A 144,179-nucleotide genomic window follows, 5' to 3' on the forward strand; every position below is an offset into this window, starting at 1 on the left:
GATTCCACAGTTGTATATCCAGAGTTGTCTCTTATAAAAGATGATATTTCTTGGTATCCTTGGTAATGGCAATGTTTTTTCTATATCATAAGTGAATGTTTCAATCTGATCTTCCTCCTGAGCTCTAATCATATCTTCTTTCAGGAATTTTTTGAGCTTGTCCTACTCTATATATGTGTTTGTCATGCTGGTCTTTGAGCATTGCCTTATTCACCGCAGCATCCGATGATGTAACTTGTATCTTATATCTGTTGCAAACATTAGGCTATATATGTCTTTTTGAACTGTCTTCCTTCTTAACTTAAACTCTTTCAGAAATGCTTCCTTATACTTGGAAAATGAAACAGTATCACTATGGTCCTCCTTACATAATTCGAATGTTTTGTTAATCGTTTAATCAGGTGCAATGTATTCTGTATCTGACTTGTTTCTACTGTAGAGACTTACACATTTCGGGAACTTACTAATATGGTGCATAGTATCCCGTTTTTGCTGATCTCTAACCTTATTATGAACTCCACTACATCCCCTTTTATCTAATAATGCATTGTTATCTTTGTATTCGCTCTTCTTCATCGCTGTATTCACCTTCTTAGCTGAAATACGCAATGCCTGACTGAAGAAATCTCTGGAAACTGTATAATTAATTGTGTAAGTCCTACTGTAAGTACGTTTATTATTGTCTCTATTTCCTCTGTCACAGCAGACTTCAAGTTGCTTAATCATTCCACCTACCACTGCAGTTCGTATTTTTTCAAACTTTTCCAAAAATTATGAAAGCACAGTTTCCTCTCCTGTATACTTATGAGGGCTATCCACAAAGTACATTACGTTTTGGAATTAAAAATAAATAAAGTATTGGAAATTTTTTTATTATATACAGATGAAAGCAACACTTAAATACTACTTTTCTACATAGTTGCCATTTAAATTAAGGCACTTATCGTAGTGATGGACATCCTTGGAAATTCCTTCGTCGTAAAATTCGGCCGCCTGCGCGTTCAACCACGTGGTTACCTCTTCTTGAAGCTGTGCGTCGTCATCAAAATGCTGCACAGCCAACCACTTCTTCAGTCCTGGGAATAAGTGAAAGTCGCTCGTTGCCAGGTCGGGACTGTACGGCGGATGAGGAAACAACTCCTACTTAAAAGATTCGAGAACTTCACAAGTGGCATTTGCCGTGTGGGCCCGGGCGTTGTCGTGAATCAGCAAGATCTTTGAGCCCAACTTTCCCCTGCGCTTGTTTTGTATTGCTGTTCTGAGGTTGTGCAGAGTTTGGCAATACCTTTGAGAGTTTATTGTAGTGCCTCTTTCCAGGAAATTCACTAAAATCACACCTTTTCTGTCCCAAAAGACAGTCGCCATCACCTTCCTTGCCGACATTGTCTGAATGCATTTCTTATGTTTTTGGGGGGAATTTGTGTGCCCCCACTGCATTGACTGCAATTTTGTCTCGCAGTTCACATGCTTAACCCATGTTTCGTCACCAGTAACGATGCGATCGAGTAATGAGTCGCCATCTTTCTCGTAAGCGTCCAAAAACGTTACCGCTGCAGCCATTCGCTGATTTTTGTGAATCTCTGTCAACTTTATTGGTATCCATCTTACACAAAACTTGTGGTAACCAAGCTTTTCGGTAATGATTTCGTGTAACAAACTTCGTGAAATTTCTGGAAAACTCATAGAGAGTTCCATTATTGTGAAATTACAGTTTTCACAGACCGCAGCATCGACTTTTTCGACAAGTTCGGCAGTCACTATGCTGGGTCTTCCACTTTGCTCTTCGTCGTAAACGTTAGTTCGACCATTTTTGAATTTTATGACCCATTGACACACTCCACCTTCAGTGATTATGTTGTCCCCATACACTTCACAAAGCTGTCGATAGATTTCTATCGGTGTACAGTTTTTTACATTCAGAAACCTTATTACAGCACGCACTTCACACTTAGCAGCATTTTCAATTAACGCTGACATTTCAAACTGTCAGTAACTCAACGGAGTACAGCACGAACCTCTCACTAGCACGTCAGGATGCCGACTGAGTGGCGGAATGCCATGACACCAAGATGGCCGCGCTAGCCCCGCCCCTAACGGACACAAACGAAAACGTAATGTACTTTGTGGATAGCCCTCGTATTTTGTCGCTACATTTTCTTGAATAGTTACAGATGTAATTTCTAAACAGTTTTGGCTCCACTGATTTATCTGCAGTGTTAACATATATTTTTTTACTATTTCTTCGGATCTTCCGCTGCTCTCTTGATAAACCTCCAGATTTTCTCTTCCTTTCTTTTGCGGGCCTCCCTTTGTGTTTACATGCAACACTGCTACTGTAGTCACCATTATAGTTGTCTTCTGCGTCACGTTCCGTCACTGAAATTTCTATATCAATAGATCCATTAAAAACCATGACAGCTTGTCTTAACCCAAATATGGTATTTCCATATTCTTACTGCAATACACAAAAAATAGGCCCTTATTAGTATGCAGTACCATGAATATATCCCTCAGTTCAATATCAATGACAGTCATACAAAATAAGTAAGTTAAAACGTCATACTAACCTCACTTTCTCTTGATTCATTTTGGGCCTGTGGAAATTCTTCTGTAACATTCCGTTCTTGCAACAATAACAAGCAAGGCCTTGTAGGTAATAACACCTACAAAACATTGTTTCAGATGTGCTCAATGTATTAAAAATATTATTTATTCCACTAACCTGCAAACATCGTCATGTGAACACAAAGAGACCGGGTATTTTCCTCTAGATAACTTGTTCATTCCTATTGGTTTCTCTTAAGGAAGTGTTTTAATATTATATATATGAATAACATAAACCAAAAACACAATATTTCGTTCACTTCAGTCAAAACAAAAACACTCACACACAGACAGCTCATGAAGACATTACTTGGTACCGTATTGAAAATCACTGCACCTTTGATTTAGTGCTGGCATTTGGTTCTGCACTCTCTAGATGGTAGCACATTACAGAAATGAGTTGGTTCTATTTTGCAATATAAATCCAAAAATACAGAAAATAGTGGTTGGATCCTTATTGCATGAGTAGGCTCAATTATTTACCGTTAATGTTACTAACAAATACGAGGGGGTACCCAAAACTACGGAATAATTATTTTGAAAGCTGTATATTTTCAAAATACTCTCCATTACAACTAATAAATTTGTACCACCGGTGTTTCCACTGTTAGAAAAATTTTTTGTAGTCATCTTTAGATATGGCTGACAGCTTCTCCCTAGTTTTTCTCGAAACATTTTTGTAGTCATCTTTAGAACTGGCTGACAGCTCCTGCCTCGTTTTTTGTTAACTTCATCAAAGCTGTCAAATCAGTGTCCTTTCATGCCCCTTTTTAAACATGGAAATAAGAAAAAGTCGCACAGAGCCAGGTCAGGCGAGTTAGGCGCGTGGGGCAGAAAAGCCACGCCATTTTTAGCCCTAAGCTGTCCAACAGAGCTGCCTAGGTGTGTAGGTGCGTTGATGTGGTGGAATAACCAGCCTCCTGTCTGTCACAAATCGGGTCTTTTTTGATGCACATTGTTGCGGAATCTTCTCAAATTTTTTTCAATATTTTTCTCGATTTGGGCAGTTGATGGTGGTCTAGAATGAGATTTGTAATCAATCGACATGTTGACATTTTTAATTCGAGCAAACCATACGTAAACTCGAGTTTTTCCCATAGTGTCGTCTTGGTAAACTGTTTTTAACAATAAGTTTCAGCAGCATTTTTACCGAGTAGAAAACAAAATTTCACAGTTGCACGTTGTTCACTTGAACTTACTATTACACCAAGTTAAAAAAGAGAGAGAGTTAAAGAGAGAGATTTGATACATACGTGTGTATGACCAACCACTTCCCTCAAAAATATTTCTCTTCTTTATACCTCCTCTGTGTTACCACAGATGACGTGTCACTGATCTCATTTGTACTACGATTGCAGTACACGCGAGGTGCCTATTTGCTTCCACCACCGTGAGTGGAATGCATAAGTTCTAAGAAATGTTCACCAAACCCCAGTCTTCTATAATTGACCCCTATACAGAAAACGACATGTAGGTTGTGAATCCGTAATCTTGAGGCTGTAACTCTTAGCGAGGAACTGTTATTTTAGTAATGATTAAATTTCTAGTCAGTTTGTTTTTACGAGATGCCACTCGCTTTTTATTAGCAGAACACCAGAAACAGCACAGTTGCATTCCCTTTTAGAGTCACAAATGCTTTCTATTCTTCAACCAATTCGTGAACTGCGTATTTCCGTAATTACAGATTTTACATTTACAAGTTAGACATTGCAAGCTAAGTCTTAACTGATACAGCGGCAGACAATATGACCGTCCTCCGAGACTACCGATCCAGCTCTGATTTACACACTAGACATCGCTAACGAAGTCTTGAGTCTTGACTTATACTGCGGTGGACAAGTCCGTCCTCCGAGAATGGCGAACGAGCTCTGATCTTACAGCCGAACCACTTCGCCCGCCATCCAAGTTGGGCGCGATCCAAAGATCACCGAAGTGCTTGGTCTGCCTTCTCGTTTTGCAGTTGTTTATTATTCTGCTGTTTATTAATAACCTGTAAAACAATGGAATGATAGTACGCTATTGAGAGATGCTTTATTTGGAAATTCAAGTAAATATGCAGTTTAGTTTAACAAACATTAATGACAGAAGATTGTCATTTTGTCGTGCAACATCCGAATGTAGCAGCCAATCGAGGGCGGTCTTTATCACGATAGCCGTACAGAACAAACATCGTCATCGGTACCTCACACCACATTACGTCATCTAGCCACAGCTGCCACCTCAACTGTTCTAAGAAGAACATTCTTGTACCTGAATATGATGGCTGCAAATCCAGAAATATTACACATCCCCCTCCTTCTGAGATTTCCAAAAATTGAGATGTTCTCACAGACAAAAATCAATTTTGGAAATAAGCAATTTTTTACTCAAATGTTTACAGATTTTTCAGTTATCGTCTCTCAAAAGCCATACCATTCCACTAAACTTGTAATTTCTGATCGTTTTTCAAAAGTTGAATCTACATAATATTTTTTCATTCTCAGTTTATTAATCAACTTATACAATAATGAACTCAATTTTTTTCGATTAGAAAAACTGATTGTTGGCCTCAGTCAATTCTATATGACCTTATATCCGAAAAGTCATTAATCTTGTGCTAATTACATAATTCTTTAAATAGTAAAGATTTTCTAAGTAGTATTGTTCTACACCTCTTTGTTGATGGTAGTGTTTTGTTGACTTACAATCCATCATTTCTGCTGAATACTCTATAGCAGACCGCTATCCAATTTCAGTCACGAATTTTTATACTGCTGTTAAGCTACTATCGGCGCACTGCCGTCCATTAAACAGTCCAACTGCTATACCACTACCATTGGCGCATTGCCGTCCATTAAATTCAACAAAATATTTTTTACACTTTACACTTCTTCAATATTATGTCGCCACTATGCCGTTCTGCACTAATTTATACGAATGCATCATAAAGATGTCCGGGTGGCTGAGCGGTTCTAGGCGCTACAGTCTGCAACCGCGCGACCGCTATGGTCACAGGTTCGAATCCTGCCTCAGGCATGGATGTGTGTGATGTAGTTAGGTTTAAGTAGTTCTAAGTTCTAGGGCACTGATGACCTCATAAGTTAAGTCCCATAGTGCTCAGAACCATTAAGATGTCCATTTCAATGGTTGCACAGGAAATAAACACAACACCTACACATTTCACAAATACATGTAGGTGGAAGAACATCACACTCACATTTTTTACCTGAACATACGCAAGCAGCCCACAACAACAAGACATATTAATGATTCTTTTGTCCATGATGTGGTCTTGCGTTGAAAAACTCCAGACATTCCAAAATAGTGTTGAGTTCAACAACTGTCAGTCCATTCTCAGCATACAGCTCCAGTACAATTCCATCAAACAATACAAAATGCCTTAAATTAGATTCCTGATAATTTTAAACAAATTTAAAAAAAATGGTTCAAATGGCTCTGAGCACTAAGGGACTTAACATCTATGGTCATCAGTTCCCTAGAACTTAGAACTACTTAAACCTAACTAACCTAAGGACAGCACACAACACCCAGCCATCACGAGGCAGAGAAAATCCCTGACCCCGCCGGGAATCGAACCCGGGAACCCGGGCGTGGGAAGCGAGAGCGCTACCGCACGACCACGAGATGCGGGCTACACAAATTTTAAATAAACATGTTTCCATATACTATTACGGTATGAATACATAATATATATATAATCCTTTGTTTTGACTTCCAGTGTTTATAAACAGTACTACGAGAGAAGTTCATCAGTGTTATTGTTTTGGTCACAGCTGTAGCTCCATTAAGCTAGATCATCGCCCTTCGCATTCTCGAAGAGCTCTGTGCTTGCTCGCACCATCTGTTGCCACCGACCAAGTTTCCTAATGAGTTACGCCGCTGGCCGGCGACACCTTCAATGGTCTTTAAATCTTTCCTACAGAGGCTCACAATCGTGATTCACCGATACACTGAAAGAACATTTTAGACTCTTGCTTCATTCATAATGCACAAACCTTCATTTACCAAATTGTTGCTTCATTCCATAGTGTGAGGCATTATTCCTTCTACATTTGTGTGTAATTGTTGCTACAAAAAGTACTAGTGGAACGCTATTCATGTAATGACACGCCGACCGAAGTGGCCGAGCGATTCTAGGCGCTACAGTCTGGAACGGCGCGACCGCTACGGTCGCAGGTTCGAATCCTGCCTCGGGCATGGATGTGTGTGATGTCCATAGGTTAGTTAGGTTTAAGTAGTTCTAAGTTCTAGGGGACTGATGACCACAGCAGTTAAGTCCCATAGTGCTCAGAGCCATTTTTTTGTAATGACAGTGTATTTTCTACTGACTTGCATATAAGAATACTGTGTGACTCTGTAAGATGTAGGGCCTAATTATTCTTAGCTAGACATTTATTCTACCTTTATTTCATGGCTAAAACCAGTGTGTGTTTGGCTCTCTGCCCTTCATCTTACATGGCCTTCTATTTAATCTTTGTTTACTACGTTTATGTCTTTTATGAGATTTCAACGTCAAATTTTGTTTTTGTTTAAATGTGTGACTTCCTAAGGGGCCAAACTGCTGAGGTCATCGGTCCCTATCCATGTCAGTGTTGAGTCTTATGTCGACAATATGCCTACTCCCTTGTACTTGATAAAATTGCTGGCGGAAACCACGTCGCCTTATGTCTTTCCTCCCTCACTCTTCATAAATGATTGGCCGATTTTCTTGTCGCCTAATAACCATACTTCTCCTTTCTCTCTCTATGTACATAATTGCGCAACTCTTCTGTCACCAAAACTGCAATCCTCTACTTACCTCTTTTCTATCATCATAAATAATTGGACGACTTTTCTGTCACCTAATAAACATATGTCTCCATTTACTATAAACTTCTTTGGCAGGACTATACCTAGCCTATCAGTGCATCATTGAAGCGGAAACCACTTGGCCATTTCAATTTACACTAAAGAGTAAAGATACGTCTATTTTGACACAACATGTACATCATTTCAAGACAGCATTTATTAATTCCATTATTATTGCCTTCAGAGGTGCTTTCCATTGTAAATTGTCATATACACTTATCTGATTTAGCGTCATCGTCTTCTTCTGCAGCCTTGACCTTATTTTTATTCGTTATTTCATCTGTGTTACACGCAATAGCCTCGTCTTGCTTCCTTATTCTTAAATGATTCTCAGACGTAAATGCTTGCTTATCGTTATTGTAAATATTTAAAAATTGTTCCACAACAGACTTTATAATACGTTTTTTGCTAGGTGCATTAATATGGCACTGGTGTCTTGTTGTAACTATATACTGCGTTCTCTTGTTGGTACATCTGTAGTCGTATGTGTCCTATATTGTGGCCTGTCCACATACAGTAATATCACTAATTGAGTCCGCCTTGATGCAAAACACCGTGTTATTTGTTTATTTCTTTATCATCCCAAACTTATCTCACTAGTGGTAAGATAGATACTGCGTATAGGAATATTAAAGAGTCCTTTGGAGAAAAGAGAACGACTTGTATGAATATCAAGAGCTCAGATGGAAACCCAGTTCTAAGCAAAGAAGGGAAAGCAGAAAGGTGGAAAGAGTATATAGAGGTTCTATACAAGGGCGAGACACTTGAGGACAATATTATGGAAATGGAAGAGGATGTAGATGAAGATGAAATGGGAGATACGATACTGCGTGAAGAGTTTGATAGAGCACTGAAAGACCTGAGTCGAAACAAGGCCCCCGGAGTAGACAACATTCCATTAGAACTACTGACAGCCTTTGGAGAGCCAGTCCTGACAAAACTCTACCATCTGGTGAGCAAGATGTATGAGACAGGCGAAATACCCTCAGACTTCAAGAAGAATATAATAATTCCAATCCCAAAGAAAGCAGGTGTTGACAGATGTGAAAATTACCGAACTATCAGTTTAATAAGTCACAGCTGCAAAATACTAACGCGAATTCTTTACAGACGAATGGAAAAACTGATAGAACCCGACCTCGGGGAAGATCAGTTTGGATTCCGTAGAAATGTTGGAACACGTGAGGCAGAACTGAGCCTACGACTTATCTTAGAAAATAGATTAAGGAAAGGCAAACCTACGTTTCTAGCATTTGTAGACTTAGAGAAAGCTTTTGACAATGTTGACTGGAATACTCTCTTCCAAATTCTAAAGGTGGCAGGGGTAAAATACAGGGAGCGAAAGGCTATTTACTATTTGTACAGAAAGCAGATGGCAGTTATAAGAGTCGAGGGACATGAAAGGGAAGCAGTGGTTGGGAAGAGAGTGAGACAGGTTTGTAGCCTATCCCCGATGTTATTCAATCTGTATATTGAGCAAGCAATAAAGGAAGCAAAAGAAAAGTATGGAGTAGGAATTAAAATCCATGGAGAAGAAATAAAAACTTTGAGGTTCGCCGATGACATTGTAATTCTGTCAGAGACAGCAAAGGACTTGGAGGAACAGTTGAACGGAATGGACAGTGTCTTGAAAGGAGGGTATAAGATGAACATCAACAAAAGCAAAACTAGGATAATGGAATGTAGTCAAATTATGTCGGGTGATACTGAGGGAATTAGATTAGGAAATGAGACACTTAAAGTAGTAAAGGAGTTTTGCTATTTGGGGAGCAAAATAACTGATGATGGTCGAAGTAGAGAGGATATAAAATGTAGACTGGCAATGGCAAGGAAAGCGTTTCTGAAGAAGAAAAATTTGTTAACAGCGAGTGTAGATTTAAATGTCAGGAAGTCGTTTCTGAAAGTATTTGTATGGAGTGTAGCCATGTATGGAAGTGAAACGTGGACGATAAATAGTTTGGACAGGAAGAGAATAGAAGCTTTCGAAATGTGGTACTACAGAAGAATGCTGAAGATGGGTAGATCACATAACTAATGAGGAGGTATTGAATAGAATTAGGGAGAAGAGGAGCTTGTGGCACAACTTGACTAGAAGAAGGGATCGGTTGGTAGGACATGTTCTGAGACATCGAGGGATCACCAATTTAGTATTGAAGGGCAGCGTGGAGGGTAAAAATCGTAGAGGGAGACCAAGATATGAATACACTAAGCAGATTCAGAAGGATGTAGGCTGCAGTAGGTACTGGGAGATGAAGAAGCTTGCACAGGATAGAGTAGCACGGAGAGCTGCATCAAACCAGTCTCAGGACTGAAGACCACAACAACAAACAACATCCCAAACTAGTTTCGGTGACAAATATCATCATCATCAGTGGGGTTTTTAAATCTAATACATGTACAAAATGGTATGGTTGTACAAACACAGTAAAACATTATTACATTTTCACAAATCGTCTTTTGAAATATAGTTTTATATTGATACTTTCATACTACCTTATTTATGGTATGCTACAGCTTGTTTTAAGCTATTATTGGCGCTATTTGTGACATATTTTCTGTCCTCTTTTTTTCTGTTGCCGTCTTTTTACTTAGCGAACATCACGTCATCTGAAACCACGTGAGCGGCTGTTCGTAAACAAATACTCTAAGATGAACTTCGTATGTCAGCAGTATATACTTGGGGTTGTGGTAGTGTTGTGGAAACCAGTTATTTTGGTGTGTATTTAGCTGTTGCTTAGCTATTAGTGTACTCACGTTCGTTGAATGGTGTGTGGCTGCTTTTTACACAGAAAAACAAAACTTTTGCTCTTTGTTTCTGATCCAGAACATACGTCATCTTGCTGTTCGCGTGTGTCGCGAGAGGCGTATCGCAAGTGGTGAGAAAGGCTATGAAAAACGGGAGCGCGAATTACGACGACTTCTGTTCATTATTTATGTCTCTGTGTGTGATGGGGAAGTGGTTCTTTTGCGTGTGTGTGCTTTCTGTTCTGTGTACTTGGTCAGTTCTCTCAGAGCGGCAAAGAGTGTGTTGTTGCAGAGTGTTGTGTTTTCGTTTATTACATTCTTCCCTTCGACTATAGCCTTTTGTATGTGGTAATTTTCTTCTATCATTAGTTGTCGGTATAGACTGTTGCTGATTCTCAGAATGCGTAGATCGTATTCGATATTAGTGGGGTTATGGTTCTGCAAAAGTTGAATGTGTGCTGTCACTTCTTAGAGCTCTCATGTGCTCTGTGTACCTCGTTCGGAAATTTCTGCTTGTTTGTCCTATGTAGTGGGCCTGACAAGAGTTGCAAGTGAGTTGATATATTTCAGCGTTGCTGAATTTGTCTGAGGTTTTTCTGACTGATCTTAGTCTTTTCTGAACTGTATTGTTTGTTCTGAATGTTACTGGGATCCCTTGCTTCTTTAAGATGTTTCCTATTCTATGTGATATTTTGTTATTGTATGTTAGTGTATACCATTTCTCTCCTTTTTCTGAAGTGGTGTGGTCTGCTGTGTTGTCTGTGTGTGCTGCCTGTTTCTGTTTTTACCTTGTTGTTGAGTTTGTTTATGATGTCTATTTTGTAGTCGTTTTCACCAGCAATTTGTTTGATTATGTTTAGTTCCTGGGGGTAGTTTCCTGGTTTAAGAGGTGTTCTGTTTATCCTGAGGAGCATGTGTGTGAAACTGGCATATTTATGCTCTGTTGGGTGGTTGGATGAGCTGTGGATAACAGTGCTTGTGGATGTGGGTTTTCTGTAGGTGGAGAATTCATGTTGGTGGTTGTTTCTTGTGATTGTAAGATCCAATAAATTAAGTTTTTTGTTGTTTTCCATTTCCATTGTGAAGTGGATTTGTGGGTGTACTGTGTTGATGTTACTGTGGAGCTCTTCTATCCTGCTATGTGTTTCATCTACAAGACAGATTATGTCATCCACATATTGGTACCAGTAGATTATTTTGTACGCTCCTTGTTTTACAATGTTATTGAATATTGTGTTCTCTATATGGTACAAGAAAATGTTGGCTGAGATTCCACTGATGGGAGACCCCATGGGAAGGCCCGCTTGTTCCAAGTAGAAGTTGTTGTTGAAAGTGAAGTAGTTTTGTTCTGTGATTAGCCTAAGGATGGATGAGATTTCATTTATATGTGCATCTGGGAATTTTTGCATTTTAGCTGTTGTTCTATAATGTTTATAGTTTCTTCTGTGGTTATGTTTGTGTACACGGATGATATGTCAAAAGATACCAGTTTTGCTGTTGGGGGGATGTTGACATTCCTAATTTTCTCTATCATGTCTCCTGTGTTTTTGATGCTTCTTTTGTTTGTGTATGTGTATGTCTTCTGTAGGAATATGTGCATGTGTCTCCCTAGTAAGGCGGACTCAGTTTGTGATATTACTGTTTTTCTATGCAAACATGGATCAAATGGAAGAGTTCCAAGATAATATTATTGTTTCTAGGTCATGCCAGGCATTTCCAGCAGCTGAGAAAACACATGACGTCATCTGGGGGGGGGGGATGGGCAGGGGCGGGGTGGGTGTAGGCGTGGGCGAGGGTAGGCGGGGGCAGGGGTGATTAATTGATCATGTTAATTAATTTCCATATCAATTTGTTATCAAAAGTGGAGTGACACCGCCGCTATACTACTTGTCATGAGCACTAGTTCAATAGAGGAGATGCGTTTCATAGTAGCGACCATTAACGGATGCACGCATCTCCTCAGGAATGTATTTTAGAATCAGTGTTTACTGGACATTCTTTCCTTGTTTTGGGTCACACTACTCTGAAAGTTCCCTACCTACAGTCTTAGTAACAACACTACCAGTAAATGTATTCCACCGTGAGAAATATCAGAACGGTTTTCTCTTATAACTTGTCGACTCGTTCGTTTATGGTAAGGGAGCCCTAACCTCAAACTGATACATTTGTCCTTCTCCATCGTCCTTTAATGTTTGTAACATCATCACGAGATCATCCTTATATATATATATATATTCATTTTCATGCGCCGGCATCTATATCTCTGACGCCCTGTAGCGTAGTTGGATGAAGTTCCTATCTAAAACTTGATATGCAAAGTCTAGAAGTGTGACATGAATTGTGAAAACACTGTATATTACCATAGGTATACACAACCTTTCCTCGTGAATCAGTCTATTTATGTGTGAAAACCTTACAGTAGTTCTTGAGTTGAGACGAATATACAGGCAGAAATCACGGCAGTGGACTTTAATTTACAATATATTCAGTGATGAATACTGAAAACTTTATAACGGGCATGTGTCTCGACCATACCGAACACTAAAGTATAAAATCGGTTGCCAGATGGGTTCTTTCTGATTGCCATTCACGTAATTCATGCACCGTGGCCTCCATTGTTTACTTGCTAGCAGCTAACTGTGTCATTCACTGTCTATATACTGAAATGAAAGCTGCGCAAAAGTAGATACTAGCGTTGTAAAAAGAGTTGTAGCAAAGGACGTGTAATATTGATACCTAAATTCTGTGCACAGTATCTGCGATATATTATGATTAAAATATAAGATTGACGCCGCGCGGGATTAGCCGAGCGGTCTCAGGCGCTGCAGTCATGGACTGTGCGGCTGGTCCCGGCGGAGGTTCGAGTCCTCCCTCGGGCATGGGTGTGTGTATTTGTCCTTAGGATAATTTAGGTTAAGTAGTGTGTAAGCTTCGGGACTGATGACCTTAGCAGTTAAGTCCCGTAAGATTTCACACACGTTTGAACATAAGATTGACAATGCTATTTGAGGCGTAATTGCCAAGTTTTAACTGTCACCTCAAAAACAATAAAGCTACATAATTGACGTTTTGTTTGTTTGCAGGCTCATGTCTGCATTACTGGAACACATCGAAACCCAAACCACAAAGTAGTGCAGCACGCCGCTAGAGATGCCGAAACAAAGTTTTTTCTGCATTTGATGGAGAACAACGTTGTAAAAATTCGTGAAGAGTAGGTGGAAGTGTATAATCACAGCGCACCATCGTATGTCACAGTGGTCAGATGGCGCAGACATTTCTAATGTGGTGAAGTAAGAGTAAATGACAAAGGGGCTGAACACCTCTCTATGAAGAAACCATGGTGTTCGACGATCGCCATGTCGAGGACATCGTGGAAAACGTGAAAAACCGTCATGGATCAGTTTTCAGCACCCTGCACGACGTTTTGAACACGACTAAGCTCGCCCCACGCTGGGTTCCACGACTGCTTACACCCATACAAAAGCTGGCCGAACGGGAGCAACAGCGCAAATGGCAAATGTAGAGGCTGTTTCAAGCCAACCCTGGGGACTTATTTAGCCGACTGCTGACCGACGACGAGTGCTGGGTGTCTGCTACAACCCTGAGAAGAAGGAGCAAAGCGAGCAGTGGAAACATATGGATTTATCATCACCGAAAAGGGTGACGACCCAGCCATCATCAAGCAAGGTTATACTTAGGGTTTTTGGGGCTGCCATGATGTAGTGGTAATAGATTCTGCACGTTAAAATGGTTCAAATAGCACTAAGCACTATGGGACTTAACATTTGAGGTCATCAGTCCCCTAGACTTAGAACTACTTAAACCTAACTAACCTAAGGACATCACACACATCCATGCCCGAGGCAGGATTCGAACCTGCGGCCGTAGCAGCAGCGCGGTTCCGGACTGAAGCGCCTAGAACCACTCGGCCACAGCGGCCGGCATTCTGTTCGTAAAGGGAAAACTGGCACGGGAGCATAGTATTGATATCTCCTGCCAAAATTATGGGAGGCGGTCAAGGTGTGTCTTGGGAAGCTTTCCAAAGGGTGTTTATGCTCAGCGTCAACAGCTGTAGTGGGTCACTGCGGTTTCTGGGCGGCCTAAATATCGGGCGACGCATCAGTTTCGCTGATGTCAGCACTTTTCCGCCTAGAAAACGCAGTGATACGTGCTCACACCAATAAAAGTGATGCGCCGCCCGATGGTTAGTCTGGCCAGAAACCGCAGTGACCTGCTTATGCATCCTGCACAGACACAGTCACACACGCTCCTTTTTTCTGTTAGCAAATTTCGCAACCCTTCCCCCCCTCCACCCAATTCCACTCCTGCAATTCTCCTGACATGGCCTCTCCTCGAAAGAAGAAACTATCGCGTTGTTGCCATTTCCAGAAAGACGACGAGGTAATTTTCGAGCGGAATGTTCCATAAAGAGCCACAAATCAGACTTGTAAAATCAGTGTCTCTGGCAAGTCACCTATCATTCGGAAAAACGTGTCGTACTGAAGAGCGAATCTGCAGAAAAGCACTAACACCAATTTTCATAATTTCATCTTGATTTTTTCGAGATGATAGTTAAAAATTTATGGCTATCCCTGTGAGCCATTCGCACGAAAAACTGCATATCTTACTACGAGAGTATTTGAATGATCCCCTGCTCGAGGTCCGAAAGATGAACTTCGGTAACACGAATACGAATGAACAAAATATCGTTATAATAGGACCAATAGAGCCTATTGCTATATTTGAAACTTAATAAAATTATTTTACGCACTTCGACTGAAATAACTGGGAAGGTGAAACTTCTTTATTTTATTCTGAAACTGCTGAATGATTACTCAATGTTCTTAAGCTGCTGAGTGAAACTGAACGTACTGTCACTTTGCTTGGCTTTATCTTTACAACACTGACCTACAGAATTTGCCGTGACAAACAGAACTCAAACTTTTGCTATTCATTAATTACTCACAATATTCAAGGATAACGCGATCAGACTGCTTTAAAATTAACTCAGAAGAATGGTCCTGAATTAGACGAAATCCTAAAAATAACCTATACATTTCATAAGTTGAAACATCCCCTTAGAAAAATTAAGAATGACAGTGCTGGTAAACCTCTTACGTTATTTGATTTTCAAACAGCTGAGCAAAACTAAACGTACTCAGACATTTCTCTCTTTACTTATTCTGATCATCAATAAACTGACACACAATATTTTTATCGCAACGCAATCTGACTTTCAATAATCCATACAAAAGAATGGCCCTGACTAACAATAACCTATACCTTTCATGAATCCCTTACCTCACAAAAATCTTCGTTACTCGATTTCATGACATCCAGTCTTACAAATTTCCTTTTTCTGACGGACACACGTCCAGATCCTCCGCTCTCAAAATTCTGCCATCTCTCTCCCAACATCCACCACTGCTAGCGGCTCACCTCCAACTGCGCAACGCTATGCGCTGTTCACATCCAACTACCCAACAATACAATAGCGAATATTCCAACAATGCCAACCAGCCACAGATTGCACACAGCACAGTCAGTGATTTTCATACAGAGCGCTACGTGATTTTACCAACATAAAAACCTAAACAGCCTACTTACAAAGTCACTTACCTCACAAAAATCTTCATTAACCCAACTAAAGCAATGCCTCGAGCACCAATACTGCCATCGAAATAAAAGATTCTAACTAGTGAAGGCTCTAACTACTGATAGGCATGTGGTTAGCAAAGGAAAGATTTTGTTTCAGAGCAAACAATGTAATTACCTTAAGACTGTGACAACCAGTTCAAAAATTATATAATCATCAGTAATAGATCTCAATGACGGATATACATTCAGACCGTCCACTTGCACTAATACTGCAAACCTCCCACACTGATTATTATTAACCTACATCACTGCTGACTACTCACGCTCGACTTCCATCACTGCTGGCGATTCACCTCCAGTTGCTAGTGCGACCAGCCACAGAGTCTCTTACAGAGTGCACACGGCGCTGTCAGAGTTATTAATACAGAGCGCTACATAGTGCTGCCAACATACAAACACAAAAACAACCAACCTACACATTTCCCTCATCTTAAAATAATCACGCTACCTGAACAATAAAATTCTGCTACTGACCTGATAGTGCTGCATAATTATTCAAAGGCCAGGTGTGCCATTTCAATGAAGTGGTCAAAGCGAAGTGGAACAGAACAATACACGCATCGACTGAAGCTACTTCTTCACATTCATCATCACTTTTGCATTCGAGCAGTCCAATATCAAACTCCACACTATTTAAATTTGCAAACGATGATAGCGGTATGTCGACGTCACAACCTCTCTTTTGCCAAACACATCGTAACATAGCCTCGCATTTCGGCGCAAAAAGTTAATTGTATATTGTTCTGTTCCATTCTGATTTCATCACTTTGTTGAAATCAGATACGTGCACTTTGAGGACTGAATAGCTGTCCAATAGTATCAGATTAGCAGAAAAATAATTGTTTTTCAGACAGCGTAAATATTTTAAGCAGAGGGAAATGTAGCGATATGGTACAACATTGAAGTATCTTTACCTACATGATTACATTGTAATTCACAATGACGTGCTTGACAGAGGGTTCATCGAACCAGCTTCAAGCTTTTTCTCTACATCCCACTCTCGACGGAAAAACGAGCACTTACTTCACTATGATAATAATTTCTCCACATGTAGGTGAGCGCAACAAAATATTTTCACCCCAGTTCGAGTATGATGTTCGTCGTACTCTCTCCCCTATTTCGAGGTAACTCAAAACGAGCTGCCTTTCTTTGAACTTTTTCAATGTCCTCCGTCAGTCCCATCTGATGCGGATCCCTCACTGCACAGCAATACTCCAGAAGAAGGCAATCAAACGTGGTGTAAGCAGTCTCTTTAGTAGACCTGTTGAACTTTCTACGCATCCTACCAATAAATCGCAGTCCTTGGTTTGCTTTCTCACAACATTATCTATGTGATCATTCCTATTTATTTATTCGAAATTGTATTCCCTAAGTGTTTAGTTGAGTTAACATCCTTTAGATTTGTGTGATTTATCAATTAACCGAAATTTAGCGGGTTACTTTTAGTACTCATGTGGATGATTTCACGCTTTTCATTATTTACAGTAGATTCAGATACTACTTTTTGACCTATACAGATATCTTATCTACAATTGTTTTTGATCACTTCATGATTTTGCAAGACGATAAATGACGCATCATCTGCAAATAATCAAGAGGGCTGCTTAGATAATTCCTTATATAGTTTATGTAGATAAGGAACAGCAGAGTATCTAAAACACTTCCTTGGGGAACGCCAGAATATTACCTCTCTTTCACTCAGTTACTACGAACTATGACCTTTCTGAGACGAAATGACGAATCCAGTCGCAGAACTAAGACGATATTCCATAAGCACGCAATTTGATTATAAGCCGCTTGTGAGGCAGTGTCAAAAGTCTACTGGGAATCCAAAAATATGGAATCAATTTCACATCCCCTATCGACAGCACTCATTACGTCGCGAGAATGTAGAGCTAGTTGTGTTTAACAAGAACGATGTTTCCTGAATCCGTGTTGTCTATTTGTCAATAACTCGTTTTCTCGAGGTAATTCATAATATACGTACACAGTATCTCTTCCAAAATCCTACTGCAAATCGACGTTAGCGATAAGAGTCTGTAATTCAGCAGATTACTTCCATTTTCTTTCTTGGCTATTGGTGTGGCTTGAGCAGCTTTCCATGCTTTAGGTATGGATCTTTCGACGAGCGAGCGGTTGTGTATGATTACTTAAGTATCGAACTATTGTATCAGCATGTTGTGAAAGGAACCTGATTGGTATACAGCCTGGACCGGAGGCTTTGCCTTTATTAAGTGATTTAAGCTGTGAGAATATCTACTTCTGAGTTACTCATGTTGGCAGTTTCTAATTCTGGAATATTTACTTCGGCTTCTTTAGTGAAGGAATCTCGAAAAAATGTGTACGTTTGCTCCTATTATACCGGTAGCATGGGATTGTGGGCCCACCGCTCCCACAAACCCATACTGTTCTATGCAGACACAGGGCCAAAACAAGAAAAAAAGAGTTCATATGACAATGATACGAGGGGCATTTGAAAAGTCCGTGCAAAAACAAAAACTACTTACGTGTTTGGGGTAAATCTTTTTTATTTTTTGACACAGTCTCCTTTTAGACTTATACACTTCGTCCAACGCTGTTCCAATTTGTTGATCCCTTCCGAATAATAGGAATTGTCCAAGTCTGCAAAATAGCTAGTAGTTGCTGCAATCACCTCCTCATTTGAGTTAAATCTTTGTTCCACCAGTCATTTCTTCAAATTGGAGAACAAGTGGTAACCCGATGGAGCCAAGTCTGGAGAATAGGGGGGATGTGAACCGAGTTGGAATCCTGTTTCCATTAATTTTTGCGACCACAACTGCTGAGGTGTGTGCTGGTGCATTGTCGTGATGGGAAAGGACTTTCTTGCAGTTAAATCGCCGTCGTTTTTCTTGCAGCTAGGTTTTCAAACTGTCCAATAATGATGAATAATATGCACCTGTAATAGTTTTACCCTTTTCCAGATAGTCGATGAGGATACCTCTTGCAAATCCCAAAAAACAGTCGTCACAACCTTTTGGGCATGGCCTTCGGTGCAGATTCTATCTTGGTAACCCATTGTTTAGGTTGTTATTTGGTGTCAGGACTATAGTAATCTATCCATGTTTCATCCACAGTGACGAAATGACGCTTAAAGTCCTGCGGATTCTTCCTGAACAGCTGCAAACCATCCTCGCAATACTTCACACAATTCCGTTTTTGGTCAAGTGTGAGCAATCACGGAACCCATTTTGCCGATAGCTTTCTCATGTCCAAATGTTTATGCAAAATATTATGTACCCATTCATTCGAGATGCCCACAGCACTAGCAATCTCACGCACCTTAACTCTTCTGTCATCCATCACCATGTCATCAATGATTTCTGGAGTCGTAACCTCCACAGGGCGTCCAGAACGTTCAGCATCACTTGTGCCCATATGGACACTCCGAAAATTTTGAAACCACTTATAAACTTTTCTAATCGAAGGTGCAGAGTCACTGTAATGTTTATCACGCTTCTCTTTAGTCTCCTGAGGCGTTTTGCCTTTCATAAAGTAATGATTAATCACCACGCGAAATTCTTTTTCGTCCATTTTTTGACAATCACTCGACTTCCTTGATTGGCACGAATACCAAACACAAAGAAATAGACCAATATGGCTGAAACTTAGTGTGCGTTCTTTCCAAAGATGCTACTAACTAAAAATGACCTCGTTACGCGCCGGTGGTGCCATCTCTCGGACTTTGCATGGACTTTTCAAACGCCCCTCGTAGTATCGATTTTGTTTCTTCGCATTACCGAAGTTCCTCTCTTAGACCTTGTTGGACAGATAATCATTCAAATGTTTCTCGCGGTAACACGTGCAGTTTTGCATCCGAATCGCTCATTCCACTGTTTTTCATATGAGCGTTTGGTATTAAAAGCGTACGTAAGCAGATTTTCGTGAGGTTCTGTGCTTTCGAGGTCATCCACTTCTGCTGTGAGCACTTCAGACATCTTTCACCACTTCACGTTGTCGAGCGCTTCTTCTAGGTAGCCCCATCTCAAGTATGCGTAGAAATTTGAATAACAAGCCCATTTCACAGGCAGGCTTTGGCGAATTTTGCCTCACGTTTATTTGGTCTGGTAAGCTACGCGCTGGTCTCCCGCCGTTCGTGAAAGGCTTCCGCGTAGTATGGAATCCGACACGGGACCTTGCTCCCGATAGCGAGCCGGCGTCCGCCTTCAGCAGACTTCCGGACTGTGCCTGTCCGGAGCGAGTGTTCTCGCATACAGTTACCGGCGTCAGCTGGCGCCTGTCAAGGAATTAGCGCTCTTCGCGGTAGGGCTCGCTAACGGGCGCGGAAACGGCAGCCTCTTCCTTCGTGTCATTTACGACACTTGCCCGAACAGAAGAAAGTGCGCTGCGAAGTAGGTGGTAGTCCAGAAACATCCTACTGCATCAACAAATCATAGCTGCTACGTACTAAACGATTGTCCACTTCTTATAATACGTTTCAGAAAGGCATTTCTTCGTCTTCAGATGCAGTTTTTCGTTTTCCTAAGTAGTATACAGGGCGTTTGCATAAAAGTTGCTAAATCTCGTTCACGTTTAGCCAGTAATACCGTGTGGCTATAATTGAACTTTCCCTATTTAACAAGATATATCACGGAAATTAATTACCATATGAGTACCAGACTTGGTAGCGTTAATGTCAAGGACATAGAAAAGAGAAATAATGCAGAATCAGTTGAATTCCAACACTTTTGCCCGCCGTTGTGGCCGAGCAGTTCTAGGCGCTTCAGTCTGGAACCGCGCGACCGCTACAGTCGCAGTTTCGAATCCTGCCTGGGGCATGGATGTGTGTCATGTCCTGAGGTTAGTTAGGTTTACGTAGTTCTAAGTTCTAGGGGACTGATGACCTCACATGTTAAGCTCCATAGTGCTCAGAGTCATTTGAACAATTTAAAACACTTTTAATGTGCTGCTACGGTACATCATACCATTACACACCGGTACCATTACTGCTACAAAAGGGGCTCAATATAGCGCCAATCGGTATCCCGAAGAGTCTGAAAGCGCAGGATTGCATTCTGCATAGCAGAACGAAGCATGTCCATAGGTACATATGCTGGCTACCTCTCTTGATATGCTGCGCTTCATATCCGGTCACGTGTGAATGTTCCCCTGGTAAACCCTGTCCTTCAGCTAGCCCCGCAACCATAAATAATGAGCGAGATCAGGTGACATTGCTGGCCAAGTATTGGGAAACGATCCTCTGATAATTCGATCGTTTCCAAATGTTTTTTGGAGAATCAGGTGAACTTCACGAGCGATGTGGGGTGGGGCGCCATCTTGCATGAAAACTGTTCAACTGTTCAAGACGTCTCCCTCCTGTAGGGTGAGTATGACATGCTGGCGAAGAAAAGCGCAGTAGCACTGGCCAGTCTCAAAAAGGAACGGGCCAATCATGAACGTAGCCGTGAATCCACACGGTACGGTGACACGTTCACCATCCAGAGGAACTTCGTGCACAGTGATTGGAGGTGAAGATCACCACACTCGGCAATTCTGTGTGTTCACCTCACCTGTCAGAAAGAAATGAGCTTCGTCTGTCCATAGGATGGCTCAGGGCCAGCCCTTGTCAACTTCAATCCTTGCGAGGAAGTGGAGAGCGAAGTCAACACGTCTCTGTGCGTTCTGTGGTGCAAGCTGCTGTACGATATAGATCTTGCACGGATACGATATGAGAATGATTCGAAGTACCTTCCACACAATGGACCACGGGATATTTAACTATCGTGACACAGCACGCGCACTGCCTGACGATCAGTAATTTTGCGCAGCTTGTCTGCCATAGTAACGGCGATTTCATCAACCACATGTGGTGCCACCGGTTCTCGGCCTCTTCCTGGAGCGACCCCCAGATCTCCAATTGATTCGAACTTCTTCGTCATGCTCCACACAGCAAGTGTAGAAAGAGAACCCTTCCATAATTTTTTCAACTGGCGATATTCATGAAGTGCAGCTGCAGCAGTACTGTTGTTTTGATAATAAAGCTTCACAAATAATGCCCTGCTAGCCCGCCCGGCTAGCCGCGCGGTCTAACGCGCTCTTTCCCGAACGGGAAGGCATGCCAGTCCCCTGCACGAATTCGGCCGGTGGATTAGTGTCGAGGTCCGGCGTGCCGGCCAGCCTGTGGATGGTTTTTAAGTCGGTTTTCCAACTGCCTCGGCAAATGCGGGCTCGTTCCCCTTATTCCGCTTCAGTTACACTATGTCGGCGATTGCCGCACAAACACTGTCTTCACGTACGCCTGCACCGTAATTACTCTACCAGGCAAACATTTGGGGTTACACTCGTCTGGTATGAGACGTTGAGACGTTCCCAGGGTCAATGGGGGTGGGGGTTGACGTCCACTACCGTCATCGTCAAACTATCTGTACCATCTCCCAGTGCTGTACCGAACCTCAGCACCATAGAAAGCACAGAAATCAAGAAAAATCTGTCTTTTGGAAAACAGCCGAATGAATAAGTACAGAATCTACTTTCAACAGACATTTCAGACTACTGAGACAGCCGGCCGTGGTGGCCGAGCGGTTCTAAGCCCTTCAGTCTGGAACCACCCGACCGCTACGGCTGCAGGTTCGAATCCTGCCTCGGGCATGGATATGTGTGGTGTCCTTAGGTTAGTTAGGTTTAACTAGTTCTAAGTTCTAGGGGACTGATGACCTCAGATATTAAGTCCCATAGTGCTCAGAGCCATTTGAACCATTTGAACTACTGAGACTCATAATCAAAGAGGCTGTGAAAATTAGAACATGTGTGAACAACTGTGTGAAACAGGCACTTGATGCCGCTTTCTTTATTATTGATCTTTCATGGAGACACTTGATCTTCTGCGTCTCACATTACTTTATTTTTATTCTATTTTGAAGTTTTTCAAGGGCAGGAAGATATAGCTCGTACATGACGTTAGGGTGGATGGGGGATAGGGGCTGGAAGTCTCTGCATTTACCTTACCGTCGGGGGACTGAGAGACGGCATAGCAGTATGTCCAGTATTATGCATCGCGATGGAAACAAAGGCGCTAAAATAAGGTATAATAAGGGAGATGGCGCAACAGACTTACACTGTATTTTAATTCGGAGCCGTCGCCGCCATGCTGGATGCTATAAGACATTAGGAAGCTACTGTGTACGATTGTTTCATTTTCTTAATTTCGGTCGCGCGCACACATCAATTGTTTTAAATAGGAAATGCTACAGCGCTTCGTGTATCACACAGCTCCAGGAAGGCATTTTCAGACTTTTTCTGGCCTTAGATGCGTATCTGATACAGTAATACAACACTCTTCACCTCATGAATGTAAGATTCTTTTTTTTTTTTACGTGTTTCGAGTAACCAAGAAGATAAGTATGTGATATGGAAAGGCTGCTTTCGTAATCCAGAACTTTCCTTACACCAACTAACTAAATGTGTTCAGTCTATGTCCTCTTCCCGAAAATGCCGAGAACGTATTTTGTTATGTCTGTTCGGTTTCCGATCTTGTCATAGCGTTCACCCATAGGACTTTTCGAGTTGGAGTGACAGGAAATCTAAAGACAAATGACAGAAATAAAATCACTACAGTAAAAGTAAACAGCAGAGCCAAAATTCATGTATATAAAAGAGATTTATCAATTTATCATCAAACTGCTACTTAAAAAAGAGGCTGAACTCAGGCTGAATTTAAACATTCATTTACCTACACAGAGGTTTTCATTATTTGTCAGTTAATATAAGTTGGTTGGTTGGTTGATTCGGGACAGGAGACCGAACAGCGAGGTCATCGGTCCCATCGGATTACTTAACAAAAATGTGAGGTGATATACAGTCCCAGATCTACGATAACACGGAGCTGGGGCAAAAAAATTGACAGTACCCCTCCCCCCTCACCCTCGATCGTTTGAGATAGGAAGTCAAAAATTAAAAAACAATATTTTCCCAAAATATGTTCATTTTGTAGAGCACATCTTTCTGAAGAGTTTGATATATAAACATATATGTTCGAGGAAACGTAAGACTTGTTAGTTGATCACAGATGTGACAAAGTGCAGGACACATCTCTTCACACAGCATTCTTCTATCCCACGTCACAGTATTTCACTCTGTATAATTCAAAGGTGTATATTCTGTAATGGAAGCCATCAAACCTATATTCAGGACAGTCGAAATTAAAATGTGCTGTAGTGCCTCTCCTGTTCCCAGTCGGCCGGTCTGACATTCCTCCTCCCCTTAAAAAACTCTCAATTAATACTGTAATACTGGGTGGGATTATTTGTGACCGGGAGACTAAGAACTCCTCAGAAAATTTGCATTTTTTTATCTATCAACTACGAACTTTCTATTTTGTGTGACATAAAATGAAATATAGCATATACAAAAGCAGTAAAGCTAAGATACAAGCAAGACAGTACACATTTCTTCAACCCTTGGTTCCCAGCATTTTTTCTTCTCTCTAATCTTGCTACAGCCTCACACGGCGTGCTTTTCTTTCTGCGAAGGAATCTACAACCTCATCAAAGTTTGTCGAACGTTTTGCTACATGAAATATCAAAATCTCGTTGTCTGATACTAAAAAATCTGTTAATACGAATAGTTCCGAAGACTGGTGTGGTTTCTCGACTTGATTCCGTCTATTTTGTGACTGTCTGCTAGATAAAACGAAACAGGCCTTTCTAATATTGCAGCAGTTGTAATACAGCGAGGCTGTTTTGGCATACATGGTATTTTTATGTATCTCATATACATAAATAACATGGCAGAATGCAATCCACAAAGCACCAATATCAAATGCCTTTTAGGCCTACTATAATCAGATTGTTTTATGTTCGGAAATAATTTCACATTTCATTCATACGCTCCAGTTTCTCATGCATGAGATCGAAAAGTAGCAGCACGAAATTTTTATATACATTTGGAATCATCACGTTCTTCCACATACACTACTGGCCATTAAAATTGCTACACCACGATGATGACGTACTACAGACGAGAAATTTAACCGACAGGAAGAAGATGTTGTGATATGCAAATGATTTGCTTTTCAGGGCATTCACACAAGGTTGGCGCCGGTGGCGACACCTACAATGTGCTGACATGAGGAAAGTTTTCAACCGATTTCTTATACACAAACAGCAGTTGACCCGCGTTGCCTGGTGAAACGTTGTTGTGATGCCTCGTGTAAGGAGGAGAAATGCGTACCATCACGTTTCCGACATTGATAAAGGTCGGATTGTAGCCTATCGCGATTGCGGTTTATCGTATCGCGACATTGCTGCTGGCGTGTGTCGAGATCCAATGACTGTTAGCAGAATATGGAATCGTTGGGTTCAGGAGGGTAATACGGAACGCCGTGCTGGATCCCAGCGGCCTCGTATCACTAGCAGTCGAGATGACAGGCATCTTATCCGCATGGCTGTAACGGATCGTGCAGCCACGTCTCGATCCCTGAGTCAACAGATGGGGACGTTTGCAAGACAACAACCATCTGCGCGAACAGTTCGACGACGTTTGCAGCAGCATGGACTATCAGCTCGGAAACCATGGCTGCGGTTACCCTTGACACTGCATGACAGACAGGAGCGCCTGCGATGTTGTACTCAGCGAAGAACCTGGGTGCACGAATGGGAAAACGTCATTTTTTCGGATGAATCCAGGTTCTGCTTACAGCATCATGATGGTCACATCCGTGTTTGGTGACATCGCGGTGAACGCACATTGGAAGCGTGTATTCGTCATCACCATACTGGCGTATCGCCCGGCGTGATGGTATGGTGTGCCACTGGTTACACGTCTCGGTCACCTCTTGTTCGCATTGACGGCACTTTGAACAGTGGACGTTACATTTCAGATGTGTTACGACCCGTAACTCTACCCTTCATTCGATCCCTGCGAAACCCTACATTTCAGCAGGATAATGCACGACCGCATGTTGCAAGTCCTGTACGGGCCTTTCTGGATACAGTAAATGTTCGACTGCTGCCCTGGCCAGCAAATTCTCCAGATCTCTCACCAATTGAAAACGTCTGGTCAATGGTGGCCGACCAACTGGCTCGTCACAATACGCCAGTCACTACTCTTGATGAACTGTGGTATCGTGTTGAAGCTGCATGGGCAGCTGTACCTGTACACGCCATCCAAGCTCTGTTTGAGTCAATGCCCAGGCGTATTAAGGCCGTTATTACGGCCCGAGGTGGTTGTTCTGGGTACTGATTTCTCAGGATCTATACACCCAAATTGCGTGAAAATGTAATCACATGTCGGTTCTAGTGTAATATATTTGTCCAATGAATACCCGTTTATCATCTGCATTTCTTCTCGGTGTAGCAATTTTAGTGGCCAGTAGTGTAATTTGTGTGATGATTCCGTTTCTTCTCCTTCCTCGTTCTAAAAAACAATCTTGTCATTATTAATTCTGTAACTATTCCTGCCATTATCAAAGCTTATTCTCTGGTTAATTTCACTAATCCTTCCTGATCACGTGTTCACTTGTCCCGCGATTATTCTCCGGTTAGGTGTTATTACGTTTTCATACAACGCTTTTGCCGCGCTATTCCGTGTGTAGAACTTAAGCTGATGCTAACTGGTGACTGTAGAATTGGCCCGTAGTATTTTAACGATCTGGAAAAAATTTCCTGCGAAAATTTCATTTTCTTGGATACAACGTGAAGGTAATACGTAATCTTTCTTACCTGTTATTCCTGTTAGTCGTTTATCTCTACTCTGGTAGTCTGAACCTACGGATTTCACTAATAATTGTAACAACGCTTATCATCTGCACACCCAATCAACCACATAAACAAACAGCGACTGGCATTCACCCGTTCGGGTTTATTCGGCTCAGCTCATATACCCCGTCCCATTTTGTCTGCGGGAAAGTTTTTTATTTCCAGATGCGACGGGCATTCCCCTGGCAGAGACATCGCGTACACTATGCACGCATTCAAGAATCAACTTACGACTCGTTCAGAAATAAATGTATAATGTTTTCAAAAATGTTCGAAACAGGGATACGTTTCAAAGTCATATGAACAATCGATAGAACAACGTGCGCTGGATGCTAGGCACTTTGTGAAACAAGCTTTTTTCTCTTCAAAATTATGAATTTGGCGCCCCTGAAGTTGCCACCCAGAGCGTATACTCCGGTTTGCCGCCCCCCCCCCCCCCTCCCCTATAGATTAGGACCTGGTGATATCGAAATATGATGCAGCCTACGTCTTCAATTATTTTGTGGATGTATTTCAGTCTCTGTTTACCTTCTACAGCTCTCTATAGTACTATGGAAGTGATTCTCTGACGTCTTAAAAGATATCCTGTCATCCTGTCTCTTCTTCTTCTCAATGTTTTCCACACACTACTTTCTTCGCCTATTCTGTGAAGAGCCTCCTCATTCCTTACCTTATCAATCCACCTTATTTTCAACATTCTTCTGTGGCAGGCATCCCATATGCTTCGTTTCTTTTCTGATCCGATTTTCCCGCAGACCATATTTCAGTACCATATAATACTGTGCTCCAAACGTACATTCTCATAAATTTCTTCCTCAAATTAATGACTATGTTTGATACTAGTAGACGTCTCTTGGCCAGGAATGCCCTCTTTGCCAAGGCTAGTCTGCTGCTCCAGCTGTCGCGACTACGGCAATCCTTGAACCTCTCGCATCAGACTGTACGTCCACCTCAGGACTCAGATATGGCTGCAAGACGATCATATTCGGCTACGAGTGTTTGCTATGGCTTTCACAGTGAGTACTACTTCATCCACGGGCCTAACACTTATTTGAACAGTCAGAATAGTCACATCTGAAGCTATGAGAACCGCTGCTGATATCTGTTTGACATCAGTGAGAAAGATTTTCTGTTAAAATTTTCGTGGAATAGGGCCTGTAGTTCTACCAGCACGTTTAATTTGTATTGATGTTCAATAAACACATTTTAGGGAGAGAAAAAAATTGGAGCATAAGTTCCTGCATAGCACACTTACAGAACTGATGGACACAGCTACCTAGGGTATCAGCATACTCGATATCTGGCACATCTCAGGTAAGTGCGAGTATAAGCAGCCGTCAACGTAGGTGAAAAAATGAATATGTACAGGAAGACAGGTTCGACATCGCACTATTTTTTGTTTAGGGGTATGTGTAGTGTGTGGTGTTCATTACTACCACAGTGTTTCCTTCTTTCGAAAATGACATATTCCATAACGTTCGAGATGAGAACACGGAACCACAACTGCAGTGAGTTGGTAGATTATTACACTTTCAGAGTCTGCTACATTCCCTGTAGATGCACAGGATATTATGGTTGCATTACGTGTGGTACCGCTCTCATAACTACCTCACTGAGAGTTCGGACGTGAAATCGCAAAAAAAAAGACGATAAGGATGATTGCCTTATCGGGCCTCAAGGTCAATCTTGAAGCAAGGACTCCTTGAAATGGAGGCATTTCACTGTCGACCTCTTACACAACAGCGGTATGTCTGAGGGGAGCACTATCAGCTACGTGCCACGAGGGCTTTGGCTCTATCAGCAGAGCAATGATAATGTGTGCCACTTAACAAGTGCCTGCCTAACAAGAGATGACTCACTCAGATGATATGATGATATGACTGATATCTGCAGAGATTCCTAAAACCTGGTTCATACTTCGTACTAATCACTTAAAGTGTACCGCTATACTAACGAAGCTGGTGGAAGAATATGCTCAGCCTTACTCTGTATGACATATATGAAGAAATATATATGATATTTGAGGAGGATAAGTAAATACTGCAGTAGATAGTTTTAAAGAGCTCCTCGTCCAGACCATGAAGGCCAAAGGATGTCTACGGCCGCAATGTCACCCTCTGCCTTGAGGCGGCATCGGATGCGGGGATGGCGGGGTGCAAGTGGTCAGCACACCGCCCTCCCGACCGTTCTGCAGACTTTCCAGACCTTGGAGCCGCTACTATTCTGTCAAGCAGTTCCTCAGTTGGGTTCAAGAGTCTTAGTGCACCCCGTACCATTCCTTCCACCAAGGAAAAACCCTTGGCAATCCCGCGAATCGAACCCAGGTCCTCCGCATAGCAGCCATCTACGCTGACAACACTGCACTGCACAGACAACAGAAAAAGCTGTGACCACTCAAGTTGACTCGAGGCTGCAACCTCTCTGTTCCGTGCCGTACTCTGAATTTCACCTTTTCATACTTCATTTTACTGACGTAATAATCATTATGGTACAAATACACTGTGAAACGTAGTTCTCAGCAACTGCATTACTGTGTACGACAAATGAAGTTAGCGGGACATACGTCATGAAAGGACTGCGAAATCATATACTTTGTAGTTGTAAAATTGTAAGAGGAAACAGGAGCGGGTTGCCGGAAACAACAGCTAATTTGTCTGCTTTCTCCTTTCAACAGGTCAAAAGACGTTATTTTCAGCAGAAGAAACATCAAATACGGCTTTAACGTAACTATATGCTGCCTCGAAGTAGTATGCCATTACAATGGCACAATGGGTGCAATTGAACAGTTTAGATTATTCACAAGGAAGCTTTATGATCGGCAGAACTGTAAAATGGTGGCATGGTGTATTTTATTTATTTATTTTTATTTAATCTTTTTGTTGCTTTCGTTGTTATCAACTTATACGTATTGTATCAGACAGAACGGCAAAAGGTACATCAGTTGTGCTTTCGTCTCAGATGGAGAAGAAATAAAAACTTTGAGGTTCGTCGATGACATTGTAATTCTTTCAGAGACAGCAAAGGGCCCGGAAGAGCAGATGAACGGAATGGACAGTGTCTTGAAAGGAAGGTATAAGATAAACATCAACAAAAGCAAAACGAGGATAACGGACTGTAGTCGAATTAAATCAGGTGATGCTGAGGGAATTAGGTTAGGAAATGAGACAAAGTAGTAAATGAGTTTTGCTATGTGTGGAACAAAATAACTGATGACGGTCGAAGTAGAGAGGATATAAAATGTAGACTGGCAATGTCAAGGAAAGCATTTCTGAAGAAGAGAAATTTGTTAACATCGAGTATAGATTTAAACGACAGGAAGTCGTTTCTGAAGGTATTTGTGTGGGGTGTAGCCGTGTATGGAAGTGAAACATGGACGATAAATAGTTTAGACAAGAAGAGAATAGAAGCTTTCGAAATGTTGTGCTACAGAAGAATGCTGAAGATTACATGGGTAGACGACATATCTAATGAGGAGGTATTGAATAGAATTGGGGAGAAGAGAAAGTAGTGGCACAACTTGACTAGAAGAAGGGATCGGTTGGTAGGACATATTCTGAGGCATCAAGGGATCAGCAGTTTAGTATTGTAGTGCAGCGTGGAGGGTAAAAATCGTAGAGGGAGACCAAGAGGTGAATACACTAAGCAGATTCAGAAGGATGTAGGTTGCAGTACGTACTGGGAGATGAAGTAGTTTGCACAGGATAGAGTAGCATGGAGAGGTGCATCAAACCAGTCTCTGGACTGAAGATCAGAACAACAACAGCAACATCATTGGATGTGACAAGTGCCGTACTGACTATACACCAGTTCTCCGACCCGCATCCATTTCTTTCAGTCAAGTACACTGTTTCCCCATTTGGTGTTGACGTTCATGCCAGCTGTGTCTCCGAGATGATATCTTGCCTCCTAATTCTGCGTCTTCCTCTTCTTCTCGTTCCAGCTATTGTCCTGGAGCAAAAAAATGGTTCAAATGGCTCTGAGCACTATGGGACTTAACATCTATGGTCATCAGTCCCCTAGAACTTAGAACTACTTAAACCTAACTAACCTAAGGACATCACACAACACCCAGCCATCACGACGCAGAGAAAATCCCTGACCCCGCCGGGAATCGAACCCGGGAACCCGGGCGTGGGAAGCGAGAACGCTACCGCACGACCACGAGATGCGGGCTGTCCTGGAGCGTAATACTTTAGTTAGCCTATTCTTCGACATTCTTACGACACTATCTGATCAAAAGTATTCGAACACCTACTAGTGGACATTAATAAGGGTTGTGTCCAACATTCGCCTTTATGATGGCTTGAACTCTACTGGGGAAACTTTCAATGAGACGTATGAAGGTCTGTGGTGGAATGGAGTGACTGCCCAATCTTCCTCAAGAGACGAAACCAGAAACAGTAGAGACGTTGGACGCGAAGTCCACGTTCTAACTCATCCCAGAGGTGTTCTAGTTGGTACTGGTCGGGGCTTTGGGCAAGCTAGTTCATTTCAGGATCATCATTGTCCACAAACCATTGCCTCGCAGATGATGCTTTATGAATTGTCACGCTCATACAAACTATCACCTTCTACAGACTGTTCGTCTACTGTACCATTACATCACCTCCCCTGTACTTCACTGTTAGCACGTTGGTAGGTAATGTTCACAAGGCATTCGCCAAATCCAAACCTTTCCATCGGATTCCCCATGTTATAGCGGTTGCCATCAGTCCAAATCACTCGTCTCCAGTCATCGGCTGTCCAGTGACGTCGCGTTGTTCACCACCTCGAGTGGCGTGTAGTATTGACTACAGAAATATGTGGCTTCTGATGAGCTGTTCGACCATTGTTTTTAACTCCACAAACAGAATCATTGAGCAAGTTGGACTGCTGGTGGCACTTCGGAACTCATGAGTGATTCTCTTCGCTGATTCCTTGCGATTTTTTGAAACCACCCTCTGCATTGCTCGTCGATCCCTGTCCGTCACTCCATGAGTTCTGCCTGGTTGTTTGGTTATTCCTTCGTCTTTCCATTCCACAATCATATCAGCAACAATCCACTTGCACAGCATTAGAAGGGTTGAACTGACCCTGTTGTATTTGTTATTCAGGTGACATCCAATGAGTATTCGCTGAGCTCTCTCGATAGAATCCATTCTGCTGTCACTGATTCTCTACTGATAGCGCAATACTCCCCTCCTCTTTTTATTCTGGCGGATCCGTCTCTCGTGACACCTACTGGTCAATCCCGCATTACACAGGGGTGTTCAGCTACTTTTGATCCGACAGTACATCCGACCAGCCCAGCCTTCCCTTCCTTAGCACTTCCACTATGTTACGGTGCTTGTACAGCTCTTGTAGTTTATTTTTTCTTATCCTCCACTCCCTATTATTTTCGTTAGTTACAGACCCAAAAATTTTCCTTGATGTTTTCCTTTTCAATGTGTAAATTTTATACTTTCAATGTTGTGAAGTGAAACTAGAGTATAGTGGACTGCTTATTCTTTATCACTCCTGTGTCTATGTTGTAATCCTGAGCAACGCATGTGGTGTAGTTACGGAAACGCAATCTGATTAATGAGTCGCGAAAATTGAAATTGTATAACTACACGGGGTATATCAAAAAGAACTATCCGATTTTTTTAAAAAAAATCATAACTATTGTTATTTGAGATATGTCCGTGAACAACGTACTGTTGTAAAGAGCAAACTCTTTAGTTTTACATGGTTCCCGCTAGGCAGCAGCGCCCGCTTCAGTTCTAGCAAAAATGGTGTCGGGACAACAGAGAGCGTTTTGTGTACTACGTGTTGCGCTGCGTGGGTGAGTAAGAACTGTTCAGCGTGACTTTCGTACTAGGTATGGGGTGGATCCTCCTACAGCACAGAGCATTAGACTATGGCATGAACAGTTCCGAGAAACAGTTGTTTGCGTAAAGGCAAATCGCCGGGCCGTCCTCGAGTGTCTGACAGACGTCGAACGCATCTGCCATAGTTTCACACGGGGTCCGCAGAAATCCGTCCGCCGTGCAGCTCGACAGATCACCATGCCCCCGATAGCCGTCTGGCGTGTGTTGCGTCGACGTTTACTCATGAAACCATACAAAATTCAGCTACTGCAGGCTCTCCGTGAAGGTGGCAAACAACAGCGTGTGGTTTTTTGTAATTTACGTTCTTTGCAAGATGGACGACGACAGCTTTCTTCCACGCTTAGTGTTTAGTGACGAGGCAACATTCCATTTAAATGGAAAGTGAACCGTCATACTGTGAGATTATGGGGTACGGAACAACCACATGAAGCTGTACCGCACGAGAGAGACTCTCCAAAATTTAATGTGTATTGTGCAGTTTCACAGGATAAGGTGCATGGTCCATTTTTCTTTGCAAAGAACACAGAAACAGGAAACACATATTCGATAAGCTTGAGAACTTCCTTTCCCACACTTGGAGACTGATTGGAACGATTTCATATACCAATAGGATGGGGCACCGCCGCACTGGCATCTGGAAGTGCAGGAATTTTTAAATCAAAGGGTTACGGAACGATGGATCGGTCGCATTGGACGAAGTGATTCAGTCTTACATTACTGGCCTCCAAGGTCACCAGACCTGGCCACATTTGATTATTTTTTGTGGGAATTTATAAAAAAAACTCAGTTTATGTGCCTCCGTTACCAACAGCAGTGAATGAACTGAGACATCGCGTAACAGCAGCTGTGGAAGCTGTAACTCAAGACATGCTCGCTGCAGTGTGGGAACAATTTGAATACCATATTGACATAAGCCGTGCATCTCAAGGGGGCATTTGTGAAAAGGCATGTAAAAACAAAAAACTTTCCGAGTTCCGACCATCAAAAACCAAAATTCATTGTATATGATTATTAGTTTCAGAAATATAGACGTGCCAAATCAGATGATTCTTTTTGAAACACGCAGATTATTAGTTAACTTTAGCAACGTGATTATAAAACGTAAGTGTACATCAAATAAGCTGTTCTTCAAAGTTCTGTTGTTCAGTACAGTGACGTGCCACAACGCGTGACTTCTCAGTACGCGACCTCAATTGCAGCACACAAAGTTAACAGAGTGAAAATGCCACATAAAATTATTAATTGAATTTAAAATTAATAACTGAATTTTGAAAGAATGTTTCTACAGAGATCTGCGAAATTACGTACGCTGTCTAACTAAGCAAAGTTCCAAAACACCAAACGATACACACACACACACACTCAAATGTAACACAGCACTGTGAGAATAAGACTGTCTGTGTATGAAATTAAATCTGAAATGATCTTTAGCTAAGCTGTATCCGACAATATTGAAAAGTAACATGTAACTATGGCTGATTTCACTGTGTCCTAACTGTATTACAACTGGCCTTAACTTTTTTTTTTCGGCTTATCTCTGGCGACGGAAACTTGGTCCTGCTGTAAGTGATGAAAATAAAAATAAGCAGCGTAGCACCAAGCAAACTAAATAGGAAAGTAAACGTTGCGCAGCTGCAGTGAAAGGATGTGCAGCTTTCCTACAGAGATCACGTCTCAGTTTTAGCCACTGTGTTCTGCAGAGTGCATTGGGCGACACGCATATTCGAGAAATACGAAATTATTTCGTGACAAGGTCGTGGTGGAATTTGAATTTGCTAAACGATTAAAGGAAAACTGATATATCAAAAGTGTATTGCAAAAACTGGAACTCAATGTCTGGCTATTACAACCATCATTACAAAATATTTATATTTTATTACAAACTTTACCCTACCAAGTAATTATTTTCTGAAAAAGTGAAGGAGTGAAAAAATCTGTAACCTCTGAGTGCAAGCCATGTGAATATCAAATTGAAATTATTCCCGTCTGAACAATGAAAACAACTAACCCAAACCAATAAAGAAAAAAATTCCACTAAAACGTCCCGTTTGTCAAACTCATAACAATTACGCGCAACCAAGGAATGCAGTAACACTTTATCTTTAAAAAAAATCTTCACTTGTCCGAATAGTCCTTGCAAAATCATATTACACTATTCATCTTCCTCTTTAATTTTCTCTGTGTGCTCTGCAAGCTATTTCAAGACCCGACTCTCCCACTAACTTAACTCAGAATGCTTAAGATGCCATTTTTGTGTTCAACTTTGCGCACGCGCGTAAATTCCAACAGTGCAACTATTACACACACGCATTTGTACAAGCGTAATTTCCTGGAAATGGGGGTCCTGCGCAAAGCTCATTGCTACCCTCTTTCGGTGGGGATCTTTGCGGTTAATTGGCAGACAAGAGGTAGCTGAGGCCCATGTGTGTTTGACTATGTAATGTGTTGACGTTATGTTGTGAAGCGAATTGTGCCCAATAATGTCTGTTGACTCCAAAGGAAGCACGCTTAAGTTTATAGATGATTACAGACGATTAAGAAAGTCATATGTAGTGCCCCTTCTGAAGATTATGTGAATAAAAATTCGAGGTCTGTTGCGGAGGAGAGGAGGTGGAGATCAGCGCTTAATGTCCCGTCGACAATGAGGTCCTACAGTCATGGACTGTGCTGCTGGTCCCGGCGGAGGTTCGAGATTCGGGCATGGGTGTGTGTGTGTTTGTCCTTAGGATAATTTAGGTTAAGTAGTGTGTAAGCTTAGGGACTGATGACCTTAGCAGTTAAGTCCCATAAGATTTCACACACATTTGAACATTTGAACAACGAGGTCATTGGAGACGGAGCACAAGCTCGGATTAGGGCAGTGTGGGGAAGGAAAGCGGCCGTGCCCTTCGGGTGGAATCCTCCCGGTATTTGCCTTACGGGATTTAGAGAAATCCCGGAAAACCTAAATCAGGGTGAGCGGACGCGGGTTTGAACCGCCGTCCTCCCGAATGCGAATCAAGTGCGCTAAGCACTGCGCTGCCCCGCTCAGTCGAGATACAGGGAATAGGCAAAATAATGTAAACACCTGTACTTACTTGGGAACAGTCTTTAAGAAGCGGTTGGACCCCATTTGCCCATAATACAGCTGCGATTCTTCTTGTAATACTGGCATATAATGATTGCATAGTCTCCAGTGGAATGTTATGCCACTCTTCAGTCAGAACCTCATCCAACTCCTGTAGTGACGAGAGAGGCGGAAATCTGCTCCAGAGTCTGCGTTCCAATACTGCCTACGAAGTTTCGATAACGTTCAAGTTCGGGGACTGTGGTGGCCAGAGAAGACGCTGCCGTTCAGTTGTGCGCTCCTAATGTCGCGATTGTACTGTCCTGGATGTGTGAATGGGTGTATTATCGTCCTGAAATATGGCATCATTGTTGGGGAGAGGCATTTGAATCGTGAGGTGCACCTGATCACCTAAAGTGTTCAAGATTTTAAACATGGCTGCAGCAGCAACTGTTAAAATTCTTCACAATAAAGGATGACAGCCAGAAACATAGGCGAAGCAACGATGTTAAACTGTTCGCTATGATCTTGTGCCCATTACACATGTCGTATAAATGGAGATGATGTTTTAAATTACTGACGACGCCTTTGGCATAATTATTTTATTATTCTCCATGGCATGATGTAATTTTAGAAGTTTTACTTCTGATGAAGGTATGTTTATATGTACCGAAACCGTGGTCAAGAATTTTAATAAAAAAATTCTATCCTGCAACTGTTTCTGGCTGTCATCCTTTATTGTAAAGTGTTCACATAATCGTTGGCTGTAACACGGCCTTTGATGGGACAGAATACTTTCATAAGGCTACCCTCACCATCACACATCCAACTCCATACTTAACGGCTGGGATCAAGCAATCAGGATTGTAGGCTTCGTCTGGCGTTCTCCAGACGTAAACGCGGCCCAGTGGAAATAACGAAAACGTTGACTCGTCGGACCATATGATGCGTTTCCATTGATCAGCCGGCCAGGATTTATGCTCCTGACACCATGTTTTAGGCTTTGTTGCGTTTGTTGTCGTCATTAACGGTTTTGTTACAGCAGCTCGTCCATGAATATTCGCTTTATGGCTTACTCAGCTGACACCGTCGATACATTATTTCGTGACAAAGTGGTGGTGGAATTTGAACTTGCTCAAACGATTAAAGGAAAACTGACATTTAAAAGCGTGTATTTCAAAAACTGGAACTCATTGTCTGACTATTACAATCATCATTACAAAAAAATTATCTTTTATTAGAAATTTAACCCTATCAGGTAATTAATTTCTGAAAAAGTGAAGGAGTGGAAAAATCTGTAACCTCTGAGTGCTAGCCATGTGAATAGAAAATTTAAATTATCCTCGTCCGAACAGCAAAGGCAACTAACCCAAACTAATAAAGAAAAAAATTCCTCTAAAACCTTCCGTTTGTGAAACTCATAGCAATTACGCGCAAGCAAGGAATGCAGTAACATTTTATCTTAAAGATGGCTATTGAGCTCTGCAGTAACTTTAGCCACCATAGTTTCGTGTTGTTTTGACACAATTCGTGTTAACGTACGACGATCTCTGTCATTTAGTTTTGATTAGCGCCCACAATTACGTTTACACGATGATGTCTTTCTATGTTTCGTGTAGGCCGTCATGACTGTTGAAACAGTTGCTCTTGAAACATTCAATAAGTTGGCTGTCTTGGTTAGTGATGCTCCAGCTAATCGAGCCCCCACAAACTGCCCTCTTTGGAACTCTGTTAGGACTTTCACTGCACGTCGACCTCGGCGTCTGAATACAAATACAAAGTGTGCGCTAATCATACACAACCTACACTGATGCCTAGTCCGTACTGGACACGCACGGTCCAGCGCGACTTGTGTCTTTCCTGCCTTGTTGAAAGGAAACACAACTGCCCCATTACTACCACTGTTCACATTATTTTGTCTATCCCCTGTATGTTGCCCTGAGCGTCAAGTATTCTATAAAGGGCCTCCGATCCTATTTTCGTAAAGCATAGGATACAGTAAGTTTAGAAGCAAAAAAAATGAAAAGAATAAGCCAAAAATTCATGAACTGTGTAGGCCTTTATGAAAACTGTGGACAAATATTCATGTTATAGCGATTTAAAAGCACAACAACGGGGGGTCGGACATTTCAAAAGAAGAGGTGATATGGTACGTTTAGCTACTCAGCAAACTCCTCCAAACTGAAATGAAGTACACTGATGATGCAAAAAATACAAAATTGAAAAATACAACTTCCGATCTAGTTGATTCTGACGTCTAAGAAATTCCCTAATTTCTCGAGTGCGAGGGTGTTAAACTACCTATCATCTTTCATGGTTAAAGTTGTGTAAACAAATAAAATACAAACGACGCATTGAAACTTAATTTCCCTTCACAAACGACTAAGAACCGCCATTCAGTATATATCAGTTTCAGGGAGAATCACTGAAAAGTTTTGTTTTGAAATGAGGATTAAATAGTTCAAACTGGTATATAAGTCGCCATTTACTAGCTTACGAAATTTTATTGCCAGCCTTACCGCTGCAGGTTACCAAGCAGAAAATATAAATCTCGCTGTGACCTTTGAAATTTGCGGACAAAACGTTCTCATCACTTCTTATTTCTCATGCCACTGTTATTTAGATACTTTTTTATCTACAGTCGCTTTCGTGTTTTGTTTTGCTGACGACTTTTCATCACAATAAACGTTTGACAGAAGCTCCCACGCAAAGAAGGGAATTCTCAGCAATCTGCTTGCACAATGAGGCGACGTGTGGACGCGAGAACGCCAATGCGTACGTGCGTTCTTTCCAGAAATTTTTTGTGCATGCCCTTTTATTCCTGTGCGTTTGCGATCGTGTATGACGAAAGAGGCATCGTGTGCACATACCTTTACTGCAAGGACACTACTACTGACAGCCAAAGATCGCAGTGCTTGTACTCACAACCTTTGTGACGTAACATATCGACTGTTGAAAACTACTGTTTGAAAAATGTTTATCATACAAACATGAAATATGACACATCCAATAGAAATACAAAGTACACATAACTTTTCTTGAATAAAAAAAACTAGAAACCTTACAAATGTTAATAACTTTTATTCATCTTTCTTTCTAAATGTTAGTGCTTCGTTACAGTAGCTGATTGATACAGGCGATTTTTTACGTCTAAACTAGAACACTTCTAAATATCTCAGCCGGCCGTTGTGGCCGAGCGGTTCTAGGCGCTTCAGTCCGGAACCGCGCGACCGCTACGGTCGCAGGTTCTAATCCTGCCTCGGGTATGGACGTGTGTGATGTCCTTAGGTTAGTTAGGTTTAAGTAGTTCTAAGTCTAGGGGACTGATGACCTGAGACGTTAAATCCCACAGTGCTCAAAGCCATTTGAACCATAATGTCTCAGTTCAAAAATGGTTCAAATGGCTCTGAGCACTATGGGACTCAACTGCTGTGGTTATCAGTCCCCTAGAACTTAGAACTACTTAAACCTAACTAACCTAAGGACATCACACACATCCATGCCCGAGGCAGGATTCGAACCTGCGACCGTAGCAGTCCCACGGTTCCGGACTGCGCGCCTAGAACCGCGAGACCACCGCGGCCGGCCATAATGTCTCAGTCAGCAGATAATGGTAGCCTGCATTAGTTCGTGGAACGTATGTGTCCCGCTTCCTATTGTGGAAAATGTGAAGAATTTAAAGAAATATATTTTGGTAGTGAAAGTCTAATAATATTGTTGAGCGGTTCTTGGCGCGTCAGTCTGGAACCGCGCGACCGCTACGGTCGCAGGTTCGAATCCTGCCTAGGACATGGATGTGTGTGATGTCTTTAGGTTAGTTAGGTTTAAGTAGTTCTAAGTTCTAGGGGACTGATGACCTCAGATGTTAAGTCCCACAGTGCTCAGAGCTATTTGAACCATTTTTGAATATTGTTGAAGGTCGTCTTAACATTTCAAAAGTCTGTACAAGTTCAGTTTAACGATAAAAGTGTTCCGAATCCTTACAAATGGAAACCATCAAAAGTTAAACTGTAGCACTTTCGATGGCATTTAAAGTCTCGCGGGTGTACAGGTAGCGTGCGAGCTGGCAGCGGGTGCGTGTCGGCGGAATATTCATAGCGCGGTCGCTTCCTCTGCGTCTGCTCGCACATACACACACACACACACACACACACACACACACACACAAACCGACACGCAACCGCAGCTGTCGCTCGTTGCACTCGCCATGGACAGCACACGTGTCTGGTACTGCTATCCACTGCGTCACAACGCGAGGGCCGTTGTTAGCATCTACAGATAAGGTGACCATACTTCTGGGAGTAGAAGCTGATACCAATTTTATAACTGCTCACTGCTCAGTAAATGTTATATCTAAATTATTAAAACTTTAAACGAAATGAATAATAGGCATGAAACCATATAACGCACATAATCTAAAAAATAAGCACATTCATTGTTGCTGTATAATTAAAGTACACTTTATTCTTAAAAGACAGTAACAGGACACACTTGCTTAGCTAACTACACACAGCTTTTAACACTCAGTTGTTCATGCCCTCATGCTCCTGTGATAAATGAATCTCATTCAGCTGATGTTTGCATCCCTTTAAGCTTCAGATACCATAAAATTCGGAACTATATTGTAGATTAACTTTCAGCATCAGTATTATTTTCAAAGTCTCTTCTTTCTTTTGAATTTCTCAGATCTTCACATCTTATTCGTCAAAGAAAAGACTCGCCGTAATGCTGCATTTGTACGGGAAAGACATAACACAAATTCCACAGTTTTAGAAATGTTCCCGGAAGATACATGTTTGTATATAAAGTACTAGAATATTTGTGCGCAACCATTATCGTGACAGTCCTTTCTATGCTCATATTTCACTCTTTGCCTAGGTGTTACAAACTACTGCATATTATGACATTCTTGACACGAGTTATTATTATCAATTTTGTGGTTTTAAAATTAAATAATTTTGATTTAATAAAAAACAGTTATTTCACATTTTTATGACACTGGATTATGAATTCGTTCCTTATCTCTCCTGAAGTTGCGAATGAAAATGCAGTGCTGTTGGGGCCATTGTGGAGTTGGTTCCAGTCTAAATTAACTGAATAAACAACGTAGTAGCTATGCTATGCGTGCTGTAATACTCACGCCAACGAAATACACATGAAGGCCTTAAGCTAAGCAAATGCCAATTTCAGCGCAAGTATTCCCGAAGACTTCGAACTTGAAAGCATCTGCAAGTAGGCCGTGTAAGCACATTTAATACGCCGCGACATGGTATGTTAGATTAGCGCTACGATATTGAAATAAACTATAGATATTTTTACAATGACAGAAGTACAAAAAGTTATATATATTCAAACCTCATATGACCGACAATCTGATTTGATTTCTAAAAAGTGGAACATTTAGATGTCTTTAGAAGTACCGGCAGTATCCGTTGGGGACAAGGCGATGGGACTCCCAAAATCGGGACAGTCCTGGCCAAATCGAGACGTTTGAACACTTTACCACAGATCCCTAGGTTGAACCTCTGATATGGGGATATCTTGTCATACCTAACAAGCAAATTTGAGAGCAATTTCCGAACTTAAAGCCTATAACGCAGCGTTTAAAGTTGTATTTAACTGTATAACAGCTTACTGTACAATTATTGGTATATTAACTTGACTAGGTTACAGAAATGAAATGCATTATTTGTGGCTCTTTTGCTTTCCAACTCCTTTCTTTTATGTCGATTAATTTGTATCGACCACTGTTAATAGATTACACAGAAAAATGTAAAACAGGTCTTAATACTATTAAATTATTATTATTCACCAGCAATGCCAGCTACAGCCGCCACAGTAGTTCTACTTATCGCGCTACAATAACCGCTACATACATCATAATATTGTAATAAGGATGTTTAAAAATAACTGTAGTTCTTTGCAGTTGATAGTAGTATGCCTATTCGGATCTTGAAACATTCTTTTTGCAAAAATATTTCGTATTTTAGGTTAGTGCACCTCAATCGGTAAAAAAGGAATTCTTATAAGGTTACTGTTGTCCGACTGTTTATGACCCTTTTCTTCAGGGACAGTTAGAGATATCAAGTTGAAATTTATATTACGGTATATGATCCCTTGGCGGTCAAAACCTTTAAGCTTCCAAGTCAATGCAATCAAAAGATACAGACATTTGTGTCATACATTGATATTCGCAAACTCACTCATCAAAACCTATAGATGAACTAACTGTATACATAATGAAGTCTGTGCGGACCCTCAGACAGCGAGTTCCACTTTTTTTTTTAAACGTATTTGTTTATTTGACTTTTATGTTTCCCGCTGAGGCTGCATGGTTGTCTCACGACGTTGCTATGATGTCACGTGACACTGAGCTATGTGAGTACCTGTATATTTTGATCAACTGACCCCAAAAATATAAAAAAATTAATTTTAAAATTTTTCACAAAATTAACATTTAGTAGTTGTAGTAGTAGTAGCAGTAGTAGCTTTAATCATCCATAGATCTCTTTTTACAAGGATATGGAACATGTAAACGTATTTACAAGTTTAGACCAATTTATAAAATAAGCCAATTCGTATACACATACATTTACAGGCTTCTAGTTAGAGACAATCATTAGATTTACTCCAGGTATACAATAACTTTTTTACAAATAAAGTATTAAATAATGCAATGCCACACTGTTCACTCATATCTCACTATCAGTCACTGCACACACTATAAACACAATATTTCATAACACTTCACTCACTACACACACACACACACACACACACACTGATGATCTCTGGGTCACTTTCTGTACCACAACTTCCCATTTGCTATCCTGAAAAACTGAGTCAGCATCCCTCTATAATGAGTGAGATGTTGAGCTCAGAAAGAGGAAGAGGTGTTAGTATTGTGCAATGCATAGCTTGGGGGCAAGTTGTCCTAGAAAAGGAAAAAAGAAGGAAAAAACATAGTGCAAAGGTGTTATGTGAAATGTTGGATGTTTTCTTCTTCTTCTTCTTCTTCTTCTTCTTCTTCTTCTGCTTTTACGGCCTCATTGGACCACTTCAGTCAATCATTTCTGGCCCTCTTCTTTGGTATTTTCCCCTTCCGAGTGGCCCAGTATCTCTTCATTCGTTCCGATGCTTTTCGTCGTTCCTTATCTGTAAATACCCTTTTCATTGTATGTCGTTTGTCAATTTTTGGTTTAAATCTTATTTCTGTGTCCCTCAACTTCTTTAAATTTGGCGTTTTGTTCTGCAAATCATCCAGAGTTATTTCCAGTTCTTCCATATCCTCTCTTATTTCCTTAAGCCATCCTCCTTGTTGTTTCAAATTCCAGAGTTTCTCAATAATTTTCCTTGATAATCTGGTTTCTGGTGTCCTCAGAATGTGACCACAAAAAGAGATCCTTTTCTTTCGTATAGTATCAGTGATGGGCTCCAGTTCTCTGTATACCACTTCATTTGGAACTATCCGCCATTGCCCAGCTTTTTGATATTTCTTATTTATGCATGTTCTAGCAATTCTTCTCTCTACTTTTAAAATTTTGTAATTTCTGTTTTTCTGGGTGACTTTAAAAAGAGTTTCACTTCCGTATGTAACCTCTGGTTGAACCACCGTCTTGTAATGTTTTAATTTTGTTTTAATTGATAGACATTTTTTATTGTACGTAGACCATGTTAGTTTTTGAGCTTTTATCATTTTATTAGTTCTTGCTCGCCATGCAGGTTTCTCGTCCAATTTATGTGTTATAATTTCACCCAGGTATTTAAATTGTTTCACTATTTTAATTTCCCTATTGTTCACTGTGATGTGATCTATTACAAGTGGATGTTTTATAATCATTATTATTATTTATTTATGTAACTATTTTTACCAAACCCCTCATCTGTTTTATCTAAGTAATACATCAATGTATAAAATGTATTGCATTTGTTGTTGTTGTAGTCTTCAGTCCTGAGACTGGTTTGATGCAGCTCTCCATGCTACTCTATCCTGTGCAAGGTTCTTCATCTCCCAGTACCTACTGCAACCTACATCCTTCTGAATCTGCTTAGTGTATTGATCTCTTGGTCTCCCTCTACGATTTTTACCCTCCACGCTGCCCTCCAATGCTAAATTTGTGATCCCTTGATGCCTCAAAACATGTCCTACCAACCGATCCCTTCTTCTAGTCAAGTTGTGCCACAAACTTCTCTTCTCCCCAATCCTATTCAATACCTCCTCATTAGTTACGTGATCTACCCACCTTATCTTCAGCATTCTTCTGTAGCACCACATTTCGAAAGCTTCTATTCTCTTCTTGTCCAAACTGTATCGCATAACAGGTACTTTTTAGCTGTCTTTTTAAATAAGTGTATTTTTGCAATTTCATTTATCTCTTTTGGTAATTTATTGTACAGTTTTATTCCTTGGGAGAGAATGCTGTTTTGAGATTTATGTTTATTTTTTCTTGGCAAATGTATGTTCAGTCTAGTTCTTGTTCCATGGTCATGGACAGAACTATTTGTGCAGTAATTACCAATGTTATTTTTGATGTGTACAACTGACTGGTAAATGTATTTACACGGAGCAGTTAAAATCCCCAGTGCTTACAATGAGCTCGACTGCCATTTTTGTTTATGATTCTTATGGCTCTTTTCTGGAGTTTGAAAATTGTGTTCATATTTCATGCATTTGTTCCCCAAAAATGAATGCCATAACTAAGAACTGAATGTACATATGAATAGTATGTAACTCAAACACACTGTATGTTAAATACTGATGATAGGATTTTAAGGTCATAACATGCTGATGACATTTTGTTTGCAAGTACCTTTGTGTATTCACGCCACTTTAACTGAGAATCAATATTCATTCCTTGAAATTTTGCATTTGTTGTACAGTCTATAGAGGCGCCATCTACATTTAATTTAACATTGTAATTTTCCCACTTCAAACTTAAATTCATGCCATTAGTTTTCTTTATGTTCAGCGTCACTTTATTGCTTAGTGACAAATCAAAACTTCCTTGAGACCTTCATTTGCTTTCTCTACAAGGAGTTCTCTTGTTTTCTCAGTTACTATAATGATGCTGTCACCAACGAAGAGAATTTTTTCACCATGAGTAACACTACTGGGAAAGTCATTTATATGTATCAGGATATAATATTGGTCCTAATATGCTGCCTTGACGAACCCCTATATTAATGTATTTTGTTGTTGTTGTGGTCTTCAGTCCTAAGACTGGTTTGATGCAGCTTTCCAAGCTACTCTATCCTGTGCAAACTACTTCATCTCCCAGTACGTACTGCAGCCTACATCCTTCTGAACCTGCTTAGTGTATTCATCTCTTGGTCTCCCTCTACGATTTTTACCCCCCACGCTGCCCTCCAATACTAAATTGGTGATCCCTTGCTGCCTCAGAACATGTCCTACCAACTGATCCCTTCTTCTAGTTAAGTTGTGCCACAAACTCCTCTTCTCCCCAGTTCTATTCAATACCTCCTCATTAGTTATGTGATCTACCCATCTAATCTTCAGCATTCTTCTGTAGCACCACATTTCAAAAGCTTCTATTCTCTTCTTGTCCAAACTATTTATCGTCCATGTTTCACTTCCATACATGGCTACACTCCATACAAATACTTTCAGAAACGACTTCCTGACGCTTAAATCTATACTCGACGTTAACAAATTCCTCTTCTTCAGAAACGATTTCCTTGCCATTGCCAGTCTACACTTTATATCCTCTCTACTTCGACCATCATCAGTTATTTTGCTTCCCAAATAGCAAAACTCATTTACTACTTTAAGTGTCTCATTTTCTGATCTAATTCCCTCAGCATCACCTGATTTAATTTGACTAGATTCCATTATCCTTGTTTTGCTTTTTTTGACGTTCATCTTATATCCTCCTTTCAAGACACTGTCCATTCTTTTCAACTGCTCTTCCAGGTCCTTTGCTGTCTCTGACAGAATTGCAATGTCTTCGGCGAACCTCAAAGTTTTTATTTCTTCTCCATGGACCTACTCCGAATTTTTCTTTTGTTTCCTTTACTGCTTGCTCAATATACAGATTGAATAACATCGGGGAGAGACTACACCCCCGTCTCACTCCCTTCCCAACCACTGCTTCCCTTTCATGTGCCTCGGCTCTTATAACTGCAATCTGGCTTCTGTACAAATTGTAAATAGCCTTTCGCTCCCTGTATTTTACCCCTGCCACCTTCAGAATTTGAAAGAGAGTATTCCAGTCAACATTGTCAAAAGCTTTCTCTAAGTCTACAAATGCTAGAAACGTAGATTTGCATTTTCTTAATCTAGCTTCTAAGATAAGTCGTAGGGTCTGTATTGCCTCACGTGTTCCAACATTTCTACGGAATCCAAACTGATCTTCCCCGAGGTCGACCGAGCGAGGTGGCGCAGTGGTTAGACACTGGACTCGTATTCGGGAGCACGACGGTTCAATCCCGCGTCCGGCCATCCTGATTTAGGTTTTCCGTTATTTCCCTAAATCGCTTCAGGCAAATGCCGGGATGGTTCCTTTGGAAGGGCACGGCCGACTTCCTTCCCCATCCTTCCCTAATCCGATGAGACCGATGACCTCGTTGTCTGGTCTCCTTCCCCAAAACAACCCCAACCCCTTCCTCGAGGTCGGCTTCTACCAGTTTTTCCATTCGTCTGTAAAGTATTCGCGTTAGTATTTTGCAGCCGTGACTTATTAAACTGATAGTTCGGTATTTTTCACATCTGTCAACACCTGCTTTCTTTGGGATTGGAATTATTATATTCTTCTTGAAGTATTTCGCCTATCTCATACATTTTGCTCACCAGTATTTTGTATAGATCTTAAATTAAATTTTCCCTGAGACAAAAATGGTTCAAATGGCTCTGAGCACTATGGGACTTAACATCTGTGGTCATCAGTCCCCTAGAACTTAGAACTACTTAAACCTAACTAACCTAAGGACATCACACACATCCATGCCCGAGGCAGGATTCGAACCTGCGACCGTAGTAGTCGCGCGGTTTCGGACTGGGCGCCTAGATCTGAGACATTTCAGTCTTTAATTTATCTACGATAACATTGTAAGCTGAAGAAGTGAATTAAAATTTGTGTTGCAGTCAGGGCTCGAACCCAGGTCTTCTTGTTTACTTGGCAGATATGCAGACCATTACACCATCGCAGCATTATGGTGAATGTAGCTGCACGAGTTACCCAAGTCCAGTACCCTCCTCAACAGAATCTCGAATTCACATCTCCCCTTATATTGTCACTATTACCAGGGTTATCCAACATTGGAATAGCACCCTAGAACTGGACGTAATGAGGAAGTGCTGTAGTACATGTGATCGTATAGATCTTAAATAAAATTTTCCCTGAGATATTTAAGTCTCTAATTTATCTACAGTAACTTAAATGTCTCAGGGAAAATTTAATTTAAGATCTATTATCACATGTAGTACAGGACTTCCCCATTACATCCAATGCTGGGGCGCTATTCCAATGTCCGGGAGCCCTGGTAATAGTGACAATATAAGGGGAGATGTGAATTGGAGTTTGTGTTGGGGAGGGTATTGGACTTGGGTAATTCGTGCAGCTATATTCACCATAATGTTGCAATGGTGTAATGGTCAGCATATCTGCCTAGTAAACAAGAAGGCCCAGGATTGAGTTCTAGCAGCAGCAGAAATTTTAATTCACTTCTTCACCTTCCAACGTTAATGTATTTTCGTTCTGATAAGTGTTTTACTAATTGTTTGGACCTATTTGAAGTATGTGTTATCTCTACTCTTTGTACCCTGTCTGCTAGGTATGATCGAAACCAGTCATTAGCAATCCCTTTGATTCCTAATGCTTCTTATTTATTTAATAGAATCTTGTGGTCAGCTGTATCAAAGGCCTTAGAAAGATCCAAAAATATGCCTGTGACACATTCATCTTTGTCAAGAGCATCAAGAACACCCTTTGTGAATTCTACTACGGTTAACTCAGTATTTTTGCCACTTCGGAAAGGAAATTGTGATTCGCTTGAAAGATTGAAGTTATTCAGGTAATTCATTAACCTATTTTTCATAATTGCTTCTATTATTTTTTAGAATGGTGACAGCAAGGAAATGGGCACGGTAATTTTCTATGTCTTCTGCATTACCTTTCTTAAGCAAAGGTACAACACTTGCCTGTTTTAAATGCTCTGGAAATGTCCCTGATGTGAAGGGTTCATTTATTATATTTGTTAAGGGGCCCTGTATAATCTCTATGCATTGTTTAAGTACACACATTGGTAGTTCATTTAAGCCTACTGACTTTTTATTTTTTAGCTTTTGAACAGTTTTATTGACTTCGTTCTCTGTAGTTGGAAGTAACATCATTGTATTTAGTGAACATTATTTACAGATGTTATAATATTGTTAATATCATAGTAAGCAACTAATGGAAGAAGAAAGTGACAAAAAGTAAACAATCAATTGTTCTACAGTTGTGGTTTCACTCTGGAATCACTGGGACAATTTTCAGTCACCCATCATCAAGAACTATATTTGTAAGCAATTTCGCATGTTTCCAAGACACAATCCCTAGCTCGAAACTCCCATATACTTATAATGCCCAAAACAATGTATAGTCCTAAATGAGAAGTAAAATGGACCTAAGTTTAATACATTTATATCAAAAGAACATGCTGCTCCAGTGATTTCATTACGAAACCACTCATAACAGTTGTAGTAAAAACTGAAATTTACGTTGCAGTAACTTCAGATATACCAACTTACGGCGTCAATGATCTCCTCAATTTGATTACTGTAAAAAAAGTTCACAATCTGCTACCACGCGTACTGTAATACCCGCGCCGACTCTTCCCTTGAACGCTGTGATTACAACAGTGCACAACATTCGCACAAGTACCACAGTGAACCGCTAGATGTCTCTCTTTTGCAATAGCAGCTATTGGTACTCGAAAGGTTAAAACGTCTTGTACACTTAACGTCTAGAGATACCTGAAAATGGCTTCACGCAGCTTGAAGACCTCAAGAAACAGGAAATAAAGTATTTTATGAGCATTTGTTGCATGTAATTAGGTATGGAACAAACAGGCTTTCCACGTCTTCGAACTCAACTTCAAAATCGCAAAGTATCGTTAACCATTCTTGTAAAAGACTTGCCGATTTTGGCAACTGACGTGATGTGTCTGCCATGCGAATCTCTGATGTATTTAAGAATAAAAAAACTTCCCCGTAGAAAGAATGGAACGGGGCTATGTGAGCCAAGCGCAATACACCCCAAACGGGTGAATGCCAGTCGCTGTTTATTTATGTGGCTGATGGGTTTGTGGACACTACCGTCGAAGGTTCGAGTCCTCCCTCGGGCATGGGTGTGTGTTTTGTTCTTAGTATAAGTTAGGTAACGTAGTGTGTAGGTCTAGGGACCGATGACCTCAGCAGTTTGGTCCCTTAGGAATTCACATACATTTGAACATTTTGTGTGTGTGAATGATGAGTGTTGTTATAATTATTAGATAAATCCACAGATTCAGACAACCAAAATGGAACTTACCGCCAACAGGAATAACAGGTAAGAAAGATTTCTCGGTGTATCCAAGAAAATTAAATCTTGTCAGAAAATTTTTGCCAGAACGCTACACTACTAAGGGCCAGTTGCACAGTGCCCGGTTAGCAGCCGCTTAATTTCTATTCTCGGAATAGCGTAGAAACGCGTTGTATGAAGACGTGATAATGCCTAACCGAAGAACAAATGCGGGACAACTGAACCGGTGATTCAGGCAGGATTAGTGAAGCTAACCGGAGAATAAGCTTTGATAATGGCGCCGGCCGGAGTGGCCGAGCGGTTCTAGGCGCTTCAGTCTGGAATCGCGCGACCGCTACGGTCGCAGGTTCGAATCCTGCCTCGGGCATGAATGTGTGTGATGTCCTTAGGCTAGTTAGGTTTAATTAGTTCTAAGTTCTAGGGGACTGATGACCTCAGCTGTTAAGTCCCATAGTGCTCAGAGCCATTTGAACCTTAATGGCAGGAATAGTTACAGAATTACTGATGACAAGATTGTTTGTCAGTTCGAGGAAGGAGAAGAAACGGGGACATCACACAAATTATATGTAAGAATATGACGATTCCAAATTTACATAAAAATTTCGTACTACTACTTTTCGATCTCAGGCTTGAGAAACTAGAGCATATGAATGAAATGTGAAATATTTTCCGAACATAAAACATTTTGCTTGTAGTAAGCCTAAGAGGCATTTGATATAGGTACTTCGTGAACTATCTTCTGTCATGTTGTTTATGTAAATGAGGTACATGAAAATGACCATTTGTGCCAAAACAGTCTCGCTTATTTGGCGTGTGTTACAACTGCTGCAATATTAGAAACGCCTATTTCGTATTATCTAGCAGGCTGTGACAAAATAGACGTAATCAAATTCAGAAACCACACTAGTCTTCGGTACCACTCGTTTATTAACAGCTTTTTCAGTATTAAACGGCATTTTGATTTTTCATGTAGGTAACGTTTGCCGAACTTTGATGAGGCAATCCATTCTTTCGCAGAAAGCAAAGCACGCCGAGTAAAGCTGTAGCAAGATTAGAGAGAAAAAAATGCTCGCACATAAAAATTGAAGAAATGTGTACTGTCTCGCTTGTCTCTTGTCTTTACTGCTTTTATATTTCCTATATTTAATTTTACCTAAAGAGAAAGTTACTAGTTAACAGGTAATAAAGAGCGCAAAATTTCTGAAGAGTTCTTATTCTCCCGGTCACAAATAATCCCACCCAGCATTAATTGTGAGGTTTTCTTTAAGGGGGGATAGGATGTCAAAATGGTTCAAATGGCTCCGAGCACTATGGAACTTAACATCTGTGGTCATCAGTCCCCTAGAACTTAGAACTACTTAAACCTAACTAACCCAAGGACATCACACACATCCATGCCCGAGGCAGGATTCGAACCTGCGACCGTAGCAGTCGCGCGGTTCCGGACTGAGCGCCTAGAACCGCTAGAACGACCCCTTGGGAGCAGGAGAGCACCACAGATCATTTAATTTCGACTGTCCTGAATATAGGTTTAATGGTTTCCATTACAAAATACACACTTTGAATTCCACAGAGCGAAATAAAGTGGCGTGGGATAGAAGAATGCTGTGTGAAGAGGTGTGTCCTGCACTTTGTCACGTCTATGATCAACTAACATGTTTTACATTTCCTCGAACATACGTGTTTTGGATATTAAATTCTTCAGAAATATATGCGCTACAACATGAACATAGTTTTGAAAAATATTTTTTTAAATTTTTGATGTCATATCTCGAACGTTCGAGGATGGGGAGATGGGGGTGCCACTATCAAGTTTTTTCCCCAGCGCGGAAATATCGTAGATCCGGGACTGTACATCACCTCACAGTTTTGTTAAGTAATCCGATGGGACCGATGACCTCGCAGTTTGGTCTCCTGTCCCGAATCAACCCACCAACCAATTTTTATTATTAACTTTATTAACATCTATGTAGTAAATAAATGTTCAAATGCATCCCGAATTCATTCTCTTTTTTAAGTAGAAGTTTTATATACATGAATTTTGGTTCTGCTGTTTACTTTTACTGCAGTGACTTTATATTTATCTTTAGATTTCTTATCAATCAGACTCGAAAAGCCCTCTGGGTGTATCTGTTGCAAGACCGGAAACCGACCAAATATAGCAAAATACGTTCTCTTCATTTTTGGGAAGAGGACATAGATGAACATCAGTTTCGTTAGTGTGTGTTAAGGAAAATGAAGCCTTTCTGGTTACCCGAAACATGTAAAAAAAAAAAAAAGAGTGTTACATTCATGAAGTGAAAGGTGTCGTATTACTGCATCAAATACGCATGTAAGACCAGAAAAGTCTGAAAATGCCTTCTTGGCGCCGTGTTATTCACGATGCGCTGTAACATTTCTTGTTTAAAACAACTGATGCGTGAGCGCGACGGAAATTAAGAACGTAAAACAATCGTAAACGGTATTCCCGTAATGTCTTATGGCATCAAACGTGGCGGCAACGGCTCCAAAGCAACATATAGTCCTTTGTTTCCACCACAATGCATAATACCGGACATACTGCTATGCAGTCTCTCAGTCCCCCGACGGTAAGGTAAATGCACGGACTTCCAATCCCTGCCGATGTGCACTACACGAACATATTTTTGAAAAAAAAACTTTTGTGATTTTTTGATGTCCTATATCGTACGCTCGAGGGTGAATGGCGAGAGGGGTAGGGAGGGGGGCGCAACTATCAAATTTTTGGTCCGTATCGGAAATATCGTAGATCCTGTACTGGTTAAAATGTTTAACCATCCTTTATCAAAGCATTTAAATGCCACAAATCACAACAACTGAACTCATTACAAATTGGTGAGGCGGCTGTTGTGACCGAGCGGTTCTAGGCGCTTCAGTCTGGAACCGCGCAACCACTACGATCACAGGTTCGAATCCTGCCTCGGGCATGGATGTGTGTGTCCTTGGTTAGTTAGGTTTAAGTAGTTCTAAGTTCCAGGGGACTGCGACCTTAGATGTTAAGTCTCATAGTGCTCAGAGCCATTTTTTTACAAATTGGTGACAGATGAAAACTGAAAAAGTTTCCGCAAAACAGTGAGAAAATCATGTGACCAGTTTGAGCGTTTCACTTAGGGTCGATTGTATAAACATCGCTTACTGGAGATCAAATTTGACATTAGATCAGGAACTGAGTTACGTTCAAGACTCAGCTCTATTGTATAACGCTAAATTTGGATCCACCGAAGTAGGTTCGGATTTGACCTAAGGCAGCACGTAAAATGCTTGGCACCACTGCTGAAATCGGCTATCGACACCATTATTGCGCTTCGACAGCAAGTATTTATCGGACATGGTAGGTACACAGTATTTATTATCGACAGTGTCGTTCTCAGAAAAAGGAGCGACCCCCAACTTAGATGGGAAAGATTTACTGCTGGTCAGTATAAAGATATAACTGAAGGCAAAAAAAAAAAAAAAAACAGATTAAGTCACTGCGGCCAAGAAGGTAAAGACGTGGAGAGAAGCAGCCGTTGATTATAATTCTCGTATCATCGGGACAGATAGTGATTGGAAGATTTTGAAAATGTTTTACGAAAATGTTAAGAAAATAACCAGTAAAATATTAGCACACGAAAAGTTATAATTTTAAGAAGCACTTTCTTATTATTACATTTCGTATTTTACTTATGTTGTATGTAAACTGATCAAGGTTGAAATGCATAAAACTGGAGGCGGTAATTTCGTAAGGCCTACTGTTACAAAAAGTAGACAATAGCTAATTGCAGCCCTGAAGCCACAAGTTTTTCCTATTTACAACCCTTATGATGACGATGAAGATTTTCATCCTGAAGTTATGTGCAGTGCTTTGTAAACATTTTGATATGATTCCATAAATTCTTTTAAAGCAAGTTTGCTCCGTAACAGAGATTCATAATGTTATTCCTTACGTTCTTGTCCCGATACAGAATCAGATAACAATGGTTACAGTTCATTCACAACATCAGTAAACGAGGAGACAGCTGTAACTTCAAACGAAGCTGTTGCTCTCGTTGATGACAATAAAAATGAAAACTAAGGAGAGAATGTTCACATTGACCTGGTAAGAACGGAAATGCACTACAACCGTGTAGTAACTTTACTGTGACAACACAGCATCGCGTATTTTGCACGGAAAATAACACGGCGGTCAGGAGTCTGTTATAGCGTCAGAATCTCATCCCAAAAACAAAAGAACAGAAAATATTCTCGATAAGAAATACCAATTTTACAAGAGAAGATTAGAATGACTCGAGCGTAAACATAAAATCAGAGTACACTGCCTGCTTGCAGAACTTGAGATAAGAATGGAGACCGTCAAAATAGGTACAGAAATTACACAATTGGATCGTAAAGAAATGAAACGACAATAAGACTTTTAATCTGAAACATTGTAAATTTTCCCAATCTTGTAACTTTTTGTAAAAATACCTCGTTAATAAATTTAGCTTTCATTGCATTGTGACTGCGGTTACCTTCGTTTTCTGTCGGTATGCATCCTACTGGGATTTCTTCGTGGACAGATTTTCATTCCGAAGCTATATGCTGTGTTTTGTATACATTTTAATACGGTCTGATTAATATTTTGAAACGTATTTGTTGTGTAACAGGTAGTTTATAATATTATTCGTGTTCTTGTAGTGAAACAGAATTCAATTACCAGGAGACAGAGAAGTAACTAGAACTAAAAGAAAAAAGAAGAAAATCTGACGTTCCAGCAGACACTTTGTACATTTGTTCCAATTTTTAACTTTTACATAAATACACTGTTAATGAATGCCGCTCTCACTGCATTACGACCCCTGTTGACTGGAATTTCTGCATACTCTCTTCTACCAGCAAACACATTGTCATCAACTTCAGACTCCTGCTCTGATGCGTTGACAGCCATATTCTGCAATACAAATGCTGCAACTGTTATAACGGCTGCACAATTTGCTTTTACTCCGAGTCCTAAACTCAAACAGGAAAATCGTCTTTTTACTACCCCAAACATTCTTTCAACTGCTGAGTTTGTTTTCTTGTGGGCACAATTACAGATCCGCTCAGCTGCCGTTTCTTCACGACGTACCGGCGTCAACAAACACCTGCATCTCTGATAGCCACTGTCTCCCTGAAGTATGCCTTCCGGAATTTCTCCTGTTTCCTACTGAGCATGTACACGTGAGTTTCCGAGAAGACTGCTGTCATGGGCAGATCCTGGCGATTTAGCTACGACATTTAAACATCGGAGCTTAGCGTCTTAGATCGTTTGTACATTTGAAGAAAACCATCCCTGACGATTTCTATGTATCTCAGTATTGTCGCCACCAGGCGATTTGATGGGGATATGAGAGCAGTTAATAGCGCCTAAAATGTCAGGAAAATGCGCTATTTGATAAAAACCGCGCTGGGTGATCCTAACGTCGTTTTCATCCATTGGCATTTTGATAAATTCATTTTTCACGAAGGCAATGCAGGCCGATACCTTATGGACAGATCTGCAATCTGTTGCTATGTCTACTTTAAATAGATCACCAACCACAAACTCAAAGGTCTCTGTGGCGTAAAATGTGAACGTTAACAGCAACATGTACATTCACATTGTAGTCAGTGGTTGCTTTCTTTTGGTTGCTTTCATCAAATAGTCACTAAGCATTAGTTCCAACTGCTCTAGAGTTCTTTTTTCCAAACGAAGCCTCATCTTAAATGACTTGCCACATAATTCCAGAAGTGGGCTAACCCTTTCACGGAACGTGCGTGGAGCTCGCTAGGTCTCGTCGTCGTCGTCCTCAGTAGACACATCTGAATACTCATATATCTGTAAAGTAAACGAAAGGAAACAACGTAATTCACATCTCGTAGGGTTGTTGCACACAGAATTTTGCCCAGCAGTCGTCCAGATCGCTCGGAAAACGGAGAGGGCATGGTAGAGTTTTCGTGGTATGGAATGGAATGGCGTGGTAATATTGTTATAATTATTTTTACGAACAATAAAGAGGAGAAAGTGGTAACAAACTGGAAAAAGTGAGAGATTTGACGTGGTTTCGAACTTGTACACAGCCTCTGCGCCACCGACTAATGATTCACCTCACGAGGCTAGGTATTTCAGCACACTTGCGTATTTTCTGTTTTTCGACGTACGTACGTGGAATTTTTATGGCTGTTTGAGGACGTGTTCGGTAGTTACAAATTTAATACGAATTGCATAGTTACTGCTTCTCGAGCCGAGAGAACATACATAAAAAATGTTGAATAGTATCTAGCTGCTGTCAAAATTAACATACTTATGTTTCCTGCAAACATTTCGAATCTTCCAATCTTAGCCTGCTGCTAAGTGTCTATAAAATGCCTTAGAACTATTCACGTAAATTACACGAGTCGTCTCCCAAAAGCTGTTATAAGATTGATCATTATGTACACAAGGTAACCTAACCTTCCAGATCGAAAAAAAAGCATTTCGAGCATCAGAGGGATGGGAGTGGCTTAGTCACATATTTACTTACCATTTTTTGTGTTGATAACAACTTTTTTATCATTCCGGTTGGTATCTCCAATAAACAAAAGCGATGAATCGTAATGCCACAACAATATAAACTGCCGATTAGAGGTGAACCTGACACTGAACCGCTAATTTTCTCCAGTCAAATATGACCCGACTTCACGGCGATATGATCTGGGATTAACTTTATACCACGCAGATTTCCAGGTTAAGTTTGATCTGAGGTAATTTTCTGTCTTCGTCTACGGTTAATTGCTTTATACAACTGGTGTTTTATCGTTTCGCCGCTGTCAACGAATTGAAAACCGTCGACACTGCTTCGGAAGCTGCTGACGCCCCACTGAGTCATCAAAAAAGCGTGACCTTATTCTGTAGCGACCGCCCCGATACCAGTAATCTCATGTTGTCAGTGTGGCCGTTCTGTAGCTCGTTAAAACGAGCGACGCACACTTCAGCAACACTGAAGGTCGCTGGGCCGACGTCGACATTCCATTTCTGTGATCTCGGTCCTCCTGGAACGTCACTCGTGAAGTCACACTCACGTGCTGTTTGCTCTTGGCGTACTGCCTGCGGTTGACTAACCGGCACAGTTCGTGCGGAATGAAGCCCATTCTGTTTTATTTCTTTGACTGAATCACCAAGCCAAGCAAAGGGCCAGGTATGTGTCTGCCCGATTACAAAGAATGCACTCATTCCGTATAACCGATGAGCAGCATTTCTGCTAAGCAGCCTACCTGCAGTGCACGGGTGAGTCTGCATTGCTTGCCGGCGACGTTCCTAAGTGAGAGTTACTGTTCCTGTTCTGTGAATGGTTCTGTCTCGAGAGTTAATGGCTGGTTTTTGTAGCAAAGAGCGTTAGCGTGGGGTTTTTGGACGTGACAACCATTGCCTTCAATCGACCAGGAAACCATATCACGTACAAAATCAGTGCTGGAGAATTCTACAGATGCCGGTAGAGTCAGAACAACGGTGCAACTTTTAACAAATTCCGGCCGGGGTGACCGAGCGATTCTAGGCGCTACAGTATGGAACCGCGCCACCGCTACGGTCGCAGGTTCGAATCTTGCCTCGGGCATGGATGTGTATGATTTCCTTAGGTTAGTTCGGTTTAAGTAGTTCTAAGTTCTAGGGGACTGATGACCTCAGAAGTTATGTCCCATACTGCTCAGAGCCATTGAGCCATTTTAACAAATATGAATGGTTTGTCCATGGTGGAAGTCAATTTAACAGAAGAAAATACTAACACTTCCTCCTTATTCACTGTTTTATCCGAAAAATATATCACTTATTTGAAGAAAATTCTCATCATTAAAGCAAATTTATCATTATACGTACCGGTAATTATTATGCACAGCGTCGCACAGTGCAATGAGCACTTTAACATTTCACAACTTTTAGTTTTTCCTTTTTCTTCTTCTTGGCGTTTTCCTGCTTTTACTGCATGATCCGCGCCCGCGCTGAATTTTCGCTGGTCGTGTACATGATTGTTTGCCATTCCCGGAACCGTATCATTACGGACATCTAAGAGGAGAAACAGCAGTAGTGATCTGAGAATCTAGTACACTCTGAACTGTGTTTTTATGCTTTTCAATTGCGTTACGTTGCTGAGATGAAGACGGGGAACCGGACTGCATTATAATCCTAAGTCCGTGGTGTGGTTTAATGCACCTCTCCGTGCAAGTCTTTCCAATCTATGTCCACCTCAACCAGCTTACTATAATGAAGTCTTGGTATGCCTCAACCCACGTAACAATACTGCCATTCCTTACCAAACCACAAGTTTTCTGAAGTTTCAGTATGAGACCCTGTTGTACCATAAATTTCTTTCCTCCCAGATTCGATTCAGTACCTGTTCAATGGTTAATCGGTCTACCAATCTACCCTTCATCATTCTTGTGTAGCACCACACTTCAAAAGCTTCTGTCCTCTTCTTGTCTGTAGCGTTTGCCGTCGACATTTCACTTCCATGTAACGTTACACTACAGGCAGACACCTTCACAAAAAACTTCTTTACTTTATATTGCATGTGTATTTCCATACGATAAATAATAATACATAAACAATAACTTTATATTCTCTGTTAACATTTTTCTCTTTCTCTGAAAAGCGTTTCTTGCTATTGACAGTCAAACTTTTTCATCCTCTTCGCTTCTACAACCTAGCACAATAGCCATAGGCGCATTAGGCTTTAGAGGTTTACTTTTAATTAACAAATGTTCAAATGTGTGTGAAATCTTATGGGACTTAACTGCTAAGGTCAATAGTCCCTAAGCTTACACACAACTTAACCTAAATTATCCTAAGGACAAACACACACACCCATGCCCGAGGGAGGACTCGAACCTCCGCCGGGACCAGCCGCACAGTCCATGACTGCAGCGCCTGAGATCGCTCGGCTAATCCCGCGCGTTTAATTAACATATACCACAATTTTCTATTACAGTGTGTGTGTGTGTGTGTGTGTTTGTGTGTGTGTGTGTGTGTGTGTTGATGCTTTTCGATGAAATGTGTGAAAAACTTAAGTTCAACGTCTCTTCAATGAAGTGGTCATTAGACTCGAAGCAAAATTTCGCACAGACCAAGAATCATTAAGGAAGTCGGAAGTGTTCTCTTCCGAACCCTCTACCCCCTGCATTCACCTTAATCAGTTCGGAGAAACCAGATTATGTGGTGAGAAACGGGATTCTGCGGTGAGAAACTGCTGTGATGAATGTTACTTCCATAGAACCACCAAGTACGGACAAAAATTGTCCGTACATTTTTCTTTTATAAAAAAATCATAACAAATATCCCTTTATGTTTTTGGACCTTTTTCTACGTGTCTTTCACCTTATAAAATACTATACTATACCTTTATACGATTAAAATTTTAAATTTTTTTGTCGCTACCTACCTTTCTACTTTATACAAGCTTCCACTGTCCAAGTTTTAACCACTGTTGCATGTTACACCTTTTAGCGGAGAAAGCAAGAATATTAACTTCTACACTTTTCGACACACCGATTGTTCCAAACGTTGCATTTGTAGTTATAATGACACTGAGTACTTTTATGCTGATCTCACATTCGAAATGTAGTCACTTAAAATAAACACATACGGCAAGATTTATAGTATGTTGTAATATGGACAGATTTTGCCCTTGGTTTGTGCTCCACGTAACCTAAAATAACTTCGTGCCCCTAGAGTACGTGGTGTTAATGAAGCAGAAATGCCCACCATGCCCTGGATTTATATTTTGTCAGTGTAGTGCTTTGAAACACAAGAAAAAAGCCTTCAATAGTCACACAAAGCTTACATTGCACGCCTTAGAGAAGCCTTACAACTTGTGAAGCAAGCGTGCTGACACGGTGATTAGCAGACTGGAAGGGCGGCGTTCAGATCCAGTCCGGCCATCCCACTTCACGTATGCCGTGATTTCCTTAAACCGTTCAAAGCAAATGCCGGCATGGTCCCTCTAAAAGGACACGTGCGATTTCCTTACAAGTCCTTAGCCTCTCACAGTTTGCTCTCCGGCTCTAATGAGGTCGGCGGACTTTTATCAAATAACGCAGTTTGATGAATGCGAGCTATGAAATAAGCGATTCTGGAATTGGCAAGGGGAAAAATAAATGTGATTATAAGTGTCTCAGACTTCTGGGTAATCCGTTATTTCATATGCTATACTGTTGATGTTTGGTGTAATTCGTCTACATACAGATACACAGTCCGCAAGCCACCGTCGATGCGTGGCGAGGGTTCCCCGAATCAGTACTGGCCAGTTCCTCTCCGTTCCACTCCCAAATAGAGTGAGGGAAAATGACCGTCTATGCGCCTCCGTATGAGCCCTAATTTCTCGTGTCTTACGTTCGTGGTCCTTACGCAAAATGTATGTTGGCGGCAACAGAATCGTCCTGCAGTCACTTTGAAGTACCGGTTCTCTAAATTTTCTAGACAGCATTGCTCAAAAAGAACATCGCCTTCCCTCCAGACATTCCAATCTGAGCTCCCTAAGCATCTTCGTAATACTTGGGTGTTGTTCGAACCTACCGGGAACAAACCTAGCAGCCCTTCTCTGACTTGCTTCGATGTCTTCCTTTAGTCCAACCTGGTGCGGATCCCAAGCCTTCGGACAGTACTGAAGAACAGATCGCACTTGCGTCCTATATGCGGTATCCTTCACAGATGTATCACTCTTTCCTAAAATTCTCCCAATAACCGAACTCGATTATTCACTTTCCCTACACAATTCTCACGTGCTCGTTTCATTTCATATCGCTTTTCAATGTTCCTAACAGATATTCAATCGATTAACTCTGTCAACCAGGACATTACTAATGCTGTATCCGAACATTACAGATTTGTTTTTCATACTCATCCGTACTACCTTATATTTTTCTACATTTAGAGCTAGCTGCCATTCATCACAACAATTAGAAATTTTGCGTAAGTCCTCTTGTATCCTCCTACCGTCACATAACTTCGACATCTTCCCGCGCACCACAGCATCATCAGCAAACAACCGCAGATTCCCGCCCACCCTGTCCGACATATCATTTATGTATACGAAAAATGATAGCGGTCCTGTCACACTTCCCTGGACCACTCTTGACGGTACCCTGGTCTCTGATGAACACCCGCCGTCTAGGACAACACGCTGGGTACTATTACCTAAACAGTCTGCAGTGGGGCACCGTGTCAAATGCTTTTCGGAACTCCAGGAATATGGAATCTCCCTGTTTCCCTTCTTCCATATATCGCTGTATATCATGTGAGTAAAGGGCAAGCTGATTTTCGCACGAGTGATGATTTCTAAAACCGTGTTGATTCGTGGACATAAGCTTTTCGGTCTCTAGGAAACTTAATAATATAAAATTTAAAATACTGTTGATAATAATAACAATAATAATAATAGGCATCCTCATTCTACAAAAATGCACCTGTGAATTAATACGGTTCTTTATTTACATGAACTGGGAACATTTATGTAACTTGATACAGTCCATGTTTTGTGGTACAATCTACCCATAAGAGTCCTTCTGCAGACTGATGTAATGTCAATATCGGTAATCTTGCTATTACAAGCTTTAGTTTCTCACTGCTAGTAACGTACAATTCTGGTTGAGGTAGGCTAGTCCCACTATAGCCACTAATCTGGTCGCTATTTACTGTCGTGATCTGTGACGAACGAAACCCGCATAGCGAGTAAACTGACAGACACCAGACTGGATGAATGAGGCACGCCCTCTGGTTAGCGGCGGCGGCCTAAATGACGACGTTGCCAGATTGGTGCCTGCGAGTGTGTCTCTGCCCTCTCTCGTGATAGGCGCGCATGATCTAGCACCTACTAAATCTTCGCACTTCATCTTTGCAGGCCGTGGTGCTGGCAACAGCCTACCCAAGCACATAAAGTGTAAGTGAAACTCTGTGTCTGGCAAGCGTTACTATATGTTACTGGAGCATTTCGCCGACACGGACGCATGACAAGGAAGTGAACACTTTGCTTCTTCTGAGCATCTGGCTGGTTGTGGTTTTACGTGTGGAAGAGGGATGTCCTTGGGAGGTTCTCCAAAGCATTCCACATAAACGCTATTGCACTAGCACGATATCCACCTTAGGCTAGTACCGACCAACTGTTCGTCACGCCTGCGCGGCGCGAACCTTACGGCAATCCCAGTTGTGCAACGCAGGCTTGAGTGTCGAGACAGACTACTGCCTACGCGGCGATGTTACGAAAATTAAATTCCTTTTGAGTTATAGCTTATTGTTTCCTATTTTTTGCCGCACAAAATATCATACAACGCTGCCATTGATTGCACCACATTATTTTACTTTGTTCAAATAAATTGTGTTGTATAATTATCTCATTCAACAGCAATACCGATTCTACACGTTCAGCATCCTGTCTAAAATTATTAATTATCTCTAGAACACTCTTGTATCATTCGCCGCCGTTCACTCTTAGATCCAGCACTCTCAACGTCTTCGGCTCCCTGTGTCTGTGTTGTGACGCTGCTTTGGCGTCCCTTCTAGCTGTTTTAGCGTCCTTACTTCGCACGCTGTGCTTTTCCCCGATAGCACCAGACGTCTCCGCGTTAGCGTTATTTGCCGATGAGTACAGTATGCTTCCAAAGAACTTCCGTTTTTTATCGGTGCTGTTTCTCATCAAACTTCTACATAAAATTGGTGCTGAGTTCATGGCGAATGTAATTATTCATTTATCTGCACAAAAGTTTTTATTATTTTTATAAAATATGAGGTGACTTCGAAGGTTTCCGAAGATGTCAACTTACACTAATTCACTATACACTTATAGTCATCAAAAACGTCACACGCTTTTATTAACGCAGAATATACAGATATGGTGTATATTTGAGGCTTCTGATATGTTAGTTCCCTGCTACTTTTGAAGAAGACTGTTGGAGCTTTCCGACACGTCGAAACCTGGATCATTGTTTTTTTTTTCAGTTTTTAACATCTTGCATGAATGCATTGATTATGTTTCATGTGAGCGAGGAGTTGGATAAAATATTAGCGAACAAGGACACCTTATTGACGTTTTGACCATTGTCCTGTAATTAACACCTATTGCTATTAGTTTGAGCACGCCTCTATGTTGCACAAAAAGTATGTGACGAACATTACACACATAAACTGTTGTAAATTTATAACTAAATGCTGAAAATGTACAGGGTAAACTATACTGCTCTGCTAATCAAGGATCTATTAGCTGGCGCAATCAGCAGGCGACTGGTCTCGACCTCGAACTGCGACCTTTTGCTGTGACAAGTTTCATCACAACCGGTCAACTCAGAGGCAGAGGACGAGCGGGTTACCCGCTTCAGCAGGAAATTATGCGCGTGAGATCTAACAAAACAAAAAAGATTGTTGCTGCAAATTAGTGTATTTAGTAAATTTGTGCGGTAGTATTCGTCACCTTCAGAGAAGGAGCCATTTGAGTAGCAACACTTCTTCATTCCTTCCTTCCGCTTCTGAAAACAACGCTACGATCCTTTTATACCATCCCCGGTACAGGATATTTTGCGGCGGACCATAAGAACACGTACTGTATTTACTCAACCGCTCGTTCATTACAACTGAGTGTATAGATCGTGATCCAACTTGTCACGCTGAAACACAGTTTGCAACAGTCTATAATACCGTGACAGAATACGGGTGTGTATATAGCATGTGTATGTGGTAGTAAACATAGAAGTGAAATTATTTAATGTGCAGGTGATTCTATTTGGTTGTGACTTGAGCCCAGACACTGACGCAGAAACTGTGTACGATTTAGCCCAAAGTGTCAGTTTGTGGGAAGCGTGTGCGGTCGTGTAAGATAAGAATAGCTCTTCCAGAAAATTTCCTGTTAACGGGTTGCCGGGAGACGGCGTGGAAAACGTCTCTACAGACTAGGCCGTTCTCTTGAACGCGGGAACATCGGTCTCTGGGAAGGACTGCGTCAGGGCGGAACAAACACCTCAGAGATGCCACTGGACAATAGAGAGGCAAACAGATTTGACCATCCTCCACTGAACTTTCCCACGTCCAGGCGCACCTGATACCCAAACATTGAAGTTCGTATTGCAATTTCGCAGCCGTTACTGCACTTAATAAAACTCACAACATTTTTCATTGTCCACAACTCGGACTCATCTTTTCATTTCCAACACAAAGTCAAGTCTGTTCATATTCAACACAAAAACTTGACTACTCTGTACGCTTCCGCGCCAAAAGTCACAAGCCAGCCTCAAAGATGACAATAAGTACAAAGAGATTCACACTAGATAATATATCGATTTCAAAATCTCAAAATATCGACGTACCTATATATAAAAATGAAACCAAATTTGAATAGAGTGGAAAATATGAGACATTACGTAGAAAAATATTCATTAATCTACGGTATCGAAAAATTGGGTTGGCGGGTGGTAATGGTTTTGCAAGTACAGAACCATTACAAGATCCATGCGACGCAATTTGTTGTCCTGCAGTAGAGCATGTGTCTGGTGTAGGAGCAGGCGGACATTGCTATAGAACTGCACTCGTAAACATTTGAGTACGGGCACCTTGTCAAAGGGCACAGCCGTTGCGTGGGAAAGCCCCCCCCCCCCCCTCCCCTCCGACATCCAAGTATTTTGTCTTCTTCACGTTGATGACGCTCCCAGCGACTGCCTCGTACTGGCGTAGCCACTGAAGCGCCATATGCATTTCATCCTCTGATCCGCCAGGAACACCATATCATCGGCGAATGCACCACAACGAAAGGTCACGTCCCGCATGGAAATGCCTGTTAATCGCTGCCTATAGACCATGTAATGTGGTTCAAGTGCTGTCGCGAATAATATACCCGACAAGGGGCACCCTTGTCGCACTGACCGTCCAACAACAACGTCACCAGACTGGTAGCCGTTGACCATCCTGCGGGAGCGCGCTCCGTGGACCAGTCAAAGGACCAATACCCCTAGACCACATATGGAGCTTTAAAAATGCTTTACTACTTTTTTAATGATGATTTATCTTTTAAAAACATTTTCATCCCCTGCTTCTTACATAGAGTGGTTAAATTCCCAAAGATCCTGAGACACCCATTTCTATATTTCTGTGCAACAAACAAAATACAAATTTTCGTGGTTATAGCTTCAAAATTTCCTTCGTAGCGACACTTTTTCAAAAAACATTTCAGTCCCTATTCCATCCCATTAGGGATGTTATTTTAAAAAATCCCTTCTTAAACGACGCCTGCAGTATAAGATCAACAGCCTCTCCAAATTTTTGTTCCTAGCGGTTTGGACTGGGTGGTGATCAGAGAGTTGGTGGGTCAGTCGAGAAATTTATATATAGAGATGATTATTTAAATATCAGAAGAGTATTTTCCTTTCATCCCTTTACAAAAGGCCTTAGTGTCTGCACAAAAGAAAATACATTTTTCAATGCTTCAGGATGAATAATTTCAGTTTAGAAAATATACAAATACTGCATACGATTGGGTAGAAATCAAAAGGTGTTTTCATAATCGTCTGACCGATGTTGTTGTTGTGGTCTTCAGTCCTGAGACTGGTTTGATGCAGCTCTCCATGCTACTCTATCCTGTGCAAGCTGCTTCATCTCCCAGTACCTACTGCAACCTACATCCTTCTGAATCTGCTTAGTGTATGCATCTCTTGGTCTCCCCCTACGATTTTTACCCTCCACGCTGCCCTCCAATACTAGATTGGTGATCCCTTGATGCCTCAGAACATGTCCTACCAACCGATCCCTTCTTCTGGTCAAGTTGTGCCACAAACTCCTCTTCTCCCCAATCCGATTCAGTACCTCCTCATTAGTTATGTGATCTACCCATCTAATCTTCAGCATTCTTCTGTAGCACCACATTTCGAAAGCTTCTATTCTCTTTTTGTCCAAACTATTTATCGTCCATGTTTCACTTCCATACATGGCTACACTCCATACAAATACTTTCAGAAAAGACTTCCTGACACTTAAATCTATACTCGATGTTAACAAATTTCTCTTCTTCAGAAACGCTTTCCTTGCCATTGCCAGTCTACATTTTATATCCTCTCTACTTCGACCATCATCGGTTATTTTGCTCCCCAAATAGCAAAACTCCTTTACTACTTTAAGTGTCTCATTTCCTAATCTAATACCCTCAACATCACCCGACTTACTTCGACTACATTCCATTATCCTCGTTTTGCTTTTGTTGATGTTCATCTTATATCCTCCCTTCAAAACACCATCCATTCCGTTCAACTGCTCTTCCAAGTCCTTTGCTGTCTCTGACAGAATTACAATGTCATCGGCGAACCTCAAAGTTTTTATTTCTTCTCCATGGATTTTAATTCCTACTCCATACTTTTCTTTTGCTTCCTTTATTGCTTGCTCAATATACAGATTGAATAACATCGGGGATAGGCTACAAACCTGTCTCACTCTCTTCCCAACCACTGCTTCCCTTTCATGTCCCTCGACTCTTATAACTGCCATCTGCTTTCTGTACAAATAGTAAATAGCCTTTCGCTCCCTGTATTTTACCCCTGCCACCTTTAGAATTTGGAAGAGAGTATTCCAGTCAACATTGTCAAAAGCTTTCTCTAAGTCTACAAATGCTAGAAACGTAGGTTTGCCTTTCCTTAATCTATTTTCTAAGATAAGTCGTAGGCTCAGTTCTGCCTCACGTGTTCCAACATTTCTACGGAATCCAAACTGATCTTCCCCGAGGTCGGGTTCTATCAGTTTTTCCATTCGTCTGTAAAGAATTCGCGTTAGTATTTTGCAGCTGTGACTTATTAAACTGATAGTTCGGTAATTTTCACATCTGTCAACACCTGCTTTCTTTGGGATTGGAATTATTATATTCTTCTTGAAGTCTGAGGGTATTTCGCCTGTCTCATACATCTTGCTCACCAGATGGTAGAGTTTTGTCAGGACTGGCTCTCCAAAGGCTGTCAGTAGTTCTAATGGAATGTTGTCTTCTCCGGGGGCCTTGTTTCGACTCAGGTCTTTCAGTGCTCTATCAAACTCTTCACGCAGTATCGTATCTCCCATTTCATCTTCATCTACATCCTCTTCCATTTCCATAATATTGTCCTCAAGTGTCTCGCCCTTGTATAGAACCTCTATATACTCTTTCCACCTTTCTGCTTTCCCTTCTTTGCTTAGAACTGGGTTTCCATCTGAGCTCTTGATATTCATACAAGTCGTTCTCTTTTCTCCAAAGGACTCTTTAATATTCCTATACGCAGTATCTATCTTACCACTAGTGAGATAAGCCTCTACATCCTTACATTTGTCCTCTAGCCATCCCTGCTTAGCCATTTTGCACTTCCTGTCAATCTCATTTTTGAGACGTTTGTATTCCTTTTTGCCTGCTTCATTTACTGCATACTGACCGATATGAGACAAAAAATGGTTCAAATGGCTCTGAGCACTATGGGACTTAACATCTATGGTCATCAGTCCCCTAGAACTTAGAACTACTTAAACCTAACTAACCTAAGGACATCACACAACACCCAGCCATCACGAGGCAGAGAAAATCCCTGACCCCGCCGGGAATCGAACCCGGGAACCCGGGCGTGGGAAGCGAGAACGCTACCGCACGACCACGAGATGCGGGCAATATGAGACAAACATGAAGATTAATAAGGGAAAAAAAAGATTATCTATAACTCTATTTACATACTGGTTTTTAATTTAAAGTGATGACGTTTTTAAATGCAAAAAGATCAGTTATTTAATTTCGTAGCAATGTGGTTATTTTGCATTAAAAAGACCAAAAATGGCTCTGAGCACTATGGGACTTAACTTCTGAGGTCATCAGTCCCCTAGAACTTAGAACTACTTAAACCTAACTAACCCAAGGACATCACACACATCCATGCCCGAGGCAGGATTCGAACCTGCGACCGTAGCGGTCTCGCGGTTCCAGACTGTAGCGCCCAGAACCGCTCGACCACCCTGCTAAAAAGACCACACTCGATTTCATGTTTCATCCATCTGGAATCAGAGCTCTGTCTCTGGTCGTCGAAGAGATGCTCCCGTTTTTATACAAGGTAAACAATAAAAAACTGACCAGCAACAGATCTGCAGGAAGACTGATGCAGGAGCAACCCCCTTTAATAAACACCACAGAAAATGCTGCAATGGCCACCACTGACCTCGGTGCGGCGATGTGATCGATTTATCGAACTGTAGCAGCGCTGCCTGACAGATAGCAGCAATAGCTCTCCGCTTTAGCTCTTGGAATGTGTGGGGGTTACTTGAGTACACCTGACCTTTCAGTTCGCCCCACAGGCAAAAATCACACGGAGAGAGACTAGGAGATAGACGTGGCCAGGAAACTGCACTGCCTCTTCTGACTGTCCTCTCTTCACCCGAAACATCGCGTACTCGTGACAAGGTTGTCAAGGCGCGCAGACGTGTGACAGCAACCGATTGGTGCAACGAAATCACGGTTTACGGTATTTACTGTGCATGGCAGTTAATTCCACTTTAGTTTTAGAAAAACTTTCTGGATTACACTACTGGCCATTAAAATTGCTACACCGAGAAGAAATGCAGATGATAAACGGGTATTCATTGGACAAATATATTATACTAGAACCGACATGTGATTACATTTTCACGCAATTTGGGTGTATAGATCCTGAGAAACCAGTACCCAGAACAACCACCTCTGGCCGTAATAACGGCCTTAATAAGCCTGGGCATTGACTCAAACAGAGCTTGGATGGCGTGTACAGGTACAGCTGCCCATGCAGCTTCAACACGATACCACAGTTCATCAAGAGTAGTGACTGGCGTATTGTGACGAGCCAGTGGCTCGGCCACCATTGACCAGACGTTTTCAATTGGTGAGAGATCTGGAGAATTTGCTGGCCAGGGCAGCAGTCGAACATTTACTGTATCCAGAAAGGCCCGTACAGGACCTGCTGAAATGTAGGGTTTCGCAGGGATCGGATGAAGGGTAGAGCCACGGGTCGTAACACATCTGAAATATAACGTCCACTGTTCAAAGTGCCGTCAAAGCGAACAAGAGGTGACCGAGACGTGTAACCAATGGCACCCCACACCATCATGCCGCCTGATACGCCAGTATGGCGATGACGAATGCACGCTTGCAATGTGCGTTCACCGCGATGTCACCAAACGCGGATGCGACCATCATGATGCCGTAAACAGAACCTGTATTCATCCGAAAAAATGACGTTTTGCATTCGTGCACCCATGTTCGTCGTTGAGTACACCATCGCAGGCACTCCTGTCTGTGATGCAGGGTCAAGGGTAACCGCAGCCATGGTCTCCGCGCTGATAGTCCATGCTGCTGCAAACCTCATCGAACTGTTCGTGCAGATGGTTGTTGTCTTGCAAACGTCCCCATCTGTTGACTCAGGGATCGAGACGTGGCTGCACGATCCGTTACAGCCATGCGGATAAGATGCCTGTCATCTCGACTCCTAGTGATACGAGGCCTTTGGGATCCAGCACGGCGTTCCGTATTACCCTCCTGAACCCACCGATTCCGTATTCTGCTAACAGTCATTGGATCTCGACCAACGCGAGCAGCAACGTCGCGATACGATTAACCGCAATCGCCATACGCTACAATCACACCTTTTTCAAAGTCGGAAACGTGATGGTACGCATTTCTCCTCCTTACACGAGGCATCACAACAACGTTTCACTAGGCAACGCCGGTCAACTGCTGTTTGTGTATGAGAAATCGGTTGGAAACTTTCCTCATGTCAGGACGTTGTAGGTGTCGCCAACCTGAATGCTCTGAAAAGCTAATCATTTACATATCACAGCATCTTCTTCCTGTCGGTTAAATTTCGCGTCTGTAGCACGTCATCTTCGTGGTGTAGCAATTTTAATGGCCAGTAGTGTAGTTCTGGTTTTCCGCCCTAACCCTCCCCCCCCCCTCTCCCCCCTCCCGCCTCGTGCCGTCCGCTTTTATGTTACTTGAAATTCTGCAAAAGTAGTCCACATGAAAGAACGTAACAGAATGCATACAGCTGACGTATAAATGAAGGAGTATGGATAGCTCCGCAAACTAAGAACGTGCAATCCCAGAGTATGCTTGAAATGAGTGGAGCAATAAGGAAGTAATAATGTCTTTCTACGTTCGGTAACAACGCTGTTTGCCGTCGCCTGTTGCTGGCCACAAATTCTGTTTCCCTCTCGTCGTTCCAGAACCGCGGCGAATCAGCCGCTGCTCGTCGCGAAGCCAGATTACAGGCGGCGTTAGCTCCGGCTCCGGTTAAGCAACCGCCGCCATGCCGCGTCACTGTAGCGTCAAAGCTCCGCGCAGTCCCACTTAGCTGCTCAGTAAGCTGAACACTCAGCCTCTCACTCTTCAGTTAACAGGCGCTGAGTGGAAAATTAAGTCACAGAAGACAGTGTTATAAAAGATAAACTCAAGTCTGGCATCCTGATTTAGGTTTTCCGTGATATCCCTAAATCGCTTCAGGCAAATGCTGGGATGGTTTCTTCGAAAGGGCACGGCCGATTTCCTTCCCCATCCTTCCCTAATCCGATGGAACCAAACAACCATAATGCATGGGTATCAGTTGTCCTGGCAAAAAAATGGTTCAAATGGCTCTGAGCACTATGGGACTCAACTGCTGTGGTCATTAGTCCCCTAGAACTTAGAACTACTTAAACCTAACTAACCTAAGGACATCACACACATCCATGCCCGAGGCAGGATTCGAACCTGCGACCGTAGCGGTCGTACGGTTCCGGACTGCGCGCCTAGAACCGCGAGACCACCGCGGCCGGCTGTCCTGGCACTATGTGGTAAGAAGCACTGTTGATACATTGCAGATGATTGTATACACGTTACTCATGACTGCCGATTTGGGTTTTTTGCAAATGTGCTGGTTGTAGTATGTTTACATACTTACGGTGAAGGCGGTAGTTTGAAAATAGACGGAGTGTTAGAAACTAATCACCACAAATAAAGGATATTTCTCACTGTAATTACAAACAATAGTTTTAACACTAACATAATACTGTATTAACTGAATTATCTGTCAGTTATTGGCAGAGAATGAGAACAATACGTGGACAAAGAGTAAACAAAATCAATAGCAGCTGGAACACAACTGCTATAGTACCTAGGCAGCAAGTCAAAAGTTAACCTCAGCAAATAAGCAGACAAATAAAATTTTTAAAAAACTACATTAGCTTACACAATATTTGTTGCGATACCGGTGCTGTAAGGGAACATCGGAGGCTTTCTTAGAGTTAAAACGCTTATTCCGTAAAAAGCTCTACAAACAGTTTTGTCGATTTGGTGGTGGTTGATTCGGAGGAAGGGACCAAACAGCGAGGTCATCGGTCTTGTCGACATGATCTTGACTTCGGCGTTTTCGGAAACAGCCCTTTTCAGTACCAGGCGTATGAAACAGGAATTCGGTTGCAATAGTTACACGTCTGTTGTTTGAGACTGATAAACAGTATTTTATTCAAAACAATCTTCATTGCTATTTATATAGTTCTCCCAACTCTTCAGCAAGTCATGAATGCTCCCCCAAAAATCAGTTCTTCTTTTGGAGCGAAGCAGTCAGCGAGGCATTTTCGTATATTTTCATACCAATTGAAGTGTTGTTCAGCGAGAGCGTGTGAGAGCGTGTTCCCAGTGATGCAAATGCATGATAATCGGACCGAGCCAAGTATGAGGAATTAAGCCTTCTGCCCTAGTATTTCCCAACTGAACGCCTCGATCGTTTCCCTGACCCGATTTGCAGTGTGTGATGAGGCGTTATCGTGGAGCAATATGACTTTGTCTTGCCTTTTTCCATATTCCGCTCGTTTGTCACGCAATGTTAGATTTAAATCGATCATTTGCTGTTGGTAGCGATCAGTTTCACCAGATTTTAGCAGCTCATAATAGATGACACCCTTCTGATCTCACCAAACACAGACCATTGTCTTCTTTACAAAGCGACTTGGTCTTGCAGTGTATGTTGATGGTTTGCCTGGATTCACCCATGATTTACAAAGCTTAGGATCCACTTTTCATCACCTGTCACTACTCCATGGGATAGTATCTGGCGAGCAGGATTTCACAAGTGGCCTTTCGATTTGCTAGCTGTCTTTCATTCAGTTCATGCACTTTCTCCATAGCTTTCAACCGTAGTGAAACGGCTTTCTGCCTCACATTCAATTGTTCCGCGAGTTCCTATTGAGCTTGAGAATCATCTTCAACCAATAAGGCCTGCAATTCGTTGACTTCGAACTTTTTCCGTGGTTTCCTGCGCTCTTCTATTCTCACGTCAAAATCACCACTTTTGAATTTTTTGAATCACTCGAAACACTGTATTTTCCCAAGAGCATGTTCGCAGAAAGCTTCAACAAGCATTCTAATCTATTCTGCAGCAGTTTTCTTCAAATGATAACATAAAACCAATGCTGTCCGCAAATCGTAGTTCGTAGGCACAAAACTCGGCATGTTTACGGGTTTGAAACAGATACCGATGTATGGAACTTGGGTTACAGTGTGCTGTCACTCGTCGTTAGCCGTTACAGGTGGCGCTGCAGACGCGGTCTGAAGGGTCCTACACTGACGGCTAGCACCATCTATGGGGAAATTCCGGCTTCATACTTCTACACCTGGTAAACGTCCAAATACGTTGGTCATCAATATTTCCCTGTATTTCTTCCTAGCCTGGGAGTATTACGTTGTAACGAAACAGTTCATATCACGGCCCTGTTGAATGAATAAGTAACGAACATCTTCGCACGGGACGTACTAGACAAGCATATCGGAAAGAAACATAGTTACATGGTCCATAGGTAGGCTAATTCGCAATTTTTTTCCAAGTAATGTGGAAAGAGTCAATAAACGAAGTATACATTCACGATGTGTCAATGAGTACCGCTACTTAGTGAGCATTTACGAGTTACTATTTTGTACACTAGCTCGAATATAATAAGAATGAACATATTACTATAAAATACTATCCGTGTAATTAACGACACACTTGAATTTCGTTTGTTGAGCTACACATTTTGTCAGTTTTTAATTAAAATTTCGACGTGGACTATGAATAGTTATCCATAATAATTTAATTCTGGCTGTTTTTAAAATATGCTTCATTATCTGCGTCTACATTCTGTATGACGAGACGAGCTCCAGTATTTATGCTATTAGTTAACACATTGGATATAATGCAACAGAGAGATGGCTGATAGATGGGACATGTAGTAAGCAAGAATGTGTCAAGCTTAACTGCCCCACATATCAGCTTCTACACCAGCCTGATGATGCAGTAACAAGCGAGCATACACTTTGAGGGAAACATAAATTACTCAAGTACATATTAGGACTTCTCGGTGACCCAGATACGGCTGTTAAAACCCGGTTCAGTGAGCCACGGAGGGAGCCTGGAACAATAATCGGCCAATGCGACGCATATTAAGCAGATGATAGCGCAGGTGGGTCAGTGCCTGCACTGAACAGAAAAATGTGCTGCATTGACAAACGCAGCGTCATCGCTCTTATCGAGCGACTGCAGCACTTCCTGATGAATACAAGCGAACCAGCACGCCGCTCAAGCTAGTATGAAAAGAGCCGCAGCCATGCTAAGTAGGTTAGTATCGGGGACACTCATGTGGGCATGCAGTACTGTCGACAGTATGTTACTACTGACACGTATTTCAGTGTGTTCAAAGCTGGCAATATTAAAGTAACTTCACTAACAGTACTTAAACAAATAATATTACAGTACAGGGCGAGGCATTAATATCTTGTCACAAATATATTTTAGCGTTAGAGAGAGTGGCAATCACCCAGGGGAGCCCTTTGTGACTACTGATCAAGTCTACATGGTCAGTTGCAAGGGTCTCAACAAAATAAAGTTTGAGAATGTTTGTAACCCTATTAAGCACCAAAATAAAGATTTACACTTCTTTCTCCTCAAATTTTGTCGTACACGTTCTTTTGCTCCAGAATAACACCTCCCTATGAGATAAATTCAATGGTACAGTTACTTCAAGAAGACAAGTGGAAATTTTTTGTAAATTTGTGGTAAATTCCTATGGGACCAAAATGCTGAGGTCATCGGTCCCTTGGCTTACACACCACTTAATCTAGCTTAAACTAACTTACGCTAAGGACAATACACACCCATGCCCGAGGGAGGATTCGAACCTCCGACGGGGGGTGTCGCGCGAACCGTGGCAAGGCGCCTGAGACCGCGCGGTTACCCCGTGCGGCAAGACAAATGGAAGTGCGAAGGGAAAGGTAATAGGGCTAAGGATCGCAGACGATAAATAACATAGCTCTTGTGGCAGGGTGTAAGGGAAACATGGAACAACTGTTGAAACGAGTGGAGAGCATACTTGGCACTTAATATAGCTTAAGAATAAGCAAAGCGAAGACTAAAGTGGAAAAGAGTAGTAGAAAGGGGAACAGTAACTTGCTTAACATCAACATAGGGAACGACACAGCAGTGGAAAAAGTGAGCAAATGAATGAATAACATCTTCAGATCTGCAGAGTCTCACCTGGAGACTGCGACCAATTGGACCGTTCAAATAGTGCGCCAGTCTCAGTTTTTATATTACGAGTCGACAGACCCGGTTCATGGTTCTCGGTTGATGGTTCATGGTTGCTGATTTACATTTACAGTTGCAGGTTGCCGATCTACAAATTTCCAGCGGCAACAAAAATTGGATGTTCAATAGTTCATATTATTGTTGGCCATATTTAAAAATTTAAAATGTTGTCATAATCTTCTTATTAAGAACAAGATTGACACAGTAAGGAACTTGTAACATTATGTGATTGCCTTATCATTTTAAATCATTCATTAATCGAGCAGTCGCTCGGCAACAGCTACAGTTAGCAAATAATGTTGCGAAAATGTAAAAGGTGAACGACCTGTGATGTAACTTGTTTATTGTCGAAGCGCCGTCAGAGATGCTGTGAGTTATTGACTTTGAAAACCGCGGCGCGAAAAACGGACAGAAGAAGAACATTTTTACACATTTTGTTTAGATGTACGAGATATTCTCGATGAACAGTTACTCATTCTTCTCTTGTCTCCTGTAACTTGTGTCGGACGCGCATGTCTTGCCGCCGTATTATTATTGTCAAAATTAATATTGTTCTAGTGTAAAGTAAATGTGTAATACTAAAAGTGCCTAGCAGTAGATTTATTGTGCGACGTGTATGTGAAAACGTCAAAGGAATTGTTTTCATTAAGAGAAGTGCCAGTCAAAACGGCATCCATGTTAAATCCGTCATTGCAGTGTAAGTTTGTCTATTACTTGCCATAAATTCAGAGTTAAATGGAACTGGTGTATGGACTATTTATTTACTATAGAATCTATGTCTCACTTCTTCATGAAATTATTTAATTTTTTATATGTTTCTGCCAAATAGAGAGTTCACAGTCACGAATTCTTTCGTCGAGTTCGGACGGAAGTTGCATGCGGCGAAATATTTTCTCCGCGCCATATTCTACTGGTAAATGCATGATGAACTACGGTCCCTTAGGAAATTCATGTTGAGCTATCCAAAATAATTATACTTTGAATAGGCATTTACTCTCCTCTGCAATGCAACTTCCGACTGATCAGACGATCCAACAAGAAACAGCCGCACACGGTCGGCGTTCGCACATATGTTTCCATCGCTGATTATAGCTATATGTTACAGCACAAAAGTAACATATTGTTATAATTAGAGACTACGAACGGGGACATTTATAACTGTATGTTTATGTATACACATTACGTAAACATATCGTTATAATTGGCGCCCGAACAGGGACCCGAATTAAAAAAAAAAAAAAAAAAAAAAAAAAAAACTTAAAGGAATAAAAATTTATGTAAGATAGGCATTGTGGAAATATTCATAAATAATTGTAGCTAATCTTTTGCTTTTTATTTGTTACATGGCATCAAACACCATCCAATAAAATTTCCATTGAGCGAAAGAAACGAGATATTCAGAGTAAATTACGGAAGAGAGATTTTTTTTGGAACAGAATTTGTACGAAAATCTAGTTGCAACGCCCAAGGCAGTCATCAACAACGTAAGTTAAAATTTCGTTAGCCATAGCCAAGCTTCCTTAATTTCATCCGACATTAATCAATTTGTGACGATCTTTATTAGTTGCAGTAAAATTTGCTTTGAATTCAGTAGATTGCATTTAGTAGATTAGTAATTTCTTCAAGTATTGTTTAAATTCCATTGTTGTGTATTGCATATCATTTGTTTTTAAATGTCCGCTGCCTGTTCACGGAGCTGACCAGTGTTATTTTGAACAGTGTGCAGCCATACTTTCTTTACGGTCCAGAATAGTCTCTTGTTCTCGTGACGTGCATCTCCCGACATTCCGAGCTTGTGACGTAGCAGTGACAACCGACTCGCAACCGATAAATTACATCTCTGTCGACAGCTGACGGCCGTAGCTCAAACGAACTTCATTGACTTACTATTTGTAAATAAGTGAGCTATGGCAGACGATAAAATGTCATCACTAGATTCAAATGAACGGAATGAAACGAGTGAAGTGTCGCGTCGCTTACGGTCCCGCACGGTAATTAATAGGGCTGAGACACCAATAGAAACAATTGTAGAAAGTGAAGTGGGAAATCTTACGGACTTTGGTGCCTCACACCATAATGTTACCGATACTGAACTAGACAATGCCAACATAGTTTCTGCCACTAGTAGTCGTAGCCATATACCGGTTACAAGGGAGGCAGGTGAAAGCAATTCAGGGGTAGTGACAGACGATGTATTCAAACAGCTACTGAGTCAAATAAGTCAAATGATGCAGGACGGAAATCGCCAAATGGTGAATTCCATTAAAAATGATTTGAAAGACGAAAATAGACAAATGTTAGCCTCACTTGAAGATAAACTTTCTACAGTAATTGAAGATAAACTTTCTACAGTAAGAGAAGAAATAAAAACTGTTAGAGAAAACGTAGCCAAAGAAGTAGCAAAGCAAGTTAAGGATGCTGTTTCTCAAATGCGAAGTGGAATAATTTTCGAACTGAATGACACTTTAGCTACCATGCAAAGCGAGACAGCTGACATCCGAAACGCAACCAAGAGTCTTGACTCCACCGTAACCACGGTTAATCACAGATTAGACAGAGTAACTACGCAGGTAGAAAAACTAACTGAGGGAATGTCAAACTTGACTCTGGAAACGGAAACGAAAGTAAAGGAGAGGCTAGATAGTCATGAGAGAGAATTTAGAGAAAAGTATGAGAACTGGATTGCTGGAAAGGACAAATTTGTCGAAGATAAAATTAACAAAGACCTAGTAGAGACTGTGAAAGCAACCACTCTTGGTATCTTGTCAGCTCCTGGAAGCTCCGGAGATACCGTAATGTCTGAACTCGGTAGCATTAGGCGTACCCTTCAGCAAGAATTACCAAATTGGAAGCAAGAGGTAACGGAACAGCTAAATAACCTGAAGGCACAAGTGAGTAGTAGTTCCCGAATACAGAGACCGCATTATCCTAACTCTTTAGCCTCAGAGGAAGAAGATGAATTATTTCGGCAATTCCGAATACCTGTTGTATCTAATGAACACACTTCACCACCACATATTCCAGTTAGTCACCGAAATCAAGAATCTGACTCAGTAGTAAAAATGATTAAGGAAGAAAGCATGATAAAGCATCGAGTTTTTCAAACCTTTAACCCAGAAAAACGAAATATCCACCCAATTGTCTTTCTTCGTGGATTCTCCGGCATTTTTCCAAATTCGTGGACTGATAGACAGCGTATCCAAATTGTTACCGGATATATAGGTGGCGAATCGGCAATATGGGGAACAGAAATGGTTGATAAGTGTCGAACATATGAGGAGTTTGAGCACTGTTTCCTCAGCAAATTTTGGAGCGAAGGTGTTCAGAAGCGCCTTCGTAAAGAAGTCTATAATGCAGAACAATTTGACCCCAGGAATAGTAGCCTGAGAATGTACTTCGAAAAATATCTTGGCAAAATTAGGTATTGGGATAACCCTATCAATAGTAAAGATGTAATTATGATTCTCAAGTCTAAATTACCCATTTCGATTCGTGAAAAGCTGATAGCCATACCAGATGATGATCCAGATACCTTTCTGTCGATATTAGATTCCCTAGACCTGATCTATGAGGACATGAGAGCTAACAAACCGCGGAATGCTCCGCACAATTCTTGGCCACAACATTACGACAGTAACGGCTATGAAAAGCCAGGGAACGGTTCAAAAAATAGTAACGATTGGCAAAACGGAAATAAAGGCAGTGGGTATCCGCACAAAAGGAATAGACATAATCAACACAACCGATTCAATCCCGTGTATAACACGACTGGTAACCAGTACGGCAATCAATCGTACAAGCAGAAGTTTGGAAACGGTTTCAGTCAAAAAGGTTGGCAACAGCAGAGCGGATCGCAATGGAATGCACCGTACTCGGGCAGCCAACACTCAGATTACGGGCAGCAACAAACAGCTGATAACGCCCACTCATACCAATACAACTCCGCGCCTAGTAAAAATCAAGCGCAGGGAATGTACAGAAACACACAGTTTAACGGCAAACCACAGTGTGAAGGTGGATTTCACAGTAACAATTCCGGAAATCATAATAGTAATAAAAATCATCAGACCCCACGAAGGCATTACAATCCCCCTGTATTTTTCGCAAACGCGGAAGACAGTAACACGTATTGGACACCAGAACAAACGCAGCAACATTTTGACACGAGGTTTGTGCATAACAGTAATTTTGTTCCTCAGTGTTCTCATAATGTCAGATTGGTCGAACTTTCTAATGATGAAGGCCAATCAAAACCACACAAACAGGAAAACTAAGTTCAGCATCTGAAAGCTCCGTAAGTGATGCTGTGAGACAGAATGGGGGGTACCACTTCGACGGAGAGACTAACCATGACGTACTTGTACTGAGATACAATGACGGGGTTGACATGAGACAAGAATTATTACAAGAGAAAGAGCCGACTGACGGTGATGAACCGATAGATGACCAAGTGCAAGCTATGACAAAACTTCCTATAGCCGGAATTTTGACGCCTGTAATCCTAGATACAGGTGCAAATATTAATGCTATGTCCTTATGTTTCTATAAGCAAATTAGTACATTAATTAAAATTCCAACATTACCCGTCCAAGGATGTTCAATAACAGGAGCCATCGGCTCCCAGACACAAAAGGTCAGTATACAAGCTTGGGTACCACTGGAGATTCAATCAATACCCATAAAATGTATTTTCCTCGTTGTCAAGAATTTGGCAGTGCCATGTCTCTTGGGAATGGATTTTCTACGACGATATAGAGCCCGAATAGATCTTTATATAGGCATTTGCACACTGTTAGTACAGCAAACAGAAGTTGCACTGGAGTTAGTGAAAGAAAGAGTAAAAACTTTGGCACTTGTAATAGCATTAGATTACAAAGGATAGGCAGAAAACCTTGTCGTAATCATTTCAATTTGTTTTATGGTAACTGTGATACATTTAATGATACAATAACAGTCAGTGACTTACCCTCTCAGCAGGAAATAACCAATAAGACTACAGAATCAACAGAGTTATCCGAACCTCAGCGACAGGAATTATTCAGTTTGTTGTCACACTATATCAACGTGTTTTCAAAACGACCCGGTATTATAAAAGACTATGAATATACTATGGAAGTGGTGCCGCACCAAACTTTCTGTCGCACGACATATCCCATACCGTATGCAAGAAGGGAAGCAGTTCGTAATGAAATTAAGAAAATGTTGAACTGGAAAGTCATAGAGTATTCTAATTCACCATATAGTAGCCCGTTGTTGACGATTTTGAAACAGGATAACACCGTACGACTCGTACTTGACGCACGAAACATAAATAAAATTGTTGTGCCAGTACGAACGAGACCTGAAGCGATTGAAGAACACCTCCAGAGATTTTATGGAATTAAATATTTGAGTAGCATAGATTTGAAAATGTCATTTTGGCAAGTGAAACTAAATCCTAACTCACGAAAATATACGGCATTTATCTTCGCCGGCAGATCCTATCAATTTCAGGTCATGCCTTTTGGATTGAATGTTAGTTCTGGAGTATTCATCTCCGCCTTAGATCATGTTCTTGGTCCAGATCTTATTGATGAAGTCACTCTCTACGTTGATGATCTTTTAATTGCCACTAAAACCTGGGAAGGCCACGTTGAACTAATACAGAAAGTGTTTCAGCGATTCCTGGAATACGGAGTCACTGCCAACTTGCAAAAGTCACACTTTGGCCGAGCCGAAATCAAATTCTTAGGACACGTCATTTCATCTGACGGAATCCGTCCTGATCCGGCTAAGCTAAGTGCAATTAAAAATTTTCCTGTCCCATCTTCAAAACGACAACTTAAAGGTTATCTTGGACTCGCTTCATTCTTCAGAAGATTTTTACCAAAGCAAGTAATGAACAACCCTGATTTATTGAAATTGTTAAAGAAAAATACTCAGTGGAATTGGACTGACGACTGTCAAAAGGCATTCCTCGATATCAAAGAAGCTTTGTTAAATAGCAACATTCTTTATCATCCAGATATGGATAAGGAATTTTGTGTGTCATCTGACGCAAGTTTTCAGGGATTAGGTGCATGTCTCTTCCAGATCCATGAAACCAATGGAAAACCAGACATCAGAGTAATTAGCTTTGCTAGTAGGGTTCTTACAGAAACTGAACGATCCTATTCTGTTACTGAGTTGGAAGCTCTTGCAGTAGTTTGGGCTTTCAAGAGATTCAACTACTACATCAATGGCAAGAAAATCAAAGTCTATTCTGATCATCAGGCTCTTAGTTTTCTTCTGACGTGTAAACTCCTACATCCTCGCTTAACGAAGTGGTGTCTTTTCTTACAAGAATATGACTTCGAAATAATCTACATAAAAGGCAAAGATAACATTATTGCGGATGCTCTATCTCGCATGCCTGAAGGCTCTTCGGACAGTACTGAACTTTTGGAACAAATGTCAAATTACAGAATTCTATTGATGAAGGATCCAATACATCGGAAATATTTTCTTGATCTTTGTGACCAGATTGTCCAATTGCAGGAAACTGATCCAAAATGGAGAGGTGTGAAACAGATCCTCGAAACTAATCCTACCCATCGCATGTGCAAATATTACAAATTGCATAATCAAGTTCTTTTCCATCGAACATCACTGTCATCAGAAAATTGGCTAGTATGCATTCCGCAGGAATATGTAGAACACTTACTCTGGTATACACATATTTCGTGGGGACACTTTGGTCCAGAAAAGTGTAAGCGTAAAATAGCAAAGTACTGCTACATCCCTAACCTTCATAGTAGAATTCACAAGCTCTTGAAACACTGTATCATTTGTCAAAAGGCAAAACCTTTTAATCTTTCGAATATACTGCCTTTGAATCCCATTATCACAGAGAAACCTAGACAAACCCTAGGCATAGATTTGGCAGGACCCCTCCCACGAGGTCGTGGAGGACTAAGGTACCTTGTAGCTGTCATTGATCTATTTACCAAACATTTGAGATTGTACGCTATGAGATCTGCAAATACTCAACTAATCATCAATCGTTTAGAATGTGACTACTTTCCTAGATTCGGAAAACCTGAATCAATTCTCTCAGACAATGGGTCTAACTTTGTCTGCAAAAGATGGAGACTTTTCTTTGCTAGTCATCAAATTAGGCAAATCCTTATCTCCAAGTTTAGACCGCAGTCGAACCCGACTGAGCGGGTGTTCAAGGAGTTTAATCGTTTTATTCGTACTTATATACCAAATCAGCAGACTCGCTGGGTTCACTTTGTGTCACCTTTCGAGGAAATTGTGAATAATCTACCACACCTGTCTACTGGTTTCACTCCGAGTGAGTTGATGTCTTCTGACCAAGAGAAAAATGAATGGGTCAATTCAATTCCTAAGTGTAACAACACAAGTGCTAGTTTAGACGCCAGAATAAGACAAGCTCTAACAACGTTGACCACCCAAGCCAATTTACGCAAGAAGGCGTATGACAAACATATTAATAAGGTGTTAACTTATAAAGTAGGCGAAAAGGTCTTGCTAAAAACACACTTTAAACCATCGTTGCTCTTACACAAAAATCGAAAATGGCAAAGTCTTTTTGAGGGACCTTACGAGATCCTTCGTATACCGCACACAGGTTGTTATCTGATTTCTGATCCCGCAAATGGAAAAATAAAAGGGTTATACCATCACTCTGATCTTAAAAAATATCATGCTACAGAATAAGTCAAAAGGAAAGCTTTATAATGACAAGAGAAGGTTAGCCGCTAGTGACTAAGTGACAACTGATTTGACTTCGTTAAAAAATGCTTAGAATATATTACACGACAGTGAGTCTATCTTGCTATACAGCAGACAGTTTAAAATATGTTATCTTGAGCCATAATTTAAGTACAGACAAGCTGATTAAAAAAAAATCTTGTTTAACAAAGAAAGTGATCAACTCCAAGAACTCTAGTTTTAAGATTTAGTTTTAAGGAGATAATATTTAAGAGAGAAAAATGAAATATAAAGCGAAGGATGTGCCTAACAAGCCGGCTTCTGCGATATGAAATGCTAAAGAAGTGAAAATAAAACATAGTATGTAAGAATTTTTTTTTAAGTTCAAGGAGCAATGATCCAGAAACGAAATTTATTTCCGTCAAGGACAAGGGTCGCTTGACAATTATTGGTTCCTGATCGCACTAAAAAGGAAAACAAGTAACTAGTTTCTAAGTCAGCTATGTCTAGATTAAGTTCCAATGTACATAGAAATCTGGAACAGGTTCATCTCTGCAATAAAATAACGTAATGTTTACGAAGCATGTGAGTTACCTGTAAGTACCAACATGACCACGAAAGCGCTATCCTTCAGGTAGATAAACAAAGTAGCATTAATTGTAATTGCAATACGCAGGACAGATACATTCAAAGCCATAAGTGAAATAAATACCAAGTATAAGAGCGTAAGTGGCAAGGACAAAGCAATAATGACTTAAGGTCATATATAGAGGTCAATGCAGTGTAGCGCAAGCAGGCGTCAAGGCGAGAATAAAATGACGATGAAACAGCTGGCAAAACAACGCAGCTAGTTTGTAATTGGAGCGCGTACGCAGACGTACGGCGCAAAGGAAAATTAATTTCTAAGTCATAAGGAACAAGGAGTTGTTTGCTAGATTTCTTCTTCTATGTACTATTATATCTATGTCTTTCTTCTGAATTTGTATAAATGTCCTAACCCGCCTAAACCCGTCCCGTAGACTTGACGTCACAGATTGAGAAATGCGGTTGACGTGGAAGGCTGGTTTGGCATACGATTTTCAAAAGGAAACGCGTGAACGAAATCGGGAAAAGCTAGTTTCGAAATGTCTTTATTTTTCCTTTTAAAGTCAATCCGAGACGGAAACCGAGATCGCGATAAGGAATTTGAATATTTTCTTGAATGGTGTTCTGTTCTCATGTGAGAGGGCGATCAAATGTGACTGATTGATCCTCACATCTAGTAAAAAGAGAATTTTTGTTGAAATGACAGTGATAACTTTAATGAATCTAATAAATAGAAAGAACGGTTGAAATGAATTAAAATAATAATAATTGCTAACAGATCGGAGAAACTAATGTATTGTGACTGTGAACTAAAAGCATAATTAGTCTTAGAGAAAGATGAGGAACAATGTAAAGCGAAATGTTAAAGATAGTTACCAACAAAGTAACAGAAATTGAAATGGACATGATAATCGAAGCTCTCAATTAGCAAGCTTCAAAGTGAGACAAACTATTTGATTATAAACTGTAAAAAAATTGTGTACATAGTAGTGTATAAGTGAAGGCTTAAAATGGTGTGGAAGTCTGCCACAGACACGATGAAGATAAAAAGTGTTAAACGTGCAGATAGGCCGACGGACAATGATAGTCCGGTTGTATAACCGAAGGCGGTGATGTGATTACGTGCAGTGCATCGGAAACCAAGTGTGTTAGCTGCTTTGCAAAGTGCGAGCGCTAGTCTACCTTAAAATCTTCAAAATCGACTGGAAAATGTGGAGACAGGGATGGTTTCAATGGAGTCTCTGTCCCTGGTAATCCTCGTCCCTCCGCACCATCTCAGCAAACCACAACACCATCGACGCAACGTGTTCACTGAACCGTGCGCGCAAAAGCGCGTGGAGGCTGGTGAACGCCTCGAGTTGCGATTCAGCTCTAACAATCAGCCTGTGTCAACGTACATCGACGCAACAAACGCGTTAAATTTAAAGTGATGTACTAGCACAGCACTCCCGCTGCAATTCGACGAAACGGACTTTCCATGAAAGCCGCTCCCAAAATAAAAGACTCTTATATGAGTTCACAACATATCACATACTATGCTAATGTTGTATCCCGTGGATGAAATGCGAACAGCCAAACCACAAGCGAATAGTGACAAAGTCAAATTCCTATGAATCCCAAGTCCTAAAGTAGATTTAAGCTTAGTTTTTAGACTAATGGGTATTTATATTTTTTGTTACATGTAACGTGTGTACGTAACGTGCGAGTGAGACTCGCCCACCAGAGCTGATTAAAAGTTTTCTACTCGGAGACCGCAAAGAAGCGATCCAACTTCTCAAGGGATAAGCTTCACCTGGAGAAGAATCAAATTTTAACTTACCTGTCAAATACACAAACAATGACAGTGTAAAAAATCATGACAACTAGTGAGCAATGGAAAATGGACACGTGTGAGAAATTCCATGTGTGAGAATTATATATGTATAAAAAATGGACACGTGTGAGAAATTCCATGTGTGAGAATTATGTGTGTATAAAAAGATGAATCCTATGTGTTTTCTTTCAGGAGCAAAGAGCCTATGAGCTCTGGACAATAACTTGAGGCCACAAAGATGGTCGTTATGAACTCCGTAAAAAAAAGACTGTAATGAGTATAATGTATAATCTCCATTGTAAACTTCGTAGATTTACTGTCTTAGTTTTTAAATTTTTTGTGTATCTTTACCTATGAATGAGAGATCCCCATATTTGTGTAATCCTAATAATCAAATGACAGGAATACTGTGTTTGATCAATGTAAATCTGTAAAGTACTCAATCCCATAATGTTAACGGCGACATGTGAATCTTGGTAATCTCCTTGATTTCCAAGATTCCCATGGAAGGCAATGTAACATTATGTGATTGCCTTATCATTTTAAATCATTCATTAATCGAGCAGTCGCTCGGCAACAGCTACAGTTAGCAAATAATGTTGCGAAAATGTAAAAGGTGAACGACCTGTGATGTAACTTGTTTATTGTCGAAGCGCCGTCAGAGATGCTGTGAGTTATTGACTTTGAAAACCGCGGCGCGAAAAACGGACAGAAGAAGAACATTTTTACACATTTTGTTTAGATGTACGAGATATTCTCGATGAACAGTTACTCATTCTTCTCTTGTCTCCTGTAACTTGTGTCGGACGCGCATGTCTTGCCGCCGTATTATTATTGTCAAAATTAATATTGTTCTAGTGTAAAGTAAATGTGTAATACTAAAAGTGCCTAGCAGTAGATTTATTGTGCGACGTGTATGTGAAAACGTCAAAGGAATTGTTTTCATTAAGAGAAGTGCCAGTCAAAACGGCATCCATGTTAAATCCGTCATTGCAGTGTAAGTTTGTCTATTACTTGCCATAAATTCAGAGTTAAATGGAACTGGTGTATGGACTATTTATTTACTATAGAATCTATGTCTCACTTCTTCATGAAATTATTTAATTTTTTATATGTTTCTGCCAAATAGAGAGTTCACAGTCACGAATTCTTTCGTCGAGTTCGGACGGAAGTTGCATGCGGCGAAATATTTTCTCCGCGCCATATTCTACTGGTAAATGCATGATGAACTACGGTCCCTTAGGAAATTCATGTTGAGCTATCCAAAATAATTATACTTTGAATAGGCATTTACTCTCCTCTGCAATGCAACTTCCGACTGATCAGACGATCCAACAAGAAACAGCCGCACACGGTCGGCGTTCGCACATATGTTTCCATCGCTGATTATAGCTATATGTTACAGCACAAAAGTAACATATTGTTATAATTAGAGACTACGAACGGGGACATTTATAACTGTATGTTTATGTATACACATTACGTAAACATATCATTATAAACTACATACACCGAGTGACTGAACTCATGGGGTAGCGATATGCACATGTACAGATGATGGTAGTAACGGGTACACTGGGTATAGAAGGGAAGTGCATTAGCGGACCTGGCATTTGTACTCACAAGGGGAGGCCGCCAATTGTGAAATTCAGATTCGATTCATACTGCGCATAATAAAAGCCCATGGCCAGAGGTGTAATGTGGCAAAGCACCAAGATGCACTTCTTAGCCGTTGTCGAGAAAATCGACAGTTAAAAGAAACCGTTGCGGTGAAATACTCTCTACGATTAATGATTATTCTACAGCGTCGTGGCGCAGCGGTAAGCGCTGGAGTTCGTAATCCGAAGGTCGCCGGATCGAATCTCGCGCCGTGCAATTTTTTTTATTATTTTTTTTTGTAATTCAAATATATATATATATATATATATATATATATATATATATATATATATATATATATATATATATATACTATTAATGAATTGCTTATGCATGTTGGTGAAGGCGGATCGCTCTCCAATCGTACCGCCTCCATTTTTCCGTTTGTTTAACAGGGTGTACCAAAGCTCTCCCGTCCGCACTGATTTTCGAGGATGTTATAAGTTGCGCTAGGGACCGCATCTACCTTCTTTCGAAGTTAGCACGCAACTACGCTGTTATGCTGCAGCTCGTTTCGGCCCATTCAACATCTGTCCTTCAAGTGTAACGAGCGAGTAACGGAGTTTATATTTCATACCTGCCACAGCAAGTTTGTGTTCGTGGGGTCTCTATTCTAATTCGAACGTTTGACTTACGCTGTACGTATTCGTTTCGGAATATCGTTTCTACGTCCTCCGTTAACTATACATGGTTAACATTATGAAGACAATTAATAACATTTGTGAAATACAACTTTGTTTGCGGAAAACATAATGATGTTCGAAGTCGCCAGTTTTTCCACTACAAACGACTTTCAACAACTTATTATATGCATAATTGTTGCAACTGATTGCCCGGAATTTTATATATATATTTGAATTACAAAAAACAAATACTAAATTAAAAAAAAAAGGCTGAATGGCGCGAGATTCGATCCGGCGACCTTCGGATTACGAACCCGAGCGCTTACCGCTGCACCACGACGCTGTAGAAAATTACTAATCGTAGAGAGTATTTCACCGCAACGGTTTCTTTTAACTGTCGATTTTCTCGACAACGGCTGAGCAGTGCATCTTGGTGCTTTGCCACATTACACCTCTGGCCATGAGCTTTTATTATGCGCAGTATGAATCGAATCTGAATTTCACAATTGGCAGCCACCCCTTGTCAGTGATTCGGGTTTCCCACGTAATTATGGCCGTGCGACGGGAGTTAGCAGACTTTGAACGCGGTATGGTAGTTGGAGCTAGACACGTGGGACACTCCATTTCGGAAATCATAGGAGAATTCAGTATTCCGAGATCCACAACGTCAAAAGTGTGCCGGTGTTCTTGTAGTAAAATTTCAGCATCAGGCACGACGTTTTAATTTATTACTTCTTTACTACTATGTTCGCGACACAGTGTGCAGACAGTATCCACATGTATCACTGAGTGTACCTGAAAATTAATACCACTGGACAACACGTGGTTCAGGAGATATGTCACAAACATTGAGATGCGTGAAAAATTGGCTTTTGCTTAAAATGGAGCGCAAATTGCCCAGACTATACTTAATGTAACGGTTGACAATTCAACAATTGTTGACAACAGCAATTGACATATTCAGAACTTATTCTTGCTTACATGCTTAGTGTCAAACATTAAGCACAGTAGTTCTGTGTCCATCTCCTCCTCCTCCCACCTTCTCTATTATCTCATCCTAGCAGAAGATGGTGGTTCCTACTCCCACAGTACAGTGGTGGAAATATTTTTTGCATCACCATGAATTACTTCGTCTTTTTTGTCTTTTGCAGCAGTTTGCTTCAGGTTATACCAGTCCCATTGTTGCTAAACTTTGTTGATATATTCTTGCCTTTATAATCTGACTTCTTCACGCATGTTTTCCAACAATACACAACTCTTTGTTGTTGTCGTTTGGTTTTACAATGAAATCAGTGTTTATACTGCCATTTTGAGTTGAGACTTTGCAGTGAGAAGATGGGCAGGTCAGCTGAATTAACACCAGAAAAGAAAGCTGCTATACTTGCTTATTCGTCTGTTGGTCTCAGCGCCAGAGAGATACCCTATAAGGCAGGATTTAATCAGCCTACGATTTCGACGTTACTGAAAAAACACAGGGAAAAAGCAAATGTTGATCGTGAGAAAGGAAGAGGTCGGAAAAGGGTGTCTATTGCCAAACAGGACAGGGCATTGAAAAGGCTTTCGCTCAACGATCGTCCTCTGTCAACAGATGAACTAAAGCGAGACTGGGAAGAAAAGTGTGGCATGTCAGCAACCAGTAGAACTGTAAGAAGTAGTCTACTGGAGGCTAAACTCTCAGCCCGTCGTCCTAGAAGGAAGCCTTTATTGACCAAGATAATGCGACAACAGTGACTAAATTGGGCAAAGGCACATGCGACATGGCCACCAGTGATGTGGAACAAAGTAATCTTTTTAGACGAGTCCAAATTTAATTTGCATGGCTCAGATGGAAAAGTGATCGTGCGTCGAAGAAGAGGTGAAGAATTTTTGCCATCATGCATAACACATACAGTCAAACACCCACATGGACAGATGGTCTGGGGGTGCATTTCTAGTCACGGAGTAGGCCTTCTGGACTTCATCAATGGCACTGGCAACGCAGATGCCTACATATGCATCCTTGAAAGGAAGCTTATGCCAACCATTACAGACAAGTTTGGAGATGTTTCCAATTGCATTTTTCAGGATCACTCCGCTCCTTGCCATAGAGCTTTGAAGGTGAATCCTATGACTAATATTTGTACCAAACACGAAGCAGATTACTTTCTTGGTTAATTATCACGTACTTCTACATTTCAGGTAAAATCTTTCCTTCGACAAAATGGGGTATTCGAGTGGCCTGGAAACAGCCCTGATCTCAATCCTACTGAGAACTGTTGGAAAGTTATGGGAAATGCTATCACCAAAAAGAAGCCACAGAATAAACGGGAGCTGTTGGAGACGCTTGTGCGTGTGTTTGTTCATGAACTGAGTGAGGAGTACATTAAAAAGTTAATTCTTTAATGCCTTCACGATGCCAAGTGGTGATTAAGGCGCGTGGTGTAGCAACAAAGTATTAAATGCAACAGTGTGTTCGTATGAGGAAATATAAACACTAAAATCCATCAGTGTTATTTTACAACATTAACATGCAGTGTTTCTTTCAAGATTAGTATTCATATTTGACAATAGCTGACATATCCACTTACACTCATTTTTCAAGAAAGTGTTAAATTATAAAAAACAAACATTTTTATAGAAACAAAAATTAAGAATAAAAACAAATTGACAAAAATTGTGTATATTCATTTCTGATAGAAATCAAGAGAAATCAGGCAAATTTAGCTCAGTTATGCAATGATTGTAACAAAAATTGTTAATTGTAAGAGGTAATGCAATAAATACTTCCACCACTGTATTTCTTTTCAGATCGTAACTAATGTGTGTACGAAATTTGGTTGAAATCGTTCCATTGGTTTAGAAGAGCTTTCTACCCGTGGGTTTGCTCACGTACGCACATTTCAAATATATGTTACATCATGTATTTAACACATTGCACACGTATTTGTACACAAATATCACATGTATCTCTAGAGAATTTCGCCCTGCTGTTTCATTTACACATTGCTCAATGTTAATGACATCGTGTCTCCTGACCTGCGTGTCGTACAGTGATATAATTTTGCAGCTACATCCGGTGATATATGTGGCTACTGTCTGCGAAATGTGTTGTGGATAGAATGAGTAGTAAAGAAACAATCAATTAAAATATCATCCATGATGTGGCAGTTTTTCATGCACCTTAGTATTTGACATCATATCTCCAGAATTATGTCTCGTAATATCATGTATTTTTGTAAGTATATTCACGAACAAATGTGGATACCGTCTGTAAAATGAGTTGCGAACAGAGTTAGTAGCAAATAAGTAATAAATTTAAACGTCAGTGTTTACGATGTCACATCTCCTGAATTATTTGTCGTACAATGGTATAATTTTGCTGGTACATTCAGTGGTATTGTGAACAGTGTGTGTGAAACTTGTCGCGAATATACACTCCTGGAAATTGAAATAAGAACACCGTGAATTCATTGTCCCAGGAAGGGGAAACTTTATTGACACATTCCTGGGGTCAGATACATCACATGATCACGCTGACAGAACCACAGGCACATACACACAGGCAACAGAGCATGCACAACGTCGGCACTAGTACAGTGTATATCCACCTTTCGCAGCAATGCAGGCTGCTATTCTCCCATGGAGACGATCGTAGAGATGCTGGATGTAGTCCTGTGGAACGGCTTGCCATGCCATTTCCACCTGGCGCCTCAGTTGGACCAGCGTTCGTGCTGGACGTGCAGACCGCGTGAGACGACGCTTCATCCAGTCCCAAACATGCTCAATGGGGGACAGATCCGGAGATCTTGCTGGCCAGGGTAGTTGACTTACACCTTCTAGAGCACGTTGGGTGGCACGGGATACATGCGGACGTGCATTGTCCTGTTGGAACAGCAAGTTCCCTTGCCGGTCTAGGAATGGTAGAACGATGGGTTCGATGACGGTTTAGATGTACCGTGCACTATTCAGTGTCCCCTCGACGATCACCAGTGGTGTACGGCGAGTGTAGGAGATCGCTCCCCACACCATGATGCCGGGTGTTGGCCCTGTGTGCCTCAGTCGTATGCAGTCCTGATTGTGGCGCTCACCTGCACGGCGCCAAACACGCATACGACCATCATTGGCACCAAGGCAGAAGCGACTCTCATCGCTGAAGACGACACGTCTCCATTCGTCCCTCCATTCACGCCTGTCGCGACACCACTGGAGGCGGGCTGCACGATGTTGGGGCGTGAGCGGAAGACGGCCTAACGGTGTGCGGGACCGTAGCCCAGCTTCATGTAGACGGTTGCGAATGGTCCTCGCCGATACCCCAGGAGCAACAGTGTCCCTAATTTGCTGGGAAGTGGCGGTGCGGTCCCCTACGGCACTGCGTAGGATCCTACGGTCTTGGCGTGCATCCGTGCGTCGCTGCGTTCCGGTTCCAGGTCGACGGGCACGTGCACCTTCCGCCGACCACTGGCGACAACATCGATGTACTGTGGAGACCTCACGCCCCACGTGTTGAGCAATTCGGCGGTACGTCCACCCGGCCTCCCGCATGCCCACTATACGCCCTCGCTCAAAGTCCGTCAACTGCACATACGGTTCACGTCCACGCTGTCGCGGCATGCTGCCAGTGTTAAAGACTGCGATGGAGCTCCGTATGCCACGGCAAACTGGCTGACACTGACGGCGGCGGTGCACAAATGCTGCGCAGCTAGCGCCACTCGACGGCCAACACCGCAGGTCCTGGTGTGTCCGCTGTGCCGTGCGTGTGATCATTGCTTGTACAGCCCTCTCGCAGTGTCCGGAGCAAGAATGGTGGGTCTGACACACCGGTGTCAATGTGTTCTTTTTTCCATTTCCAGGAGTGTACATAGCAGCAATGACGTAAGAAATTTAAACGTAACGCCCAATGCAGTGGTTTTACTGCACGGACGGCGAAAATGTAGTAAGCGATAAACATTTTCTACCTTCATCATTTTGTGGCGGATATCAGCGAGAGAAAGTATCGTCAAGGTTTGATATTATGTGTTTATTACAAGTCACTATGCGTTCTCATTTACCAGTAGTGGATGAATAAAGTATGGGTATTCGCACGTTGTGAGTTGAGTTCCTTTTTCAACCTCACCCCCATCCCTTTGACAGGTAGATGTATACACAGGATGACAATTATTGAACTATATTTTTTAAAAACCCTAAATTAATTACTAACTAAGAGGTTCACACATGTGAACGTCACCACAGATATCCGGATTTAGGTTATCACATGTTCGATATGCCTGCTATCATTGACGATGAGTGGCACAGGCGAATAGCGAAATTCCCCATGACCCGCTGAAGTGTCGGAACATCGATGCTGGCGGTCACCTCATGAATGGCTGTTTTCAGCTCAGCAATGGTTTTGGGGTCATTGCTGTACACCTTGTCTTTAACATAGCCCCACAAAAGGAGTCGCAGGTGTTCAGATCCGCAGAATATGGCGGTCAATCGAGGCCCATGCTAGTGAACTCTGGGATCCCCAGAGCCAGAACGCTGTCTCCGAAGTTCTCCTTCAGGGCATCAAACACTCTCCTGCTTCGATGCGCCCGAGCTCCGTCTTGCGTGAACAAAACCTTGTCGAAATCAGGGTCACTTTGGATAATATGGATGAAATCATCTTCCAAAACCTTCAAGTACCGTTCGATAGTCACCATGACATCAAGGAATATCGCACCGATAATTCCGTAACTGGACAATGCACACCACACAGTCAGTCACCCGTTGAGGGTAAAGAGAATTCTCGATCACCCAAATGCGGATTTGCAGTCCCCCAAATGGGCCAATTTTGCTTATTGATGAAGTCGCTAAGCCAAACCATATAGCGCATACTAATTCCCATCATGCCCTGCAGCAAACCGTCCAGTTTGAGCGTCCTAACGCAAACTTTTGAGAAGTTATTACGATTTTGTTTCATGTAATTCAATAATTGGCACTCTGTACCTATAAAGAAGCCTTTGCGTTAATTCAGGGTGTAAGCTATCTCCACTCAAATCTGTCCAGCCGTTACAGCTTGAAGTTGTAACAAACATACTAACAATCACAAATACACTGAGGCGCCGAAGAAACTGGTATAGGCATGCGTATGGAAATGCAGAGATATGTAAACAATCAGAATACGACGCCGCGGTCGGCAACGCCTATGTAAGACAACAAATATCTGGCGCATTTGTTAGATGTTTGTTACTGCTACAATGGCAGACTATCAAAATTTAAATGAGTTTGAGTGCGGTGTTATAGTCGACGCCCGAGCGATGCGATACAGCATCTCCGAGATAGCGATGAAGTGGGGATTTTCCCGCATGACCATTTCACGAGTGTGCCGTGAATATCAGGAATCCGGTAATACATCAAATCTCCGAAATCGCTGTGGACTAAAAAAAATCGTGCAAGAACGGGACAACGACGATTGAAGAGAATCGTTCAAAGTGACAGAAGTGCAACCCTTCCGCAAATTGCTGCACATTTCAGTGCTGGGCCATCAATGAGTCTCAGCGTGCGAACCATTCAACGAAACATCATTGATATGGGTTTTCGGAGCCGAAGTCCCACTCGTGTACCCTTGGTGACTGCACGACACAGAGCTTTACGCCTCGCCTGGGCCCGTCAACACCGACATTGGACTATTGACGATTGGAAACATGTTACCTGGTCGGACGAGGCTCGTTTCAAATTGTATAGAGCGGGTGGACGTGTACGGGTATGGAGACAACCTCACGAATCCACGGACCTCCCATGTCAGCAGGGGACTATTCAAATTGGTGGGGGCTCTGTAATTGTGTGGGGCATGGCCATTTGGAGTGATATTGGATCCCTGATACATCTAAATATGACTCTGACAGACGACACGTACGTAAGCATCCTGTCTGATCACATGCATCCATTCATGTCCGTTGTGCATTAGGCGGACTTGGGCAATTCCAGCAGGACAATGCGACACCCCACATGTCCAGAACTGCTACAGGGTGGGGCCAGGAACACTCTTCTGAGTTTAAATACTTCCGTTGGCCATCAAACTCCCCAGACATGAACATTATTGAGCATATCTGGGATGCCTTGCAACGTACTGTTCAGAAGAAATCACCAAACCCTTGTACTCCTTCGGATTTATGGACAGCCATGCAGGATTCATGGTGTCAATTCCCTCCAGCACTGCTGCAGACGTTAGTCGACTCCGTGGTGCATGCCACGTCATTTTGTGGCACTTCTGCGTGCTGGCGGTGGCTCTGCACGATATTAGCCAGGTGTACCAGGCCTAATATCGTGTAGAGCCCCCGCCAGCACGCAGAAGTGCCGCAACATGACGTAGCATAGGCTCGACTATACATATTTTTTTAAGATTTACGCATTTGTATAGCAATCGCTCATTTGAAGCCGTTGTGCACATGGGAGTTCAATTCTTTAAACACTCGGGAGTTTACTGGTGATTTCGGAATCCGGCAGAAAATCCGACAAAAAGTACCACGAATTACGAAGCGGGGAGAGACAACGCAGTCAGCAGTCGCATAGTTACAGAAACGTTAGAAACGAGAGAAAACCGCCGCCGGCCGTGCAGCTAATGCGGCGTGTAGTGTTGCAACGCCAGGGTTTCGCCTGCAGTCTGGAAGCGCGAGCTGGAAGTGAGAGCGCTGTTTAGCAGCTAATGCGATGTGGCTGGAAACAATCGCTGCAAACTGACTGGACAGCCGAGGAGCGACAGCCGTCTCAGGAGGGAAGTCGCAGTCTTAGCGAACAGAGCGTCCGCCACCATCTGCTTACCCAAAGTAAAACCAAATTTACGCGTAAGCCTCTACGCCAAAAGTGTGAAGTACTGCTCGGGCATATTTTTTTTTTTTCTATACGTAAGTGAAACACCGATCTGAAACCAGTTTCTCTTCATTATTTAGTTATTAGTTCCCATTACTGAAGTTCACATCAGTACCTCTTAAGTAGTCTCTGAACAATAAAATTAAAAATTTACGAAAGTTAAAGCTATCTTCAACAAAAGGCTCGTTTGAACACTATAGAACTTCAAGAGAAATAACCTTTGTGGAGGAGGCAAGCCCTTCCCTTCCTCTGACCTCAATATCAGCCAGCTATAAGGAGACTTAATGAAGAACACGAACCACAGTGAAATTTAACTTTTTCACATATACACCTTTGTTGTGTCCCAGGAAAAAATCCTAGAATGAAGCGTACATCGAACCCTGGACTATGCATCTTTTATTCTGCACGGTCTGTGGATGCCACATACACTACGTGATCAAAACTATACGGACACTCCCAAAAACATACGTTTTTCTTATTAGGTAATGTGTTCTGCCACCTACTGCCAGGTACTCCATATCAGCGACGTCAGTAGTCATTAGACATAGTGAGAGAGCAGAATGGGGTCCTCTGCGGAACTCACGGACTTCGAACGTGGTCTGGTGATTGGGTGTCATTTGTGTCTACGTGACATTTCCACACACCTAAACATCCCTCGGTCCACTGTTTCCGATATGATAGTGAAGTGGAAACGTGAAGGGACACGACTGCACAAAAGCGTACAGGCCGACCTCGTCTGTTGAATGACAGAGGTCGCCGACAGTTGAAGAGGGTCGTAATGTGTAATAGGCAGACATCTATCCAGCCCATCACACAGGAATTCCAAACTGCATCAGGATTCATTGCAAGTACTATTCAGTTAGACGGGAGGTGAGAAAACTTGGATTTCATGGTCGGGCAGCTGCTTATAAGCCACTCATGACGCCGGTGAATGCCAAACAACACCTCGCTTGATGTAGGAAAGCGTAAACATTGGACGATTGAACAGTGGAAAAACGTTGTGTGGAGTGACGAATGGCGGTACACAATGTGGCGATCCGATGGCAGGTTGTTGGTATGGCGCATGCCCGGTGAACGTCATCTGCCAGCGTGTGTAGTGCCAACAGTAAAATTCGGAGGTGTCGTGTTATGGTGTGGTCGTATTTTTCATGGAGGCAGCTTGCACCCCTTCTTGTTTTGCGGGACACTATCACAGCACAGGCCTACATTGAAGTTTTAAGCACCTTCTTGCTTCCCACTGTTGAAGAGCAATTCAGGGATGGCGATTGCATCTTTCAACACGATGGAGCACCTCTTCATAATGCACGGCCTGTGGTGGAGTGGTTACACGACAACAGCATCCTTGTAATGGACTGACCTGCACAGAGTCGTGACCTGAATCCTATACAACACTTTTGGGATGGTTTGGAATGCCGACTTCGTGCCGGGCCTCACCGACCGACATCGTTACATCTCCTCAGAGCAGCACTCCGTGAAGAATGGGCTGCCATTCCCCAAGAAACCTTGCAGCAACTGATTGAACGTATGCCAGCGAGAGTGGAAACCCTCATCAAGGCTAAGGGAGGGCCAACACCGTATTGAATTGTAGCATTACCAATTGAGGGCGCCATAAACTTGTAGGTCATTTTCAACCAGTTGTCTGGATACTTTTGATCACACAGTGTAGCTCCATAATATACTGACGTGTGTTACTAACATGTAGCCTCTCTCTGGGTCTTCTTTTGGGTGGCAGGTCGAATCACGCAATACACAGATTTCTTGCGCATTCGGATGTGGCAGTGGCCCGATGTTGGACTGCATGGAAACGTGAGGGCAGGCATATCCGTCGTCAAGTTTCCGACTGACCACATCTGACCACCACAGGGGAGTGTGACCATAACGTGTACCAAGCACATCATAGCCTATTCACATCTGCGTCGGCCATCTCATAATAAGTAGTGGACTGCCTGAAACATTCTGTTTCATCCCGTACCATTGGTCGGAGGCTAGCAGCTGTCGGACTGCTCTGATGTGTCAAAAGTCATGGGATAGCGATATGCACATAAACAGATATCGGCAGCTTCCCGTACACAAAGAATAGCAGTTCATGGGTCATTTGTAGTCAAGTGATTGATGTAAATAGGTTTCCGACCTGATTATGGCCGCACGACGGGAATTAATAGACTTTTAACGCGGAATGGTAGTTGGAGCTAGGCACATGGGACATTCCGCTTCGGAAATCGTTGGGGAATTCAGTATTCTGAAATTCACAGTGTCACGAGTGTGTCGAGAATACCAAATTTTAGACATTACCAACGCAGTGGCGGACTTCATTCGCCGAGAGCAGCGGCGTTTCCGCAGAATTGTCAGTGCTAATGCACAAGCAGTTCTACGTGAAATAACCTTAGAAATCAATGTGATCGTACGATGAACGTATCCGTTACAACAGTGCGGTGACATCTGGCGTTAATGGGCTGTGGCAGCAGACGAGGGAGCGAATGCCTTCGCTGACAGCACGACCTCGCCTGTAGCGCCTCTCCTCGGCTCGTGACCACACCGGTTGGACCCTAGACGACTGGAAACCATTGGCCTGGTCACTTGAATCACGACTTCGGTTGGTAAGAGTGGATGGCACAGCTCGAGTGTGGCGCCGACCCCACGATGCCATGGACTCAAGTTGTCAACAAAGCACTGTGCAAGCTGATGGTGACCCCGTAATGGTGTGGGATGTGTTTCCATGGAATGTACTGTGCTCCCTGGTCCAACTAAACCGATCATTGACTGGAAATGGTTATATTCGGGTGTTTGGAGACCATTTGCAGCAATTTATGGACTTGACGTTCCCAAATAAGGATGCAATTTTTATAGATGATAATAAACTTTGTTACCGAGCCATAATTGTTCGAGACTGGTCACAAAATCCTTCACCGGCAACAGTTTCGCAATTACGGACGGCTAGAGAGACAGGGCGGCATTATATTTCTGCAGGGGACTCCCAGCGACTTAGTGAGTCCATGCTTCGTCGTGTTGTTGCTTTACGTCTGGCAAAAAGAGGTCCGACTTAATGTTAAGTGTATCCCATGACTTTTGTCACCTCAGTGTAGTATCAGAACACAAGTGTTTGCGTTTAGAGTAGTGCCCTGGCCGTGGAATATGGAATGGTGATGAATGGCATCACATTGTGTTCAGCAATTAACCGTGATTGAGAACTAACTCAGATGACATCGTCGGCGAGTATGAAGGCGGTCCGGGAAGAGGCCCCATTCTTCCGTTGTTTTTGAGAGGTACAGCAGCGTTACTGCTGCCGTCATGGTGTGGGGAGCCGTTGGCTATGACTTCAGATCACGCTGGTCGTGACTGAAGAAACTCCGAGAGTGCAACGGCACGTCACGGATATTCTGCGTCCTTACGTGTTACCTCTTTCACGACAGTATCGTGGCGCCACTTTTCGACCGGACAATGCTCGTCCACACATGGTACGTGTCTCTATGAGCTATCTGCGTCAAGGTGATGTACTCCCATGGCCAGCAAGAGCCTCAGATCTGTACCATAGAGTATTTGTGAGACCGGCTTGAACGTCAACTGCGTTCCAGAGTCAATATACAGGATGTCAATGACCAGTTAACAACATTTGTCGACCAGGTTGCCTCAGGAGAGGACGCAACGGGTTTATGATACTCTTCTCAATCGTATTAGTGCATGCATCCAGGTCAGAAGCGGTGTAACAACCTACTGATAGGTGGTCTGATTCTGTCAAGTTCTTTGTAAATTTGACTCGATTTTGTAATCACTGAAATTACATCAGGTGCCCTCCACACCCGTGAAGTTTCTCTTGGTTAAATGCTACCCACATGCGTGCCTCACTTTCCTGTATGGCAATGTATATTAAGTGGCTGGCAGTATGCAGTCACAATCACATCGAAGTTACACCCCTGTGAGTTTGACGTTTTCGATCGAGAAGTTCGTCAAAGTGTAAGTGATCTTATTCAAGATATATTTTTGCGGCAGAACAGGAAATTATCTATGATTAGGAAAGTGAGTGTACCTCTAGCCTCAAATTGTAAAAAAAGTTTTCCCAACGCGTAATTAACCTATAGAACTTGGTTCTGTCTCCAAATGAAAAAAAATGTGCTTGACAAAAGTTTCAAATAAGCTCCTCTCCACCCTCCATCAGAAAAACGACTGGACGTTATAAAAGTAGATATTTAATACGCTCCAACGAAAGACACCATTGAAAAATATTTAGTTGCCAATCCACTAAAGAATGGAACCAGATTCGTATGTAACATTCCACGGTCTATTGACTTTCACACCCTCAAGTCCTTAAAACAGAAATTACAACACCAAGGTATCATTGCCACAAAAACTGATAAAGGCAACAGATTGTACTTTTGAACAAATGTGATTATGTGGATAAAATTAATGATTTCCTGAATACCAAAGGCTTCCAACTGGATGTCCTAATTAAGAGCAAGACAAAATTCAAACCAAAGCATGGTATTTCAAACTCCATGGACCTAGTAAATAAGTTAAAAGATATATCTGTCTCACACAGTGATAAATTAGTATCCTTTGATGTCTACAATGGAGATTGGCAACAAATCCATAAACTTCTTAGATCTCAACACTGACATCAGTACACACACTCAATATTTCAAAATTTATAGAAAAACTACAACTACAGACACAGTACTACCTTCTTGCTCACAACACTCCATAGCTCACAAATATGCAGCTTTCCACTCAATGGTACACCGTCTCATGTCCATCCCCATGCCCAGAGATTATTTTAAAGCATAGTTAGATACAATCAAATTTATTGCCACAGCCAATGGCTACAGTCCAGTTCTTATTGACCACATCTTGCACAGGAAACAAAAACGAAAAAATTATACCCCTCCTCTATGCCCCACCGGCTTCCCCATCCACTGTCTGCAAGAAATGGTGTACACTACCATATCTAGGTGAGGTATCACAGATTGTAGCCAAAGCACTTAAAGCCTGCAAGTATAGGCTTTCCTGCTATTTAAGATCACGACAGCCCAGTGTATTTTTAATAGCAAAGATAAGATCCAGTTATTAGCCAACAGTGGGGTATACAAAATCACCTGTTCTGATTGTGACAAATTTTACATCGGTCAGTCAGGCAGAGACATAGCAACTAGGTTGGCTGAACATGAATGTAGTTGGAGGTTGCAGAATTCTGACTCCGCATTTGCTGAGCATGTACTGAGAAAGGGTCACAATTACCAGCCAGTATCCTATTTACTTCACTTTGCAAACAAAGGCCATAAACTCAACCTGCTGGACGCCCTGGAAATTAACAAAAGTCTTGTTCACAGTCCACATCTAATCTGAAATCACCAGACACAGTTCAACACTTCCCCTCTCCTAAACTTCATATAATCATCTCTGTTGTTCATTACTTCCCACACTGTCCGTTCCTACATATTCCCATTTTCCTGTATTCATTAAGTTCTTTTGTTTTATTGAAGTTGTCTATGTAGTTTGAATTGTTAAAGCTTTCTTTTAACTGGCACTTGTATTACTGTCCATGCTTAACACCTCTTGTAGTCGTCTCATCAAATCTTAATACATAACATTCTCGTGTCACAGTGTTACTTGCCATACTCCTCCGAAACGGCTCGATCGATTCTGATGAAATTTTACATGTATATTCGGTAGGTCTGAGAATTGGTCGTAATCTATTTTTCATACCCGTAAGTGATAAGGGTGGTGGACCACCCCAAAAAAATTTTCTTATTTTTTGGGCAGAACTTTTTATTTTTATTTTTTATGATGTGGCATTAAAAATACACACAATCCTATAAATTTTCACCCTTCAACCACCAACCCCTATTTTTAAATAGCGATTTTAGTAATTTAATAATTTTCAACCCCGGGCTGCAATTGTTAAATCCGCGCGATCTACCGTAGAAACGCTAGAACTAATAGTGGCCGATTTACACTCAAAGAATAAATACATTATTACTATAGTGTTTTTCATCATTGGGTTATTCAATTTGTTCTATTTATGTGTGTTTTGTGCAGTGGTCAATGCCAAAAAGACGCAACAGAGTTTTTGAACTCATTGGATTTGCCAGGCATACTGCCGCATAATTTATAGCTGAAGATTGGATCTCCGGTTATTTTGCTTCGTAATTTGAACCCACCACGGCTGTGTAACGGCACGCGATTAGTCATTAAAAATTAATGAAAACCGTTGTCGAAGCCATCATTTTAAATGGCAACTTCCAAGGTGAAAATACACTCCTGGAAATGGAAAAAAGAACACATTGACACCGGTGTGTCAGACCCACCATACTTGCTCCGGACACTGCGAGAGGGCTGTACAAGCAATGATCACACGCACGGCACAGCGGACACACCAGGAACCGCGGTGTTGGCCGTCGAATGGCGCTAGCTGCGCAGCATTTGTGCACCGCCGCCGTCAGTGTCAGCCAGTTTGCCGTGGCATACGGAGCTCCATCGCAGTCTTTAACACTGGTAGCATGCCGCGACAGCGTGGACGTGAACCGTATGTGCAGTTGACGGACTTTGAGCGAGGGCGTATAGTGGGCATGCGGGAGGCTGGGTGGACGTACCGCCGAATTGCTCAACACGTGGGGCGTGAGGTCTCCACAGTACATCGATGTTGTCGCCAGTGGTCGGCGGAAGGTGCACGTGCCCGTCGACCTGGGACCGGACCGCAGCGACGCACGGATGCACGCCAAGACCGTAGGATCCTACGCAGTGCCGTAGGGGACCGCACCGCCACTTCCCAGCAAATTAGGGACACTGTTGCTCCTGGGGTATCGGCGAGGACCATTCGCAACCGTTTCCATGAAGCTGGGCTACGGTCCCGCACACCGTTAGGCCGTCTTCTGCTCACGCCCCAACATCGTGCAGCCCGCCTCCAGTGGTGTCGCGACAGGTGTGAATGGAGGGACGAATGGAGACGTGTCGTCTTCAGCGATGAGAGTCGCTTCTGCCTTGGTGCCAATGATGGTCGTATGCGTGTTTGGCGCCGTGCAGGTGAGCGCCACAATCAGGACTGCATACGACCGAGGCACACAGGGCCAACACTCGGCATCATGGTGTGGGGAGCGATCTCCTACACTGGCCGTACACCACTGGTGATCGTCGAGGGGACACTGAATAGTGCACGGTACATCCAAACCGTCATCGAACCCATCGTTCTACCATTCCTAGGCCGGCAAGGGAACTTGCTGTTCCAACAGGACAATGCACGTCCGCATGTATCCCGTGCCACCCAACGTGCTCTAGAAGGTGTAAGTCAACTACCCTGGCCAGCAAGATCTCCGGATCTGTCCCCCATTGAGCATGTTTGGGACTGGATGAAGCGTCGCCTCACGCGGTCTGCACGTCCAGCACGAACGCTGGTCCAACTGAGGCGCCAGGTGGAAATGGCATGGCAAGCCGTTCTACAGGACTACATCCAGCATCTCTACGATCGTCTCCATGGGAGAATAGCAGCCTGCATTGCTGCGAAAGGTGGATATACACTGTACTAGTGCCGACATTGTGCATGCTCTGTTGCCTGTGTCTATGTGCCTGTGGTTCTGTCAGTGTGATCATGTGATGTATCTGACCCCAGGAATGTGTCAATAAAGTTTCCCCTTCCTCGGACAATGAATTCACTGTGTTCTTATTTCAATTTCCGGGAGTGTATATTACTAGCACGAATCCCTATTATACCCACAGATGTGCCAATTCAGTTTAAACGTTTTCAATTTCCAATTACATTGGAATTTGCAATGACTATCAATAAGTCTCAAGGCCAAACGACGTCTGTTTGTGGCTTAGATTTGAGCACACCATGTTTTTCACACGGACAATTATACGTGGCATGCTCTCGAGTGGGCAAACCAACCAGTTTGTTTGTTTTAGCTAAAGATGGGATAACAAAAAATATTGTACACTTTATTGCATTAGGGGATTGATATTGTATTTAAGTAATATTGTCATAATTATTGATATATATATATATATATATATATATATATATATATATATATATATATATAATTTCAAAGAATAAATTACATTAAATTAAAAATAAGTGTTTGATGTTTTGTTATTTTTATATTCTTTCATCGTTCACAGCGCTCCCTGCCTCTTCCACTCATATACCACATCATTACATACTTACAATAAATTAGTTATTTTTTCTACCAAAACATTCCCTTGAGATAGGTCTAATTTATATGGCAAAACAACGTTTGCCGGGTCAGCTATAATATATAAAGATTTTCAGAGGCGGAATGACGTTCGCCGGGTGTAGTTAGTATTGTTTATATGTTACTTGTTTCATTTATTTAATGCAAATTGTTACATAGCCACAGTTTTGAATATACTGTTAATGTTAAAGTGCAGTACCACCACACTCTCAAAGATTGCATTTACTGTATGTTCCCTCAAACGCCTCCATTTTCCTGCATTTATTTATTTCTGTTTATCTTATTGATATTGCTTAAGCTCCTTATGTATTCTGTAGTTACATTGATAATTGCTTCTTCTTTTATTGATTTGTGTATAACTCTCCATGTTTTATACCTCGTGATGTAGCGTTGTCAAGTACTAATTTTATTTTATTAGTTTCGTTTATTAATAGAAACTGTTATGTAGGCATGCTGTTCCTGTTTCTTGTTAAAGTTTTTCCTGTCTACTCCATTTTTATTTTTACTGTTCAATTTTTTACTTCTTGATTGCATTACCACCACACTGTGAAAGATGTTACATACTGTATGTTTCTGCTTCAGTAGAGATGTGTTACTTCTCATCCAGTGTTGTTTCCAAACATTGGAACTTCTTTGGTGACAATACTCAGTAAATATCTGAAGATGGCCTTGTAAGTCGAAAACCGGTTAACACAATAAAAGTAATATTGCAGAACAAAAGCAAACTGGTGCTTTTCATTTATTACAAGTGATAGAATTACACACACCCGCTACTAGCGTGAAGTACTCTTTTCCCCATGCTGATAGTGGTGATCTGTCCTGGTTTACACTCCATGAAACTCCGGCTGTACTATGGAACGGTCCTCAACTAACTACCTTTCAACGGTGCCTGTAAGTCACAGAGATAATTTGGTGCTAGGCTCAGGGCTCGGAGATCTCTCTTGGTAGGTTCGGGGCTATGCGAAATGTGTAATAGGCAGTGGGGAGCGAAGAAAGGAGTCACAAACGCACACTTCCACAGAGAGTTTTCCAATAATTTCTGGAGGAATAGCACGCTTCATGGTCTTGTTACAGGTAAAGGTGACGTAGGGGGACGGATGCAGGGGGAAGGGGTGGGGGGCGTAGATAAAGAAATGGATGCAAATGATCGGAAAGTAGCTTCATGTGACGCTCGCCGATGGGAGATGATGGGAGAAGTATTAGGGGCGCCATTTCATCCCAAGTAAAATCCCGCGCACAGAACATCACGGCCATCTGCTTTAGAAGTGTCTACTTGGCAAACGGGTTTCGTCGTCCCATGTGATTTTCAACATGCTCCTATCCCTCTGTCGACAGGTATCAATATCTAATGTGACTCGTCAGTCAATGCTGCAGGCGTTCAGTGAAGTTACATGTGTGCTGCGGCGGTTTCTGTACCCCACAGCGGGGAGGATGTTCTGGATAATACGGCTGCTCATCAGTTACTGTCCACCATTGAATAGGCGAGCGGGTTTTCTGCTCTACGGCCCGACTATCCGCTGTGTAGGGGCTATGATGAAGCGCCAATGCGTTATTGTAGGTGAGCATGGAATGAAAAGTGGAAGAGAGAGAAACGCAGCGGAGGCCGCCAAACGTAACAGTCGGTGCCTATATGGTTCAAAGTATCGCTGCTAACAGATGCCTCACTCGACGAAATCTATTAGGGCTGCCCGATGTAACCGTGATACTGTCGCGTTTTACACTGAAGAGCCAAATATACTAGTACACCCGCCTAATGACGTGTAGGGCACCCGCAAGCAAGTAGAAGTGCCGCAACTTGACGTGCCATAGATTCGACTAATATCTGAAGTATTGCTGGTGGGAACGGACACCATGAATCCTGCAGGACTTTCCATAAATCTGTAAGAGTATGAGGGGGTGGAGATCTCTTCTGAACAGTACGTCAATAATGTTCATGTCTGGAAGTTTGGTGGCCAGCGGAAGTGTTTAAACTCAGAAGAGTGTTCCTGGAGCCACTTTGTAGCAATCCTGGACATAGAAGGTGTCGTATGGTCCTACTGAATTGCTCAAGTTCGCTGGAATGCACAATTTACATTAATGGACTCAAGTGATCAGACAGGATGCTTACGTACGTGTCAACTGTCAGAGTTGTATCTCGAGGTACCAGGGGTACTATATCGCTCCAATTGCACACGCTCCACACCATTGCAGAGCCTCCACCAACTTGAACAGTCCCCTGCTGATAAGCAGAGACCATGGATTCATGAGGTTGTCTCCATACTAGTACACGTTCATCCGCTCAACACAATTTGAAATAAGACTCGTCCGACCAGGCAACATGTTTCCAGTCATCAACAGTCCAATGCCTGTGTTAGCAGATCGTGGCGTAAAGCTTTGTGTCGTGCAGTCATCAAGGGTACACGAGTGGGCCTTCGGCTCCGAAAGCCCATATCGATGATGTTTCGTTGAATGGTTCGCACGCTCACAGTTCTTGATGGCCCAGCATTGAAATCTGTAGCAATTTGCGGAAGGCTTGTACTTCCGTCACGTTGAATGATTCTCTTCAGTCGTCGTTGGTCCCGTTCTTGTAGGATCTTTTTCCGGCCGCAGCGATGTCGGAGATTTGATGTTTTACCGGATTCCTGATATTCACAGTACATTCGTGAAATGGTCGTGCGGGAAAATCCCCACTTCATCGCTACCTCGGAGACGCTGTGTCCCATCACTCGTGCTCCGACTGTAACACAATGTTCAGAATCACTTAAATCTTGATAACCTGCCATTGTAGTAGCAGTAACAAATAACTGTACCAGACACTTGTTGTCTTATATAGGCGTTGCTGACCGCAGCGCCATATTCTGCCTGTTTACATGTCCATGTATTTGAATATCCATGCCTATACCAGTTTCTTTGGTGCTTCAGTGTATGATCAGGAATTTTGCACCACCGCCGTTTCCCCTCTTGACAGAAAGTAATGACAATGAAAACTTGTTCAACAAACAGTAGTCTAGAAATAACTCAAAAGCCAAGATCGCTTAAATACTGTTTACTAGATGACCAGTTTCAACACATTAAAGGTACCATAATCGGATCTGACTGTAGCTTAACATGTATAAATCATTTGGATATACCGAGCGAGGGGGCGCAGTGGTTAGCACACTGGACTCGCATCCGGGAGGACGACGGTTCAATCCCACGTCCGACCTTCCTGATTTAGGTTTTCCGTGAGTTCCCTAAATCGATCCAGGCAAATGCCGGGATGGTTCCCTTGAAAGGTCACGGCCTAATTCCTTCCCCGTCCTTCCCTAATCCGATGAGACCGATGATCTCGCTGTCTGGTCTCCTTCCCCCAACAATCCAATCCAATCATTTGGATATAATGATACATGAGGCATACCAGCTGATATAAAATCATTGTCACAGAAATAAAAATTAAAAAAAACAACTGCTCTCATTTATTTCTGTGACAATGATTTTATATCAGCTGGTCTGCCTCATGTATCGTTATATCCAAATGATTTATACATGTTAAGCTACAGTCAGATTCGATTATGGCATCTTTAGTGTGTTGAAACCGGTCATCTAGTAAACAGTATTTAAGCGAACTTGGCTTTTGAATTATTTCTACAACAGAGTGATTGCCCCGCAACACACTATGTGTTCACTGCCAAAGAGTGGTCTACAAGGCAAATATCAGGTCGAGAGGCAGAGAAGTAGCTTGCTTTACAAACATGGGCTATGGAGGCGGATGATGCACTTATTAGAATTGTGCCAATAGTCACTGAGTGCTTGTCTGTTCTCAAGAACTGAAGGAATGTCACACTGATTGTGTTCATTCGTCCGTCCAACAGGCCATCATTAATGGTATTCAGAACTAGCAGATCCTGTGCTACCGCCGCGTTTCATTCTCTGCCAACGGTATCGCTAACGTCCAACACTACACTGAACAGGTGCTTATCATAGCAATCTACACAAAACAAATACACTTACGACAAAAGTTTCGCAACCAATTCTAAACTGTGAAACGTCCCCTTAGAAAAATTATTGAATTACTTTGCTGATAAACCTCTTACATTATTTGATTTTCAAACAGCTGAGCGAAACTGAACGTACTCAGACATTCACTAAAGTGACACACAATATTTTTTAGGGCAACGCAATCTGACTTTCAATAATTCCTACAAAAGAATGGCCCTGACTATCATTAACCTATACCTTTCACAAATCACTTACATCACAAAAATCTTCGTTACTCGAACTACTGCAATACAGCGAGCGCCACTACTGCCAGCTAAATAAAAGATTCAAACTACTGAAGGCACTAACTACTGATAGGCATAGCTAGCAAATGAAAGATTTTGATAGAGAATAAACAATGTATTTACCTTAATAGTGTTCAAAAGTCATAATATATATAGCAGTTCATGACATCCATTCTTACAAATGCACTGTTTCTGATGGACACACATCCAGATCATCCGCTCTCAAAAATCCGCCATCACACTTCCCCACATCCACCACTGCTGGCGGCTCACCTCCAACTGCACAACGCTACGTGCTGTTAACGGCCAACTGCCCAACACTACAATAGCAAATTCCAACAATGCCACCCAGCCACAGACTGCACACAGCACAGCCAGTGATTTTCATACAGAGCGCTAGGTGGCGGTGGCGTTACCAATGTAAGAACCTAAACAGCCTACTTACAAGTGGAAGAAATTTTCAGATGTAAAAGTAACTTGTGTAATACCCCAAAAGATTGCTAGAGGGCATTTACTCTTCACGATGCATTCACTGGTGAGCCAAGCGATTAAGAGCGCTTGTTGAATAACGTGTTGGTCCACCTTCGGGCTCAATGAAGCAGTGATCCTGCGTGACGTGGATTAAAGTCCTTCGTAGGTTTCCGAACGGCACCGAATGTCTTCGAAAAGGACATGCAGTTCCCTGATTTATGGGCCGGTGGTTTACGGACACGGAGCTGCCTCCCAATATCGTCCCGGATGTGTTCCTTCGAGTGCCCAGGTAATTTGCAGGCCAAGACATCAACGTGAGTTCATTATCATGCTTTTCAAACCACTGCAGTACGATTTTGTCCTTGCGTCACTGGTAGTTATCCTGTTGAAGGTTGTTATCTCTTTGAGGGAAGAATTGAAGCAGGTGGTTCGCAGCAATGTTGACGTAGTTAACGGCAATCATGCTGATACTAAGACAGGTCCCACGAAAGCCCACGTGAGCGTCGGTCATAGCATAACATTGCCTCCACATGCTTCTTTGGGGCGGTACATATTTCGCGCAGCCGTTCCCGTGGCTGACGGCATATCTGGACAAGACCATTTGTAAGAGGTCCGAGCAGATGTAATTTCGATGTATTGCTCACGCGCTACCTGCGATATGCAAGGTATAAGAGACTCTCAGACCAGAGAGCAGTGTTGACTGCAGTAGGAACTGTGTAGTTGTAGCAGTAAGTTGTTGCTAGCGAGCAGTCTGGTGTATCGTGTTGGCTGGGACGGTCGTGCTGCAGCGATGCCGGAGCCTGAGCATTATTGTATAAGGTAGAAAGCAGCCTCGCGCATATGTAGTATTGTTATCTCAAGTCCCATGTAAATGTTTTAAAAATCTCCTAATAATAATCTTTCTCATATAAAAATAACTTTTAACAACCATTCATTTCAATTTAAAGAATTTACTAATTTCTCCAATCCATGATCACCTCGATTATTGCAAAAGAAAAATCAGTTGTTTCCTTTCATAAATGACAAATCTATCGGCCAGCATTGCACAGGGCTGTGCGAGAAAAATTTATTGTAAGAGCAGATACATATGCGTTATCCGGCGACGTCATTGAGGTAAGAATTTTTTATTCAGAATGATCTTTCAGGGCCATGACGCAGCACTGCTGACGTCTAAAATTTACCAGGTTAAATTCACAGTCAATTATTGAAAAGTTATAAGTGAGCGACAATTTAATTGAGAGGTTAGTTACATTGTATTATTACCAGGTAACTGAATTTATTTTTTGTTGGGACGTTACACTGAATGTGAACGACGTAATTATAATTTTTTACTGTTGAGAAGTTTAGGAATTTTTCTGTTTTGAGGTTACACTAAATGTGAAGGAATTTTGTGGGGAGGTTACACTTGGCGACAGCCGGCCAGGATCGTATTTCTTTGTGAATTTCTGAGAAGTAGTCAGTTATATATCTGCTCTTATTTACTTAAATGTAGTTTGCATCTGGCGCAACGCATTTACTAATTTGTCACTCTTTCTTTCACAGATCATCGACAATTTATTGCTCTTTGTTGTAATTGTGTTTGTTCCATTTTTGCTTCGTCTTTGTTTCATTTTGTGCTTAATTTTGATTTGTGAAAATGCCGCAAAAAACTGTTAACAGTACATCGCGATGTGCAATGAGTGAAATAGCCGACTCGAATAATTTGACCGATAATAGTAGCGACACTCAGTGTAATAGTGATAATCGCCTAATTAGAGATAATCAGTGCCTGCCGATCACTAGTATTGAGTTAAATCCTAATGGTGGGCAAACAAATTCAATTATGTCCACAGTAAATTTAACAATTGATGACGCGGCACGTTCCGATACAATGAACGCTGCCCAGTTTGACACACCCGGTTTGCAAAATTTGAATTGTGAACAGATAAATTTTTCTCACGAAGATGAACAATGTAGTCAGAATACTTCAGATTTATTTGATTCCGATGTAATGACCAACAGTGCACATCCGATTGGCAAACCTTTTTGTGAATCAGATAATGGCCAAATGTTTACACAAAACGTGACACATTCAGGTACACCATCACACAGTACACTGAATAGAGTCGCTAATTTTGGCTGGGATCAAGTTATGGCATTATTACTTCAATTCAATGACATACTAGACAACCATTTCAAACAACTTAATGAAAAATACGACAACCTTAATGAATCGAGCAAACAACTTAATGAAAGTTTCAAACAGTCGAATGAAAAATACGACAACCTTAATGAATCGAACAAACAACTTAATGAAAAACTAGACAGCAATTCCAAACAGTCGAATGATGAACAAGACAACAATTTCAAACAACTTAGTGAACAGATTACAGCCGTTGCCGCGCAATGTCATGATACTAAAGAACAATTACGTGAGGAAATTGAGGCTTGTGCTAGGAACAGTAGTGAAGAAATTAGATCTGTTGCACAAGAATTAAGTAGTACACGTGTAGCCACAACGAAATTACTTAGAGATGAAAGCAGTGCAGTCACTGAACAATATTCTGAAAAAGCAACACAGTTACGCGACGAGTTTAAATTAATGTCAGCAGAACTTTCACACACGCTGGATGCGGAAGTCGATAAAAGATTTGAACAACGGAATAGCCAAATTGACGAACGTTTTAAAGTGACAGAAATGAAAAATGTTTCAGTCACTAACACCTTACAGCATACGCCACACTCCGAACATTTGTCAGACTCACACAACCAGTGTAATTTAGGTAATTTACGGAGAGTACGTGAGTTAGATTCCGAACAGTCACAGACAAATGGATTATGATACAATCCTGAACCAGTTTAGACATTCAGAGAAGACAATTTTGATTATAAGCACTTTCTAACCGTGAGAAAATTTAAGGTACTTAATAATGACAGAACACAGAGTCACGTTTTGGACTGGATATGACAATTTACTTTTTAATTTTCACCGCCATTGCCTGTAACGCAGAAACTAAAATTTATTTGCAGCGCATAATTGACCTCAGGGGATTCATTACACTTCGATGAATATGTGCCGTAGCGTGCACAGGGCCCCGAGCCGTAGTAGTGCTATTTTATCTTTACTTTTCTGCACTGCTGCCTTCTCTTTTACTATCCTTTATATCTATCAAAACAGCTCTTCAACTATCGATCTATCTAGAATTAAGAATGAGTAAAGAAAACCTGATATGACAAGTTTTACCGAAAGTGACAGTTTCATTAGACACTCCCGAAATTACAAGAACTATCAGCGTAATTTTAATATCAGGCAAAATTTTAATCATCAGTATTGTCAAAATTATCAGCAAGAGCAAACACATTTTGGTAACAGTAGAGGGTTTTCCCCGTAACAGCATCAAAGCCAGCCGGTTAGCATACCTAACCAACAATGCAATGTGCAAGGTCAACCAAGCTTTAATGTTTCGCCGCCTAACGTATAGCGTCGGCTCCACCAAATAGCAATGCACAGCAACAAGGAAATCACTACGTACAGAAGACGCATCATTTCAATTCCTATCGCAACGCGCCGTATAGCAATGACTATCATGACAGACGTAAAAGTAATGAGCACAATTTTCAGCCTACGTTTAATAACAGTCGGTCTTTCCAGCAGCATAATCAACCACAACAACAGATTATCATGAATGAACCAGACAGTAGGTATCATCCCGAACCTAATACGTCAGGAAGAAATAACAGAACAGTACAAATAGTCGAAATGCCACAGCATCCTCCCGCAAATAACAGCACGTCAGAAAGAATTTGACTAGATACAGTACAGATTGAATCATCCAGCAACGTAAGCACTACTTTTGACACACAGCATCTTGTTCACGTAAATGTTATTACTTTTGTCGACATCCGAGACACTCTTTTGCATGAAAAACCTGTTATTCAAAAAACCATTTCCCACCCTGTCATTGAAGTAAAGATCGGATCATCCACATTTTCAGCAGTAATCGATTCTGGATCACCTATGTCAGTTATAAATGAAGAAACTTTCAACGAATGTAACAAAGAGAATACCTATGCTACGTTACCATTAGGCAGAACTAAAGTAAAAGGAGCAGTATCTGGTAAAGGAGTAGATGTAAAGTTACAGACACACTTATCATTTTGTATTGCAGGTCATACGTTTCACTCAAATTTTTGGATTGTTCCCTTATTGACAACAGACGTTATTCTAGGTACGAATTTTTTGGTACAACACGACGCAATTATTGAGTTTCAAAATTCCTATTTAATGTTAAAGGATGAAAATGTACAACTGGCATTAGAATTTCAGCACTCTTTATCTGCAGAAGAACAAACAATTAATCGGACAGAGGTCATTTCTGCATCACGTAACATAGACTGTCATTCCACATTGTTCACAGATACGTATGTTCACAACTACAATACACCAGACGAAGCCGATTATGACGTTATGCAAATGATTTCTGATAAGGTTAAACTGAGCAGTGCAAATACAGACGACGAACGCACAGAGCTACGCAAAATTCTTTTACAGCAAGCTCCAGTTTTTGACAACGTCCCTGGTACTATGTCCGGTTTTATGTATGAATTTCAAGTTAAACAGCACGACACATTTAAAGCCAAACATTATCCCATTCCTTATATTCACAGAGAACAAGTTAAGAAAGAATTGCAAGCTATGCTTGACCAAGGAATTATTGAACCAGACACTAGAAGAACTTCTACAGAAATTTCATGGTACTGCTATTTATTCCACATTATATTTGAAATCGGGATTTTGGGAAATTCAGCTCCATCCGAACTGCAGAAAGTACACAGCATTTCTCTATTTTGGAGACTGTTGTCAATTTCGTAAATTACCGTTCGGTTTAACTATTTCTTCAGCAGCATTTATTCGCGGTTTGAATAGTATGCTTCCGACAGAACTTAAAGACAGAATCACAACGTATGTAGACGACATTCCTATTGCAGAAGCTAACTGGTCTGAACACAATCTGATTCTTGAACAACTGTTGCAAACTTTCCATGCACAAGGACTCACAGTTAATCTCAGTAAATCGCACTTTGGCAAAACTTCTATAAAATTTCTTGGACATGTAATTTCAGCAGAAGGCATTGCGCCTGACCCGGAAAAACTTCAAGCTTTACGTGACATTACTGTTCCAACGCCGAAAAAACAACTACGCAGCTTTTTGGGATTAATTAACTTTTTCCGTAAATTTATTCATTACTCTGCTTTAGACACTCCTAGATTACGCCAATTGACGGGTAAAAAAGCTATTTGGTCCTGGGATAGCCAAGCACAGTCTGAATTCGCTAAACTGAAACATGCTTTGTTGAATGCACCACTTTTATCACACCCAGATCTAACTAGAAATTTTTCCATTGCCACTGACAGTTCTAACACCGCTTTAGGCGTACACATTTTTTAGGAAATTGAAGAAGACAGTAATACAGTAATTAAAAACATCGCTTTTGCAAGTCGCATTCTGTCACCTGCTAAACGCAATTATTCTGTTACAGAACTTGAAACATTATGTGTTGTATCGGCATTTACCAGATTTAGGCTTTTTCTTTATGGAAGACATACCACCGTTTACACAGATCATAGAGCTATACAGTTTTTACTTTCCGCAAAATTTACACACGACAGGTTAAGCAGATGGAAACTTTATTTATAGGAATTTAATTTTACAATTGTTCACATTCCCGGTACACAAAATATTGTAGCAGACGCACTATCCCGTTCTCTCAGCAACAATCAGCAAGACATCGCAACCAACTTCTGCCAAGCAAATTCTAGCGTCATGTATATTCAACAAGTTGCATTCGAAAATTTTATTTCGGCATCATTACGAGACATAGCACAAGAGCAGAGCAAAGGCAACGTGTGGAAAGAAATTAAACACCTTTGGCAAGATAGGAGTAATGTTACCATCAGAAACCATTACACTGTACGCAATAATATTCTGTTTCGCCGCTCTCACCATGACAGCAACAATTTGTTACTATGTATTCCTGATGAGCTTGTTAACAAATTAATTTGGTATACTCATTTAAGTTACGCACATTATGGAACCAGAAAATGTTTTCTTATACTGAGACAGAACTGTTATTTTGCCAACATGGAGAAACGTATACGACGAGTTTTAGCGTCATGTAAAATCTGCCAGAAAGCTAAATCAGACACGACTTCACATATTCCTCCGTTACATCCCATTGTACCCGTTAAATTGAGACACATGGCCGCTGTAGACATTTTTGGTCCGATTCCCAGATCTAATAGAGGTTTTTGCTACATCTTTGTCGCTGTTTAACTCACTTCGAAATTTGTTACCTTCACTCCGTTACGCAAAGCTACTGCTAAATCTGTTTCTAATGCATTTGTAAAACATATTTTATTTCATGTAGGGCATGTATTGAAAGTAATTTCCGACAATGGACCACAGTTTCGATCTGCTATATGGACACGTATGTTACGAACTAGAAACATTTCTCCGATCTACATATCCAGGTATCACGCTTCTTCGAACCCTTGTGAACGTGTAATGAAAGAAATTGGTAAACTATGTAGAATATACTGCCATAAAAATCATATTGATTGGGACACACACATACTCTCATTCCAGGATGTAATTAACTCCATACCAAATGAATCTACTATGCTATCTCCGACTGTTATATTGAAAAATGTTGAACCACCCAACAAAATTAAAGAACTAGTATCTTTTCCTACATCTCGTCCACTACGCCGCCATGAAATAATCGACATTGCACTCAACAACATCAAACGTGCCACAGAGCGCCAGAGGAGACAGCAAAAACAGGTTTGTACACGCCGTGACTTTCACACAGGACAGAAGATATTAGTACGTACACACTATTTATCTAACAGAGGAAAGAGTAGATGCAGTAAATTTGAGCTTCTATACGCAGGTCCATATCGAATTCGCAGCATTCCTCACCCCAATGTAGAACACGTCGAAACTTTGAGAACCAGCAAAAGCAAGGGCAATCACCATGTCTCCAATATTAAACCCTTTATTGAATGAATATACTTTATGATTTATCACACTATAATGCCATTTCCTGAATTTTATATGACCACTTATGCAATTATATTTATATGAACACTTACTGATGATTATCATATTTTTTCCTGGCAAGTGCCTGGCAAGGTAAGGTTAGCAGGTCGCTTTTCTTGTCGTTACACATCAGACCGTACACATTTTTCCAGATAAACTTACATATTTTATGACCACTTATGCAATTCTATGTATGTGACTACTTACTGATGATTATCATATTTTTTCCTGGCAAGTGCCCGGCAAGGTAAGGTTTGCAGGTCGCTTTTCTTGTCGTTATATATCAGACCGTGCACATTTTCCATTTTTTGTGTATATATGATTGTTTTCCTATCGAAAGTAGAATTTTTGTCTGTATCCACTATGAAATGTTTAAGATGTAACAAACACCAGTTGACATTGACATTTTGCCTTATGATATCTCAACATCTTGATCATTCTACATTTTTTGCTACTACATTATGATACTGTGTGTACATTTTTTTTGCACTTGAAAACTGTCTATGTTTTTGACATAATACGTTTTGTGTCATGCTATGCTGTATGCTTAATTATATCACTAGAAACAAGTTTTTATTTAATGAGTATATGATTTAAATGCAAGATATTAATCCTTATTCATCATTTTCAGAAAGCAATAACGTGTACAAGAAATAAATTAAACAAACCACAGTGGTTTACTCTGAAATGTAAATTTTACCATCGGAATGAACGAAAGAAAATGCAATATCTAGTCATGAAGAGTAAATGGATCAGAATTAACAAGCATTAACCGGAATATACTATACACATCGTATGATAGCAGTCTTGACTAATTATTTTTCTTTCAGAATACGAGGCGATTGATGCAGGCTGTCAGACAGAACTACACATCTTAGTTTTAGTGATGAAATATGCTAGAGATAAGAAACTCTATACTGTGAATAGTTGTATGAAGTAAACGGTAATATGAATAATGAATAATGAAGTGTCTTTTTCGCAGATGATAATAAATGATGATGAATAGTTATATGAAGAATATGCTAATATGAATAATGAAGTTTTTCTTTGCAGGTGATGATAGTGATGAACTTATGGTAATATGAATAATGAAGTTTTTCTTTGCAGATGATGATAATGATGACGTTTATATATTTACTATTAGTTAAGAGATGCTATGTAGTTATTTAAGTATTTGTTGCAGTTCCTTTTGACAGTAAGTCTTATGTCACATGGTATAATGACTGAATGTTTTGGAAAAGACAGCTAGAGTACATACATATTGAGTACACGTTTCATTACCTGTTAATTCGAAGTTCACTACTTTTCAGCATAATGTGCATTTCTTTTTTCAGCTCAATAATCCATTTTGTATTTTTTCCAGGAGAAGCTTTTCATGATATTAATATGCTATAAACACTTAGTTATGAAACCTGTTCTAATACTTGCATTTTTTTTTACCCATTTGTGTGTATCATTCATGAATGTGATCACATATACTCTACTTGTTTCATAACCTTGCTACAGCTGACTCATGACGAATGACGTTATTAATCCTTATTTCCAGCAATAAGTCAAAAGCAAATATTTTCATGCCCCAGCAATTAATTATCGATCCCAACGCATTGCACTGCTACAAAAAAAAATATTACCAGTCCCAACTATTACCAGTATACAACCAAATAATGCTACCAGTTTAAGATATATTTCTAGTTCTAAATATAATACAAATTTCTCTGTTGTATTGAATCCATTATATCTATGTATTATTGGACTACATACCTTGAGTAATAGTTACAGTGTGTTACATTTTAAATATGTCCTGTGTCACTTGAATGATGAGTTCTGAGTAATACTGAATGATGACTTATGCATTAATGCTATTCCAATAATTAACTCTTGTTTTGAATGATGACTTCTGAATTATACTGAATAATGTTTTGTAAAACTATATGAATACTTTGTAACTGGCCAATTAGTGCCAATAATTACCGCAATCAGATGAGTTATGAATAGTGTTTTGTAATATTCAATACTTGCTACATGTTTAGTAACTGGCCAATGAATGCCAATGATTACTATACTTAGATGAATTATGTATAAATGCTATGCCAATAATTAACTCATTTTGAATGATGACTTCTGAATAATGCATAAAACAAAGCTTTGTAACTGGCCAATGAGTACCAATAATTTCTATATTGAGATGACTTAGGAATAATGTTCTGTAATACTCCATACATACTACTTAAATGCTGTGTAAATAGCCAATGAATGCCAATAATAACTCAAATCGGTTGGTAGACTAGTGTAATTCTCAATGATGACTAGCATAAGACTTAATGTCCTTCACCTTCTGACCTAATTACCAGAAATTACTGCAATTTCCGTTTGTCCTGTCCATCCTCATGATCATGGAGCACTATATTTGGTTTTTGCACTAATTCTACGTTGGTGAAAGAGTATGGATTCTACAAGAATGTGGTGTTGACACATCATGCTGTCCACCACCTTGAACGATGGAGATGTTATTATGGTCCTACTGTTTGGTGTACCTAATGTACTTCCAAAATGATAACATACAATATTAATACAACATTTCAGTGTCGTGGCTACACTGATTAATACTTCAGGGAAGAGAACTTCAGATTGTCTCACTTGGTGTTGTGCTTCTGTAGAAAGATATGGACTTTTGGTGCAACTACGTGCAACCTACTGTGCTACAACCATGATGCAATCCTTCCCATTCCTTTCCTAGTTCTTGTAAAATGCTAAAGATTTTTACAGTGCGTGTGCACTTTATTTCATTTGTTAATACGATCAGTTGTCCTAAGTATACTAATGACTTTTACAGTGCGTGTGCACTTTATTTCATTTGTTAATATGATCAGTTGTCCTAAATATGCTAAAGACTTTTACAGTGCGTGTGCACTTTATTTCACTCCATGATATGTTGTAAATATGCTAAAGACTTCTGCAGTGCGTGTGACTATTTCATTTTTAGGGTAGTCAGTTCTTGTAAAATGCTAAAGATTTTTACAGTGTGTGTGCACTTTATTTCATTTATTAATATGATCAGTCGTCATAAATATGCTAAAGAGTTCTACAGTGCGTGTGCACTTTATTTCACTCCATGATATGTTGTAAATATGCTTTAGACTTCTACAGTGCGTGTGCACTTTATTTCATTTTTAGGGTAATCAGTTCTTGTAAAATGCTAAAGATTTTTACAGTGCGTGTGCACTTTATTTCATTTGTTAATACGATCAGTTGCCCTAAATATGCTAAAGACTTTTACAGTGCGTGTGCACTTTATTTCATTTGTTAATATGATCAGTTGTCCTAAATATGCTAAAGACTTTTACAGTGCGTGTGCACCTTATTTCACTCCATGATATGTTGTAAATATGCTAAAGACTTCTGCAGTGCGTGTGACTATTTCATTTTTAGGGTAGTCAGTTCTTGTAAAATGCTAAAGATTTTTACAGTGCGCGTGCACTTTATTTCATTTGTTAATATGATCAGTCGTCATAAATATGCTATAGAGTTCTACAGTGCGTGTGCACTTTATTTCACTCCATGATATGTTGTAAATATGCTTTAGACTTCTACAGTGCGCGTGCACTTTATTTCATTTTTAGGGTAATCAGTTCTTGTAAAATGCTAAAGATTTTTACAGTGCGTGAGCACTTTATTTCATTTGTTAATAAGATCAGTTGTCCTAAAAATACTAAAGATTTATACAGTGCGTGTGTACTTTGTCATTTGTTAAAATGTTTTGTACTCATTGCGTATACATTTTCTCATTTCTTCATATGTTCTGTACTCAGTGCATGTGCACTCTATTTCATTTCATGTTCTGCACTTATATATATGTTTATACTCTGTGACTGTAGACTTAGTTAATTAATTAGATTATAGAAAAATTTGTTGCTCATGGCAAGTCCAATTGAATCACCACCGCTGACAAAAAATGTCTAGGGGTATCAGTTACTTGAGGCATATAGTGGACCGACCAGACAAAGCTATCTGTAAGAAAAGCAGATGACAGGCTGAGAATCATTGAAAGTGCCCTAATAAAATGTAATTCACCCGCAAAAGAAGTAGCCTACAAAACAAGCTTTCGCCGATTCTGGAGTACTGATCTTCAATCTAGTACCCTTACCAGATTCAGTTGGCAGAAGAGATGCAGAAGATTCAAAGAATAACTATGCGTTTCGTCACAGACCGTGTAATCAGTGCGAGAGCGTTGTGGTGATACTCAACGAAACTCCTGTGGGAGATATTTTAAGAGGTGCGTTGTGCATCGTGGAAAGGTTTACTGTCGTAATGCCTAGAGCATAGTTTCAAAAGTTCTCTCGACATACATCTCGCGAAACGAGTGCGATGAAGAAAGAATTTTGTCTCTTGCAGTCGTTCGTTGCATGCGCCATTAGCGAACAGCAAGTTAGGGAAACGATAGTGGTACCGAAAAACGTTTCTTTACGATTACCGTTTAACGTATGGCGCGTATGTGGTTGCGACGACATCACCAATCACATGATGTTTTCCTTCCGGTCACGAGAGCAGTTGACCGGATACAGGATGTGGGGAACCACAAAGTTTCGTAGCGAAAGCCCATCATGTGATATGTGCATTCTAGTTGCAACAGGATGGGTGCGCTGGTGACATTCTGAAGAGGTGAGAAGGTGCTACCCATAGTCGATTAGCCTCCGTCGACATTATTTCATTGTACTGCGAAGGTCAGAGGTTTGATTCCATATAAGTTGTCATATGTTTTCATGTAAATACTGCTGCAGTTGTTTTTTGTTAACGTTATAAAGGATGAATCAAAAAGGACTTAACAACTTTGAAATAACACTGAAATTTGTTGATATAATTTACAGAATCGGTAGGTGTGTTATTTTTTAGCAAACAACCTCAAATTTGATTCACGTACGTCATCAGTACCCCAATCGCCACCAGGAGGGCCAGCGTAGTGCGCAGTTAAAGTGGCCACTTTCACTTGTGTTCAGCGTGCTCGTTGTGTGTTTTGGATTCATGAAACGAAATCTGCAACAACTATTCGGCATAAATTTCGCACAGAATATGCTAAAGAACGTCCAAGCAGGCCCACAATTTATTCTTGGCGCAAGAACTTTGTTGAGACGGATTGTTCACTGCGCTTTCCAGGTCGGAGGATTGGCCGTGAAGGGCCAGTCACATTAGATTAGATTAAGTTTTCGTTCCATAGACCAAAAAACTGAGATGATACTCGTGGGTGTGGAACATATCAGAAAGTATAACATAAAAACATGAAACATTTGAATATAATACTTACACCCTGGTTATTTGCCGAAGTAGTTGAATACAATGCGGTAAACTGGAACAGTTAATATTTACAGAATTAACACGCTGTCAGAGTGAGATATAGTTATGCACTATTAACAAATTTATCACTCACAAAATACCTAATCTTGACTATCGTGACCAAGTGCTGTCAAAACTGAAATCTAAGACATTTTTACTTAAGCTGACTCTGTTCAGATATTCATCTATAGAGTGGAAGGAATTGCATATCAAAAAGTCTTTCAAACTCTATTTAAAGCTTACTTTATCTGACCAAGTTTTTAGTGGATGGCCATCTCGCTCCTCAGTTTTCACACCACTGGATTTCCTTCACTGTGCTTTCGTTAAAAACCGAGTGTACGTTGCTCCCCTACCAAACGATTTAGCCGATCTGAAAATCGAATCTACGGTTCCCTTTCGTAAGTTACGTCCGATTTGCTGCAACGAATGGGGGAAGAAATTGATTGCCTGTGGGAGGTAGTCACATCGAACCAAAACGACACTTGGTACTTTTATATGAAACTTCAGATTGTTTGCTACAAAATGACACATCGACCGATTCTTTATGTTATCTCAATAAATTTCTATATCATCCCAAAGTTGTGAAGTCATTTTTGACTCACCTTGTGTAATAGACTGCTTCCGGCAGATGAAGCTAAAACAACTTTGAAAGAATAACGGACAGTCTGAAAAAAGTGAAGAATGGAAAGGCACTAGGGATGAAATAACGAGGAATGTGTCAAGAAAAAAGTTGAACCGAGAAAATCCCACCAGAACGAGGACTGACGGTCATATGCCGGACATTAAAAATTAAAGACGCAATCGAATGTACTAATTACAGAGGAACTGCACATCTCAGTCGAGCTTATGAGATTTTAAGCGTACCAATACTGAATCTCATGATGTAGCTTACACAGAAACTTCTCTTGGTTTACAGCAGCAGAAATGCTTTAGAAGAGAAAGTTTCGACAGCAAACCATCTATATACTTTAATGTAGATGAATGAATAAAAAGTTTGTAAATGTGCCAAAGAGGTACATAGTCTTCTCATCGATTTCAGAAAACCATAGGTCAACATTAAAAGACAAGCGAAGAGGCAAATCCTTCAAAGCGGTGATGTTCTACCGAAACTTATCATGTTGACAAAAACGTACATATGAAAATCAAAGTTCAAGATGAGGCTGAAAGGTGAAATGTTAGAAGAATGAAGACTGCGGCAAGGTGGCACTTTTCCTCCTGTTGTAAAATATGGTCCTAGAAAGAGCGTTAAGCGAAGTGGCAAACCTCAGCATGGAAGTTCTACTACTTTGAAACAGGAATGAAGAAGAGCTCCAGCAGATGTTGAGAATATTAATAGAGAAGACCAGAGAAGTCGACCTGGGGATAGTCTGGGGTGAGATCAAATATGTCACTGTTACGAGAAGTAATAAGTATAATAGCAATTTATAAATCGATGGAATAGCGCTTTAAAAAGAATCAAGTTTCAAGTACCTCCAAAATCTGTTTCACTGCAGAAATCTAAAATATCTGGTAGTATTCAAGTAGTAAATAGGGCAATTATTATCCTTTGTATACTAATTCCGCTGTAAGCTTCTTTGATGGATAATTAAGATCAAAGTCTATAGTAAAAAAAAGAAACAGCTAGTGGCTTTATATGGCGCTGCGAATTGGGCCTTGTCCAAAAGCTTCGACAGGAAGCTTATGAGTTTGATAACGCAGTCCTCAGGCTGAAGCTTGGACCTATTAGAGAGGAAGAAAGTTGGAGGTGAAGGGAAGACAAAAGATCTGCTTCAAATGAGTGGAGCATCGGATATAGCAGCACAAGTTGACCAAAAGCAGTTGACTAAGTATGAGAATGTAGTGTGGGGAGAAGAAGCATTTGTGAGTAAGGAGTTGAAAGGAAACGTGGATGGATTAAGACCAATGAGAAGACCAAAAACGGAGGTGGCTAGATAAAATAAGGAAAAAAATTGCTGTGCTCTGAATAGGTGAAGAAAATTACACCGATAGGGGAAATACGCGCTAAAATTCACTTCTAAGCCTTCATAAAACTCTCAGTAGTGAATAACATGGTTAGTCGTTTTATGTAAAGCTTGGGCTTCAGTCTCGTTACCTACGTTCGAATGCTTCCGCCCAGATGCAGTAGGATGATCCCTTGTTTCAGTCGCTGTAGCGTGATGGCGCTGTGGTTGAGACACTGGAGTCGCATTCGGGAAGGTCATACGCGGACTGGTTAAAAACTTAGAAGATGCCACGGTAATACCGTGTAACATCTCCCCTAGCCATGATAAAGGCCTCAATTCGACGAGGAAGAGACTCCACAAGCTTCTACATGTGTTTCGTGTCTACCTGAACTCACTCATTGATGATTACATCCCGAATAGATACCTGACTGCAGGGATATTGCTTGCTAGGCTCACACGCTCTTCCAAACAGTCCCAGACGTTTCTGTGTAATTAAGATCAGACAATTCAGCAGGCCAGTCGACGTGCAATTTGATGCCTTAGTATTTGTGAGACCAACTGTGTATGCCCTGTAAACAGTTGCTGAGCTACACCAAAGCTGGCAAAGCGCATCGATACTGCAGACATTAGCGATGTCTCGCTGCAATCTGCAATCACAAATGAGAGGCACTCCTTAAGAAATGCCCACCCTCTTGGCACTGTAGTGCTATCGCACGCAGGTCGATACAGAGCGGCGAGCCGTGCTGGCCCCGGCTTGTGCGTTGCGTTAAACCTCGACTCTTACCCTGCATTTGGTTTCCCGCGGTTATTGCGGTTATGCCGTGGTTCTTCCTCTTTCTAAGTGTGGTAGCAGCGGTGTGTATCGATATTCGCACCTTGTACTATCTTTGGTCTGGTGCTTATAGTTTCCGGCTAGCCGGTATGCGGCAGTCGGTCGCTTGGCGTGGATCAACCAGGAAATCTCCGCGCGGCGATGTGGACTGGGCCCGCTGTCGGTCTCTACGCAGTGTTGGGGTGTGTGGGAGCTGCGAGGTTCGTGGCTCACCGACCCAGGACACCAAAGTTGAGTGGCGATTTAATTACCGAAGCCAATCTGTTCACATTGTGCCGTTGGTTTTCATGGTTGGCTGTTGGGGGTATTCCGTGAGCAACAGGGAATGTTCCGAGTTGGTGAAAGTTTGGCCACCATCTGGTGGAGTTTAACTGTATTTTGGTTACTTGAAGTCCAAGTGCACCAGTGTAATTTTCTGCCTTGTGGCCGTTAGCGTTCCGGTCACCTGCCCTGGCCGCTGACGTAGAATTCAGGCAGTGTCCTTTCCTCACCGTGTTGTTGCTGTCCAACACGTGTGTGTAGTTTTGACAGTTTATGCATACTTGGTTGTGGGTGGCCGCGTCTTTTACGTTTTGACATTGGAGTTCCTTGTGTACTGGTCAGGTGGAAAGCAAGTCGTGTTGTCGGTGGGTCCGTTGACTGTCTCTCGTTTGGATTGCCGGCGGATCGGATATAGTTAGGCCGACTACTTGTCTCCCCTAAGCGAACGTTAATATTTCAAGTGCAGACTGATCCCCGGAAACTTCTGAGCGCAGCTGGCTGAACTGCCTTTTCTTATTGGTGTTTGATTGTGTATTTTAATGGCTCAAAGCCGATGGTTTGAATCTGTATGCTTTTAGTTGGGTTTTAAATAATGGGCCTTCAGCCGTTTTAAAATTGAAAGTTCCTTACTTGTCAAGTCTTGCATTGTTTGGGCCTTCAGCCTCTGTGATCAAAAAGTCAGTATAAATTTGAAAACTTAATAAACCAAGGAATAATGTAGACAGAGAGGTAAAAATTGACACACATGCTTGGAATTACATGGGGTTTTATTAGAACCGAAAAAAACCAAAGTTCCCAAAATGTCCGACAGATGGCGCTGGACAGCAGGTAACTGCTACCGTGACGGGTGAGAGGTACGCCGATATGTTACAGAATCACATCATCCCCAGCCTGGCTGATAAACACCTGCTGGAACGTGCGATGTTTAAGCAGGATGGCGCTCCACCCCATATGGCTAGACGCGTGAAAGATCTCTTGCGCGCGTCGTTTGGTGATGATCGTGTGCTCAGCCGCCACTTTCGTCATGCTTGGCCTCCCAGGTCCCCAGACCTCAGTCCGTGCGATTATTGGCTTTGGGGTTACCTGAAGTCGCAAGTGTATCGTGATCGACCGGCATCTCTAGGGATGCTGAAAGACAACATCCGACGCCAATGCCTCACAATAACTCCGTACATGCTTTACAGTGCTGTTCACAACATTATTCCTTGACCACAGCTATTCTTGAGAAATGATGGTAGACATATTGAGCATTTCCTGTAAAGAACATCATCTTTGCTTTGTCTTACTTTGTTATGCTAATTATTGCTATTCTGATCAGATGAAGCGCCATCTGTCGGACATTTTTCAAACTTTTGTATTTTTTTGGTTCTAATAAAACCCCATGTCATTCCAAGCATGTGTGTCAATTTGTACCTCTCTATCTACATTATTTCGTGATTTATTCAGTTTTCAAATTTATACTGACTTTTTGATCACCCTATATATATATATATATATATATATATATATATATATATATATATATATATATATATATATGCCTTCGAAAATTTATTGTAGTTGTGTTTTTTAAATCACTCCTTACTTGTCAAGTCTTAGATTGTTTGGGCCTTCAGGCTCATTTGAAATATTATTTAAGGATAAAACCTTGCAATTTCTGCCTTTTGGAAATTTATTGTAGTTGTGTTTTAAATCATGGGCCTTCAGCCGTTTTAAAAATTAAAGAGGTTGTGCCCTTAAGCCATAAGATTGTGTGACATATTCAGTCGATAGTTAAACTCGGAAATTTGCGTTGTAATGTTTGGGCAACTACATAAAGTTATATGTGTTCGAGTGTAACTGACAGCCGCTCATTTTTGGCCCCTTTCCACAATTCCAACTACATGTTCAGTCCTGCATATTCTACCAAGGCGTCTCAAGCGGAGCATGGACTCATATTGCCCCAGCTTGTGAACTGCCATGAAGGAGTCAACATCATCTAGCAGGCACTAGTGCTATTCATGTCTCAGACGGAACTGTACTTTTGTAAATGATGAGGTTGTGCTTTAAGACAAGAGTTGGTAATTGTATGTATCAAGTGACGCTTTACTGTTCTGTTTAGTCATTTCTCAGAGCAGTCAACGAACCCAAAGAAATGAGCAGATGACTGTAACTTCGCCAGGTCACAACATCTTGGAAGATGGGAGTGTCCACGGCATACTCGCCATGAAGCTGCAGAAGAAAAAGCATCACTTTGTCACTGAGAATGTTGAAATAAACACCTTGGTTCACGTTCGCGGTAGCCTAAATGAGTGGGCAGAAGTAACGCTACGCGTAACACTCCCACAACATCCCGGAACCTGTACTTTTGTTTCGGTATCCATAGTCTTATTTTTGGTTTGTTCGTACGAACAACACTGTTAAGATGGTCTATGACCAAAACTAGCTGTGAAAAAAATAGATTACAAGACAGCACCGCGTTTATCATGCATTTTTCTAAGAAAATTCCTTGGGAGTTTGTAACTGGTTGTAAGTGACAATGCGTGACACTTGTCTCCAATGTACGTCGGTTAGGATGGTATTATAACTACATGGCTGCAAGTGGTAAACCATTGCGTTAGAAACGTTGGACAGTCCGCGCTGATACGCCAAGAAAATGGACAATTTTCCTCACGGGGTGGGGTGGCGATGGGTACGTCCGAACACAATATCTTCTTTTTGATATTCTGTCGCTTCTCTGTGTCGACCAATCTTAAGTACTGATTCCATAAAACCGACTGGCATGCACACGCATGTACATCCAGATTAAAATTTGCCGTGATTTCGCTATAACGCCTAAGTTAATTGCTTAGATGGTTCCTTTAAAAAAGACACGGACTGTTATCGTGGTTATCCAGCTAAAATCCGAGATTGTGCGTGGCGTCGACGAGACGTTACCCGAAAAATTTTCCATCTTACGTTAGCTAGCCTCCACTCGTCGGATGTAGGATACGAGGATACTTTGCAGTTGAATAAGGAATTCAGAGAATTGGTTGCAGCCCTAAGAGTATCTAACATTGAGAGTTCATTACCGAGGAACACAATTGGAGCCTTCAAAAATTTAGAGCTCATTTTGAGAAACAGTTCCGATTCATAACTGCGCGGAGACATTTAACGAAAACGATGTAGTGACTTCCGAAAGTAAGTTCCGCAAATCGTCCCACGCTAAGAGCATTGCGCAACAAGACTGGCGCATTGTAAGAAAACTGTTGTTCCTGGTTTCCTGCGGATACAGTTCTGCTGCGGTACAGATAACAGTTGCACCACAGTGCGCGTGTTAAACGACGCAGCAACTCGAAACCTACTCCAAAGTTGAAGTAAATGGGTCAGTACGATTGTCGTGGGAAAAACGCCGGAATAGCACGCAGATTCAGTGTTAAATTCTGGCAATATATGAACCAAACGCAGTGTTGTGTTCAATCGTTGTGAATTGGTGCCATAAATTTTACCGAATCGCCACAGACGTGAATAATGCCGATCGTGGAGGAAGGCCATCAAATGTCCAGACAATCGAAAGGCTTTTCGGCAGGCTGAATGAACATCGACGGAGGGACGAGTGAGATTTTTCCAATGACGAGGATTATCAAACAGCGGTTCTAGGATGGCTTCGTCACCAAGGAATGGATTTCTATCGTGTACCAATTGAACTATTAGTAGAACGTTGTAACACCTCGGTTCAGTTTACAGTGATAAAAGCTATAGAAAGAATAATTTAAAATTAAGAATAGAATTTTTAGAGGGGAAAATAGTCTAGAATCAGAGTTCGGTAATTGCAGATCAAAATTATAGCATATCACCAAGTAGTTTAACGTCTAAGTACAGCAAAGCCACGGAAGCTCTGTCATGGAGAAGGCAGTGACGTTAAACTCTTGTGATGAAAAACCTTTAAAAAGGCCTGATCGTCGTTATTGCTGCCTTTTTTTCCTTGATTGTTTCGTAAAAGGGCGGGGAACCCGTGTCCATCATCCATCACCATCTTAAGCCTTGAATATAGAGTGAAAGTGAAATGCAAGAATGTTGTACTTATTTCATTTACCTAGTACTAATCAGTGAAGGTTTTACGGAACCAAAGCTATTCAGCAGTAAGTCAGCACCTTCTAGCGGAAAGCGTAGGCATTAACTAACACGCTAACTGAAGTGAACGTTTACGTGTTTTACGGACTGCTTAATATGAAATTTTGTGACTCTTTGACGTCCCCACTCCCTCCGAAAGGTGGCGCAGGCTGTCTTAATCATAAAAGGGGAGAGTTTTAGCTGAGAAAATTACTAAATAAAAGCGATATTTACAAGACTCGCAGTAATAGCAAAACACAAGGCCCGCACCTCATCGGAGAGTCGTCGCTGTCACGTCGGGAAGTAAAGTCGGAAAACCTACCGACGATACGTATCTACGAGCAGATGTCGACGTGGAGTACCTAAAAAGGGAACCACAAGAGAGTTGGGGTCACCCTCGACCGTCGCCTCTCCTGGACTCCCCACCTCCGGACAATCCAAGCCAAGGCACGCTCCCGACTCAGTCTCCTCAAGCTCCTCTCTGGCCGTACGTGGGGTCTGGACCCCTCCACCATCCTCCACACCTATAAGTCCCTCATCCGCCCTATCCTTTGTTATGCCCATCCGGCTTGGATCTCCGCCCCCCCTACCTTTTATAAATCCCTCCAAATCCTTCAACGTCATGCTCTCCGCCTCGCCTATCGCATCCGTCTCCCCTCCCCCACACGGATCCTGTACAATCTCATCCCCTTCCCCACCTCCTCCTTTTCCTTGAAAGGATGCGGATCCTGTACACCTCCCGCAAACTCGATCCTCCTCATCCGCTCGTCTCCCTGATCCTCTCCCACCCCCGCCCGCTGCCGCGCCTGTATTCGCACGTCCCACCCGGTCTCCATCTCTCCACCCTCCTTACCCTCTCCCAAGGTGGCTTCCACCAGCTCCCCCTCCCTGATGATGTCCTCCTCCCCTCCATCTACCCCTCCTATCAACTTTGACCCTGCCCCACCCCCCACTTCCGGTGTCCTTTCCTTTAGGCACCCTCCCTCCCTTCTCTTCCCTTCCCTTCTCTTTCCTTTTCCCATGTCCCCTCCCTCCACCCCTCTTCCCCCGGGCTTCCCCTCCCGCTTCCTCCCTCCCCCCTTTCTCCCCTGCCCGTGGCATCTCTGCTCTCCCCTCTCGCTCTCCCACTCCCCTTCCTCCTCCTCCTCTCTTGGCAGCTCCCCGGACTCGCACACACATAGTGAACATTCGCGCGCCGGAGATCATCGACATCAGTATCTCGTGTGTGTGCTTCGTTTTGTGTTTCGTGCAGTTATGACTCCACTGTTGACCTGTGCCATCGCCGTTCTCCGTGTTTTGTGCGCCGTGTCCACAAGTGTTAGTGTTTTTATCGTCCAACGTGAACGGCTTCATGTTTATTGTTTTTTTTTGTATCTCCATTTTTTACCCGCCGTTTTTTGTATTGTCTGTATCACCTCTGTCATGTTATTGTTCCACTTAAGGCTGCAGAGCAGCGTAATGTGCTGCTGCCAGCCCGCCTGTATAGGTGATTAAAATTACAATAAAGGAAAAAAAAAAAAAAGAGTTGGGAATGCTTCAACGTCCCGAGACCGTTGTTTCGAGAGACATGGAGACATGCTGACAAATACAGTAGTATCATATACAGCGGGTGGACAAAAATACGGAAACATAAAAAATAGCACGTATTCCCATGCCTAATACGGTGATGGAAAATCGGGTCCATTGGTTGGTTGGTTGTTTTGGGGGAGGAGACCAAATAGCGAGGTCCTTTGTATCAGCGGATTAGGGAAGGATGGGGAAGGAAGTCGGCCGTGCCCTTTTCAAAGGAACCATCCCGGCATTTGCCTGAAGAGATTTTGGGAAATCACGGAAAACCTAAATGAGGATGGCCGGATGCGGGATTGAACCATCGTCCTCCCGAATGTTCGGGTCCATTCAAAACAGCTTCCAGTTGTGTCGGAAAGGATAAATACATGTCCTGTATTGTTTTAAAGGGAATTTTATACCATTCTTTCTGCAAAATAGTGGCAAGTTCAGGTAACGAGGATGAACTTGGATAGCGATAACGCATCCTTCTCTCCAAAGCAGACCATAAAGACTCAATAACATTAAGATGTGGTGGCTGTGATGGACAGGGGAGCTGCGACAATTCATCCTCGTGCTCACAAAACCAGTCCTGGAAAATGTGAGGTTTGTGAACAGGAGCACTGTCGTCCTGGAACACTGCATCTTCATTGGGGAGCAAACACTGGACCTGATACCGAGCGAAGTGGCGCAGTGGCTAGCACACTGGACTCGCATTCGGGAGGGCGACGGTTCAATCCCGCATCCGGCGATCCCGATTTGGGTTTTCCGTGATTTCCCTAAATCGCTCCAAGCAAATTCCAGGATGGTTCCTTCGAAAGGGCACGGCCGAATTCCTTTCCAGCCCTTCCCTAATCTGATGAGACCGATGACTTCGTTGTCTGGTCTCCTTCCTCAAACAACCCAACCCAATTGGACCTGACCAGCCAAAATGGTAACACAGTACTTGTCTGTATTACGACCTTGCAGAGTCATCATGGTACCAATTCAATACCACAATATGGCTGTCGAAATCATTACCGAACTCCAGCCGTGGGACGTAAATGTGGACAGAAGTTGGAAACAATGTGCAACAATACTCGTGCGACCAAATAAGTTTCTTTCATTGCTCCATGGCTTCAGAAAGGTTCTGTTAAAGACATTTGCACCAGTCGTGAATGGTTTTTGAATTCCAGCCCACCTAGCAATTCCCAACTTGCGGAACTGCCTTCGGGTTGTTTTGATGCTGACAGGGTTCGCGAGTGCTGTATTCAGTTCTGTAGTGAGTTTTGCAACTGTCGACCGCTTTTTTTTTCGATCCAATCCTCCTCAGTGACTGTCTGTCACGACCTACCTTAGTTACGGAAGAATCCACCATGCGAGCACCAACAATTTGTCCACGTTCGAAATCACTTAGCTCCGACATAATGCACTCATAAGTACACAAAATACTGTTCTGCCCATGAATTATACTTGCAAGCTACTGCGGACATTGCACAGGTGGTCAAACATAACAGCGCAACCTGCAGTCTTGGCTAACATCTGCATTTACGCTGAACCGCCAAAGCACAATGCGACACCCATACGTCCATAATTGCTACAGAGTGACTCCACGAACACTCTTCTGAGTTTAAACACTTCCGCTGGCCACTAAAATCTCCTAACATGAACATCACTGAGGATATCTGGGATGCCTTGCAAACGTGCTATTCAGAAAATATCTGCTCCCCCTCGTACTCTTACGGATTTATGGACAGCCCTGCAGGATTCATGGTGTCAGTTCCCTCCACAACTACTTCAGACATTAGTCGAGTCCATGGCACGTCATGTTGCGGCACTTCTGCGTGCTCTCGGGAGGCCCTACACGATATTAGGCAGGTGCACCGGTTTCTTTGGCTCTTCAGTGTATGTTAACGCATGTATTTCTCGAGATGTTTCCATATTGTTGTCCAACCGCCGTATCTATGTAACTATGAAGTGCAGTGCAGCATTCAGTAAGTTAAATGGCCTGCCATAATACACTAATGGCCATTAAAATTGCTACACCACGAAGATGACGTGCTACAGACACGAAATTTAACCGACGGGAAGAAGATGCTGTGATACGCACATTACTAGCTTTTCAGAGCAAAGGTTGGCGCCGGTGGCAACACCTACAACGTGCTGACATGAGGAAAGTTTCCAACCGATTTCTCATACACAAACAGCAGTTTACCGGCGTTGTCTGGTGAAACGATGTTGTGATGCATCGTGTAAGGAGGAGAAATGCGTACCATCACGTTTCCGACTTTGATAGAGGTCGGATTGTAGCCTGTCGCGATTGCGGTTTATCGTATCGCGACATTGCTACTCGCGTTGCTCGAGATCCAATGACTGTTAGCAGAATATGGAATCGGTGGGTTGAGGAGGGTAATACGGAAGGCCGTGTTGGGTTCCAACGGCCTGGTATCACTAGCAGTCGAGATGACAGACATCTTATCCGCATGGCTGTAACGGATCGTGCAGCCACATCTCGATCCCTGAGTCAACAGATGGGGCCGATTGCAAGACAACAACCATATGCACGATTAGTTCGACGACGTTTGCAGCAGCATGGACTATCAGCTCGGAAACCATGGCTGCGGTTACCCTTGACGCTGCATCACAGACAGGAGCGCCTGCGATGGTGTACTCAACGACGAACCTGGGTGCACGAAAGGCAAAACGTCATTTTTTCGGATGAATCCAGGTTCTGTTTACGGCAGCATGATGGTCGCATCCGTGTTTGGCGACATCGCGGTGAACGCACATTGTAAGCGTGTATTCGTCATCGCCATACTGGCGTATCACCTGGCGTGATGGTATGGGGTGCCATTGGTTACACGTTTTGGTCACCTCTTGTTCGCATTGACGGCACTTTGAACAGTCGGCGTTACATTTCATGTGTGTTACGATCCGTGGCTTTACCCTTCATTCGATCCCTGCGAAACCCTACATTTCAGCAGGATAATGCACGACCGTATGTTGCAGGCCCTGTACGGGCCTTTCTGTATACAGAAAATGTTCGACTGCTGCCCTGGCTAGCACATTCTACAGATCACTCACCAATTGAAAACGTCTGGTCAATGGTGGCCGAGCAACTGGCTCGTCACAACGCGGCAGTCACTACTCCTGATGAACTGTGGTATCGTGTTGAAGCTGCATGGGCAGATGTACCTGTACACGCCATCAAAGCTCTGTTTGACTCAATGCCCAGGCGTATCAAGGGCGTTATTACAGCCAGAGGTGCACCCAAATTGCGTGAAAATGTAACACATGTCAGTTGTAGTATAATATATTTGTCCCATGAATACCCGTTAATATCTGCATTTCTTCTTGGTGCAGCAATTTTAATCGCCAGTAGTGTAGCTTCCCAGTAAATTTGCGGAGCAACATTTCGCGTAATGACTCTCTCGCGCGGTACATATGCGCTATCACGGCTCCGAGGCCTCATCATAGAAGCGTGTCAAACTTTTAAGTGAGAGTTGCACCTTTTCGGCGTATTCTGTAGCCTACCAGTACGGTGCGTTTCTATATTAGAACAGAAATTTACCCAGTCGCCGACCTAGATGGTTCGCAACTTGTGTGGAAGAGACGTTCAACTTATAATTTGATCATTTACGTTGCCAAATTCGAGCAGAAACGAGCACATTTTCGATATGATAAAGTACTTTGCTGTTCTTTTCGCGATGTAGTAATCTGTGACGGTGTGAGCTGCTCAGTGGCACGCCGCACTGTCGGGCAGTGCGTTAAGTAGTGGAAGTCAGCGCCATCTCGCAGTACGTCCTTGTCTTTGGACCCATCGATGACGCAACGGCTGTGGGGGCGGTGTGAGTTGACCGCCAACTCCGTGCGGTTTCCCTCCGCGTATCTCGGGTTCACGATTTCCGCGTTTCTTTCCTGTTGACAGTTGAGCCGATGCTATATATCGAAACGAATTTCTATGAAAGCTTATTAAGAAATAAAATGGTGCTTACGTAGCGGTTGCGGTTCCCTTTGTTACCTGCAATGGTCGTCCGCTGCAGCACGGTAGCAAGGAGATGAATTGCAGCGATAATGACCATGGAAAAACTCTTGGACATTGGCGTGGCAGATACATACTCGTATAATCTGCTGCCGCGATCTTCACTCTAGTCCACCACAAGCAGTGGAGGGTGAAGCTTTGACTATGTTACCAGTCATGCTGGTAAAACATCAGAAAAATCGTCAAACAAACGTAGGCCGAAGAACCCGAGATACGACTTAGACAAAATTTCTAGTTGGTGTGATGAATGGCAGGTAGCTCTAAATGTGGAAAAATGTAAGTTAATGCGGATGAGTAGGAATGGCAAACTTATAAGGTTCGGATACGAATTACTAGTGTCCTGCGTGACACAGTCAAGTCGTTCAAATATCTGGGCGTAACGCTGCAAAGCGATATGACATGGAACAAGCATGTGAGAACTGTGGTTGGGAAGGCGAATGGTCGACTTCGATTTATTGGGAGGATTTTAGGAAAAGAGTGGTTCCCCTGTAAAGGAGGCCGCATATAGGACGCTGGTGCGACCTATTCTTTAGTACTGCTCGAGTGTTTGGGGTCCGTACCAGGTCGGATTGAAGGAATACATCGGAGCAATTCAGAGGTAGGATCGGGTTGGGGATTGTCTCTTCCCGGGGACTGGGTGTTTGTGTTGTCCCTATCATTTCATCATCATCATCATTCGTGACAGTGGTTAGACTGGACTGTGTACAAAATTTGGGCTGTGTAAAAATTGGGACTTCGTACGGGCGCTGATGACCCCGCAGTTGATCGTCCCACAAACATAACATCATCATCAGGGGCGGCCTGCTAGATTTGTTACCGTTAGGTTAGAACTACACGTAAATGTTACGGAGATGCTTCGGGAACTGAAATGGGAATCCCTGGAGGGAAGGTGGCGTTATTTTCGAGAGAAACTATTGAGGAAATTTAGAGAACCGGAATTTGAAGCTGACTGCCGAACGAACCTACTGCCGCCAACATACGTTGCGCGTAAGGACCACGAAGATAAGATTCGAAAAAATAGGGCTCATAAGGAGACATATTGACAGTCGTTTTTCCGTCGCTCTATTTGCGAATGGAACAGGAAAGAAAATGACTGGTAGTCACCGTACGGCGGCTTGTGGAGTACCTATGCAGATATATTTGTACGCCAATGTAGATGTAATATCCAACTGGCAGGTTACATGTAACTGCAACAGAATGGCACCCTGTAACACAACTGCTGCCACTCATCCTCTTATGATTTGTAGGCAACTGATACACAATTGCACATTCACAAATAGTTTCCAATAATCGCTATGAAAGGTTCCTTCTTGAAAATTCTCCTTCCTTGCTGAAGCACAAAAACTGATGTTGGCTGGTTCAAATAGCTCTGAGCACTATGGGACTCAACTGCTGTGGTCATCAGTCCCCTAGAACTTAGAACTACTTAAACCTAACTAACCTAAGGACATCACACACATCCATGCCCGAGGCAGGATTCGAACCTGCGATCGTAGCAGTCGCACGCTTCCGGACTGCGCGCCTAGAACCGCGAGACCACCGCGGCCGACAAACTGATGTTACGTAGCTAGCGAGTATCTAGTACCTGAGTACAATTGGTAACTGATACTGCGAGTGTGTTACGGTAAAAATATCCTCCAGAAAGATAGACTATACCATGAAATGAATAAAAAATTTTATCTTGTTTATTGTTGAAGATTTTGCCGTCATCATGTCTAGGTATTGCTTCCGATTTCGAGACGGATTTCTTAATTGCTCCCAAAACCCATTTCGTTCATCATAATAATTTAAAACATGATAAAACACAAAGAAGTTGCACTTAGTAATATACTGTTTCTATTCACCTGAAGTTACCTCATAGTTTATACTTCAAAGTGTTACCAACAGCAGTTTATACAACTGTTCTCAACTAACTTAAAATCTCCGAAGAAAGAGACATACGTCACTTCCTGTTTTCCTGTATTTTCTTCGAAGCATATCAAAATCACTTACTGCAAACGCTTGTGAAGAAGAAGGTGCCCCTTGCAACACTCGCTCCTGTTTCGTATGCGTGAACCAACATCGCTATAAAATCAATGCTAGAAGCATTTTACCAAAGGAGTGCATAAATACTTAATATTATTGGCATATGTTGTTAAAATCTGTCCGCAGCTTGTGGTCGTGCGGTAGCGTTCTCGCTTCCCGCGCCCGGGTTCCTGGGTTCGATTCCCGGCGGGGTCAGGGATCTTCTCTGCCTCGTGATGACTGGGTGTTGTGTGATGTCCTTATTTTACTTAGGTTTAAGTAGTTCTACGTTCTATGGGACTGATGACCATGGATGTTAAGCCCCATAGTGCTCAGAGCCATTTGAACCATTTTTTGTTAAAATATGTTATGTTTATTATACACAACACATGGAATACAATTTTTACAGCTGCAATTGTTATAAATACATAGGCTTCCTCAACCCGTGTCAGCCTGATTAAAATCCTTCTGAATGTGGACGAGTGTGATGTAATGTAGCCTAATGCACACTGTCAGCTCTCTGATACCGGTGGGTATCGGTAATTACCTTCTTAAGACTATAACCTGATACAAAACTATTTGTACGTAAACGTCATATCTTGAGCATTTTTGTTAGTACTTACGTAAAGAATGCATATGAGTTAATTTGTATACTGTCTTCGCCAGCGATGTAAATAATTCGACTGTTTGCCTACAAACGTAATCACTGTTCTTTATCGCTTTTCGGGTAGAGTAATTGTAAGAGAGTCGTGTGAAGTAGTTTGTAAAGAATAAACATGTTTGCATTTAGTCGGAGTTTATAGTTTACGAGAGGAAATTGAAGTTTTTTTTTCGTCTACCTGTTTGAAGAGTTTAAGAATACTTCAAAAATGGCTCTGAGCACTATGGGACTCAACTGCTGTGGTCATAAGTCCCCTAGAACTTAGAACTACTTAAACCTAACTAACCTAAGGACATCACACACATCCATGCCCGAGGCAGGATTCGAACCTGCGACCGTACCGGTCGTGCGGTTCCAGACTGTAGCGCCTTTAACCGCTCGGCCACTCCGGCCGGCTTTAAGAATACTGAAGTTAAATGTGTGCATATTTATTATTTCGTAGTTAGTGACCCGTTTAACTATAAAAATTCTGGAAAGTTCCGAACTGAAAAGTCTGAAGACCACAGTCATACTCCGAAGCTAACCGAAGCCAAGGAAGCCAGCACATAAAACCAGCTAAGTACCAGAGACAAAACTAGTTAATGTTAGCATGTCCACTTTCAAAAATTTCACAAATCGACAAACATCGGTAGTTCGATTTTTCAGCGGAGGTTTGCCATTTTATTGAAAGTGGTGTGTTACACGACTCATCTTGTAAAGTACTTAAAATACTAAATTAACACGCATTAAGTGTGACCTACTTTCCTATTCATAACGAATCTTACGCTCGTTATACCATTCTCTGATGCTGTTGATGTTACACCATACTCGTATGATCAGAAATCTTTGTCTTATATTTCTCTTTACTCATCCCTACCACGGTCAAAGTTCTAGCATTCCACTCTCTGACACGTAGTACGTTACCCTTTCGTTGGTTATTCGTTTTTATCCCCTCATGGTTACTCCCCCCTTAGCAGTCCCCTCCCGGAGATAATCCTTTGCCAATTGAGAGTTCATTATGACTTTTTTTCAGTTGCGGGTCACATGTCCTGTGGATACACATTGCTTGTCTTGAACGCAGTGGTTTCCAACGTCCTCTGCATACAGTTGCAGTTGATCATCACTGATTCTTCCCCCTTTCAGGGCAAGAACAGGAGGTTGCCCTGAAACTCTGTTCGCCCCTCCGCACTCCTTGCCTATGTCGTTGGCAGAACGAGGGTGACTCACACCGGAAGCGTTCGGCTGCCATTGATAACCATTTAAATTCAAAATTGAAGCAGTGGCTTGGTTCGAACCCGGGACCCAGGACGTATCGATTACCGCGCTGCCCCTAAATACTTAAAGTAAGCCGACGTTTCGGCCGTGTTGGAGCGACGTTCCTCAGGACAAGGAATTCGGTTTATTTGAGTATTTTTATTACTTTATAAGATGAGGCGGGAGCACAGAAGAATTTTAATGAAATTGTGACTGTTTCATATAGATTAAACGATAACGCATACACCTGAATTTTCATTATAACAGAAGTGAAAGATTAATATTTTCCCCAACACCGCAGGATACTTACGATTCCGGTTCTCTTATAATTTTTTACGATACTACGAAATTATCGAGTAGTTTACGTCGATACCGATACCACTGGTATCGAACGAAAGTATCGATACGCAAATCAGAAATAATACAACATTCTTGGTGGGTAGCAGGTTTAGACAATCTGCACCCCTGATACCGCGTGTCTTCGCTGACCGTGACATTGGCGTCTTGAGAAACTGATATCTGTCACTGAGTGTTAACGCTATCTTGGTGCTGTGTCACACTATTAACTTCGCAAAGAATTCATTAGAGTTGAGTTATCCGTAAAGAATAAAAGCTCTGTCACGTTCAAAGTAAATCAGAGAGTGGTTAGCCGTAATCAAAGGCTTTTTCGTAAAGGAAATAGGCGATTTGACATTCGTTTGCCCGTGCATAGTAGGAGTGTCGGCAAATACTTATCGTCGTTCGCTTAAGTTATTTTTCTCAAAGGAGAGTACGATTCGATACAAATCTAAATTCGTTTATGGAATATATTGGTATTAATCTCTCAACATGACAGTTTTACTTGATACAGGAAGCAGTATACGAACTGACAGAGCCAAGGGGATGGCTAGTAGAAAGAGTGCATGAGGAATAGATAGTAAAAATTACGAAGATTAAACTAATAATGTTTATTACAACAAGAAACATAGCTTGTGTTAAGGCATAATCGGGAAAGATAAAATGAGGAGGAGGAATCGTTCTGTTAATGAAGCAGAAGATCAAGTATTTTAAGAAAAGGAAAAATTAGTGAGCAATATCAAGAGCAGTATCAGAGATCTTTTTATAAAGTAGGGAATAAACCTGAGAACTCATGTAAAGGATGTAGTTCCAGATAGCGTGCATTTCAAACAGTGGATTGAATGGAAGTAAGGTAACGGTGATATAGACGACAAGAAAGTTGAAACTATAGAAATGTGAAAATTAGAGTACGTTGAAAGAACTGAAAAGGTATTATTGTGCACTGGCGACGTACGACATTCAAGGTGAGCATCTCCTTGTTGTGCGCTAAAGCGAACGTGTAAACAGCCACTAATGACCCCGTCGTCTCTGGGTCATTAAGACCTAACCTTCCTTCCATTTGTTTCGAGTGTCAGATGCTCTTTGTCAGTATGAGACAATGATAGCCTGACACGAACAGTTGTTTGTTGAGATTAAAAGTGGAGGCGGCAACAACAGGTACGCATTTAAATTTGGCTATCAACCTGCCAAGAGCACTCGTAATGGCAAATGACCTGCGGAAGGCCAGGGAACGTAGGAGCTTTTGCTGTCGACTTGGCATAGCCGTTCCTTTTAGAGGACGAGCGAGACCTTGCAGAAGCGCCCGTTTGTTGTCGCAGACGTGGCGTTAAAACAAACAGGACTGGACGGTGGCGCTTGTACTGGCATGGGAACAACGCGTGCAGCCTTTATCTGTTCGCATCCACGCCCGCACGTGTCGTAAGCGGTGGACGGAGCAGAGTCCAAGTTCCGCGCCGGCAGTAAAAGATTTCCTCGCTGCCGGCGTACTTTGAGTCTCCGGGTAGACGCACGGCCCTTTTTACTGCCAGTATCACACTCGACAGTCCGCCTCCCACAGTTCGATGACGTAATCTTGTATCCTGTTCCAACGTTCTGCAGCACACACAATGCGTCAGGCTGCGGCGCGCGGCCGGCGGAAATCACACTGAACTAGATTACGCCTTCGTCTCGGTGTGATTTTTTAGGTGACTTTGGCATTTATGTTTTCCAGTTATTTACGCCTTTGACAACTTACACTGAGGCGATAAAAGTCACGGGATAGCGGCATACACATGTACAGATGACACTAATATGCCGTACACAAGGTAGAAAGGAGCTGTGCGTTGGTGGAGCTGCTGTTTGTTGTCAGGTGATCCACGCGAAGCGGTTTCCGACGTGATTATCGCCGCACGAAAGGAATTAACAGGCGTTCAACGCGCAATGGTAGTTGGCGCTAGACGCGTGGGAAATACAATTTTGGAAATCGTTAGCGAATTCAACATTCCGAAATCCACAGTGTCAAGAGAGTGCCGAGAATTACAGATTTCAGGCATTACCTCTAGCCACGTACAACGCAGTGGCCAACGGCCTTCACGTAACGACCGAGAGCAGCGGCGTTTGCGTTGAGTTGTCAGTGCTAATAAACAAGCACCACTGTGTGATATGCGATCTGAAATTCCATCAGTACCACCTGATGATGGCGGAACGGCTGTTCGCCGAAATATCGTGAACCTTTGACGATAGCATCTTGGAACCTTGGAAGCAATACTTTGTGAAATAACCGCAAAAATCAATGTGGCACATACGACGAACGTATCCGTTAGAACAATGCTCCGAAATTTGGCACTAATTGGATATGGCAGCAGACGACCGATGCGAGTGCCTTTTGCTAACCGCGCGACATCGCCTGCATCACTTTTCTTCGGTTAGTGACCATATCGGTTGGACCCTAGACGAGTAGAAAACGGTCAAATGAGCTCCGATTTCAGGTCGTAAAAGCTGATGGTAAGGTTCGAGTTGAAAGTTTTGTTATAAAAAAATTGTAATACGTGAAAGTTTTCGTATCAAAAAACAGTGATTAATAATAGACTGGTGAGCGACGTACGGAAATGTGTAAAGCTCTTTCTCTGACAATATTATCTTTATATATACTTTTTCTCTAAATATTGCAAGGCAATCTAGTGAAACTTTAGTATCAATACCACAAAATCTGACATGCAGCCGTACAACATGAATTATGAAAACCGTGTTTCCGACATGTCAGCATTCTGATAGAGAACAAAACAGAAATTTATTGCTCTTTCTATAAACCATGAAAAATCAATTCTCAGGTATTTGACTGCAATTTTTTAAAAATATTCCCTAACGTCTCCTAAAAATTATACTGCAGTGCTCCTGCACGCAACACACAACTTTCTGCATCTGCAACTGCATAAATATATTGTTTCCAGGAACGTGCTTAAAGAGTGTGACATCAAACTGCATTACGAGACTAAACATGAAGTTATGTTTGATAAGTACAATGGAAAATTTCGAAAACAGTAGGTAAACGTCTTAAAAATGAAACTTTCTGCTCGACAGCGGATATTCACTAGGGCGAATTCAGAGTTAACATGCTATAGCTCTGATACTGGCAAAAAAAAAAAAAAAAAAAAAAGGAGCCGTATTCAGATGGGTAAACAGTTAAGGAATGCTTAGAGACCGTCGCTGAAATTGTGTGTCCAGAAAAGAAAAAGGGTTTCTCAAAACTAAGCGTGTCTCGTAAAACTATTACACGACGTGTGGACTACGTTGGAACAGAAATTGAAATTAATTTAAAAAGTCGTGCGTCTGAGTTTATATTTTGTTCTCTAGCTTTGGATGAATGCACAGGTATGGCAGGTACCGCCCAAGTGGCGGTTTATGTCAGACGTGTTGATGCCCATTTTAATAAAACAGAAGAATCAGCGGCATTATATCCACTTAAGGATATCACGAAGTCATGATACTTTGTTGGCGCAGTTATATTGACATTAAGTCGCTTTCCGTTAGAACTTAACAACATATCGGGGCTATAACGGATGGTGCTCCAGCAATGGCTGGGAAGCACGAAGGTTTAGATCAATTGATTGAAAACGAGGCCCGCAAAGTTGGCAAAACATCGATGCTAAACTTTCGTTGCATTATCCATCAAGAGAATTTATGTGTCAAGTCTCCCTCAAAATTGACCATGTCATGTATGTAGCTGTCAAAAGAGTGAATTTTATTAAGTCGAAACGATTGAACCACTGTCATTTCCAAGAATTTCTGAAGTCATTGGATTCAGAGCACGTATTGTACAGAAGTAAGATGGCTAACCCGTGCAACATGTTGAAAAGGGTATTTGATTGGAAGCAAAAAATACAGTCATTCTTTGGAAGCAAGTCGGAGAGACTCATGGAGTTCAAGAATAAAGAATGGCTTTCCGACTTTGCATTCTAGGTCGATGCAACTCGCCACCTAAATGATGTTAATACTCGACTCCAAGAAAAAGATCAGCTAATTAATGTCATGCCTGAACGTATTTCCGCATTCCGAACGAAACTTCGAATTTGAGAACAATAGTTACGAACAAAAAATTTCACAAATATTCCTCCTTCACCAAACCAATAGGTCGTCACATTGGCGGCACCGATTAAATGCTTGATATCTGACTTCAAATACGATTTCGAAAACCGATTTCAAGATTTTGGGGAACATCGTCTGCTTTTTTCTGTATTTGCTACGCTATTGTCCGTAGACATTTACAATGGAATGCTGCGAATTGCAATTTGATGCACAGTTAAATGGGAAAGTTAATCAGGTTGATTTGGAAGAGTCCTATAAAATATATTTGGATAAGAAGAAATATCCAGTGCTTTACAAACATGCTTTGAAAAATTCAGTATTTGGAAACACTTACGTGTGTGCACAGCTTCTTAGTCGGAAGAATTACATCAAATCGCAAACGAGAACACAAATTACTGATTTTCATCTGGGAAACTCTTTTGCGTGTAGCAATAACTTCATTTGACATCAACACTGACTCGCTCAGTTCAGTCAAACAGAGCCAGACATCCCACCTAACATTGCATTTCATTAAATTGTATAATAAATATTCTTTCCTAAGATTTTTTTATTTTCTTTAATAAATGTATTAATATTTCTTGCTTGTTTTGGTTCACAAAACAAAAATTGGTAATGCGGCCGCGGGGAAATTCCCCCTCAAAAATTTGGCCCGCCTGGCGAAAAGGTTGGCCACCCCTGCTTTACGTAAATCCTAGCACTGTAGAATTATATATGAGGACAGTATATATAGTTAAAGGCTACCCGGCCACTGACCTTCGTCTGTGCGAATGCGCACAGGTTGTCCGAACTCTTATGGGAATCGTCACCTTAGTTGGTGCGAGTAATGAGTGAATGGGCAAATATCTATTAAGAACATTACGTATGTAGATTGTGGACGGTTGGGAATGTGGGGCTCACGGGAAGCGTGCAAGGGATAAGTCGCTGCAGTCGCGCAATTCATCGGTGTCCTCGGTGGCTCACCTGGATAAAGCTACTGCCATGTAAGCAGGAGATCCCGGTTGCGAGCTGCCCCGTCGAGGTATATCAACAAAACCTGTCGGCAGCTGAGGGTTTCAATTAATTACCATTTCTTACTGTAGAATTACTTTGAAAAATTTCTTTCTTAAATTACTGAGCTGTTCGTAAGGAAGTGCCAAAAGCTATACACATTGTTCTAGAAACACCTCGTTGTTTCGAGTGTTAGACAATCGTTACCACGCAGATGCTAGTTGTGAGCTGATGTAAACGGATGACATCTTCAGCAACATCTTTAAAACAACATTCCTAACACGGCATTTTGAGCATTGTCTCTGAACATTAGTTGGGTCGAAATCTTCAAGTCCTCCTGTCTGGGAAACAGTGCACACAGAAAATGATGTTTATTTTTACGTCCTATAAACACTGTAAAATTCTGAATAAGTAGTCTTTTATACGCTGTATAAAGAAGATTCAGTGAAGGAAATAAATGAAAATTTTAAGATTGCGATTAAAATTCAGATTGAAAGAATGTTAAAGATAACATTTTTTGAAGATAAATTTATTCTCTGTGAAAGTAGTTTAGAATGACAAGCTCTGTTGAACAGAATGAACGGTCCACTGAGAACTTTATGTTAATTAAGAGTAACAAAAAAAGTAGACAAACTAAACATCATAATTGTAAAACACATAGCAGATGGGAGGAAGAAGTTTTGCAGTCTTGGGAATCATTTTAGGCATGGTGGACGAAGCAAGAGATCATAAGAAGGAGACTAATACAGTCAAAGTTCCTCACCCAAGGAAGTCTACTAGTATCAAAAAATAGGCCTCAACTTGCGGAAGAAATTACTAAGAATGTGCGCCTGGGGCAGAGCATTGTATGAAAGTGGATAATGAACTATGAGAAAACTCTAAAAGTGTGGTACTGTAAAAGGATGATGAAAGATAAGTGTATCGATAACAGATCAAATGAGTTTCTTTACAGAATTAACGAGAAAAGGAACAAAATTATAATTATACAGTATATTAATACCTTCAGCTGCTGACGGGCGTTGATATACACTCCTGGAAATTGAAATAAGAACACCGTGAATTCATTGTCCCAGGAAGGGGAAAGTTTATTGACACATTCCTGGGGTCAGATACATCACATGATCACACTGACAGAACCACAGGCACATAGACACAGGCAACAGAGCATGCACAATGTCGGCACTAGTACAGTGTATATCCACCTTTCGCAGCAATGCAGGCTGCTATTCTCCCATGGAGACGATCGTAGAGATGCTGGATGTAGTCCTGTGGAACGGCTTGCCATGCCATTTCCACCTGGCGCCTCAGTTGGACCAGCGTTCGTGCTGGACGTGCAGACCGCGTGAGACGACGCTTCATCCAGTCCCAAACATGCTCAATGGGGGACAGATCCGGAGATCTTGCTGGCCAGGGTAGTTGACTTACACCTTCTAGAGCACGTTGGGTGGCACGGGATACATGCGGACGTGCATTGTCCTGTTGGAACAGCAAGTTCCATTGCCGGTCTAGGAATGGTAGAACGATGGGTTCGATGACTGTTTGGATGTACCGTGCACTATTCAGTGTCCCCTCGACGATCACCAGTGGTGTACGGCCAGTGTAGGAGATCGCTCCCCACACCATGATGCCGGGTGTTGGCCCTGTGTGCCTCGGTCGTATGCATTCCTGATTGTGGCGCTCACCTGCACGGCGCCAGACAAGCATACGACCATCATTGGCACCAAGGCAGAAGCGACTCTCATCGCTGAAGACGACACGTCTCCATTCGTCCCTCCATTCACGCCTGTCGCGACACCACTGGAGGCGGGCTGCACGATGTTGGGGCGTGAGCGGAAGACGGCCTAACGGTGTGCGGGACCGTAGCCCAGCTTCATGGAGACGGTTGCGAATGGTCCTCGCCGATACCCCAGGAGCAACAGTGTCCCTAATTTGCTGGGAAGTGGCGGTGCGGTCCCCTACGGCACTGCGTAGGATCCTACGGTCTTGGCGTGCATCCGTGCGTCGCTGCGGTCCGGTCCCAGGTCGACGGGCACGTGCACCTTCCGCCGACCACTGGCGACAACATCGATGTACTGTGGAGACCTCACGCCCCACGTGTTGAGCAATTCGGCGGTACGTCCACCCGGCCTCCCGCATGCCCACTATACGCCCTCGCTCAAAGTCCGTCAACTGCACATACGGTTCACGTCCACGCTGTCGCGGCATGCTACCAGTGTTAAAGCCTGCGATGGAGCTCCGTATGCCACGGCAAACTGGCTGACACTGACGGCGGCGGTGCACAAATGCTGCGCAGCTAGCGCCATTCGACGGCCAACACCGCGGTTCCTGGTGTGTCCGCTGTGCCGTGCGTGTGATCATTGCTTGTACAGCCCTCTCGCAGTGTCCGGAGCAAGTATGGTGGGTCTGACACACCGGTGTCAATGTGTTCTTTTTTCCATTTCCAGGAGTGTATATCAATGGGGAAAGGTGAAATTGTATGCCCCGACCGGGACTCGAACACGGGATCTCCTGCTTACATGGCAGAGGCTCTAATCATATTTTTTTCCCCTCTCTCTCTCATTTTGTTCGGTATTGTTCGTTGCGTTTTAGTCTGGGCGGACATCACTAGACATCCGTTCAAGCTCATCGTTGATTCCTTTACTCAGCTCTTTTTTTATTACAGAGAGCGAGCAGCCCTCTGACCGAACAAGCTGAGCTACCGTGACGGCTGTCCATCTGAGCCACCGAGGCCACAGAGGAGAGTGCGATTACAGGGACTATCTCGCGCACGCTTCCCGCGAGACCCACATTCTCACCTTATATGTCCACACATTATATTCGTAGTGTCTCTACCCAACACACTAATTACTCGTGGAAGACATTCTTACCAAGTGCCGTAAGGGTTCGGGTAATATGTGTGTATCCGCACAGAAGAAGAAGGTCATGGCCTGTATTGCCAGAACTATATACTTATATGGATATGATGTCTGTTCTCTCGGACATGTCCGAAAGAACAGACACCATATCCATATAAGAAAAGGAACATGTGTGAAACGCTAGGTATAATAAGGAATACAGTGTTGCGTCATGTTTAAAGCAGGGAATAATATCCATGGTACTGAACTGATAAGTACGGGGCAAAAATTGTAGAGCTACAAACATTTGGGATATTTGCGACAAATAAAGGAGGCTGTTGGCGTAAATGTTACTCTGAGATG

This window comes from Schistocerca nitens, chromosome 1, assembly GCF_023898315.1.
Source record: "Schistocerca nitens isolate TAMUIC-IGC-003100 chromosome 1, iqSchNite1.1, whole genome shotgun sequence".
Taxonomy (NCBI): Eukaryota; Metazoa; Arthropoda; class Insecta; order Orthoptera; family Acrididae; genus Schistocerca; species Schistocerca nitens.